A 134,863-nucleotide genomic window follows, 5' to 3' on the forward strand; every position below is an offset into this window, starting at 1 on the left:
TCCACCCACCTCAGCCTCCCAAAGTGCTAGGATTACCATACCCAGTCCTTGCCTTGTTTTTGATGATCTTGACAGTTTTGAGGAGCATTGAACAGGTACATTTGATTTCAGAAAGAACATATACAAGTTTCAGAGTCAAAACAGACTCTCCTTATCTTCTGTAAGAAATAAAGTCTGTGCAGGACTTATCGTAGAGGCCATTATGCAGTAGGAACTTTACAAAATGGTCCCTTAATTCTATTGTGTCTTATGTTATTTAGTTTATTGTGAATGCTTGTTTTTTAACTTTTTCTTCACAATAAATTCGTCTACTTCTTTAAACCATGAACTGCAAAGTTTCCCCTTATGCATTCTCTGAAGTGCTTGATTCAGTGCTGAGCTTGTGCTGTGTCCATTAAATATATGGTGATTAATTATTTCAGAAAAGCAAAGACCCCTTATCCCACTACTTGAATTCCTTAAACATTTAGAACTCAGAGATTAATTTCTTACAGGATAAGAAATTAATCTTTATATTGATTTCTTAATACAACATTATAATACTCACCAGGTGCTTATATTTAGTTTGAATGAGTTATCTGATTCTGCCTGTCCTAAGAAAAGATATGGTATATATTAATCTGTTCTCACACTGCCAATAAAGGCAACCTGAGACTGGGTAATTTACAAAGGAAAGAGCTTTAATTGACTCACAGTTCTACATGGCTGAGGTGGCCTCACAATCATGGAGAAAGGCAAAGAAGGAGCAAAGTCATGTTTTACATGGCAGCAGGCAAGACGAACATGTGCAGGGGAACTCCTCTTTATAAAACCATGAGATCTCATAAGACTTATTCACTGCCACAAGAACAGCACAGGAAAGACCCACCCCCATGATTCAATTACCTCCCACCTGGTCCCTCCCACAACCTGTGGGAATTATAGGAGCTACAACTTAAGATGAGATTTGGGTGGGGACACAGCTAAACCATATCATGGTATAAGTGGTAGACTCATTTGCTAGCTCTAATATTTCCTCCCCCAGTATCATGATTCTTGCCAGATGAACTTGAAAGTCTCCTATCTTGCTCTGTCACCCATGCTGGAGTGCAGTGGAACAATCACAGCTCACTGCAGCCTCCAACTCCTGGACTCAAGCAATCCTCCCACCTCAGCCTCCTGAGTAGATGGAACTAGGTTCCTGCCATCACACCCTGATAATTTTTTTAATTATTATTTTGTAGAGACAGGGCTTGCTATGTTTCCTAGGCTGGTCTGAAACTCCTAGGCTCTGCAATCCTGCCTCAGTCTCTCAAAGTGTTGGGATTACAGGCATAAGCACCACCCTCAGCCCGTTCATTCCTATATTAGTCATCAATTAAGACATAACAGAATACCAGAGATGGGATGCCTTAAACAACAGAAATTTATTTTCACAGTTCTTGAGGCTAGGAAGCCCAAGATTAAGGCATGAACAGATGTGACGTTTGGCAAGACCCACTTCTTCATTTGCAAATAGCCTTCTTGTTATATCTTCACATGGCAGTGAACATAGAGAAAGGAAGCCTTTGTGTCTCTTCTTATAAGGACACTAACCCCACTCATCAGTGTTCCACCCTAATAACCTAATTACCCCCCAAAGGCCCTGTCTCCTAACATGGAATATCACAGTAGGGGTTAGGATTTCAATGTATGAATTTTGGGAGAACACACAAAATGAAGAAACAACAATGTGACATTTCTAAACCTAGACCTAGAAAAGCCTTTATTGTCTCCACTTACCCTCCTGAACTCCACTATCTCCATGAAAAGAACATTCCCAGACTAGCCCACAGGCTGAAAGGATGAGAGATACGTGGAACAGAGCTACTCCAGATAATGTTCCCTAGCTATGCACTGTCCAGTACAGAATCCACAGAGAACCTGCAGATATATGAGCAAGCAACTTTGATTACCTAACCTGCAGCCAACCTATACTTGTGTAGGCTATAAAAATACACGATTTTGGCGAGGCGCAGTGGCTCACTCCTGTAATCCCAGCACTTTGGGAGACCAAGGCAGGTGGATCACGAGGTCAGGAATTTGAGACCAGCCTGGCCAAGATGGTGAAACCCCGTCTCTACTAAAAATACAAAAATTAGCTAGGCGTAGTGTTGCACGCCTGTAGTACCAGCTACTCAGGAGGCTGAGGCAGAAGAATGGCTCGAACCCAAGAGGCGGAGGTTGCAGTGAGCCAAGATGGCACCACTGCACTCCAGTCTGGGCAACAGAGTGAGATTCCACCAAAAAAAAAACAAAAACAAACAAAAAAAAAAACATGCATTTTAAAAGACATGGAATATGGGGTAGCTATTATGCAGCAACAGCTGATGGGATTCAATAGGTTATAAGTTTGGGCAGCCAAGTATTGAGATAAGCAGGTGAACTGAGCACCAATGGACTCGAAGGAGCACAGAGTAAATCCAGGAGAATCAGATACCAACATGGTCCTAAGTCTTCATGGCATGCTGTACTGAAACTCATTACATGGGTCCTGTGGTTGGATGGGGGAGTCTACTGCCACTGGAGAAAATCTAGGAGAATCTGTTTTCTTTTCTTCAACAGTCATATTTTGTGCCTAATAATAATAAAATTTAATATTTGTTGACAGATACAGTTGCACAGATACAAGGCCAGAAAGATACACCCAAGTCCATTTACAGAAAGATACACAATTACATTTACAATGTGGCAAAATAATTACTACAATAAAGGCAGTGAAATTTGCTATTGGATAAATCAGAAAAGATAACTCAATAAAACTTGCGGACAAAAGGAAAAGCTGGGCCAAGTATGTACAATCATTGGCCAAACAAAGGGGAAGGGGTAAAGAAAGAGAACATAAAATATAATAGGCACTGAATACTTAACATGTTAACAAACTATAACCTTGAAAATATATTCTTGTTCAGGTAATGTAGTCTCCACCAATCATAGCAGCCAAGTATTTAGCCATATCCAATATGCTATGTCTGCTTAGACATATCCAAATAAGGCAGACACCCAAGCCATAACCAATTATTTCTGTGTGTCACTTTCTTTTTCTTTCTTTATATACTGCCTGCCCACATTACTGGGTAGAGCTCTCTGAACCTTTACTGGTTTAGGGTGCTGCCTACTTCATGAATCATTTTTTTTCTCAAATAAATTATGCTAGATTTAATTTGTCAAACAGGCAACCTACAGAATGGGAGAAAATTTTTACAATCTACCCATCTGACAAAGGTCTGATATCCCGGAATTTACAAGGAACTTAAACATATTTACAAGAAAAAAACAACCCCATCAAAAAGTGGGCAAAGGACACAAACAGACACTTCTCAAAAGAAGACATTTATGTAGCCAAAAAACATATGAAAAAAATCTCAATATCACTGATTGTTAGAGAAATGCAAATCAAAACTATAATGAAATACCATCTCATGCCAATCAGAATGGTGATTATTAAAACGTCAAGAAACTACAGATGCTGGCGAGGCTGTGAAGAAATAGGAACATTTTTCGTGGAAATGTAAATTAATTCAACCATTGTGGAAGACAGTGTGGCAATTCCTCAAGGATCTAGAACCAGAAATACCATGTGATCCAGAAAGTCCATTACTGGGTATATACCCAAAGGAATATAAATCATGATAATTTTTTAAACACAATTTTAGCGAGCACACCTTAGTGTTCTCATTCTCTCTTTCTTCACGGCCACCCTGAGAACACCAAGGTCTTTGTCTAGTAGAAAGAGAAGCTCCTTTCTCAAGTTCATCATCACTTTCCTGTCTTCCTGAAGATGGGGCTTTCTTTCTGGTTTCTGGGAAAGTAGCCTTAAACAGCTGTGACACACCATGTTCAGAAATAGGCCAACCCATTGGCATAATGCCAGATTGCTGGTCACAGCATCCCCAAAGCAAGAAGAGATCTGTGCAGATGTTTTGCTGTAACATTGGCCTCCAAGCCTCCCATGTGAAGACCTTCCAGCCAGAGCCAACGTTCATTCTTAGCACTCACAAGCCAGTGACTACAGTTTCCAACCCCAAAAAGGGAGGGAGAGAAAGTGAGCTTGAGAGTCTATTGCTCTTAAAAGCCATGCCAAGGCATAAAAAAGGAAAATTTCAGGACGCAAAGCCCATGCAGCGACAATCTCGGAAAGCTGCACTGGGGTACGTGAGCTTTGCTGGCTAGCTGCTCAGTACAGCTGGACATAACAGGACACTGGTCTGGGAAGCCCCTTCTTGCTGCAGGCTGCCTGGTACACTAGTCAGAGGTGAAATCCAGTGAGACAAGAATATGATTCTACATTCTATTGGAGCAGCCTGAGATACTCTTCAAACTAAGGGACATGGAAATATTTTAACCTACAAAGAAAGGGGCTTTCCATGGATTTCCCAGTAATATGCATTTATCTGAAAAGGAAAGTAGGAAAAGCCCTGCTGGACCAACAGAAAGCAGGTCTGTCTTCCACACAGTACAGGCACTGTTCTGACTTCATTCTTATGGAGCAGACACCATGACGCATACTGTTTCAAATAGCTGACTATTTGCTTCTCATTTGAGATGCAAAATCTACGCAATAAAATGGGCACTTAATAACCGTCTTTTTGTAATGGAACAATTGAGTTCGTTGCAAGCCAAACATTTCTGTCTCTCACCCTGATCAAACATCCGTGATTGAAGGAGGAATCTTTTCACTGCTTCTCCAACATAGCAAGCTCTTTCCTGTCTTTCTGCCTTTGTAGAAGCCGGTCATTTTGTCTAAAAATACTGCTTTCTTTTTTTTAATTGCTCACATATCCTTCTGGATAACAATGATAGTACTGCTGCTAATGATGATTATAAGTAACATAGAATATGTGTGACTGTGTGCTCCGTGCCTGGCACTGCCCCTAGAGCTTTATTACAGATTATTCTGCTTATTCCTAAAAGCAACTTGATGACATAAGTGATTTTACTTACCCTAATTTACAGACAAGCAAACTCAGGCACAGAAGGATGTTTTGCCCAAGGCATATGGCAACTAAGTGCCAAAACACTGTACTATACACCAGCTAAAAAGGCTAAAGTGAAAAATACAGGCCACGCCAAGTGTGGTTACGGAAACTCTCAAGCACTGCTAGTGGGAATAATGTAAATCGGTACAAATCACATTTGAAAACCCTGTTATAGTATTTGTTAAGTTAAAAATAAAGCACAAAAATAATTTTATTCCAAGGTATGTAGACCTTCAGAAAGGAAAAAAAAAATGTATATATATATATATATATGTATATATTTTCTTGGATGCACACCTAAAGGATGTGCATCTCCACATTTTATGTAATACATATATATTTATATATTATCATATATTATATATGTTATATACATTATATAATATAAATATATATTAATGTTATGTATATGTGTGTGTGTATATATATATATATATTTTTTTTTTTTTTTTGAGACAGAGCCTTGCTAGAGTGTAGTGTCACAATCTTGGCTCACTACAGTCCACCTCCTGGGTTCAAGCGATTCTCTTGCCTCAGCCTTCTGAGTAGCTGGGATTACAGGCACCTGCCACTGCACCCAGCTAATTTTTATGTTTTCAGTAGAGACGGGGTTTCGCCATCTTGGCCAGGCTGGCCTCAAACTCCTGACCTATTGATTCACCTGCCTTGGCCTCCCAAAGTGCTGGGTTACAGTCATGAGCCCCCATGCCCGGCAGAAAATAGACATTTATCTACTAAAGAAGAACATAAGGATACCAGTAATTTCATTCCAGGATGTATAGACCAAGAGATTCATACCATAATGTTAAGGGCAGCATTATGTGTAATAGCCCCATATTGGAGCTATTCAAATGCCATCAACAGTAGAATGGATAAAACTGCATATATTTGCTAAATGGAATAATAGACTACAGCATGAAAGTGAACAAATTGTAATTAAGTCTAACAATATTAAAAAGCTCACAAAAATAAGGCTGAGAGACGCTGTGAACAAAAAACGTATGTATATCATGATTTCACTTATGTAAAGTTGAAAACCAGATAAAATTAATCTATGCTATTACAAATTAAGATAGTGATTACCCTTGGGGCATGGCAGCAACTGCAGTGGGAGCTCCTGGGATGCTGATAATTTTCTGTTCTTGATTTCGAGGCTGGTTATACAAGTATGTTTACTTTAAAAAACCAGGCTGGGTTCAGTGGCTCAAGCCTATAATCCCAGTGCTTTGCAAGGCTGAGGCAAGAGGACTGCTTGAGCCCAAGATTTCAAGTGCAGCCTGGACAGCATAGCAAGACCCCATCTCTAAAAAAATAAAATAAAAGTATTAATATTAACCGAGTGTGGTGACACCTGCCCATAGTCCCAGTTACTCTAGAGGCTGAGGTAAGAGGATCATTTAAGCCCAGGAGGTCAGGGCAGCAGTGAGTCATGATTGCACCAATACGCTCCCACCTTGGCAACAGAGCAAGATCCTGTCTCAAAAAACAAAAACTAGCAAACAAGCCAAAAACTCATCCGATGCTATGCTTAGAATTATTTTCACTTTTCTAAATGTATGTATGATATACAATATATTTTAATAAAAAGTTTAAAATTTAAAAAAAGATCCGAGCAAATTTAAAGCTCATGCTCTCAACCTCTGTGGGATATATTCATATTTTAAAAATTATTCAGAATGCAATATATCCTGGCATATATAGCTATTCATACATACATACTTTACTTCAAAAGGCATTTTTTAATATGGCCTCTGATAGTACTTAACAGCTTATGTAATGATCTGGTCCCCACTCAACTGGGAGATTCTTGAACAGGAAACCTCTGCACTATATTTCTTAGTATTCCAAACTCTTAGCATAGGGTATGAACCATAATAGTCTGTCTTTGGCTGTTTGGTAAACCAATGAATACATTTCTGTATTCTGAATAAGTGCTGGCTATAGGAAGGGCTGCACTGGGGATCAAATGTTTAAGATACGATGTTCCTATGCTACAGAAAACTGGCAGAATCAACTACTATGATCCACATGCACTTATCTGAACCACAGAAACAAAATTGATGTGCCAACAGAATGGAACTTTGGACTATTTATACGCCTGATTACCAGACTGCAAAGCTCTTCCTTTACCGCAGATATTCTTCTGGTTTTAAGTGGGAGAAGTGGAGATTCAGGATGTTAAGTAACTTGTATGGAGCCCATGAGAACATTGCAGAGGGGGAGAAAGAAACAGAGTCCAAGGATCCTTGAAATCTTAGTCTTCATTCTTTAAAATCAGTGTTAAGAAACGGGCCAAGAAGATATATTTAAGTGGTCCCTAAATACATGACCCAAAATGATATCCTTCAAAAAGAATCCTGTATTCCTTTGTTTCCATTTTGGCATCCAAGCTTTGGAGATTTCTGTTACAATTTAAGTACGTTAGTTAGGAGCCACTATATGAATCAGGTTATATCCATTAACAGTGTAGCGTTCAGTCTTTCCTGGCATTATAATATCAATTGTGCAACATGTGATTTGTTTCAGGACTTCTCCATAGATGCTCAGGGAACCCATAACACACAAGGATGTTTCTGCCAAAAACATTGTAAACATTTTTTGTTTACTAGAATAAACGCATCCCTGTGTAGTGGAAATAGTACTGACGATAGACTTAAGTCTGAGTTAAAATTCTGTCTCTGTCCTTTTAAATGTGTAACTTTGACAAGGACCGTAACTTTCTCATATATAAAATGGAGGTAATATTTACCTTGTAGTTATTATGGGGAATAAAGAAAATGTATACGAAGCACTTAGAACAATAGTACTCATTATTGTTACCAAAGAAAGGATATTGGTATCTATTATGGAATATTCACACTGGTTTCTAAACTTATAATTGCTATAAGAAAAGAAGATATGAGAACATTAGTGTTACTAAGTCTTTCCTTGAAATGCTATATCTGGGGCCTTAAGCAAACATAGAGGGCTCTCTTTGTCCATATAGGGTATAGGTCTGCTCACTTCTCTGCACCAGACCAAGCCCAAGATATACAGTGTTGGAATGAGCCTGACTGTGAAAGAATCATAGATGTCTCCCCTAGTTCTAAATAAAAGAATGTCAGGCAGTACAGAAACCACATTTTTAGCTGAGCTGTCTATAAATGAGAAGCCCTGATTTTAAAATAATGTATTTGGTATCTATAATTACCAATTATGAGGGAAATGTATCTGAATGAGTTACAGTCTAAAATTATAGATCTTAGACAATCGAATCATAAAAAAATCCTTAATAATAAAACTTTTCCTGTTACAAAATTTAAACAATTGGCCCAGAACACAGTTTAGATTTTATCTTTGTCTTAGCTAGAGGAAAAAAAGCTAAGCTGTGAGAAAGATTAAAATATGTAACTAAAACTTGGTCTCCAAAAAATCTGCTACAGTGCTGAAAGTACTATAGCAGATATTTTTTAGAGAATACTCCCCAATTTATAAATTTAGAATTAAAGTATGCTCACAAATCTGATAGTTTGAAATTTGTGAGGTTTTACTGACTTAAAAATGTCCAATTAGTAGAGAAAATATAGGTGAGACAAATATTTATTCCATCACACTCCAACTCCCATAATATTGCTTTATAGTTTTTGGAAACGCATTTTTTTTAACTTTTGACTTGAGATAATCATAGATACACATGGAGGCATATGAAATAATGCAGAGATTTTCTGTACACTTTACATAGTCTCCACCAATGACAATATCTTACAAAACTATAATAACGCAACCAAGAAATTGACATTGATGCAATTCTCTGCCTGATTCAGATTTTATCTGTTTGACTTGCACTCATTTGTGAGCATACGTGTATTTTAGCACATGCATAGATTAATGTGAACTTCACTATAGTCAAGATACTGAATATTTCCATCAGAGATACCCAGTGCTACTCTTATAACCAGTCACCCCTTTCCCCCTCCCTGACCCTCCCTCCTAGCAACTTCTAATTTGTTCTTCATGTCTATAATTGTGTAATTTCAAGAATATTATGTTAATGAGATGAGATCATATCAAACCTTTTGATATAGGCTTTTCAAACTCAACATAGTATCAATAGTTCATTCAGCATAAAATGCTAAGTAATATCCCACAGTATAGATGTATGACAGCTTGTTGAACCATTCACCCATTGAAGGACATTTGAGTTGTTTTAGTGTTTGGTTATCATGAGTAAAGCTGCATGAACATTCATCTAGAGGCCTTTGTGTAGAACTAAGATTTTCATTTCTCTGAGATAAATGTCCAACAGTATAATTATTCAGTCATATGGTAAGTATATGTTGAGTTTTGTATAAAGCTGCCACACACTTTTTCAGAGAAGCTGAGGGTTTATCATTTCACACTCCTGCCAGAAATGTTTGAGTGACTCAATTTATCTGTATCTTTATCAGCATTTCTTATTATTTTTTATTTGTATTATTCTGATGGATGTATAGCGATATCACACTGTAATTTTAATTTGGATTTCCCTAATGGCTAATGATATTGAACATCATTTTCCATGCTTATTTGCCTTCAGTATATCCTCTTTTGTGAAATATCTGTATTTTGTCCGTTTGTATTAATTTGGTGCAAAAGTAATTTGGCAAAAATCACAAATACTTTTGCACCAAACTAATACATATTCTAATTACATGGGTTTTTTTATGCTAAGTTTTGAGAGTTCTATATATATTCTGGACACAAACACTTCTGTTAGATAGCTGGTTTACAAATATTGTCACCCAGTCTGTACCTTGTCTTTGTAGCTCTTCACAGGGTCTTTTGCAAAACAAACATGATTAATGTAGATGAGGTCCAACGTATCATTTTTTTTCTTTTATGAATTACACTTTTTAAGTCTGATAACTCTTGTCCTAGACATAGACCCCAACTATTTTCTCTGATATTTTTTTCTAATAGTTTTATGATTTTACACTGAAATCTTTGATCCATTTTCAGTCTATTTTTGTATAAGATGTGAGGTTCAGGTTCAGGGTTTTGGTTTGGCTTTTATGTGTCTATTTGCTTATGGATGTATAATTGTTCTGACATCACATGTTGAATAAACTATCTCTTTTATTGAATTCCTTTTGTACCTTTGTCAAAAGTCAGTTGGGCATATTTGAGTAGGGTTTTCTATTCTGTTCCGTTTAACTGTGTTTCTAGCTCGCTGACAGTACCACGTGGTCTTGATTACTGTAGCTTTTAGATTGGGTAGATGTGACTCTTCTTGCTTTATTCTTTTCTCTTTCAAAATCATTTTAACTATTTTTGGCATTGTGTCTTTCTTTGTAAATTTTAGATAATCTTTCTACGTCTGCCAATAGCTTTGCTGCAATTTTTATAAAAATTGGCATTAAACCTACAGATCGATTGTGGGGGAATTAATATCTTTACCATAATGATTTTTTCAACTGATGAACCTGTTATGCCTTCTCATTTACTTAGTCTTATTTCTTTCATTAGCATGTTTTAATTTCAAGATACAGATATTATACATTTTTATTACACTTATACCTAAGTATTTCAATTTTTTAAAATGATTGTAAATGATATTGCATTTTTAATGTGTGTGTCTTGTCACTGCAACATAGAAATATGATTGATTTTGGGGTGTTGATGTTAAGCCGTTTTCCATTGCTATAAAGAAATACCTAAGGCTGGGTAATTAATAAAGAAAAGAGGTTTAATTGACTCAAGTCTTTAGGCTGCGCACACTTAGCACTGGCATCTGCTCAGCTTCTGGGGAGGGCTCAGGGAGCTTTTACCGATGGCAGAAAGTGAAGCAGGAGCTGGCATATGGCTATCATTTACTGATAGCAGAAGGTGAGGGCAGGAGCAAGAGAAATCACAGAGGGGAGGTTCCGTATACATTTTAATGACCAGAACTCACAAGAACTCACTTTCACTGAGACAGCACTGAGCCATGAGGGATCCACCTTCAAGATTCAAACACTTCCCACCAGGGCCCACCTCCACCATTGGAGATTACAATTCAATATGAGATTTGGGTTGGGACAAAAATTCAAACTGTATTATGCTGCCACTTTGCTGAACTCACTCATTAGTTCTAGGTGATTTTTTTTTTTTTTTGGGGGGATTTGCCATGTAGGTAATCAATCATGTTATCTGAAAAAAAAAAATCTGTCTTTCCAATCTTAATGCCTTTTTTTTTTTTTTGCCTTATTGTGGAATCACATTTCCCATTACTATGCTAAATAAGAGTGGTGAAGGTGGACATTCTTGTCTCTACAACAATGTAACGGTTTTTAAATGTCCAAAATTAAATCTGTTCTTGTGTTTGAAATGCATTTTATTATCTGTTTCTGTTCCTTTCCCTCCATAAGCTTGCAGACTTGTGGGGAGGATGTCTTCATGAAGAACAACACTAAGTAGTGTTAAATAAAGTGCGGTGTTGAATCAAGGTTGTACAGACTCTGCAGTGAACCAGAATTTGAGCTACATTTCAAAGCTACTAATATTTATGATGTGCTTAATATATGTGTCAAATATTGTTCTCAAAGTCTGAAATGAAAAGTAAAAAAAAAAAAAACAGTCTCATTACTATTTTCAAGCTTACAGCCCAGTGAGGGAGAGCATAAATAAACAAATATATAATAATTAATGTGTTTTAAGTGCCGCAATGAAAAGTACTAAAGCAGGTGATGAAAGAGAGAGTGATCAGGTAAGGGCCAGGTTTTAGACAGTGTGGTCCAGAAAGTCCTCTCTAAGTAGGTACCATTTTTGTGGGTGCCCTTCTTCTAAATCAAGGCAAGAACATTGCGGCAGAAGAAACGGCAAATGCAGAAGCCCTGAAGGGAAGGAACCTTAGTGCATTTGTGAAATAGCAAGAGGACTGGTGTGCCCAAAAGAGAGTAAGAAGCAGAGAAAGAAGTAAGAAATGAAGCTGTAGTTGTAAATACAGTCCAGGTGATGAAGAGTCTCTTAAACTAAAAGAATACTATGGCTTTTAAGAGTCATTTTTTTTTTTTTTTTTTCTTGTCCAGGGAAGTGACTTGATGTGATTTATATATCAAAAGGAGCATTCGGCCAGGCACAGTGGCTCAAGCCTGTAATCCCAGACTTTGGGAGGCCGAGGAGGGCGGATCATGAGGTCAAGAGATCGAGACCATCCTGGCCAACATGGTGAAACCCCGTCTCTACTAAAAAACAAAAAAAAAAAAAAAAAAAAAAATTTGCTGGGTGGTGACGTGTGCCTGCAGTCCCAGCTACTCAGGAGGCTGAGGTAGGAGAATTGCTTGAACCCGGGAGGCAGAGGTTGCAATAAGCCGAGATTGTGCCACTGCACTCTACCCTGGCGTCTGGCGACAGAGTGGGACTCCGTTTCAAAAAAAAAAAAAAAAAAAAAAGGAGCATTTGATGAGTGTTGCTGCAGACTATTGTTACAAAGACCACATGTTCACAGAGTGCTGGCTTTTGTTGTATTGTCATTAGTGCTATTTCATAAAATGAATTGATTTTCCTTATCGCCAGTAGAGTTGAGTTACTTTGCTATCTGACAGAAAAATAACTGTGCGACTACTGACATTCCATGCTATATGAATAAAATCTAAGAACGATAAAACACACCAATCATTATTTTAGTATTAATAGTTCTGTGGTATCATGCTAGAAATTGGGGCTAGGCACGGTGTTCACACCTGTGCTCCAAGCACTTTGGGAGGTTAAGGTAGGAAGATTGCTTGAGGCCAGAAGGTCAAGATCGGCCTGGACAACATAGGGAGATCTTGTCTGTACTTAAAAAAAAAAAGTCAAATGTGGTGGCATGCACTTGTAGTCCTAGCTACTCAGGAGGCTGAGGCAGTAGGATCCCTTCAGCCCAGGAGTTCAAGGCTACAGTAAGCCTGATTGTACCACTGCTGGCCAGCCTGGGTGACACAGCAAAACTCCAACTCAAAAAAAAAAAAAAAAAAAGAAGAAAGAAAAAGAAATTAAATAGTTTGAATTTGTTAAAGATTGTGAATATTAACTTATATACTTATTTTTGTCATTTTAATGATGTTAAAGACCCCATCCAAGTGTTCTTCTAAATATCTTTGATTCCTTGAAGACAATTTTGATCTTTTTTTTATTTTTGGTCTTAAAGAGCTAAAATTACTTCAAGGAGAAAAAAAAAAACACAAACAACAATAAAACCTCACTTCACCTCCTGCCACACCCCATTCTCGTATTTACTCTCCAGAGGCTTCCCTGAATACATCGCCTCTGCTTACACTCTTCTTCCCCATTTATTCAGTTAAGTTAGCTTTCTTTATCCTCAAAATGTTATTCAGGTATCACCACTTTTTCAGAGACAATTAACCCATTCCTCTTATAGACTTAAGTCAATATTTTCTGATCATCCTATCAATACAAAGAATGATAATAAAACTAGGTGACACTTGAGCATTTATTTTATACAAGAAAAACAAATAACATATTGTATTATTGTTCTCTTCGTCATATTAATATGAAAAGTGAGATTTAGAGGCATTAAGTAACTTATGTAAGGTCCTGGAACTATCAAACTAAAGAGTTTAAATTTCAACTTTGTCAGGCTTTGTGTTGCTTGGATTACAATCATTATTTATATCCACGGTTTCCAAAGTATGCATGCAGATATCCTAAGCTGTCTCAACAAACTTAAAGGGGTGCTACAGTAGATTGTTATTCCTTGACGGAAACATAGTCTTACTCTATGACTCTCAGACCCTGTAGAAACCTCTTGCTTGAGGTAGTTCAGAGGCTCAACATTAGGTTACATTACATTGCTTTCAATGACACCATAAACTGAGTGTTTCATGGTTGCTGAGTTAAAGGACAAATACTAAGCAAAATACCAGTGTGGAAGAGGAAATGAGGGTGGTCATCTCCAATCTGATTCCATGTTTTGACAAGCTGTGTTATGCCTGACAGGTGTGCATACTGCATTGATTAGTAAGTAATTGTAGCCACTTAAGAATGAAATAAAAATAGTATTTTTTCTTTCAATGTATGTGTTACTTTTTCTGTTCAAATGGCTACTAAGTTGTTAAGGCATAAATATGTATTACCTTGCCTGGACCTGGCCGGGTGTGGTAGCTTAAGCCTGTAATCCCAACACTCTAGGAGGCCAAGGTAGGAGGATCACTTGAACCCAGGAGGTCGAAGCTGCAGTGAGCCATGACTGTGCCACTGCACTTCAGCCTGGGTAGACAGAGTGAGACCCTGTCTCAAAAATAAATAAATAAATAAATAAATAAAGTGTCCTGGACCTAACTAGTTAATAAAGGCAACTTTCAAGTATTTGTTTTAGTCTATGCGTGTTATGAAAAACTTATTAAAACACTAACGACATCATGAATGGAGAAAGTTTGGAAATCTCTGGCTAGATATTTTTCTCATCTACTAAACTGAGATTTTCTTGAATGCAGGATGCAACCAGTTTGGTGGAAGTAGAAATCAGAAACAATCTTTTTCTTCTGGTCTGCCTCTGTTCTGTAAGAGTTAGAGGACTTTTGGCTACAAGAAACAAACAATCTGACACACACTGTCTTGAATACTAAGGAGGAGAAGGGGAGGCATACAATGGGTACTGACCTGTGTAGCATCTCCCCAGGGATAATCACATTGATACTTACCAAGGAAGTAACTGAAAAATCCTTACAGGACAGATGCAGAAATTTCATGAAAAAAAAAAAATCTAACCAACGCTATTAGGCATTTAATCTCTATTTATCAGAGAATAATATGTGAATTTATAATTGCATTGCAAAAGATTTGTAGAGAATTGCCAGCCTACCTAGCTGCAAGAAGGGTTAGACAAAAAAAGGTGTGTCAAAATTTCTGTCCTTCACGGAATATTTATGGATCGAAGTAGCCCTGTTTTTCCCTTCCAAATGAATACTAGAGTCACCAGGTTTACCCATTAAAACTTCAAGATGCTTGGTTCAATGTGAATTTCAGATTTCAAAAATAACTTTTTAGTATAAGTATGTCCCAAATATTGCATGGAGCAAACTACTACCACAAAGTTATTATTATTTTCTGTTTTTCTTTTTTTTCCCCCAGATCTGCTTGCTAGGGAACAAAGTTATTATTTATCTAAAATTCAAATTGAACTGGGTGTCTGGTATTTCACCTAGTAACTCCAGTGGAAACAGAAATTCACTTCAAAATATAATTATCAACAGAATTAAAATATCATCATTTTGCAACCCTTAATCAAATAAAGGATCTAGAATTGTGATTTTTGAAGTGTGGTTTCCTGCACAGAGTCATCACCACCATCTGGGAACTTGTTAAAATGCAAATCCTTAGGACTCATTTCATCCCTACTAAAGCAGAAATATTGGGGTTGGGGTCCCCAAAAGTGTGTTTTAGCACAGTGTTGTGGTGATTCTAATCAACGAGTTGAGAACCACTTACCTAGGCAATTTTGGTAGGCAGAGTAATCTTCCCCCAAACATGTCTATAGTCCCAAAAAGTAAGTTAGTATCAGAGGTTACCTGACAAAGAAGAATTAAGGTTGCAGATGGAATTTTGATTGCTAATTTGCTGACCCTAAGACAGGAAGAAAATCCTGTGTGATTCAGGTGGGACCAATGTAATCACAAGGGTCTTTAACAAGAGTGAGTCGGGAGAAAATGTAACTATGGGAAGAGGGAATAGAGAAAGGCAACATGACTGGCTTTGGAGATGGAGAAAGTGTCATGAGCCATGGACTGTGGGTAGCCTCTAGAAGCTGGTGAAGGAAATGGATTCTCCCCCAGAGTTTCTGAAAAGAAATGGACCCTGATGACACCTCGATTTTAGTCCAGTGAGACCCTTGTTGAGCATCCCACCTACAGAACTGTAAGATACACTTTGTTGTTAAAGCTGTCAAGTTTGTGGTCATTTGTTACAGTGGTGACAGAAAACCATTAGAGCAATGGTCATCTATGCCTGCTAAAACCATTAGCTAAAATGGCAATGCTCTAATACAATAATGTGAATGGGTTGGAAGTTTATGTCAAAACCCTACTGTGTTTATTCATGTGTATTGTTTAAAACTTATTTTATACACATACACAGTTTATGTCTTTTCAACTAACCATTTATTTATAGGTTTCTAATTACAGACTAATAATAGTAACCATCAGCTATATTTAGGAAATCAAGAGGCCCAGACTGCATATTAGCAGTCAACATACTATTGAGCAGAGTGAGAAAGCCACAGGTAAGGAGCACTGTTGAAGACTGTGCTCTAAACAGAGCTTCACCTGTTTGCTTGGAATGATGTCTCGCACAAGAAGTGTAATGTACCTATTTTCTCCCTTTTTATTCTGAGCAACAGGAATATCCTTGGTAAATCATTCTGGAAATAGGCCTAGGAATAACTTGAGAAATAAAGGAATACACAGACGTCCAAGAGGCCTCAGCACAGCCACAGAAATAAACTTTTACATCATGACTTTACCACAGACACAGAATGCATCAAATTTTAAGTTTCCCAAGAAAGAGTTCTCATTTTCTTCACATATTCTGTCTGTGCTTAATCCTGAATTAGCATGAAGGAGAAATATTTACATAAATGCAGCCAGTTACCTAAAATATGGAAAAATCAGGGATTTTCTGGTACTTTTTATTTCTATTGAAAATAACATCTGTGGCCATGTGAAACTTTTGCCGACACTTCTGGCTGGCAAAGAATCTTTAATTTTTGTTCATTGAAGTATCACTGTTCTCATAGTATAGACGGCAATATGCTGCTGTTAAAAATGCATGAGATATAGATCAGTACGTCTATATGAATGACATGGAACCTCTTCTCAAGAAATGTACCTTTGGAGACTTTCTTATTGGTGTGGTCATACAGGCTGGGCATGGCCCTATTCCAGGAAGCTCCATTTACCTAGGCATGTGACAATGGCACTGTCATTGTACCATGTGGCAGCTCTGCTCCCAGGCATATCCCAACAGCTCACTACCCCTGCACTGGGAGCTTACCTCCTCTTTCATAAATTTCTTATCAGGATAATTTTTAGAATCTTACCATCTGACATGAAGAATGATTCACATAAGGATCAAATAGTTCCCTTTAGCTCTGAGATTTTATAGGACTATAATTCTGTTCACTTTTGGAAGACTTTGGAATTTGATAGAAGAATAAAGCTAACCCCACTCATTCTTCAAGGCCCAACTCAAATATCATGTCCTCCCTGACACCACCTCCTCTATCACTGCCTTCTGTAAACTCCTCTAAAAATTATGGTCCCCAGGCTCAGGCAAGGGCAAACTAGGGCTGTCAGGAAAAGGGCTGTTGAGAATGAGAAAGATGCCCCAATAAGTTAAATAGAAAGATATGAAAACCAACAAGGAGTGTGGCCAGCGTTTCAAAGGGCATTCTCCTGGTAAGTACAGTGGTCTCAGCCTTGGGTAGAATGGCCATCACCATGCAGGAAGGTGTGTGGAAGAGGTTATTCTGCTACAGGTTCTAGCTATTATTCCAATGATAGCAGAATCATGGTTGGCGAGGGTAGGCTGAGAACAGCATTGAGCTCCACAGGGACAGGCACTGGTGAGAGAATGCAGATAAGCAGAGTGTGAGACATGGTTAATTGGGCTGGTCTCAGTGACAGTGGAAGTCCCATATGGAAACAAGAGTGTGTGTGTGTGTGTGTGTGTGTGTGTGTGTGTGTCACAGAGGAGAGAGAGAGAGAGGGAGAGAGAAAGAAACAGAGAGAGAAGGATATGGGGCCTGAGTCAAAAACCCAGTTGTGGTGGGGCCCAGTGGCTCATGCCTATAATCCCAGCACTTTGGGAGGCCAAGGCAGGCAAGATTACCTGAGGTCAGGAGTTTGAGACCAGCCTGGCCAACACAGTGAAACTCTGTCTCTACTAAAAATACAAAAATTAGCAGTGTGTGGTGACTTGTGCCTGCAATCCCAGCTACCGAGGAGGCTGAGACAGGAGAATCGTTTGAATCCAGGATGCGGAAGTTACAGTGAGCCAAGATCATGCCACTGGACTCCAGCCTGGGTGACAGAGTGAGACTCTATCTCAAAACAAAACCAAACAGAAAAACAACAGCAAAAAACCCAGTTGTATGAATTCAGGCAGACAATTCCTGGATGAGCTTTTAAGGACCAGGCAATCTAGACACTGGAATAAAACAATAAAACTCATTTGCATGTGTACTTGCTGATAGACTAGGGGTGCTAATGTCTCCCCTGCTCAGCTGTATCTACCCAGGGCTGAAAGTGTAGCAAGTAAAGAGTGAATAATGAAATAATGAATTATTTATATTGAATAATGAATTATTGAATCCTGACGATTACTCAATAAAATGAGGAAGGCAGGAGTGGATTGTCTAATCATTTTACTTTCTGATCATTCTGTGTGTCTAGCTAGAAAATAATGAAATACTAATAAATATATACACATAGAAAATATAGAATTACATGTGTTTTATATAATAAGCTCATTGCATGCAATACACATAAATATTACCCATAATATAGCTTATGTATATTTAGCACAATTCTATATATTGGGAAGTGCTCAATTACTATCTGTTGAATTGAACTTTGGCATACTGAGATTCAAATCATTGTTCTTTCATTTTCCAGCTTCCACTGGATTAATTTGCTAAAAGTAATGAGTCGTTTAAGCCCTTGTCTTTACATAATCCTAAGAGCTGGGTAAAGTAAACCAGTTGTTTTTTAGGGCTATTCTCTGTCCTATAGGGCAAGACAGCAGCCACTGTTTAGAGACTATGCCCAGGACATAGCTCATGGTAGGGCCTGATAACTAGGAGTCATTAAAACAACTGTTAGAGATGGGGTGGCGCGGGGTGGGGAGTTATTCGAAGCAATAGAATGAAATCATAGAATTCGTAACATCTCCAGGCCCAGTCACTGTTGCAACAGGTGACAAGTTCTCACTCTCTCCTTACGGCAATCATGAGATTCCCTAAAATTCCTTTCTAAAAATCTGAAAGTGTTTTCCCTCTTCTGATTCAGCTGTCTTCACACTCTTCCAAACCAGTTACTGATTACACACATAGCATTTCATACATGTATACACATGCACACACACAGTGTAACTTCTAATAGCCTAAAGAAGTATGACTCACAGGTTGAAGCTGGGGAGAAGGAGGCATTTTTTATTTCTCACCTTGAAAAGTAATGTCTCATTGTGTTGTTATAACAGTCTATCTCTTTTCATAACATATTTGAGATTCATGAGATTTAAAATATCACTAGAGTTTAAGCTTTTATTAAAAAATTGGGAAAACAATTCCCGTAAGATGTGAATCTCTAAATAATTGCTACAAGCTTTGTAACAAGGGGCTATTCACTCCTTGCTTATGTGCATTGGGAGGGTCTTCAAAAAACGGTTAAAACAGAAAAGGACGGCTTGCCGTACTCTAATTATTTAAGTGAAAAGAGTTGATCCAGATGACAGACCAACTACCAGACACAGCAGCCAGACGAAGACCCCTTTATGCAGAGCTGCTTTAGTCTCACAAGATAAAGAAAGGAAGGAAATCAGAGAGTTTATTTTAATGATCCTATCCTGTCTTCCATCACTATGTAAACAACCATCCCCCTTTCTGTTCAGATGACATGATTTTCCATAGCCTCATACAGCCACAAATATGAGCCACAGTAAATAGCTGTTGCTGGCAGAAGATAAGGAAGAAAGAAAGTGCCCAAATGAGGTTTATTTATTTTATCTGAGACTGCAACTGTCAGACTGCAAATACCATACACTGTATTCTGGACAGCCCATCAACTTCAAAGAAGAGGTACATGGAGAAGAGTCTGGAATCTTCTCACCACCATTAAGCAAAGCCCCGCCAAGTTAAGCTGAACTTCTCTAGTGTCTGTGAAATGAAACACACACACTGTAGGTTGCAATTTTGCTGACAGGTAGGTGTTGCTAAGAAGGCCATTGCTTTTTAAGGGGGTCAAGAACTGCCAAGGAAGAAAACTAAGTGCACAGTGGACAAAAGCTGAAGTTTGTGTTAACCTTTGGCCAACGGTATTCCTGGTCTTTTGGCATTACCCATTCCAGTATATTTTAAGAAAGAAGACTGTGTTTTCTGACTGTAAATATGAGTGCAGCAGGTTGAACCAGGATACACCAAATATTTTTCTAACTGAGGGAGACCAATGTAGAATTTAGATGCCAACAAGATGACTCAACAGCCATTTGTCTCATATTTACTCATTTAAGGCTGATGGGAGTGGAAAGAAACAGCTGCTGTGAGCTATTTCTATTGGGAGGCAATAAGATACAACATACCATAGGAGATTATTTTAAACCCAAGGTATATTATTGACGCAGGTCTTTTATAGAAACGTCATATTCTGTCAGCTTCTTTGTCAATAATGTAGACGCACAAAGAGGTTTAAACTGGATCTCCTTGGTGAAGTATTTGTTTGTTTGTTTGCTTGCTTGTTTTTTGTCAGCACACTTTACCACTCAACCATAAAGTATTTGTGTGATAAAAAGGAAGAGTTTGGCCGGGCACGGTGGCTCACACCTCTAATCTCAGCACTTTGGCAGGCCAAGGCAGGCAGATCACCTGAGGTCAGGAGCTTGAGACCAGACTGACCGACATAGTGAAACTCCATCTCTACTAAAAATACAAAAATTAGCCGGTCATGGTGGCATGCGCCTGTAAGTCCCAGCTACTCGGGAGGCTGAGGCAGGAGAGTCACTTGAACCTGGGAGGCAGAGGTTGCAGTGAGCCGAGATCATGCCACTGTACTCCAGCCTGGCAAAAAAAAAAAAAAAAAAAAAAAAGAAAAGCAGTATGGAGGTTTCTAAATAAATTAGAAATAGAACACCCATAAACACACACACACACATATGCTGAATAGAATATCATTCAGCCCTGAAAAATAATAAGAACTCACCATTTGCCACAATGTACATGAATCTGGAGGACATTATAAGCCAGACACAGAAAGGAAAATATTTTGCACGATCTTACTTATATGTAGAATATTTTTGAAAATTAAATATGCAGAGAGAACAAAATAGTGACAGGCTTAGAGAAAGGGAGTGGAGAGGAAATGGGGAGATATGGGAGTGGAGAGGAAATGGGGTCAGAGGATAAAAGTAGCAAATATTTAGGATAAACAAACCTAGAAATCTGATGTACAACGTGAGACTATAGGTAACAAAGTTGTAGTATATACGGAATTCATGCTAAATAAGTAAATTTTAGCTGCTCTTGTCACAAAAACAACAAAAAATGGATAACTGTGTTATTATGGCTACAATGATTTGCTTTCCTAAAGTAACTTTTTTTACTATCTATATGTGTTCCATAATATCATGTTGTATATCTTAACTATAAACAAGAAAACTTGCTTTTAAAATAAGAGGCTTGGGGTCTGGATTTATAGTCTGGTTTTCCCCTTGTATTCCTCATCATTATGATGGGTCGTTTTTAATAACTGTATTAGTCTGTTCTCACGCTGCTAATAAAACATACCCAAAACTCAGTCATTTACAAAGGAAAGAGGTTTAGTTGACTCACAGTTCCACATGCCTGGGGAAAATTCACAATCATGATGAAAGGTGAATGAGAAGCAAAGCCATGTCTTACATGGCAGCAGGCAAGAGAATGTGTGCAGGGAAACTCCCCTTTTATAAAACCATCAGTTCTCATAATATTCACTATCACAAGAACAGCATGGAAAAACTCACCTTCATGATTCAATTACCTCTCACCATGTCCCTCCCGTGACATGTGGGAATTATGGCAGCTACAATTCAAGATGAGATTTGAGTGGGGACACAGCCAAACTATATCACTATCCTAGAAACCGAATCTACTATACAGACAAAGAGTTATTTTAATTCAGGCATATGGATCTCAGTCAATACTGGGAAGCAAAAAATTGTTTACAATTGTAACATTTAATGAATCTGAAATTAGAATACAAGGTCAGGAAACTGATTTTTCTCCTAATTTTTAAGCATATGTTTTAGAGGAAAAATGCATTATTTTTTAAAACTTTTTATTATAAATGCAACATATATTTATAGAAAAATTAGATGATATCTGAAAAGTAGAAAAGTAAAACATACATATTTTTTCAGTTTTTTTATGGATAGTTTTTTTCTTATTTGTTTCACATAGCTGAACTTGTCTATTTATGTTTAACAATATTTATCGTTTTCTTCATTACAAAAGCAATAAATTGCCACTGGAGAAATTTGGAAAACACGAAAAACACTAAGGACCAATAAAAGTCAGCTACGGCTCCACACCCACATACAACCACTTAAAATTTTATTTTTGTAGAAAAGCAAACAAAAAAAAGCATGATTTAATAAACATTAAATCATGCAAATCAGAACTGATGAAGACTAACTGGGAAAAACTGTTTCAGATTTCTCTCTCTAGACACAGGTACCCTTACTTGAGAAATACTTTTTCTTTCTCCTTGCTTTTGTCCATCATTCTATATGAGTTCTCTCTGGGTTCTCCTAGCCATAGAGAAGGCATCACTTCTTACCTGTTTCCTGGAACAATCTCTCTTCAGACTGGTCATCACCCTTCTTTGAAATAGTAGCTTTAAATTTAACCTGATTGGAGGCTCTTACAAAGCAATCTCCTTAGCGGTGTTCCCATCTCACCTATGTAGGGTGTCTCTCTCCTCCGTAGAATCACAGCTATGATATGCAAAAGCAGTGCAATCTGGGCAAGTTTCTTACTTCAGCTTCCTCAATCCTAAAGTAGAAACAATAATAGCATGAATTCGTAGCAACGATTACACGAGTCAACATACTCAAGGCTCTTAGAATAGTGCTTGGCATACAGCAAACGCTGGATACATGTTACTGTCATATGGGGTTGTCCTTACCTTCCAAGTGAATTTCTTCTTTTAGCTATTTTATTAATAATTCTGTGATGATATTTTGAAATATTTTTGTGTACTGGAAGACCTTGATGTTGGCATTTGTCTCCAGACTTTTCTTTGGAATCAGAAGGAAAAATCCTGCCTTGGGACCCACAGGGGTCCCATACACCTGGGCCCCACCTTATTTTTCTAACCTTATCTCTTTATCACTGTGGGCCCCCAGTTCCATCGCTGCCTGCTCAGCATGACTTTGTTCTCCAGTAAATCAGAGTTTGCTCCAATCCCAAACTTTCTTTAAACTTCTGCCCTTGCAAATACCTCTAAACACTTTCTGGTGGTGTTGCTGATTGTGGCCGCTACTTTTTATACATAACTCTCTCTTTTTCTTCTACATTTGCCTTTTCTTGTCTCAACTGAACTATAACTTATTGAAGAATATGCTCCTTTCTTCCAAAGCACCTAACACAAGAGGACTGATTTTTGTACATTTTGTTTTTGTTAGTATTTTTTAGAGCCAAATTCACCTTTCATGGAATCTATGAAGATATATATACTGGTAATGTTTGGGATTTAGTGAGGAAGAATTTTCCAGAAAAATTATAATAAAGATAGAAGTGTAAAGAAAGATAATAAACATTAAAAAAATATAAATATCATAAGTTGTCTAACCTACAAAATAAAGCTACCATAGTTTCTTTTCATCCATATTTTACTTGCTGGTTTGATAAATCACTCCAAAGAGCTGCTGCATTCTCCAGGGTTGCTGAGGTCACTACTTTCTAGTTCTGCACTAAAAACTGTGTTCCACGTAGGACAAATACTCTTCAAAGTATCTATTCTTCCTAATAAAATTGATTCATACATCTAATTTAGGTTTATTGAAGACATTTTGGAAAATAGGAAATTATATAAAGAGCAAAGTAAGATGATAATCCTATTTGTTTTACTCTGCTTTTAAGATATGTCATAATGTGAATATTTTCAAAATTAATTATGACATATAGTTATATGTTATCATACTTTTATATAATTATGTCAATTTTAACGTTTTTATATTATATAGATTATACTCATATAGATGGTCATAGTTTTACCATTTCCCTGTTATTGAATATTTTGTTTATTGTTTTTTCTATTATAAAGAATCCTGTGAAAAATGAGACTTTACATGTGCCTGTTTCTGAAAATATCAACATTTCCTCAACACAGATTCTACAAAATGTAATTACTGGGATCAAGGTACAAGTATTTAAACTGAAACTCTTGATGAAAATTTCTTTTTCCAGATTGCCTTCAGAGAGCCTACTACCACCGCATGCCGGCCACACTTTCAGAACATAAGTATTTTTAAAATCTTTTCAAACTTTAGATGTGAAAAAGAGAACATTATTGTTTTTATTCAGATTATTTGACTGATGATAGTCACGGATATTTTCAAAAGCATGTGACCTTTTCTGTGAATTATTTCTTCAGGTATTTTACCCATGTTTCTACAGTAATGTAAGCATTTTAAAAAATATAGCAAAGATAGTAATTATTTGCCGTATTATTGAGTAAATATTTTCCATTTTGATTTCACAATTAATTTGATTCACGTTGTGTTGTAAAATACAAAGTATATATTTTAAATGCAATAAAATATACCCATCAAACATATGCATTCATGAGCTTTGACAAATGTGTAAATTCATGTAACCATCACCCTAATTAAAATATAGAACTTTTCCATCACTACGTATTTTTTCTTAGCACCCTTTGCAGTCAGTTTCCCTCTATTCCCAGCCTCCAAATCACCGATTTGCTTTCTGTCACTCAAGACCTTAAATAGAGCCCGGCGCCGTGGCTCAGGCCTGTAATCCCAGCACTCCGGGAGGCCGAGGCAGGCAGATCACGAGGTCAAGAAATTGAGACCATCCTGGTCAACATAGTGAAATCCCGTCTCTACCAAAACTACGAAAATTAGCCGGACGTGGTGGCATGCGTTTGTAATCCCAGCTAACTCGGGAGGCTGAAGCGGGAGAATCACTTAAACCCGGAAGGCAGAGGTTGCAGTGAGCTGAGATGGCACTACTGCACTCCAGCCTGGTGACAGAGCGAGGCTCCGTCTCAAAAAAAGAAAAAGAAAAAGACCAATAATACTAAACCCTAAATATACAGTCAACCCTTGAACAACTCAGAGGTTAGCAACACCCATCCCACAGTAAATAATCCATGTATAACTTTCAACTGCCCCCAAATTTAATTACTAACAGCCTACAGTTGGCTAGAAACCTTACCAATAACAGTTAAGACTCAACTAACACATATTTTGTATGTTATGTGTATTAAGTACTGTATTCTTACAATTAAGTAAGCTAGAGAAAAGAAAATATTATAAAAATCATAAAGAAGAGAAAAAATAAAGGAGAAAATTGATGCGTTTCCAGCATCAATAGTGGCACTTTGTGTGGGTCCCGTGGTGTTACTCAAGGTTTACAGTATTGCACTAAACACCATGAAGAATACTTGAATACCACAGGATGTCACTTTTACTGTGATATGCAATTTACTGGAGAGAGAGCTTGCTCACACAGAAATGATTAGCATCGCATGCTGTTTAAAGCAGATACAACACTTAAGCTCACCACAATAGCAACAGGAGGTGGCCACAAAATCGTTGCAGTATTATAGTACATCCTACAAGTTAATTTTAAGCATTTATGATTTACCGTTGCATCTTTATGTTTGTTTATATTTCTCTGAACTACAGATGGTGCCAGATACAATCTATAAGTGTTTGTATGCTAAGTTTGGAGAAATTTTAAGATTGATAATAGATTTGTTTATATTTTATAGTAGCAAACAATAAAATAGACTAACATTTACATATATTTAATGAATTCAGGACGTACCTAACATGTTTGTAGTTTTTCTTGATATTTCTAGGCTGTGTACTTTGTGAGTTTTGTTCAAATTGTCATACATCTACAAAAGAATTTTCCAATATATTTATTTTTTAAAAAATCTCTATATAAATGGACTCAGTTCAAATCCATGTTGTGAAAGGGTCAACTGTACTATTTTTTCCTATACATGCATACTTATAATAAAGCATAATTTATAAATTGGACACAGTAAGAGAGTATCAAAAATAATTAATAATAAATTTAAATAATTGTAATAATATACTATTTGAATATATTCAAAATTTATTTGAATATATTCAAATTATTTTGAATATATTCAAAAGTTATTTGAATGTGGTCTCTCACTGTCTCTCAAAATATCTTATTATACTGTACTCAGTATATTATTTTCAGACTGCTGTTGGCCTCAGGTAACTGAAACTGAGGAAAGTGAAACCATGGATCTGCAGAGACTACTGTAAAAAGAATACAGTATACTAAGTATTTTTAAAAGAAGGCATATGGTATCGTGGAAACTTTAAGTGTATTTGACTCAATCGAGATGTTCAGTAGGCCTTTCATGCATCTCTAGACAAGCTCCTCTCCCATTCCTCCCAGTAGGAATTTCAAATTTTTCTCCTCTTTCCTGAAGCATTTTAGTCTACTACCAACCTCCTCATTTTCCGTAGAGTTTCTCCACAGACTTCTTTTTTTTTTTCAGTCAGCATTCCAAACATATATAACCAATAACACAGTCAAAGTTCTTTTTTTTTGAGACTAAGTCTCTCTCTGTCACCCAGGCTGCAGTGCAGTGGCACTCACAGCAGCCTCTGCCTCCCCGGTTCAAACGATTCTCCTGTCTCAGCCTCCTGAGTAACTGGGGTTACAGGCGTGCAGACTATTTTTTGTATTTTTCATAGAGACACCCTGTTGGCCAGGCTGGTCTCGAACTCCTGTCCTCAAGTGATCCACCCGCCTCAGCTTCCCAGTGTTCTGGGATTACAGGCTTGAGCCACAGTGCCTGGCCTTTTTTTTTTTTTTTTTAATTTGTAGTCACTTCATTAACCTGACTGCACAAATATAAGCAGCATATAACCAGAAAGTTGCAACTAAACACAGATGACACATGAAAATTTCTGTTCGCAAGTCACATATGCAAGTACATGAATTAGAAGTTTAAGTGTAGAATTATGGCCAAACTATTTTTTAAAAAGCAGAAATGTAAAATTACCTCTTGAAAATATGAGCGATGGTGTAGCCCTCTCAAAAATCAAATCTTCCTACAGGATCTCCACTGACTTTTAACAATTTGTTTTTTTCTAAGAAGTCTTCCCTCAACCTAGCATTCCGTTGACTGATAACATTATCTTTATCTCGGAGATGTAAAATCTTGTTTAGGTTGTATATATGTGAGGATCTTTTAAAATTACTTTCTCTTAGAATATGATGATCTCTTTCAAACTGCTTATCAGCAAAGAAGTTTTTCTTCAATTGTATCATTGATTATTTCAACTCATCTAAGGTCATTTTACTATCGTCAGTGTTAATACCTGTAATTCTTAGGCTATTCTGTTTTCTCCATCCTCCGTAGTCATCAGGTTTACCCTCACTTTTATCTTTTTTTTTTTTTTTTTTTGCCAGTTTTTTCTTTCTTCCATGAGCTTTTCTCGTGTTTGTCCTGCTCATCATTGATTTATCCAGATCAGAAACTCCTCATATATCCGTGTAACAAAATTACACTTGTATTTTAAGTGACCTGGATGAGATTGGAGACTATCATTCTAAGTGAAGTAATTCAGGAATGGAAAAGCAAACATCGTAACTTCTCACTGATATGTGAGAGCTAAGCTATGAGAACACAAAGACATAAGAATGATACAATGGACTTTGGGGACTTGGAAGAGTGGGAGGGGGATGAGGGACAAAAGACTATAAATATGGTGCAGCGTATACTGCTCAGATGGTGGTTGCACCAAAATCATACAAATCACCACTAAGGAACTTACTCATGTAACCAAATACCACCTGTACCACAATAACTTATGGAAAAATAAAATGTTTTAAAAATTACACTTGTAGGCCGGGCGCGGTGGCTCACGCCTGTAATCCCAGCACTTTGGGAGGCCGAGGCGGGTGGATCACGAGGTCAAGAGATCGAGACCATCCTGGTCAACATGGTGAAACCCCATCTCTACTAAAAATACAAAAAATTAGCTGGGCATGGTGGCACGTGCCTGCAATCCCAGCTACTCAGGAGGTTGAGGCAGGAGAATTGCCTGAACCCAGGAGGCGGAGGTTGCGGTGAGCCGAGATCGCGCCATTGCACTCCAGCCTGGGTAGCAAGAGTGAAACTCCGTCTCAAAAAAAAAAAAAAAAAAATTACACTTGTATCCCATAAACTCATATGAACAAAATTTAAAAAAAATTAAAAACTTCTCCAATGTTTATTTTACTCTCTACTGTTTCTGCTATGCATTTTAATATAGATATCTTTGTTTTCTTTGTATATTTCACCTCCTTTCCTTTTCATCTAATTTTGGGTTTTTTTTCCCTATTGTGTTACTTCTTTCTCTCAGGTATCATTTCCCTAGAATCTTTGCTCCTATTTTATAAAAAGCCTATTATATTATTGTAAATTTTTTTGTCAAAATTTCATTTTGCCTGCTATCTAAAATATATTTCAAAAGTGGGTTCCTCCTATGAGTGTTTAGAATAATGTAACTTTTCCCTTCCTGCATATTTATTGATCCCATGGTTTCTGATATTGGGACTGTTGTCTTATTTTGTTTATACTAATTATGAAAGAAGCAAAGATCTATTCAGAAGTGGTGTTTGGCAACAAATCTCTGCAAATTGCTCTTGGCTTTTCTCACTGCCCATTTGGCTGTTAGTTCAATCCTGTGTTCAGATTAATTGCTGGGTCAAGGAGGGAGGATGGGAATGAGAGCATAATATGTTTTATATATTGGACCCCATTTCCAAGCATGCACTCATTTGCTTTAACTTTTCTGACTTGAAATGGAATTCTCTCTAATCCCTAGTGGCTAATTCTTTATCTCTCTAAACCTAAATTCCCCAGTGTTTTCACTTATCAGAAATCAGGGCTTGTCCTATCTCCACCTTGCTCTGTTCACTAATCAGTCCACTTCCAAAATTGTTTTATTATGGAGACATAACTCCCACAATGCAATGTTTACTGCTTTGTGAAAAAAGAAGATAAAGATGTTATATGTTCATAGTTTTCTGTCTGGTAGCAGCCTATCTATCCCAATGGGGTAGTAAGAAGTATTAAGAAAAATGTTCTTGGCACTCTTATAAAAAAAAATAGTTTACCATAATATTTGGGTTTACTCTTAGTGTCTCAGTTTTATTTCATTGATTTATAGCACTATCCTTATGCCAATACCATACTGTCTTGATGACTAACTTTTTAGTGAGTTTGAAATCAGGAAGTGTGAGTACTCTAATTTTACTGTTCTTTTTCAAGATTATTTTGGTTATTCAGAGTCCCTTTTATTTCCATGTGGATTTAGGATCCACTTGTCAATTTCTTCACAAAATACAGCTGGTGTTTTGGTAGAGTGAGTGTGTTGAATCTGTAGGTCACTTTGGGTAGTATTGCCATCTTAACAATATTAAGTCTTCCAATCCAAGAACATGGAATTTCTACTTATTTAGATCTTCTTTAATTTCTTTCAAAGATATTTTATAGATTTTAGTGTACAAATCTTGCAATTCTTTAGCTAAATTTGTTCCTTATATTCTTTATGATGCAGTTTGAAATAGAATATTTCAAGACTGTATATTGCTGGTGTCTAGAAATATAGTTGATGTTTGCATATTGATTTTAAATCCAGAAACCCTGAGGAACTTATTAGATCTCATAAATATGTGTGTGTGTGTGTGTGTGTGTGTGTGTGTCTGTGTGTGTGTATGACTTAGTATTTTCTGTATACAAGATTATGTCACCTAAATAAAGATCATTTTACTTCTTTTTTTTTCCTTCTAAAAAAAAAAAAAAAAAAAGAAAAAGAAAAATGTTCTAACTCCCACACATAGGACTAAGCATTAGAGGAGAAGCTGATGGATTTTCTTGTTCATAATAGTTTAATCAAGATTTGAATTGAGGTCTGTTTGATTACATTGTCCAAGTTAATATGGTAGATGCTGCTTTTTGAAGCCAATACATCGCCTTAAAAAGATAGAGTCAGAAAACTTTTTTGTCTCATTTATACTACCAGGCACACAAAAGAGGACACTTCCTTAGCCCTCAAAGATACAAACATCCACTCATAAAATAACACAGTCAGGTGGGTGCAGTGGTGCACACCTATAGTCCCAGCTACTCAGGTGGCTGGGGCAGGAGAATCAGGTGAGTGTAGGAGTTTGAGACCATTCCGGGAAACATAGGGAGACCCTGTCTCTTAACATAAAAAAATAGCAACACGACTTGTGTTCTAAATTCTATAGTAGCAATAAGGTAAAGGATAAAGCTTTCCAATACAAGTATTAGACAGCTGTTCCTGTAATACAATAAACTCCTGTTTATATAGAACACTAAAAGAAATGGAGTATTTGACGTAAACAAGAACTGCAGGACATTAGGTGTGGTCTGATTCAAGCCGAGACAGCAGGAGTATCACTCCCTTTGGTCTGGATACTGAAGTCCTGTTAATTCAGCCCCAGATGAAATTATTCTCTCTTGGCAGGCTCAACACACTAGTGACTCGTGTTGGGCTGGCAGTCAGCTGAAATCACTAATCCCTCTCACACGTGCAGCTGTTCAGCTACGTCTCCCCCATCCTGGCTTGTGCAGCTCTTCTTAGAGCCTGAATACTGTGCCTTCATAGTCCCCAGAATAACTTAATTTACTAGTAGGGAAGATCCATACATAAGTTTGAATTGTTATTAATTTGCCCTTTAAGGCTACAGGACTAAATACAAAAGAAAGAGATGCAAAGAATTAGGAATAATGTCACTTTTTTCCCCAAACTCTCACATCTAATAAATCAACAATTTTCTTCTGTCCTCCTCCTGAATGGAGAAGAGATCCCACAAATTCTCTGCATTTATGTTATCTCTGGAAAGGTCCCAGTGAGGAACTTGAGGGAATTCTTAAACAAAAGGCACAGAGGGGCCGGGCATGGTGGCTCGCGCCTATAATCCCAGCACTTTTGGAAGCCAAGGTAGGTGGCTCACCTGAGGCTAGAAGTTTGAGACCAGCCTGGCCAACACAGTGAAATCCCATCTCTACTAAAAACACAAAAATTAGCCGGGCATGGTGGCAGGTGCTTGTAATCCTAGCTACTCAGCAGGCTGAGGCAGGAGAATCTCTTGAACCCAGCAGGTGGAGGTTGGAGTGAGCTGAGATGGCACCCCTGTACTCCAGCCTGGGCAACAGAGCAAGACTCCATCTTAACAACAACAAAAAAAAGGTACAGAGGGACTACAGGTCCCTTAGGATGATCACCTATTTCACCTCAGACTTTACTCCAAATGTTGGTATGTTCCACTGGGAAAGGTGGCTTCCTCCTTCAAAATGACTGGTCCACACTAAAAAGAAACGAACATTTTCTGAACATTGCTGTATTTATTTAGGTTTAGGGATTTTATGTGCCTTATTTTATCATTGCAACAACTTTGTAAGTTATATATTATATATTTTTTCTTTTATTGTGACTGAACCAGATTTACAGAAAGAATAAGGATATTATCCCAGGTTACACAGAAAGTAAATAAGAGAACCAGGATTTAAGCCTCACATTGTCTGAATTTAAGGCCTAATCTATTCAATGTACCTCACAGATACTGCTTGTCAAAGTACAGAAAGCAACCAACCCTAGGAGAAAAGCTCTAGGGTTTAAAAATTAAGCAAAAAACTACCCTCGGGGGAAGATAAAAAGGTAGTATAGTTACTTTGGTCTTAGTTTCCAAAGCAATGCCAAACTCATAATAGGTACTCAATAAATTATTGCAAAGTAATAAATGGCCAGACAATGGTCAGATATTTTCAGTGTTGCTCATTAAACCTGTAACATTCAATTAATCAGCATGAATTTATTAAGCTCTTCTATGTGTGCAATACCTTGTGGGGTATCATTAGATATGCAATAAATTAAGACAATCTAATTTTGGCAAAACTTAATATACATAACCAACACTCTCCAATTTTATCAAGTACAAAAACGCTTGATACCAACTGTTGACGTTATATATTTGGAAATAGAATGCTCTAGGAGATTTTGCGTGGAGGTATCACGGAGCACATAATTCTCATATGATGTCATCCTTGAAGAATTCATAGAAGGTTAGTGCCTTCCAGGGGAGGAAAGAATCATAAGGAAGGAGACCATAAGTATAGAATGTTTTCAGGAAAGGAAGAAAAAGGGATATAGGAGTAGTAGGGCATTATTGTAATGGTTCTAGTAATGTTGGCTGCTGTCATAAATAAGTTCAAAATTTATAATCCATGGAAAATCTTACAGAGAAGCTCTTTAGAACTAGCTCCAGTCATGCAAAACAACATTTCCACTCTCCTTCCATTGACCAGAACTCAAATATGTGATCACACCTCACTGCAAAAGAAGGTGCCCATCTGTGTCCCCAGGAGACGAGGAAGTGTTTCTGGTGAGTACCTAATCAGTCTCCAACAGAAATGAACTGATTTGACAAAAAAACTGAAAGACACAGAGCTGAAGGTCAAGAGACCTGCTCTCTTTCTGATCTCTTTGCACTTGCATTTTCTTAATTGCAAAATGGAGCTAATGACCCTTGCTAGCACACTCATAGGGATGTTGTTAGGAGGCCCAAAAGAGATTATGAATATATAATTTCTTGGAAACTTTGAATGGTTTCTGATCATTTGTGTGATACGGAGTTGGTTTCTCCTACACTAGGAAACTGCTATACTTTAGCTATATAAAAAGAATGGAGAGTACAAAATAAGTTCAAGGATCAATTTGAGCAAGAAAGTTGAACTGGTAAAAACAAATAAAAATAAAAATAAGTTACTATCCTTTCAAAACTAATTATTGATACAAAAATGTCACCTATGATTTAGGCAAATTTTTTGTCTAATATTTAGTACCACATAGTACTAATATAATAGTACCACATTTTTCTTAGTACTCAGAAAATACATACCTAGGTCATACTTACGAAAGGGAATTCTGGCAGTGAGCATGTAGGACAAAAGGAAGACAGAGCAGAACAGGAAGAGGCACTGCGGCAGGCTGGAGCATGCTATTTACCTTACGCCAGTACATTTTGTACATTATGGTATTTAATTATGAAAAAAAATATGAGATGGCCGGGTGAGGTGGCTCAACCTGTAATACCAGCACTTTGGGAGCCAAGGTGGGTAAGTTAAGAGTTCAAGACCAACCTGGCCAACATGGTAAAACCCTGACTCTACTAAAAATACAAAAAATTAGCTGGGCGTGGTGGCACATGCCTGTAATTCCAGTTACTTGGGAGGCTGAGGCAGGAGAATCACTTGAACATAGTAGGCAGAGATTGCAGTGAGCTGAAGTCATGCCACTGCCCTCCAGCTGGTACAACAGAGCAAGATTCCATCTCAAAACAAAACAAAAATGAAAAAAATCATGAGGTATTTATTTCGTAAAGTAGAAAGTAAAAGTTCATAGAAAATATGTCAGTTGGATAATAGTTCATTGCCAGTGGTTAGCAGAAGGAGTTTGAACCTGAATCAAATTCCAAATTCATTCGTTTCCCCCTACTCCTCATTTCTGCCATTAATTAGTAAGGTAGGGGAACTTTGGAAGAATTAACCTTTCTTGATTGCAAGTTTCTTTAGTAGAATCAGATTCAGAATCCTAGAGCATACAGGGCCATTAGAAACCAGCTGTAGTCAAATGTCCTACTCTAACAGACGAGAAAACAAGGAACAGAAAGGGGAGGTGCCTTGCCCAGGATCAGAGAGTATTTTAATGGCAGAGCCAGACCTAGAAAAACCCAGATCTCCTGATTTATGGTCCATTACAAAAATTTTGACTGGGAAACTGTTTTTTTAAATAGTGGCTTTGCTATAAAGTCACACACTGGTCACAGATATACACATCTAAAAATTTCTCCAGATTCATGTCTCTGCTGTGGGTTTTTGAGACAGGATCATACTGCAAAGTAGAGCTGAGTTAGTGGGTAGTTTCTGACTTAAGGTTCAACAAGTGGGGTGGTATGAGCACTGAACTGGTTGAAATTACAAGCAGCCTCAGTTGTATAAATGAGTCAGAATTACTGTTTTTTTTAACTTTTATTTTAGGTTCAGGGTATATATGTAGGTTTGTTCTATAGGTAAACTTGTTTCATGGAAGTTTGTGTTTACCTATAGAAGAAACCAGCCTGGTATCCAATAGTTATTTTTTTCTGATCCTCTCCCTCTTCCCACCCCAAATTATGCCCCAGTGTGTGTCATTCCTGTGCATGTGTCCATATGTTCTCATCATTTAGCTCCCATTTAGAAGTGAGAACGTGGAGTATTCGGTTTCCTGTTTGTTCCTGCATTAGTTGCTAAGGATGATGGCCTTTAGCTCCTTCTGCGCTCCTGCAAAGGACAGGATTTGACTCTTCCTATGGCTGCATAGTATTATATGATGCACACATATCACATTTTCTTTATCCATTCTACCATTGATAAGCATTTAGGTTGATTGCATGTCTTTGCTATTGTGAATGATGCTGCAATGAACATACATGTGTCTTTATGGTATAATAATTTAGATTCCTTTGGGTATTTGCCCAGTGATGGGATTACTGGTCAAATGGTAGTTCTATTTTTATCTCTTTGAGGAAATGCCACACTGTTTTCCACAATGATGGAACTAATTTACACTCCCACCAACAGTGTATAAGCATTCTAGAATAAGCATTCCCTTTTCTTTGCAACCTCCATAGCATGTTATTTTTTGACTAGTTACAGTTCTTCTTTTTCTTCAACTTTTGAGTTCTGTGGTACGTACATGTGCAGGATGTGCAGGTTTGTTATATAGGTAAACCTGTGCCTTGGTGGTTTGCTGCATAGATCAACTCATCACCTAGGTATTAAGCCCAGCATCCATTAGCTATTCTTCCTGATGCTCTCCCTCCTTCCACTCCTCAAAAGGCCACAGTGTGTGTTGTTCCCCTCCACGTGTCGATGTTTTCTCATCATTCAGCTCTGGCTTAAAAGGGAAAATGTTTGGTGTTTGGTTTTCTGTTTCTGCATTAACTTGGTGAGGATAATGGCTTCTAGCTCTGTCCATGTCCCTGCAAAGGACATGAACGGCTGCATAGTATTCTATGGTATATAAGTACCACATTTTTTAAATCCAGTCTATTATTGATGGGCATTTGGATTGATTCCATGTCTTTGCTATTCTGAATAGTGTTGCAATGAACATATGCATACATGTATCCCTACGACAGAATGATTTATTTTATGTATTTTATTAAGACCAAGTCCCAGTCTGTCACCCAGGCTGGATCCAAACTATATCAGCAAACTTGCCAGCATCTGCTGTTTCTTGATTTTTTTTTTTTTTTTTTTTTTTGTGGAAATGGAGGATTGCTCTGTCACCAGGCTGGAGTGCAGTGGCAAGATCTCTGCTCACTGCAACCCCTGCCTCCTGGGTTCAAGTGATTCCCCTGCCCCAGCTTCCTGAGTAGCTGGGACTACAGAAGCACACCACTGTGCCCAGCTAATTTTTTGCATTTTAGTAGAGACGGGGTTTCACCATGTTGGCCAGGCTGGTCTCGATCTCCTGATTTCATGATCTGCCTGCTTTGGCTTCCCAAAGTGCTGAAATTACAGACGTGAATCACCTCACTCAGCCTGTTTCTTGATTTTTTAATCACCATGCTGACTGGCATGAGATGGTATCTTATTGTTGTTTTGATTTGCGTTTTTCTAATGCTTAGTGATGTTGAGCTTTTATTCATGTTTGTTGGCCACATGACATGAATGTCTTCTTTTAAAAAGGGTTTATGTCCTTTGCTCACTATTTAATGGGGTTGTTTGGTTTTTTCTTGTAAATGTGTTTAAGTTCCTTGCAGACTCTGGATATTAGACCTTTGTCAGATAAATGGATTGCAAGAATTTTCTCCCATTCTGTAGGTTGTCTGTTCACTCTGATGATAGTTTCTTTTGCTGTGCAGAAGCTCTTTAGGTTCTATTTGTCCTATTTTTGCTTTTGCTGTAATTGCTTTTGGCGATTTTATCATAAAATCTTTGCCCGTGCTTATGTCCTGAATGGTATTGCTTAGATTTTCTCCTAAGGTTTTTATAGTTTTGGGTTAAGACTTTAATCCATCTTGAGTTAATTTTTGTATAAGGTGTAAGGAAGGGATCCAGTTTCAATTTGCTGGTCAGGACTATTAAGGGAGTTACAGAATTGACTACCTGGTGTGTTAAAAGGGACACTGGGTTGGGAGCTAGGAGATGTGGCTCTCAGGCTTGAGTGCCCCTGACTACTTTTGTGGCCTTAGCCCTCATTTCACTTTTCTGTGCCACAGCCCTCTGTTACTGTTCACTTTGTAAAGTAATCCTAGATAGTAACTGATCTATGCACTATCTTCCAGGCTACTTTGCATTATGTAGAAAATTAATGTACTGAAGCAAACAGCCTATCTTTTATCACAACCACTACTTTCTAAAGTGTACACACACACACACACACACACACACACACACACACACACACACACAATATATATGAAAGAATATTTACCAATTTCAGACAGGTATAGGTATACTTATGATGCAAATGTGCATTTTAGGTGTGCTAATATTTTTTATTGTGAGAGACACACTAACAGACCTCTTATGTGCTAAAGTGGTTTTTCAAACAAACTAATAATAACAAAAATGATAAGAATGAATTAGAGTGTATTTCATGCTTTATCTTATTTCCTTCAAAATAATCCTATAAGTTGAGTAGCTGACATTTTAGAAAACCAAGGCTCAGAAAGGTTATGCGTCTTAATGACTATCACACAGAGTTGAGACTAGTTTTGATCTTAACTATGATCAAATATGCAAAACACTATGTGTAGGTCCCCTCAGCATTACCTAAGAGCTTGTTAGAAATGTAATTACTAGGCCTTGTGTGGTGGCTCATGCTTGGGAGGCTGAGACAGGTGGATCACCTGAGATCAGGAGTTCGAGACCAGCCTGACTAACATGATGAAACCCTGCCTCTACTAAAAATACAAAATTAGCTGGGAATGGTGGCTCATGCCTGTAATCCCAGCTATTTGGGAGGCTGAGGCAGAATTGCTTGAACTTGAAAGGCAGAGGTAGCAGTGAGCCAAGATCACACCATTGCACTCCAGCCTCAGCAACAAGAGAGAAACTGTCAAAAAAAAAAAAAAAGAAGAAAAGAAAGAAAGAAAGAAAGAAAGAAAGAAAGAAAGAAAAAGAAAGAAAGAGAAACAGAAAAAGAAAAAAAGAAAGATAAAAGAAAGAAAGAAAGGAAGGTAAATTTAAATTACTGGCTTCTCCAAGGCCTCCTTAATCAGAATCTCTGGTCTGAGACTTGCATTCTGTGCTTTAAGAAGTCTTTTAGGTAATTCTGATTTGAGAGATGCTATGTCATGGTGATTGTGGTATGAATATAATCATTTGTTAAATACTGTAAAGAAGGAAACTGAATAAATAGGCTGGTCTGAAAGGAGAACTTGAGGGAAAAACTAAATCAAAGAGATTTCTGTGATTGTGAGCCCATGGTACGATGAAGCATGCAATAAGGGTCCAGAAACTCATTTTTTAAATCAGTTTTAACTTTAAAAAAAAAGTATAGATTCATAAGAAGTTGCAAAGATAGCATAGACAAGTCTCATGTATCTCTCACTCAATTATTCCAATGGTTGCATCTCACATAACTACAGTAAAATGTGAAAACCAGGAAACTGACATTGGTACAATGTATATGTATAGTTCTATGTCATATTTATTGCATCTATGCAATTAAGATACCAAACTATTGTATCCTTACAAAGATCTCCTCAAGTTGCCCCTTGATAATGAAACCCACTCCCCTACAACACACACCTGGCAACCACTACCTTCTTCTCTAACCCCTGGCAATCACTACTCTGTTCTCCACCTCTATAATGTTGTCATTTAGAGAATGTTATACAAATGAAATCATACAGCACATGACCTTTTCAGAATGGCTTTTCTGTTCGCTCGGTGTAAGTCCCTTGAGATTCATCCAAGTTGTTGTGTTTATCAGTTTTTTTCTTTACTGCTTAGTAATATTCCATGGTATAGATATATCATCCTTTATTTAAGCATTTTCCCATTGAAAAAAACTTGGACTACTTCCAGTTTTTGGCTATTGCTAATAAGGCTGTTATGAACATTCATGCACAGGCTTTTGTGTGAATCTGATTTTCCATTTGGGGGAGATAAAAAACCAGAAGTATAAGTAGTGTGTTCTATGTTAAGTGTATGTTTAGTTTTTGTTAAGAAACTGACAAATGTTTTTTCAAAGAACTATGCCACTTTATATTCCCACCAGCCACAGACGAGAAATCAGTTTCTCTGCATCCTCACCAGCACTTGGTATTGTCATTGTTTTATTCTACCTCTTCTTATAGGTGTGTAGTAATATCTCATCATGTTCTTAATTTGCATTTTCTTAATGGCAAGTGAATTCCTATCCTTTGTAAGGACATGAATGACGCTGGAAACCATCATTCTCAGCAAACTAACACAAGAACAGAAATAAACACCACCTGTTATTGCTCATAAGTGGGAGTTGAACAATGAGAACACATGGACACAGGGAGGGAACATCACACACTGGGGCCTATCGGAGGTGGGAGACTAGGGCAGGGAGAGCATACCTAGTAGAAATAGGAGCAAGAAATACCTAGAAGAAATAGGGTTGATGGGTGCAGCAAAAGAACCACCGTGGCACATACACACCTATGTAACAAACCTGCACGTTCTGCACATGTATCCCAGAACTTAAAGTATGATAATAAAAAGAAAAGAATGGCTGAGAAAAAAAGATAAAACTTGTCATATGCTTGTTTGCCATCTGAATATCTTTTTGGTAAAATATATTATCTTCTATTCATGTCTTTTGCCCATTTTCTAAATGAATTGTTTTCGAGTACTGAGTGTTCTTTATCTAGTCTAAATACAAGCCCTTTGTTGGTTATGTAAAACACATAACCAAAAAAGTTTGTCATCATCTTAATAGGGTCTTTCCCACAGCAAAATGCTTTATTTTTATGAAATCCACTTTATCCACTTTTCTTTTTAAGGACAGTGATTTTTGTGTCATGTCTAATAACTCTTCGCCAAGCTCTAGATTCCAAAGATTTTCTCCCATATTATCTTATCAAAGTGGATCTCACTTTTGCCCAGGCTGGAAGGCAACAGCATCATCATAGCTCATTGCCACTTTGAGCTCCTGGGCTCAAGTAATCCTCCTGTTCAGTCTCTCAAGTAGCTAGGTCAAATTTTATAATTTTCTAATTTTTATTATAATCTTCAGGCACACGTCAACCCACTTGGCTGATTTTTAAAATTTGTTTTTTGTAGAGACAGGGTCTTTCTCTGTTGCCCAGACTGGCCTTGAACTCGTAACCTCAAATGATCCTCCTGCTCTGGCCTCCCAAAGCGCTGGAATTGTAGGCATGAAAGTTTTCTTCTTTAATGGCAACATTATTATTACAACCAATAAAATTTACTATAGCTGGGCACAGCAGCTCACACCTGTAATCCCAGCACTTTGGGAGGCTGAGGCAGGCAGATCACGAAGTGAGGAGTTTGAGACTAGCCTGGCCAACATGGTGAAACCCCGTCTCTACTAAAATTACAAAAATTAGCCAGGCATGATGGCAGGCACCTGTAACCCCAGCTACTCAGGAGGTTGATGCAGGAGTGGCTTGAAGCTGGGAGGCAGAGGTTGCAGTGAGCCAAGATCATGCCACTGTACTTCAGTCTGGGTGACAGAGCAAGACTTCATCTCAAATTAAAAAAAAAAAAATTACTATGATTGTATCAATATCACCTAATACTGTTCTAATTCATATTCACCTTTCCCTAGTTGTCTCAAATATATTTTTACAGTTCCTTTCTTTAAATTAGGGTCCAATCAGATGCTACTCATTGCATTTGATAGTTCAGTTTTTAAAGTATCTTTTAATCTAGTCAATTGTCCCATTGATCTGCCTTCTTTCACACCCTGATCATCAAAGTGTGGCATAAAGGCACAGTGATCAGATGAGATCAGGCACGTTCAAGGTGGTATGGCCATGGACAAGGCACAGTGATCAAGTAAATTATGAGTCAAAGCTTGGGACAGACATGATTGAGAAAGTTAAAATGAAGCTAGCAGTGAAAGTCAAAGGAATTGAACTCCATCTAACAGATATTGACTAATTGATCACTTACTTCACACATGGCACTGTTAGTACTAATAGTACAAAGTATAGAAAGTACAAAGTAACAGTACAGAAGCACTATTAGTCCCTTGGGAGAATCTAAATATTAGTAAAGAATTACCTCCTCTTGGCCAGGTATGGTGACTCACACCTGTAATCCCATCATTTTGGGAGGCCAAAGTGGGCAGCTCACCTGAGATCAGGAGTTTGAGACCAGGCTGGTCAACATGGTGAAACTCCCCTCTACTGAAAATATAAAAATTAGTCGGAAGCTGTGGCACATGGCTGTAATCCCAGCTACTTGGGAGGCTGAGGCAATGAGCCAAGGTCACACCACTGTACTCCAGCCTGGGCGGCAGAGTGAGAGAGACCGTGCCTCATAACAAAACAAGCAAATAATTACCTCCTCTCAAGGAGAAAAATTGTCTTGAAAGTTTACAAAATCATTGTAGAAAGGATCAGGAGAGATAGCTAGCGTGAAAGGGACAGGGATTTGATCTGTGCCTTGAAAAACAGCTTATTTGCATATTATCTATTTATTATTGTATCTTGACAAATTATTTAATTTCTCTGTTTATGAGATACAAAGTGATGCTATAGGTATTCAATGTGAAATGACTGAATCGTGTTAATTCATATGCTTATCACCCAAATACTTATCATCTATTCCTCCTGTCTAACTGAAACTTTATACTTTTTTTTACCATCATCTCCTCATACCCTTCACTCTGTCCGCTTGTAACCAGCATTCTGCTCACTGCTTCTATGTGTTCATTGTTTGAGATTCCACGTATAGTGAGAACATGAGGTATTTGTCTTTCTAGCCTTGCTTATTTCACTTAGCTAAATGCCTTCCAGATTTATGCCTGCTGTCGAAAAGGACAGGGTTTTCTTCTTTGTAAAGACTGAAGAGTATTCCATTGTATGTGTGTATATCTGTGTCTAGATATCATATTTTCTTTATGCATTCATTGGGTGATGGATACTCAGTTGATTACATAACTTGGCCATGACCTTCACTGAACTCTTATTTAGCACTGGGGATACAAGACAAATAGATGAGACACATTGATTAGGTTAATAAAGTATATAATCTCTGACTCTGAGATTTTTTTTCTGCCTTAAGTCAGGCTTTATTCTGAGACTGACCAATGTAACAGCTTCCTAGGGATGCAGTAATAACAAAGTATGAAAAAGTGGATAGTTTAAAAGAACAGAAATGTGTTTGTGAACAGTTCTGGAGGCTAGAAGTCTGAAGTCATGGTGTTGGCAAGACCCTGTATTCTCTGATAGATCTGGGGGAGAATATTCCCTTGTCTCTTCCTAGCTCTCGCGGTTGCTGGCAATCCTTGGCTTGTAGACTTATCTCTGCCTCTGTCATCACATGGCCATCTTCTCCCTGTGTCCCTCACCTCTTTCTATAAGGACTCCAGTTATACTGAAATCAGGGCCCACTCTGCTTGGGAATGACCTCATCTTAATTGGATCTGCAAGGACCTTATTTCCAAGTAAGGTGCACATTCTGAAGTACTGATCATTAGGACTTTAACACTTCCGTATATTTCTTGGGAGAAACACAATTCAACTCATAACAACCTGTGACTGTAGATTCATTTACCTCTATAAAATGTGTGCATTGGGTTTAGCTCACTCAGGACTATTGACGGCCTTGCCTCAAAATCAATTTTCTCAACCTGTGTTAAACTATACAATCTCTGATGCTATGATTCTGTGATAAGATTAATAGGGACAGTATTTAGTTCCTGAGTTTCTGTGACCATTGTGTTACTCCCTTAATATTTATTATTAATAAATTTAATATTATTAAACCTAAAAATATAGTTTTTATACCTGATATATAATGGGCCTATCTTATATTATAAAAACATAAGTTGAAATTTTGAAAAGCAATCTTTCAGATTTTCATTTAATTACAAATTTGTGCATCTGTTTACAGTAAGAGAGAACTTATTACTAGTTACAGGTTTCTTGGCAACCGAGCTATTTTTACCTAGAGGAGACTAAAGAGGAGGTGACGGGTATTTAAACGACAGAGTCCCAACTGTCTGGAATTATGAGTCCATGTCCTTGTTTAATGTCTTCCTGGACAGCTGCCTCCTGCTCTAACAGCCCTGGAGCTCTGCTTTAAACCAACCAGATGCTTTCTGAATGCCTGATATGCAACTCCTGTGGACGCTGTCAGGCAACCCATGCCTTGTATATACAACATGCTCAATAAATGTTTATCAGGCTGGGCAAGGTGCCTCACGCCTTTAATACCAGCACTTTGGGAAGCCAAGGCAGGTGGATCATTTAAGGTCAGGAGTTTGAGACCAGCCTGGCCGACCAGCCTATCCACTAAAAATACAAAAATTAGCTGAGCGAGGTGGCACTCACCTGTAATCCTAGCTACTCTAGAGGCTGAGGCAGGAGAATCACTTGAACCCGAAAGGCAGAAGTTGCAGTGAGCCAAAATGGCACCATTGCACTCTGGCCTGGGTGACAGAACGAGAATCTCTCTCAAAATAAATAAATAAATACATGTTGATCATATAAGAGAATGCTTTGGAGAGGCCGGGGTGAGTCTTTCCTTAAGGATTCTGTAAAAGGAAAATAAATCACTAAGCCAAGGGAAAAGTCAAGCTGGGAACTGCATCAGGCGGGCCTGCCTCCCATTTTATTCCTAAATAAGATAAGCTACAAAGAAGCTATATACCTCCCTCACAATTTGCCCACAAGAAAATTCCTTGTGGATAAAGGTCAGACAGAACTCAAAGTCCTTCCTCTGAGGCTCATCTGAGGCAAATGCGTATCTGATGGCTTCCTTTGCCCTATTGTTTATATAGAAATGCAGATTCACTGAGCCAGACTGACTTCTGTATTCAGTGGAAGGCTGATCAAGGACTCAAAAGAATGCAACCTTTGGTCTCTTATCTACTTCTGATCTGGAAGCTCCCACTTCCAGGTCCTGCCTTACAGGACTGAACCAATGTACATTTATACATATTGATTGATGTCTCCCGTCTCCCTGAAACTGTACCCCGACCACCTTGGGCACATGTCCTAAGGACCTCCTGAGGCTGTGTCACGGGCATGTTCTTAACTTCGGCAAAATAAACTTTCTAAATTGACTCAGATCTGTCTCGGATATTTTGGGTTCACAATTCTATCGATGTAGTTTATTTCAGTTATTTTCCATAAACAAGGACTGTGAACCCAAGTTATTTTCCACAAATTGTGAACCCAATCCACCTTTGGTGGCAGGGGCACTATGGGCCTGGGTTACACTTTGGCTCGGTTAAGTAATCCTTCGGTGGTGTTACCTCAGCAGTTATCTCAGCCTTTTTAATGCTCAGTGTCTTAGTTGGTAAAATTGTAAAATAATACCCATCCAGCAAGCGTGTTGTGGAAATCACATGGTACAGGTCCTGAGGTTTGAGTCACATGTGGTTGCCTATAAGTGACTCAAGAGGCTGAGGCAGGAGAATCACTTGAGCCCAAAACTTTAAAAATGATAAAGTTTAATGGAATAAAACTTTATTTTAGGGTAGAGATTTTTTTGTTGTTTATTTGGTTTTTTGTTTTTGAGGAGTCTCACTCTGTCTCCCAGGCTGGAGTGCAGTGGTGTGATCTCAGCTCACTGTAACCTCTACCTTGTGGGTTCAAGCGATTTGCTGCCTCAGCCTCCCGAGTAGCTGGGACTGTAGGTGCACACCCCGATGCCCAGCTAATTTTTGTATTTTTAGTAGAGATGGGGTTTTGCCATGTTGACCAGGCTGGTCTCAAACTCCTGACCTCAGGTGATCCACCACCTCAGCCTCCCAAAGTGCTGGGATTGTAGGCATGAGCCACTGTGCCTGGCCAGGGTGGAGATCTTCTTATTTTGACTCTTTAACTTTTTGGTTTCTCTTCTTTTCTTACTTTCACACAGTCACCCAGGAACTGTGGGGCCCTAAACAGGATTTTATTTTTAAAGATGTGGGAGTTTCATTCTATTATCATCAGCTCAAGGTGATTAGATACCCCACTATCCTGGATCTAGATGTCTGCCCTCAAGAAAGTGACATATACTCGAGAAGTCTAGATAAACATCATCATTATTATCATCATCACATTCCTATAATTATCAAAGTGGCATCACTCTTATCGGTAATAATTATAGCTAACCTTTATTAAATGATTATGACAATCCAGGCATTGTGCTAAAAACGTTTTATTTAGAGCTTATTTAAACATCATCATAACCCTTTGAGGTAGGCACTATTCTTTTCTAGCCAAGTGGAAGAAGCAATTTTTATAAGTAAAATCTCGATGCCACAAAAGAAATAGCACTCAAAGATAAATCCTCTCAGCAAGTCAATTTACTGCTATATAAGAGTGAGGCTCATGGATGGAGCAATGGTGGCCACATGCTTGGACAAGGTGGGGAAGGGGTACTTATGCCTGACAGGGGTCATCTCTACTGCTGTGTCATTCCCCTGTTGGCTAGGGTTACACCGTACAAGCTAGACTAATCCCAATGGACTATTTTAAAGAGAGCAAGAGTCCTAGGTCGAGTGCCAGGGTGGGTGTTTTGGCAGGAAGGACGGTTATAGGCGGGTCAGAGCAGGTAACCAGGGGCGACCTAGGTCAAAGGAGGTGACCAGAGCAGGTGACTGGAGCAGGTGACCGGGATGAGTCAGGACGGAGCCGAGGGTTGGGGGAACAGATGTGAACTACTGATTAGAACCTGTGGAGAAGGTTGTTTACTGGAATTACAAGAAAGATAAACTTTAAAATAGAGAATTAAAGAATAAGAGAGCTGAACATACTGACATACTGATTCTTTGAAGAGAAACTTGGGGTTCACTATAACACAATAAAATACTGGGGTTAGACCCTAGACATAGTGGTTATTCACTGGAGCTGAACTTGCTGGGTTTAAATCCTTGCTGCAATGTGCACTAGTTGTGTTATTTGGGGTATATTATTAATTCACTCTGTGTTCTATTATTCTCAAGATAGGGTGATGATAATCATGAGATTACGCATTCCATAGGAATATTATGAAGATTAAATGAATGGAAAGCATATAGGGCTTCGAACACATTTCACAGAGTAAGAACTCAACAAATATTCTCTCTTTTTTCTCCATCTTTTAGATAGCTAGTGGAGTTAACTGACTAGACTTAGGTCATACAATCTTTAAACAGTGAGACTGAGATTAAACCATAGGCAATTCAGTTCTGCAGCTTGCATTCAAAACCTCTATACTCTACATTTCAACAGAGTTTAATCACTAAACCCAACAACTATAGGAGACCTGGCACAATGTCATCTAAATCTAAGGGCTGGGGGTAGCACAACTGATAACGGGCTCACAGAACATCTCTATGGGATGGAGTGAAAGTGAAATACAACTCTGAAGATTTCCAAGAACCTCTTCAAATGGGGTGGAGATAAACTGATTTAAAACCCTTCAAATCCTGGGGATTGAAAAGGTCAACAGCAGGGATATGGGAATCTCTCGTTTGCCTTTTGAATCCTGGGCTCAGCTGGAGTTTTAAAGGACAGGAAAAAAAAATGCTGCTTTGCCTTCTCTTTCCTCTTGGATTTGGTAGACTGGACCTGAGGACAGCTTGTTCTGAGTGTGCATTGAGAGTAGAAGTTAGACACCTAGGGTGGTTTAAGTTGCCAAACTGAATGTGGAATCTGTCTCTCTTTCAGAGACAGCCAGTGGATGGGCTGCCCTGCCTGGGTAATTAGCCAGGTTGTTGAAATAAAAAGTTACATCAAGCAGCAATTCATATAATTCCCAACCCAGGTACTAACCTCCCAGGTATCTCTCAACTGCATACAGCAATAGCTGTAGCTGAATTTTGATACTGAAGTTTGATGATAAATAAACACAATGACTCCACATTTTATAAGAACACATTCACACTTTTTTCCTCTTTGTTATTTTTTATTACGTGCATAGGCTTAAGCCAAGCTTTTCTGGGCTTCAAGAGTGTTTCTTGTTTTGCTTTTCTTTTTCATTTCTTTCCTTTTCTTCCCCACCCCGGCTCCCCTCAAAAACCTGGCACTCTGAGCATTGCATGACAAAGTTGATTCAGAAGCAATCTCCAAGCCTTGTACTTGGGGGGCTTCACCAGGCCTAAATGAAAACAATCATGGCAAGCCCTGGGGAAAGCCTAAAGTTTGGAAACAAGCTTTGTAATGAGGGCAGGCTGCCAGGGAGCCTCCTCTTTGTTCTAAGGAGCTTCGGGTACTCAATTAGGTGTCCCAGAATGCCGTTTTCCTTGCTAAACCTCCAGAAAGCTGTAGGTGTTACACATGGCTCCTTGATTCTTCTTCTTCTTCCTCTTCCTCTTCCTCTTCTTCCTCTTCTTTTCTTCTTCTTCTTCCCTCCTCCTCCTCCCTCTTCTTCTTCTTCTATCTAGAGCTTTATTTTTATTCCAAAAATGAAGACAGTTGGATACCTTTAAGAAACCTCCTTTACCTAAGCAGTGAGGTCTAAACAAATGGAACTCTTGTCTGCAGGAGCGAAGACAGACGGCGTTACTCCCTTCCTCAGATCATGTCTCACTCACTTCCACTGGCTCTTTTTCCACAACTCCTAGGCAGGGACCAGCCCGCTTGGCTGTCTATTCAGAGACCTGGCTTAGCACTGATGTTTGTGTACTGCTTCTAGTCTTCTGACACGCAACTCATTTTCAGGATGCTCAGATCCTGTCTCAAGCCCACAAAATAGCTTGGCATTAATGAGAATTGGTTTAAGAAGACTCTCATGTGTATAAATAAATAAAAAATTTATAGGTTACATTCATTTAACATTTTATGCCCAAAGCTCTCCATATAATTGATAAAGACCAATGATTACTAAATATCCTTTACACTCCCCTTTTCTTGTCTGCTTCAGTTTTTGTATTTTTCCTCAAATGTGGGTATTAGACTCAACTCAATATTTTCAATGTTTTCCTTTTTATCTTTTTTTTTTTTTTTTTTTGAGATGGAGTTTCCCTCTTGTTGCCAGGCTGGAATGCAATGGCATGATCTCAACTCACTGCAACCACCACCTCCTGCATTCAAGTGATTCTCCTGCCTCACCCTCCCACTGGAGGGTAGCTGGAATTACAGGCTCCAACCACCACCCCCAGTTAATTTTTGTATTTTTAGTGGAGATGGGGTTTCACCACGTTGGCCAGGCTGGTCTTGAACTCCTGACCTCAGGTGATCCAGCCGCCTCTGCCTCCCAAAATTCTGGGATTACGGGTGTGAGCCACTGTGCTCAGCTTCAGTGTTTCTTTGAACTCTGAAATGATGTTTTTATGATTGATATTTCAGTGCCTCTGTCCTACAAAGGAGCTTCCTTAATCTCATGTGAAAAGTATAATAATATAAGAAAACACAGCAAGCAAGTCAAAGTTCTTACAATTCTTCTTGATTCCTGACTAATGATTTTTTTTTTTTTTTAGACAGTCCTGCTCTGTTGCTCAGACTGAAGTGCAATGGTGCTGTTTCAGCTCACTGCCACATCTGCCTCCCTGATTCAAGTGATTCTCCTGCCTCAGCCTCCCAAGTAGGTGGGATTACAAGCACCTGCCACCACACCTGGCTAATATTTGTATTTTTAGTAGAGACAGTGTTTCACCATGTTGACCAGGCTGGTCTCAAACTCCTGATCTCATGATCAGCCTGCCTTGGCCTCCCAAAGTGCTGGGATTACAGGCATGAGCCACGGTGCCCAGCGTAATGATCAATTTTATAGGACTTTTTAAATTCTAGAATATCAGGACAATTACTCAGAAAAATATGAACATAAGACAGCAACAATGTTACTGTGCAAGATGAAGAAAGAAGAATATTTGGAATTTTTAAATGAAATGCCGCTCGTTAATAGTGGTAAGCAATCTGTGACTTGAAGAACAAGGATCTCCTCCTTTTTCTTAACCCCTTCCCAATTCTCTCCTCTCAATGGGCACCTTCTTTCCCCTTTTCTCCCCATCTCCTCCTAGCCTGTCCTTTCTTTTCCCATCCTCCAGTGACAGTTTTAAACAGTACTAATATCTAAGTATTGGCGTGCTTAGCACTCTGCCTGATAAGATACTTTACTGGCTACTGATTTATTGCCTGTCAGCCCTAAATTCACCCATATTTTACTGCTCTGTGAAAAAGGATGTGGGACCAATCTGCCTGTCTCCACTGATTATAGCTCCATCCTTCCAGTTGCTTGTAACAAAACCTTAGGGTCATCTTCGACTCCTTTCTTTCTCTCACAATCCTCACCCAATAAGTCAGAAAATACTGTGAATTCTACCTTCAAAGTTTATTCAAAATCTAGTTTCCCACACTTTGATACAAATGTCTCACTCTGAGCATCATCATTTGTCAAGGAGATTGCAGCAACAGGCTCCTAAGTTGTGCCTCTGCTCCCATACTTGCCATTCTGCAGTCTCTTTTCTACACAGCAGCAAGCGTTGTTGCCAGGGTTAGGGAATCAGTGTACTATGGAGGTGAGTATGGAAATAAGGAAGCAACACAATGGATTCTTGTGCTGGGACTGTTCTTTGACTGGGATGGTAGACACACAAGCTTATATGTGTGATAAAATTTTATAGAACTAAATATACACAGATATGCAGAAACATGTAAACAAGAAAAAGTAAAACTGGGGAGGTCTGAATAAGATTGGTAGATTGCAGATGGGCGAGGTGGCTCACACCTGTAATCCCAGCACTTTTGGAAGCCAAGGTGGGTGAATCACCTAGGGTCAGGAGTTCAAGATCAGCCTGGCCAACATGGCAAAAACCAGTCTCTACTAAAAATACAAATATTAGCCAGGTGCAGTGGGGTACACCTGTAGTCCCAGCTACTCAGGTGGCTGAGGCAAGAGAATTGCTTAAACCTGGGAAGCAGAGGCTTCAGTGAGCCGAGATCATGCCACTGCAGTCCATCCAGCCTGTGTGACAGTGAGAGACTCCATCTCAAAAAAGAAAAATTGATAGACTACATCAATGTCCATTTCCTGTTATACGATGCTGTACTACAATTTCGCAAGTTTTTACTATTGGAGGAAGGGCAAAAACAGAGTAAAGGGAATGGGATCTCTCTGAATTATTTTTTCCAGCAGCATGTAAATCTACAATTATCTTAAAATTAAGTCTAATTTTAAAAATGTTGAGTCTCTAAAAAAATATTTTGTGGATGATAGGTGATGATGATTCTATTCATTCTTTTATGGACTCTAAAATTACTTTTTTTTTTTTTTTTAGAAAAAGCACTTGTCTTATCTGAGGAAAGAAATCTCTCGACCTTTCTGAAGTAAGACAGATGAGAACTAATTCATCTATCTTGCTCCACAAGGGATTTTTCTGCTTTATAATGAGGGAACATGCCCATGTTTGGTTTGTTGTACTTCTGAGTTATGCTTGTTCAAACTTGTCTAGTTTGGGCTGGACACGGTGGCTCACGCCACTAATTCCAGCACTTTGGGAGGCCAAGGCAGGTGGATCACCTAAGGTCAGGAGTTCGAGATCAGACTGGCCAGCATGGCGAAAGCCTGTGTCTACTAAAAATACAAAAGTTAGATGGGCCTGGTGGCACACACCTATAGTCCCAGCTACTTGGGAGGCTGAGGCAGGAGAATTGCTTGAACTTGGGAGGCAGAGGTTACAGTGAGCTGAGATAGCTCCAGCCTGGGCAATAGAGTGAGACTCTGTCTCAAAAACAAAACAAAACAACAACAACAACAAAAAAAAACACTTGCCTAGTTTGATAGAAAGGATTCTTAGTCTAGGCCATGGCATCAATTTGCTTTGTGTTATTGTTTAGGTCAAGGGTTTTCATGATCCTTAGTTTATTCCTCTGAAATTCAAGACAATGTGGAGAAAAAGAATGAAAATGGCATGACAATCTCTCTGTTCCCTCCTACATCTGAAAGGTTATAACTCTGGACTTCCCAGTCTGGCACAAGAATTCTACAGGGACACAAATAACCCTGCACACCATGGCTTTGAAGAAAACAGCAGGAGGTGCAATGCTTTACATTTGAGACACAGGACAAATTTTTACAGAGCAGGGTTCAGAACATCCCATCACCCAACATTTTCATGAAAATATACCTAAGAGTTTCGGTGAAGTAACTCCAGGGGACCCTGAGATTTATTCCTAAAGTTTGGCTACAAAATGTCATACTTTATTGGAGGTTAAGGAGTTCTAGGCTTGCTACCTTTTGGAATAATTAAAACTTAGGATCATAATATAACTGCTTGAGAAAAGAAAAGTGGGAAAAATTATGACTAAGAAACAATTTAAAAAAAAATGAAATGGACCTTATGTTTACAAACTTTTCAATGCTGGGTAAAGTCGTAAGCATACAGAGACAGCCTAGAAAATCTTATAAGGAGAAAATCTGCTGATGAACAGATGAAAATTCTGTCTGAGAATAGAAAGAGAGAACATTAAGAGAACAGCTGGGTGCAGAGGCTCATGCCTGTAATCTCAGAACTTTGGGAAGCCGAGGCGGACAGATCACACGGTCAGGAGATAAGACCATCCTGGCTAACACAGTGAAACCTGATCTCTACTAAAAATACAAAAAATTAGCCGAGCATGGTGGCATGCGCCTGTAGTTCCAACTACTCAGGAGGCTGAGGCAGGAGAATCACTTGAACCCAGGAGGCAAAGGCTGCAGTGAGCCGAGATCACGCCACTACACTCCAGCCTGGGCAACAGAGACTCCATCTCCAAAAAAAAAAAAAGGGCTCTTTTAGGTGAGAACTTGACTGTATTACTTATTGGAGTAATTTTTACCAAAATATAGATATGATACAAACTATATATGTGAATGTATAAGATGAAATATATGAGAATCACCTGGGCCATCATTAAGATGCCTGAAGCCCATGTGAGATCTTGACTAAAAAACTCCAAACACTGGAGAATTTACACTTTTGATGAGCACAGTATATTAGATGCAAAATCTATTTCCCTCCTTTAGGACAGATATACTCACTCCCTTAGCTGCTAAGAGTTTGACTGTTTTGTTGTTGTTGTTTGTTTTGTTTTATTTTATTTTGTTTTGAGATGAAGTCTGGCTGTTTTCCCCCAGGTTGGAGTGCAATGGCACAGTCTTGGCTCACTGCAACATCCGCTTCCCAGGTTCAAGCAATTCTCCTGCCTCAGCCTCCCAAGTAGCTGGGATTACAGGCATGTGCCACCACACCAGGCTAATTTTTGTATTTTTAGTAGAGATGGTGTTTTACTATGTTGGTCAGGCTGGTTTCGAACTCCTGACCTCAGGTGATCTGCCTGCCTCTCCCTTCCAAAGTGCTGGGATTACAGGCGTGAGCCACCATGCCCGGCTGTTTTTGAAGGACAGTTGAATGACTCCCCAGAAATTTCCCTGGGCTGAAGAGAACTGTGTTGTTTAAGGCTGAGTTTTTTTCCCCTGAACAGCCTTCAGCTAATTACTGGTTGTTACGACAGGCGGGGTACAAAGACATAGCACCCTTGTCTAAATTTAAGACAACCCTAGAGGACCATTTTGTCTCTAGGGCCCTCGAGGGATAGGCTGACTCCTCAGTTGCAACTCTATCATAACTCAACTTTTTCCTCTGCTTATTATTGCTTCCCTCATGATCTTAAAGGCGTTTTTCCTAAAAGCAGTTCACAGTAAACCATCTGCAAAAGAGTCTCCATCTCGAAGTCTGTTTCCTGGGATACTGAATGCAAGGCACACTATAAATATGTAGTTCTATTGCAAGTGCTCATGCCTAGACTTCAGGGAAAAAAAGCAATGACAACAAAAGGCCTTAGTCCTGGACTACATTATAAAAGGCTTTTTTTTTTTTATACTTTATGTTCCGGGGTACATGTGCAGAACATGCAGGTTTGTCACATAGGTAAACATGTGCCATGGTGGTTTGCTGCCCATCAACCTGTCATCTATATTAGGTATTTCTCCTAATGCTATTCCTCCCCTAGTACCCCACCCTCCTACAGGCCCTGGTGTGTGGTGTTCCCTTCCCTGTGTCCACGTGTTCTCATTGTTCAACTCCCACTTATGGGTGAGAACATGTGGTGTTTGGTTTCCTGTTCTTATGTTAGTTTGCTGAGAATGATGGTTTCCAGATTCATCCATGTCACTGCATGCACTTATCCTATAAAAGGCATTTTTAATCTACCTGGATTGCCACCTACACTCTTGGGTTATGGGAGCAGCAGCAGAACAAGTGGAAAAGACCACAAAGAGCATGGTTACTGCACCTGTGACAGTGGAATGATTGGCTACAGGAAGCATCGGCAAGAGCAAAGCGACTGAAAACCATGCTGAGATGGCAGCCTTAATTGAGCAAGAGCACAGCATCAGAGGTAGTCCAAGGGGCTGCCCTGCATAGCATCCACCTGACATCAGTGGAAGGGATTTGAGCAAAATCTGCAGGGCTACAGAGCTGTAAGGAGTAGAGTTAACAGAAGACAGAGGGAGTTGGCTTTCTAGATGTCACACTCACTGCTTTACCAAGAGACTCCTGTTATTTTTATTGACTGTGGGTTTACCTGTAGGGTCTGTGATAATATGTGTGATGGACATATATGCAATTGTTTGCTCATCCTACCTCATCTTCTGTAATAGATTCTGCTCGTTCATGGAGAAGATGGTAGTTCTACATCACAGACTACATCTACTCAGATGGGGACGGTTATTGAGCTGAGGTGGGCCAATCACACTTTCTTCTTGAATGTCTTTAAAATAAACTTCCCTCTGTTGTACTGAACCCCTATTAACCTCCATAGGAAAGGCACTAGGTTTAACACACCAAAGAAGTGGTGCAGAGCCAGCAAACAAGATATGGGTTTTAATTAGGGACCTACAAAGAGAAAAGAGTCCAGTGGCAACAGCTGGACAGGAGAACCACCTTATGCACAGAAATTATCTAGTGGTAACAGGCTCAACCACATATCTGCCTCCTTACAGTTCAGTGGTGGCAAGCTGGACAATATAATGGCATGGCCCAGTGGTGGCAGTCTGGGCAGGGAAACTGCAATCATTTGCAAACAGCATGCAGTTTATATCATATTTTCACTTGACACCCTCCCCTTAACGACCTTCACCTGGCAACCTTCGCTCATCCCAGAACTCAGGGCCCAATCCCCTGTATGGCCCACGTTCCACAAGAAGGGACAGCAGCTCAGATGTTCCTCACGGGCAAGGAACAAATGGAATCCCCCAGTTGGCCATGCCTGAGTTCCCTAGCTCAGAACATACATTCCAATGCGTCTGCCATGCAGGGTCATTTTCAGGGTATGCTCAAGCTAGTGCTGTCAGTGCACTTACCCAATACTCTCTTTATATAAACTACTTGTGCTTTGTTTCCTCTAACTTGAAACTGAAGGAATTCTGATAACATGTTGGGATTGAGATACAGAAGGAACCTAATATTCATGGATCACTACTGTGTGCCAGACATTCAAAAGGAATTAAATTTGCCAGCTAATTATAGTCTAAAGAAATACTGAGACATCTGACACTGAAAATAATCATATTTGGAAAACACAGCAAATGAGCAATACTAAATAATCCCAGCTCAGATCAACTCAGCAGGAGAGTAAGCTTTCCGGATTTGTCATCCTCGCTCATTAGGATGCATTTCAAAGCTCCAGCAAAGCTCCTCACTGAGGTTCTTTCACGATCTAAGTGAATGATTGTAAACACCTGCTCTTAAGATTATTCAAACCCCAAACATTCTTTTAGTTCTTTGTAAAGTGAAACTTCAAATCTCAGTCTAATTGCCATTCAGATCTTTGAACAGATCTACAGCACATTAAATGAGAACACTTTTGGCCCTACACTGCAGCTCCTGCAGTTGTTTTCTTATGGAAATGAAATTGCTGATGTAACAAGTCTTATAAAATGTTAGCCTTGCCATTTAAATGTCTGCTGTCTAAGATGTACAGATTCCTTAACCAACAAGGCAGAATATTGTGAATTCAGGTACTACATAGAAAAACGCAGCCAAGAAATGCCTATGATCAAGACTTGACTAAATTGTATTTAAAATATTAACAACAGTAACACATCTTTATTTTTTTGCTCTTTTGTAAAATAAAGGGTTCGGGCCATTAGCCAACATTTACTGAGCACTGTTTAAGTGTTTTACAAATCTCATGTAATTATTGTGGTAGACTGTTGAACATGTCAATTAACTATTGTACCCTAAACGATGCATAGCCTGCGTATAGTCCTTGCACAGACATTCTGAACTTGGTCAGGTTAATTTATTTGGCTAGCTGTACATGAGTGAGCCTGAGACACGCGGAGGCCCTATAGTTGCTTATGCACTAGGGCTTTTTCTCTTAAAATTTTCTGTCCGCCTCTGAGAGTTCCCCAAAGCTACAGCTACCCTGTAAAGAGGTTTGGCTGCTGTAGTGTTACATATATATAACACTACAGTAAATATAACTATATATATGTTTTTTTCCACAGTTCCTGGCTCATAACTCCCCTAGTCCTTGTTACAGTCTTTTGTTATAATGTTGGGTGTCTTAGGCCTCAAAAAACAGAATTACTCTGACCTTCTGTTTTCCTTTTATCTGCCCCAAGACAGGACTCTAATCTTCTCCCACTTTTCTGGGTATGGATCTTAGGACACTCCCTAGATAGAGTCCCCCGCCATATACTGGGGGAAGGAATGCTGACATCATGAAATTTCCTTAAAAATCCAAGAAGACTGGATTCAGAGAGCATCTGGATGGCTGAGCACATGGAGGTTTCTGGAGGGTGGTATCCAGGGAGGTCATGGAAGCTCTGTGCTCCTTCCTTCAGACCTTACCCTGCATGTCTCTTCATCTGTAGCTTTTACAATATCCTTAGTAACAAACCAATAAACACAATTGTTTCCCTGAGTTCTGTGGGCTGCTCCATTGAATTAACAGAACCCAAAGGGGGACATAATAACCCCAACTCAAAGCTGGTAGGTCAGAAGTTTGAGAGACCTGGCCTTTTGACTGGTATCTGGGGAAGGGAGGGTAGTCTTGGAGACTGAGTCTTATACGTGTCGGATCTGACACTATCCCCAGGTAGATAAGTGTTGGAATGAATTAGAGAACATCCAGCTGGTGTCCACTGCTTGGTGTGTGTGGGAAAACCCCCACACATTTGGTCACAGAAGTCTTCTGTGTTGATTGTCGTGGTGTGAGAGCAGAGGAAAAACACAGTTTGGATAGTTTTTTCTGACTCAGCTACTCTGCTGGAAAGAGCACATAGAGGGGGAGAGAGAAAAATGATGCAGCTGATGCCTGGCTAAGAAGTCACTGTGGTCAAGAGTTGGCTTGATTTGTTGTGAGAAATAATAAATTGTTTTTGTTTTAAGTCACTACATTTTGGCACGATTTATTACACACAATCGACAATTAAAATAACCTTCATAACCCTTGAAACTAATACTTTTATGATACCTTTTGACAAATGCAGAGAGTGAAGCAGGGGGCTTACTTAACTTGCCAGTGACATCACAGGTGATAGGTGAAACAGCCAAATTTCACACATAGGCATTCTGCTCCAATCAGTGTGCTATATCATATATCTAAGATAAAGATACTTCTATTCATATGATTTTAAAAATTGGACATTTGTGAATACTTACTATTAGCCAACACTGTCATACATTTTCTAAAACACACTTAATCTTCACACTAACCCTTTGAGGGAGTTTTATAGATGTTCATTGTTTTGAGACTTCCATTTTTTGAAAGCTTTTTTTTTTTTTTTTTTTTTTGTAAGAGAACCCCTATCATCTTTTGGAGAATTACTTCCTTTTTACTGTATACACAATTGACAGTAATGGCTATTAGAGAGCCCTGCCCTCCCTTAGTCAAAGATTGGGCATGTGACCTAAGCTGAACCAATCAGAATCTCCCTAGCGAGAAATGGACTCATAATTGCAGAGCAGCACAAAGACAAAAACATAGCTGAAGCTCATTCACTGTAGGAGGCAGACATGGGAAAGAAGCGTCCCGAATCAGAACAAGAATTCTCTTTTAATCATCCAGAGCTACAATGTCTCTGCCCTCTTCCATTTCTGCCTGATTCCCTGACACTTGCTCTTCAATACTTCCCTTCTCTGCCTTAGTTGGTCAGGCTTGCTCTGTTGCATTCAAGAAAGAAATTTCTTAAAGATGAGGAAAATTAGTCTCATTGAGTCTACATAACTAACTTGCCCAGGGTCACATGTCTTATAAATGGCAGAGCTGGGATCAGAATTCACAACCTAGCTCAAAGCCTATGTGTTTAACCACTCTAATCTTAGATGCATCAGTGTTTTAGGTTATCCAAGCCATGTATTGTTAGATATCTAGAACTCTATGTTACTTGATAATTGAAAAGTAACATAAATGAATTTCATTATTTTAATACCCTGTAAGAATGTGTTTTTTGAGATACAGTTTAATTTAATGCTAGTCGCATTTATTGAAGAAAGCCTATTTTTTTGAGACAGAGTCTTGCTCTGTCACCCAAGCTGGAGTGCAGTGGTGCGATCTTGGCTTACTGCCACCTCTGCCTGCCAGGTTCAAGTGATTCTCCTGCCTCAGCCTCCCAAGTAGCTGGGATTACAGGTACCCACCACTGCATCTGGCTACTTTTTGTATTTTTAGTAGAGACGGAGTTTCACCATGTTTGCCAGGCTGGATTTGAACTCCTGACCTCATGTGATCCACCCACCTCGGCCTCCCAAAGTGCTGGGATTACAGGTATTAGCCACTGCACCCAGTCTGAAGAAAGCATTTGTAAAGATGGTTATGGGAGATTGGAAACGAAACAGTGTCAGGCTTGAAAAGAATATATATTTTTTTGAATTCTACCTTTATGTGTTAATGGACTTTGGCAAAATCTAATACTTCCAAATGTCAATTCCCTCATCTTAAAATAAGGTTCTTAATGCTTAACTTATAGGCTTGTTTGGGACGAAATGAAATCATATATTTAAAATTGCTTGTCATTTGGTAGTCACCCAACCTACCTGATATTTACTTGTTATTGACTTAGGGAACATTTCTCTATTTTTTGCTAATCATCATAAATGACAAGATCACTTATTCATTCACTTGATCAACAAATATAGTCTTCACTCCGTGAAAAAGCATTTCATATTGATAAAGTATGTTTACAAAGATGAGTAAGACATAGACTTCCTCACTGAGCCGATCACAGTCTATTAAAGAGGGAACATGAGAACGTTTTGAATAATTAAATATAATGTATTAAATGCATTACTGGAAAACACAAGTGATATTTGGAGATAAAGAACAGTTACTGACTGTTACTTACCACCAGAAAAGCTTCTCAGAAAAGGTTGATGATTCACCTGGGCTTTGCAGGATAATGAAATAATGTGAGTGAAGCTTAAATAAATGAATTATCAAAAATCACGAGTAGGAAGTGCTTGGATTAGAGTGATCAGCTACTAGCTAATGTTTACGCCAAATCTAAGCCTCCCTTCAACCTATCATTCACACCTGTTAGCTTAGTTTAAACAGGAAAAAAGAAAACTAATTTGTTTTATCAGCAGGTTTAGAGTGAAAAAAAAAGTTATGTTCTTATTCACAATCATAGAAGGGAAGAGGGAATCAGACTATAGTTGTGAGGACCTGTATTTATCTGACTTCAGAAGCTCGGCTGGATTAGATCAATTCTGGAGAAATATTTTAACCTTTACACATACATTCTCACCCAGTCACAGTCTGTAGACTACCCATTATCTGCTCTAGAAAGGAAATGACTCAAGCATGGGAAGGAAAGATGGAAAATACCTATGGCATCATTGAATTTGTCCCTGGCCAGATAGTATCATTTTTGTGGAGACACTTTCTTAATTAGACCTTGTTTAGACTGGACTTCTATCCATATAGTTAGATACGAGCTTTATATGCCCAGAAGTCGTGTTCCGAACAGTTTGGAAGTTGGCCATCTAATGGGGTCATAGCAACATAAGCAGCCTCCGTCATGGTCCTGGAAGGTCAATGGAAGTTCTCAGCTGTCTTTGTACTTGCTAATCTCTAACTATGTTCCTTCTGCCAAAATTCTACTTAGAAAAGGTTATTGCTGGCCACAAATCACCATCTGGTGCCTAGATTCCTGGCAATGTGATGTTGGACTTCTCCTGGGTAAGGCTTAAAAATAAGCAACTAGTAACTGTGGCCATCAGTACACAGATAATTAGTATGTTTCTTTTCCTTACAGTGTCTTTTCCCAACCAGATACTTAGACTTGAAAAATATTATTCGATATCAAAGAGAGTTACAAAATTTAAAATCCTGAGTGTGAGCTTAGGTAAACATTCATGTAGTATTGATTAAAACAACTTTTCAAAAGAAGAGATAAACCTCCAGTTTCACTGTCTATACATAACTAAGCCATACATTTATAAGTATTTATTATACTTGGGTCTAACTTGTAGGGTAAATTGTTAATTTGTGGAAAAGGATATCAGGGGAAAGGGAAAAAAAGGTTTTTTTTTTTTCACTTTAAAACAACAAATAAGTCATTCTTTAAACCCTTGATGTCCTCTGTGGCATGTCTTCTGATTCAATTTGGGGTAAGCAGAAACGGACTTATCAAAGTGAGATATTTGGCACCATTTTATACCTGCATATATTCAGCCACATTCATTTAGTATTTTCTGTGTGTCAAACACTGTTCTGAGCTCTGAGATGTCCCTATTCTCTGAATTTTATACTCTGGGTGCTCAGAGAGACAACAATCAAGTAAAAAAATATATAAATAAATATGCTAATTTCCAACAGCAAATGATTTGAGGAAAATAGTATGACGATACGGTAGAAAGTGAGTAGGGGACAGAATGTCACTTTCGATGACATGGCCAGGAAATAACTCTCTGAAGAGGCGAGCTCAGTGACAAGAAGAAACCAACCATGCTGTGTTCTTGGAGAGGAGCACTTTAGGCAAATAAATAGCAACGGTTAATGGCCCCTGAAGCGGGAGCAAGCTTGTCTTGGCTGAGGAACAGAAAGGATGCCAGTGTGTAATGTAATAAGGAAGAAGGAGAGAGGTTCAACAGGAAGTCATGGAAACATGCAGAAGGCAGATCATGTTGCACCTTGTGGAATATGGTATTCTAAGATAAAATGTTTGAAGGCTTCTAAGCAGGTGAGACGGATGCTCTCACCCTGGCTGTTAGAAAGGTACCGGAGTGGGAGAAAGGGTGGATGTCTGACAATACAACAAGATACTGGTGGTTTGGCCCTGGGTGGTGACAGTGATGAAGAGAAGAGCCCACCAGGACTCAGGCCCTTATCTGACCTTTGCAAAGTAAAAATCTTCCTGTGTCCTAGTGCTCAGAACTAATCATCATAATGCAAATATGCAGAGTTTTTTAAAAATTCTCAATGGCCTTTTCCTTCTATTATTGTTACTAATATTATTATTTAGTCTCAATAGACTTCCTATGAGGTTTGTAGCAGGGGACCTCTTATACTTTTCAAATGGAGAAATTGAGATATTCACCAAAAGTCAACCAAAACCCAATGAAGCCAGGACTCAAATTCAACTAATGCCAACATGATACTTTTCCTGCTGTCCCACCTACCATATTTTAGACATTCCAAAGCATTTATTTTATCAGATGTAAATTTTTCTGTATTAAGTGTTATTCTGGATGTCAGATACTAGACAATTACATGAGTACCAGTTCAGTGTCTGAAGAGGGTGGCCACCTATTCTGAGAAAAAAAATAATTAAGTCTGTATAGAAACCTAAAAATGGGAGACTTGAAATGCAGGGCTTTTTTTTTTTTTTTTTTTTTTTGAGATGGAGTCACCCATACTAGAGTGTAGTGGTGCAGTCTCAGCTCACTGCCACCTCCACCTCCTGAGTTCAAGCGATTCTCTTGCCTCAGCCTCCCGTGTAGCTGGGATTACAGGCATGTGCCACCACACTCAGCTAATTTTTGTATTTCTAGTAGAGATGGGGTTTCACCATATTAGCCAGGCTGGTCTAGAACTCCTGACCTTGTGATCAGCCCGCCTCGGCCTCTCAAAGTGCTGGGATGACAGGCGTGAGCTACCACACCCAGCCAAAATGCAATTTTGAGAGGTAAAATTCCTTAGTATTTGAGTTATATATCCAAGTCCTCAGTGCAGTGTTTTGCTGAGTAAAGAAAGTATAGGAAGAAAGAAATATTAATGAAGTTAGTTGTTTGTGAGAGAAGGAAAAAGTAAAATTTTATTAAATTCTTATGATGTGGTATTTTTCCTATGTATTTTTCATAGGATATTTTGATTACACAAAAACTCTGAAAGGTGAGTGTCATTTCCTTTATTATTCAGATGAAGAAAATGAGGCTCCAAGTAACGGTGTATATAGTTTATACAGCGGAATAGCAGAGCAGTAGTTTGAATACAAGTCAATCCGGAACCAAATCCCAAGTACACAGTGAGGCGGAGCTCCAAGCTTGTCAGGCCTTCTGCACTTCCAAAATGGGTACTATGGCAGCAATTTGTTTCGGAGCAAGAACTTTAGAATCTCCGTTTTTTAAATATGTTATGATATTTTCTAATGGAGCTGAAAATTTCAGGTACTGTGCTGTACTACTCAGAGTGGCCTTATATTTAAAATCTAACTATCAAAGACCTGTAATCCTGAAAGCTTATAATTTACAACTCCTTTTGAAGGGAATGGATTTAAGCATAGCCTCAATACTTCAGGTTCAGGATTAGAGAAGCAGCCCAGAAATTGCAAATTAGAGGTTTTCTGCATTATAAAGCAGACCTCAAACACTTATCTGGATGAAAGAGAGCCAGATGTTAGCTCCAGGGCTTGTAGCTGGTTGTGAAGCTAGAACCCTGAAGAAAAATCAGATGGATTGCTGTTTACTCACTTGAGATAAGGAGCTTGAACTTTCTCCACTCTCTCTCTCTCTCCCTTCCTTCCTTCCTTCCCTCCTTCCTTTCTTCCTTCCTTCCCTCCTTTCTCTCTCTCTCTCTCCCTCTCTCTCTCTCTCTCTCTCTCTCTCTGTCTTTATACCTTGCTCCATTCCTGAAAGATTTGAAGCAGCTGAATTGGACCAAATGACCTTTAGGTTTTCTATCTACAGTGATTCCACTAACAGCATCATAAAACAGCCATTCATTTTCAATTCCCAAAGATCCTTCTTCCAGGATTTTTATTTTTGTAATACTTGCATCTTTTTTAAAATTAGAGACACATTACATGTTGCCTGGAGAGACGAATTGTTTACTTATATAACATACCAGTGCCTGTGTTCATTCTGAGAGTAAGACGTATGTACTGTGATTTTATCCTGACCTGTTTTTTGTTTGTTTGTTTTTAACTGATAGTGTTTGATTTTGTTACTCAACAATCAACACAATCCTAGGTAGAGAATAAAAAGCAAAATTTCCCTTGGTTTGTAAAGCAACAGTGCTTCTTTTCTGTCAGTCCTCTCCTATATTGCCAGAGTTGTTTCAAAGACTAGCTAACCCACTAATTGTACATTTTCCCACCATGTAAGGACTAAACTCCTTGTTGCCCTGAAAAGCAGAATTAAAACAAATCATTTAGGTTTGCCTAAGCTATAGTGTGGAGAGCTTTCTGACCACAGGTGGGTAATTTGAACTCTTCAGAGAGGAGCTTGTTTCTGTAGCTGGGAGGCTAAGCCAAATAAGCCCAAAGGTTCTTTCTCTTACTTAACCCTGTGATCCCCGTACCTGGAGCTGATTACTCAAATAAGAAGGAGGTTAAGCTCTGAGTAGTGTTTCTGGACGGTGAGTGAAAACAAATTCAACTTGTGATGTCAGAAAATATATGCCAGCGTCACCTAACTATGTTCTGCAGAATAATAATGTTAATCTAGATGTTAACCCGTGGAAAGAGTACCACAGTCATGTAAGTGTGGGGATTTCTGTATGTGCTGAGCCTTTCTTGTAGATTCATAAAGCTCATCAGCACATTAAAACTTTCTGAGAATTTCTACAGCCCGCAAAGAAATATGGTGTTCCTTTTCTTTCTTTCTTTTCCCTTCCTCCCTCCCTTCCTCTCTCTCCCCCTGTCTCCCTCTCTCTCCCTCTCTCTCTCTTTCTTTCTTGAGACAGGGTCTTGCTCTGTCGCCAGCGCCAGGCTGGAGGTGCAGTGGTGCGATCTCCGCTCACTGCAATCTCTGCCTCCGCCTCCCAATTATCTGGGATTACAGGCGTGCCACCACACCCAGCTACTTTTTGTAAACATGCCTGAGATTAGAACTCTTAATGAATGATCTTTCAATACCTTGGAGCACTGATGTTGCAAGCATTCACTGAAGAAACAGTTTTTCCTTTTCTAAGCACAAAGCCTAGTCTATAGTAGACACCTAATCAACATTTGTTGAAGATCAAATGAGTGCACGAATAAATGAAATCATGTAAAGTAAGGATATATATTTATATGCATAGACTTGTACTGTAAAATTTTTTCCCTATAGAAACAAATTTAACATGATCCAATCCATGATTATTGAGCTCCTGCTTTTGGAGAGATCTAATGCTACGTGTAGGGGAGCCCAGAATCTAGAAGAAGATGATGATCACACCATGTCACATGTGGAAGAGAGATCGCTAGGGGTAAAGAAAACATGTTATGCAATACAGGTGGGGCAGGGGGAGTCAGGGAGGGTTTCTGGTGAAGATAATACCGAATTGAGTCATAAATGGCAAGGCAGAGTTAGCTATGTAAAGAGGTGACTACATGAATGTATATGATATGCATGTATAAGAAAAGCTTCAGATGTACAGCATTGTAATACAGCTTAATAGCATATAAAATACACATTAGTATTTTATGATGTGAAGGTAAAACACTGTATCAGAAATGCCTTTGTTCAAGGAGAAAGTAGGTACTCCAGGGAACCATATAATATGAGAACATGTGTCAACAGAAAAACTTGTTTACATCAAAGAAAAACATGAACCATTAAACAATACAGGAAATGTAACACTTAGCATTTAAATTAGTAAGTTAAAAAAAAAAGACAATTTTTATGGGTGATCTGTGCATCCTCCTTATAAGAATTCTTGTGAACTCTACTACTTCACCTTGCTCACAACTGAAGAACAGTCCCCTGCCCATAGACTTTTCTTCCCCAACACTGATGTATTTCTGTCTCCAGCTTCTCTTTATATAAGTTATAAGTCTACCCAGGGATGAAGAAGTTCCTTATAGCTAAAAAGCCAAGATTTTGACTTAAAAGAAAAAATAACTCTGACTCGGTGGGTGTTTCCCAACCTGTATTGGGAATTTTATTCCCTCACACTTTTATTCTGTTCACAAATTTATATTGAGTTCCTAACCTGTGACACAGTATGTGCTCAGATCAGCGCATGCAATGCTGACAACGATTTCACACACTTCCTTTTATCATCCAGCTTATCTTTTACTGAAAGAGACAGATACTAACTAAGGAGTCATAGAAACAAAACTAAAAAACAAGCACTAAGAAATTTCTTAAGAGAATATAATAGAGAAACCTGGTGATGGTAGTCATGGAAGACTTCCTGAAGGAAGTGATGATTGAGCTGAGGCTGAAGGGTAGAATAGGAGTTAACTATACAAAGGTGGCAGTGGGAGGGAAGTGGGGTCAGGAAGAGCTTCTGCAAAAGACCACAGTAAAGTAAGAGCAGGGCTTACTTTGAGTTCCTTTAAGTAACTTTTTGAAGGAAAGTATAATTTCTTATTTCTGATATCCCAGCAAAGTCTGGCAAATCATCACTACTCAAAAACTGTTTGTTGAATGAATGCCTTAGCTTGAGAGACAGTGCCAAGATACTATTTTTTTTTTTTTTTTTTTTGACAAAAGCATCAGTTCTCTGCCCAAATCAAAAAGAATGTGTAGCTTTCGCCTCCCAAAGTGCTGGGATTACAGTCTTTCAATACCTTGGAACACTGATGTGCTTATCTTGCAGCAAAATGCCTAGAATACTACCCCAAAGCTTATCCTGCAGCAAAATACCTAGAATACTACCAACTTTCCTGAAAGAAGACTTATTACTTGAGTCCATGCATCCTTACTGGTTCCTTCATGGGTTCATTTATTTATTCACCAATTTTTTCTTTTTCTTTTTTCTTTCTTTCTTTCTTTTTTTTTTTTTTTTTGAGACTAAGTCACTCTGTCACCTAGGCTGGAGTGCAGTGGCACAATCTCAGATCACTGCAATCTCCACCTCCTGGGTTCAAGCCATTTTCCTGCCTCAGCCTCCCAAGTAGTTGGGATTACAGGCCCCTGCCACCGTGCCCAGCTATTTTTTATTTTTATTATTTTGTATTTTTTAGTAGAGACAGGGTTTCACCAGATTGGCCAGGCTGGTCTTGAACTCTTGACTGCAAGTGATCTGCCTGCCTCAGCCTCCCAAAGTGCTGGGATTGCAGGTGTGAACCACCACCTCGCCCGTTTTCCAAATTTTATTGAACATCTGACTGTGCAAGTTACCATGGAGGATTCCATGAAGCAACAGTTTTTTCCTTTTCCAAGCACAAAGCCTAGCATATAGTAGACATCTAATCGATATTTGTTGAAAATCAAATGAGTGCATGAATGAATGAAATCATGTAAAGTAAGGATATATATTTATATGCGTAGACTTGTACTGTAAATATTTTTTTCCTATAGAAACAAATTTAACATGATCCAACCCAGGACTGCTGAGCTCCTGCTTTTTGACAAAATGACAAAGACGTAGACTTAGCCTCAAAAATCTTTTAGTCTACCAGGTTGTTACCATGTGCACTAATATTCATAAAACAAGGCAGAAGAAAGTCTGGACTGCATGACAGAGATAAAAATGGAACACTAAGAGTGAAGGAAATTGAATCATTTTAAATTGAGGTATTGGGTAAAGGATCCGCTAGTAAAATGAAGAATATGGAAGAATTTTGACAAGTAGATAGAGGAATGGGGGGAAGGTGAAAAGCCATTTAAAATTGAGGACGAATATTAACAAAGATCAAGGAGAAGGGCAAAGTGTGTTCAAGAGGGAGCAGAAACATTTAGTTTAGTAGGACATAAAAAATAGTAGGTGTAAAGGACTGCAAAAGAGAAAATAGATAATCATCAGCCTTGAATAATTTCTTGTATATTAAATGCTTTTATCTTGTTGACAATAAGGTGAAGTTAAATATTCAGAATTGGACCTTAGAATGATAATTTTAATAGAAATGCAAAGAATCCACTGGATAAAACAGAAATGGGGAGTAGAAAGGTAGTCAGGAGTTATTTTTTTCTTTTTCTTTTCTTTTTTTCTTAATCTGGAGTCTCACCCTGTCACCCAGGCTGGAGTGCAGTGGCGCAATCTTGGTTCACTGCAACTACCACTTCCCAGGCTCAAGCGATTCCCCTGCCTCAGCCTCCTGAGTAGCTGGGACTATAGGTGCATGCCCCCACGCCTGGCTAATTTTTGTACTTTTAGTAGAGACAGGGTTTTACCATGTTGGCAAGGCTGGTCTCGAACTCCTGACCTCAGGTGATCTGCCCACCTTGACTTCCCAAAGTGCTGGGATTACAGATGAGAGTTACCATGCCTGGTCATCAGGAGGTATTTTCAACAGTTCAGCTAAGGGATTTAAAAAGTCTTAACAAAGATGAGAAATGAATTTGAATGACATGGCAAAGCTAAGATCAAATGACTATAATAACCAGCTGGTTATGGGCTTCTTATACCAAAACAAAAGCTGAAGAGAGTGCTTGGGCAATTGGCATGAGGTGATGACCCAAGAATGTAAAGCAAGAGGCAGACTGGGAAGACATATGATGAATGTGGTCAGGTGCCCGGGAGAGCAATATCAGTTTGTTATAAGCATGCTCAGGCCAAATCGCAATTATAAACACAATTGTTTCTGTGAGATCTTCAAAACCAAATCATCATAAAGTGCCTCACTTTGTTTGTTTGTTTGTTTTGTTTTTTGTTTTGAGATGGAGTTTCAGTCTTATTGTCCAGGCTGCAGTACAGTGGCTCGGCTCACTGCAACCTCTGCCTCCTGGGTTCAAGCGATTCTCTTGCCTCAGCCTCCCTAGCAGCTGGGATTACAGGGCACGCCACCATGCACAACTAGTTTTTTTGTATTTTTAGTAGAGGTGGCATTTCACTACATTGACCAGGCTACTGTCGAACTCCTGACCTCCAGCAATCCACCTGCCTCGGCCTCCCAAAGTGCTGGGATTACAGTCATGAGCTCTCGCGTTATGACAATGTTAGAAGCTGGTCCAAAAATTCCATAGGCGTGTGATCTATCAAAAGTCATGTAAATAACTAGTATTTCTCCCAGCTGTGTTATGGTCTCCTATCATCCATCCTCAAATTTACTTTCTATAGTCATGTCCCACTCTTGGTTAACTACAACCTCCACTTTAAATTTGTTAATTATGTTTAAATGATCACATAATAAAATTACATCACAATCAGTGTATTCATGTTATTTCTTTTATCTGAAAAGTCCTTAATTTCCATCCAAGTTTATACATCTTTAAAGAATCAACCTAAATACCAGCCTATCTTAAAACCTGCCGTTATGAGGCTAATTGTACATGTTCACCTTCTTCTTTTTACGTCCCATGCCACTCTATACCTCTATTTTGCATCAAATCCTTGTGTAATTACCATATCCCTCTTATGCAATTATAAGCTCTTTGAGTACAGAGACAGTGTGTACTATACCACTTCATTTCTTGCCCATAACAGGAACTTTTTTTTTTTTTTTTTTTGAGACAGAGTCTTACTTTGTTGCCTAGACTGGAGTGCAATGGCATGCTATCCGCTCGCTGCAACCGCTGCCTCCTGGGTTCAAGTAATTTCTTTGCCTCAGCTTCCCGAGTAGCTGGGACTATAAGCGTGAGCCATCATCCCCAGCTAATTTTTGCATATTTAATAAAGATAGGGTTTTACCATATTGGCCAGGCTGGTCTTGAACTCCAGGCCTCAGGTGATTCACTCACTTTGGCCTCCCAAAGTGCTGGGATTACAGGCGTGAGCCATGGTGCCCACTCCATAACAGGTACTTAATAAACTTAATTAAAATCAGGTATCTGCCAACACCCATAAATTATATTAAAGTAGAAAAGTTCAATGGGAGAATACAATATTTGAATGAATAGCTATCTTGGAAATGATACACAGTTTGAAGGGAACAATATAAGATACTAGATTAGGGCAATGCTTCTCAAACTTTAATGTGAGTAAAAGTCACTTGGGTGAAAATCTTATTAGACAGATGCCCCAGATAATTTGATTCAGTAGGTCTGGGGTAGGGCGGTGAATTTGCATGTCTAATAAATTCCCACATGCTGCTGATGCTACTGGACAGTGGACAATATATTGAGTAGCATTAGTTGAAGGAGCAAGCTTGACGTCATAATGCCGGGACTTAAATTTCACCACTACAATGTACTGACTTTATAATCTTAAGTCACCAAATTTCTTTAAACCTTACTCAACTTCCTTGCTTCTAAAATGGCAATAATAATGGAACATCTCGGGACTGTCATGATAAATAAGCCATAAAGCATGCTTCTCGTAGCACCTAACACGTAGCATGTGTTCAAAACTTAGGTGTCAGTGGGAATAGTTAATGGTACAACTAAGTCAACAGATTCCTAAAGAGCAGTGGTCATTAAACTATGGCCTGCAGGATATATCTGGCTCGCTGCTTGTTTTCGTAATGCTGGTGAATTAAGAATAGTTGTTTTTTGTTTGTTTGTTTTTGAGACAGTGTCTCTCTTGTTGCCCAGGCTGCAGTACAGTGGAACAAACACAGCTCAGTGTAGCCTCCTCTACCTCTGGGGCTAAAGCAATACTCCCACTTCAGCCTTCTGAGTAGCTGAGACCACAGGTGACACCACCACACCAGGCTAATTAAAAAAAAAGTCTGTAGAGGTGGGGTCTTGCCATGTTGCCCAGGCTAGTCTCAAAATCCTGGCCTCAAGCAATCCTCCCACAGTGCTGGAATTACAGGTGTAAGCCACCATACCCAGTCCTAAAATGTGTACTTTAAGGCTCTTTACATTAAAAGATTGTCACCAAGTGGTGACTTTATCCGTAAATTATTAAGATTAGAACCATAAATATTTCTGTTATCTCCATTATCTGACAATAATGTGCAGTGGGTATATAGTTTATAACGTAGCAGTCGAAAAGTAACAAAGGATTCTTAGAAAACAGATAATACAAAAAGAACTTGGAAATGAGATGAATTTGAGGGATAAGAGGTAAAATGTGATAATTAATATCAAAGCTCCTCTAATCAGAAAATGCTGTCAGATGTCCCAACCCACTTTTTAAAAACTCGATATTTATTGTCTTTTTTCTGATTATAAAAGCACATTTATAGTATTTGGAAAATACAAAAACATATACAGAATATAAATCAATTCCCAGTACTAGAGGTAATCATGTTTAAACATCTTCACTTTTATAAAATTGGGAGTTACTGTACAAAATGGTTATTTTTTAATGTGACATTTCGCCAAAATTCACATATATTATCTGAGAACATTGTGTTCAATAGCTAATGACGTCCCAATTTTTAGAAATGTTTTCATGATTTATTTAATTATTACCCTCATCAATTGATCTTAAGGCTTTGTTATTATTTCTAAATAATGCTAAAATAAACAAGCTTGCTTATAATATTTCTGCACATCTTTGATTTTTTTTCCTGCTACAAGTCACTACAATAAAAATATTTTCTAAATTTGTGTTGCTTTCAAGGGAAGCAGAAGAAAAAGACTGTAGACAAGGGTAATGATAATTAAACAGTCTCTCTCCTCTCTCTCACTCTGGTTTTGCAGATTTCCAAACCACATCAATTTTGGGGATTTCTACCTAATAATAAGTAATATTAAATGACATGTTCTCTTTTACCAGCCATCATATTTTTTACAAATCCCCCTTCCTAAATCCATACCATTATAATCAGGAAAACAAAGGTCCCCCTTCCCTTAGAAAAAAAGGCAATAATCTTATCAAAAATATTTTATTTACAAAAAATTAATTATACTATACATCCTATACTGGAAATACATTGAATAATTGCTAAAATAAATACAGGCAATTAATTCAACTTTTTATAAGAATGAGAGAATTTGACATTTGAATGTTATCAAAGCTTAACTTAGAACATAAATAGTTAAAAAGGCAAACTCAAGTTTTAGTTTCATTTATTGGCATGGTGTATTTGTTTCCCACAAGCTCCCAAATCAGTGAGAGTCTTGAGTTTCAGAATGTGTACCTTTTTGTACTCTGAAGATAGAATGTGCAGCTTTTTCTTAGGCAGGATAGATGTAACATAGATGACTGCATAAAAAAGAGGCAGAAAGGCAGGAAACCCATCGTTTAACAATTCTCCATGTGTCTCTGCCTCACCATAATACTGTTTATTCAATTATTCATATATTCCAATGATTGTGTTTTCAACACATGTCTACACAGCACCAGCTACAAGGCAAGGTCAATCGTGTAAAAATTAAAACTGGATAATGGAGATCCTGTAGTAACTACATTAGCCAAGTTGAGAGTATTTGGTTCAACAATTTTTATATGTGCCAATTATTGATATACTTATTAAACCTTGATATCACTTCTACTGTGTAGACATTTTTATAGAGGCCCAGAACAGGAAATAGGAAGCAATGATCTGTATAATTGAGAAAAACAAAAGTCCTCATTTGAAAGTAAAAGAGGATAGATGTTTGGTGCTGACATCTGCCAATTTTGAATTTATATGTTTTATATTTATAATTTATCCAACTCACCCATGTAAACATCATACAAACATGTAAAGTGAACTGGCAAGTTGAAAAAATAAAAAAAGACAGGCAAAGCGTGTTCAATGTATAAGTAGGATCCAGTAAATTCAGGCCACAGAACAAAACCTTTGATAAACTGCATTGTACGTGTCCAAATTATACAGATAATTTCTCCACTTTCCACTTTACTTGGTCTGGGAAAACACTGTCAGAATCTCCAAAAAATATTCCTCTTTGATATTCATGTTTTGTCCAGTGATGGATGCCTACTGTTTTCTTTCAAAGACTATCATTCCCTTTTTAAAAAAATCTTATGAAAAAATTGCACTACCTTTGGCCTTGATTTTCAATGATTTTTTTTTTTGTACACACAAAAGTATGTATTTTTATTTCTAAAGTATGACAGGTATATTGGCCTTTTCTAAAAGAAATAAAAACAAAAGTTAAAATATTGAAAGTTTAAATACTTTTTTTCACAGAAATAAACTATTCAATTTTAAAAGGTAGAGAGAGAGAAACATTTTATTCTTTCTATCATGAACATCAGTCAACCAAACTTCACATTTTGGGCAGGATTTTTTAAGTATAATTTTTTAAGAACTTATTTTATTTAAAAAAGGAAGAACAGGTTTATTTTCGCAGAGAAGTAAAATATAGAATATGCAAAATTTGTCTTTAAGATTGGCATACAGAATTTAAAAACACAGTACAATTATATCAAAATAGAGCACAGCCAACGGCCTTTAAAACTTCCTTTGGCATTTTATTTGGTAAAGTTAAAAAGAAAATCCTTCCTAAAAAAAATTATCTATCAAAACAGTCCATAAGTTAGGTTGTATAGGTTGAAAGAACGTTTCCTTGAGTTTCCAAAATCCTTTTCTTCCATGATAACCCACATAAAGCATGGCTAGTGAGGTATATAGGGCAAAACACTTTCAGGCGGATGCACAGTAAGGAAAAAGTGCATAAACAAAGAATTCATCCCATTTTCATAGAAATAACAGGTTAAATCTGAGTTTCTTCCTGTTGATGTATTGTTTTACTTTGGCAGAATGAAAATAAACCCACATAAATGTCTTTGTTCAAGTCCCAGCAGCAGTGATATGTCTCCTTTGGTGGCACTATCTGATGCCACAATACTGTACAGCCCCTAAAGGAACTAAGGTGTTGTGTGTGACTGCAAACGTCAAACCATGGAAGATCATACATCAAGCACCATGTCATACTGTTGTCCCTTCTTCCGCCTGCCACACTTATTGATAAGAACTACATACAGCGTCAAAAGCATGACCCAATAGCATGCATAGAGCAACGTTCCAACAATTAGAACTGTCTGTTTGGATTCTGAAAATGGCCTTTTAGATTCCTTATAAATGGTGAAAATCACACCACCCAGGAGGATTGTAAACCAAACTGATACTGGAATGAGTCCTATGAAATTAACAACAATGGTTTTCCTTCCTGATGTGCCCCACCCAGCTTTGTTTATTGTTGCAATTGCAAACATCTTGGCGGGAAGTAAACTCGACATGTATAACACTGAGTAAAGAGACATGAAGACCATGACGATATTTCCTCTAAGGCAGCTGGCAAAAGATGATTTTATGAGACCTACTAGCTGGACAGTTAACAAGAAGAGGAGGATGTTCCAAATTTTACCCCGGTAGAAGAGCTGGATTACTGTGGCGATGAGAAAGAAAGGAAAGAATCCAGTGATAATTGCTTCGTAGGTCATCCACAAGTGATGTTTGTGAAACCACATTGCATTGTACAGCCATTCTCGGAAGTAGGACTTGCTCCAACGGGTCTGCTGGTTTAACCATCTGAGATATTCTATAGGTGTTTCAGTAAGGCACTTAGATCGAGCTGTGTATTTTGTTGCATAGCCCAGGCTCAGCACCCGGTTCGTTAGATGCCTGTCATCACCAAAGCTACATTGGTTGCCCATAAATTCTTGATTATACCAATCTTCCACAAACTCATGCAACAAGGAGTTTCTGTACATTCCCAGAGGTCCACTAATGCACTGGACACACCCAAAATAAGACTGACAGGCCCTTTCTATATTAAAGGCCATCCAGTATCTCACACTGCTGAGGAATGAAATCCAGGAATCATACTTGTTTAAAATCTGCAAGAAGAAAAACATAAGAAAAAGGTAAGCTTTAGCTAAAAATTCCAGCAAAACTTGCTCTATCCTAAGGTTACTACCTGAAGTAAGATTTGTTATTTGATCCTCCTATTGGCTTCCTTCCTCTTTTTGGCATGGTTATTTTATATTTTCTCTGATTCTCTGATGCTGTTACTAATTTGTTTAGTTGTATGCATGTGTTGTGATTCTTTGATGGTGAATATTTTTTTCTACTTCATCATTCTCTATCCTCTTTTTGCTTTTCTAATTCTGTTTGTTGTGTTATCATACTGAGATGATATTTATTTATTTAGAGATGGAGTCTCACTCTGTCACCCAGGCTGGAGTGCAGTGGCACCATCTTAGCTCACTACAACCTCTGCCTTTCGGGTTCAAGCAGTTTTTTTCCTGCCTCAGCCTCCCGAGTAGCTGGGACTACAGGTGTGCGCCACCACGCTCGACTAATTTTTGTATTTTTAGTAGAGACAGGGTTTTGTCATGTTGAGCAGGCTCGTCTTGCTCCTGACCTCAGGTCATCTGCCCACATCAGCCTCCCAAAGTGCTAGAATTGCAGGCGTGAGCCACTGCACCTAGCCATATTGAGGTTTTTTCAAGGCTTTAGTTCTCAATCCCTAAACTCTTTTCCCAGGCACTCTTTCATAACATCTAAGATTTGAATGTTTTAGGTCCCATCTCTCCTGTGCGCTGGTTGATTTCAAATTGATCCTATCCTTGGCTGTTAATTTTCCTCTCCGTTATCCAAGCTTTTGCAATGCCAGTGATAGGAGAGTTTCCCATGGCTTTCCTGCAAAATTTGAATCATGAAATAATGCTTTATATACAGGCTATAGAAAATTATCAACTTTTCTTGGCAATATTTCTAAATTCTCTTATCTGTCTCAATTTTGTTCAGTTTTCATCTGGATTTCGCAAGATTTCTTTAAAAGAAAAAAATCACCAGGCTATTTCTTTGTCCCTTCTAATGTAATTTATTTGCCTTTACTATCAACCAACATATATAAAATGGGTTATACAGCAGGATAATATCCAAATTTTGTAGTCTATTTTCCATGTCCTATCTTACCTTTTACTAAAATCTAACCTCATATTTGCAAGGGAATCTTATTTTAATCTTCACATATTCATTTTTCCATCCCACAAACATCAAATTACCTCCATTAATATTTGTTTCATTAACTGTTTCTTCATCAATAACACATGATGGACAATATTGGAAAACCACTTATCCATTCTTTGCCTTTCTCACTAGTATAAATTTGAGTCACTATCTTTTTTTGCTTCCTTTGTTTTTGACTCAGATTTTTTTTAATCAACCACATACTGATCATCCTTTAAGTATATAGGTACAAGATATATGTCAATTTCTTACCATACTTCTATTTCTTTTCTTTTTTTTTTTTTTGAGACCAAGTGTTACTCTGTAGCCCAGGCTGAAGTGCAGTGGCACGATCTCAGCTCATTGCAACCTCTGCCTCCCAGGTTTAATAAATTCTCCTGTCTCAGCCTCCCAAGTGGCTGGGATTACAAGCACACCCCACCACGCCCAGCTAACTTTTGTATTTTTGGTAGAGATGGAGTTTCACCATATTGGTCAGGCTGGTCTCAAACTCCTAACCTCAGGTGATCCACTCGCCTCAGCCTCCCAAAGTGCTAGGATTACAGGCATGAGCACTGCACCTGGATCATACTTCTATTTCTTAATCCTTGTAACTAAATAATTTTTAGCAGAACATGAAATATTAAGTTATGGCCCAAAGATATATGGTGGCAATCATTACGTATTTATTTTAAGTTGCATATAACTTATTAGCTGCTGCAGAAATGGGTTATACCCCAGGACTATGCAAGACAATTCTAAATTATTTCAGTTTCCATAGGAAAAGAGGCAGTGAAGCAGATCCAAGGCACATTTTAATGTGTCTCAAACACCAGGAATAGTACCTGGCACAGAGTTGGTGTGTAATAAATATATGTTCAATGATTCAATGAGTAACAGTGCTCTTAAAAGTGTTTTGTGCAAAAAAAGAAAAAGAAAAAATGAAGCCATGTACCTGGACATCTCCCCCAACACCTCCAACCATGGGATCTTCTTCTAAAACTTTTACCATTTCCACAGATGAGGCTGGGTCAAGCATAGTATCTGAATCACAAACCTGAAAAGAAGAATGTGAAAACTAGGTCAAAGGAAGAACTATAAATACATTCCCTCTAGTCAAAATTGGGCATACATACTGTGTCCTCATCTTACTGCCACAAGGCCTCAGTAAGCAAGTATCATGGCGATAACAGAGGGCTTGTTATATCATGGCCAATACAAAAAGCCTGTTTTTCAGCAAACTCAATATTTAAGTTAATGACATTGCTGGGTAGAACAGCTGAAGTGATGTGTCAAGTATGACTTGTAGGGTGATCAACTTGTCCCAGTTTGCCATAGATGCTCCCAATTTTGTCAATGAAATTCTCACATCCCAGGTAACCCCCCGGTCCTGGCAAACTGTAATGGCTGTTCCCCCTAGAGGTGTGTTTAAGAAAAAAAAAAAAAAAATTCCAGTTAACTTCAATAAGGCTTTTAGGCTTTTTTGTCTTTCAGGTCTGAATGATAAGAAAATTTTATGACATTATTGAAAGGGAGATATAGTTAATAAGGATTTTACCTTTCATTTTAATATAGTAAATAAATAACAGGAGAGCAGTTCTCCTACATATGATTGTATAGTTCTAAAGCAATAGTATAGTTCTAAAGATTGTATAGTTCTAAAGTCCATGTGATCTGGGCTGAGCAAATGACATTGTATCAGGAAGGGGATTTGGAGGACCTTCAACACCTTTTTATTCTAAACTATTAAGTGTTCCTCTAGCCCTCTGAATTTAAAAGTAGAGGGGCCCATTGTTGTTTTTAAACTATTCTAGAAATGCCCATTGTTGTTGTTAAACACAATCTTTCTATAAGGCAAAAAAAAAGCAAGTCTGAAACCAGACCAATCACTTCAAAAAAATTGTTGGAATTAGTTTATAACTGTGTATTCCTAATAGACACTTCTATTGGAGGCTCAAGAGCAAAGGGCTACCTACTTGCTTCTCTTTCCAGCCTGATTTCCAAATCAATTGAAAAATTAAACAGAAGAATAATAAAGCAAATACAAAACCAAACTATTACTTTTATACTTACAAAGCTGATATGGAGAATGGAGCTTTATATGTGGAAAAGTGGGCTTCCTAATTCCATTTCTCAGAATTACTCAGTTGTGGAGACTTTACTCAGTTCCAGAGACTTCACCCTCAGTCCCAAAGAGACTCTAAGTGGGACTAGCTTCCTGAAGATAGTTTATGTCCCTTCAAAAGGTACAGCTGATACTTGTTCCTGGGGTTTGCCCACTGCCAGAAGCCAGGGAAAAAGAACTGGGCTTCCCCTTATTCCTTCCATACTCAATAATAAGACGAAGACATTCCTTTTCTCTTGGGAAAGGAGTGAGATAGCTGGAAAAGGCTGGATGGCTTATACCTGATGATGCAGCTTTCTCCATATGATGAGAGAAAATCAGAAGTAGAAAAAAAGGAGGGAAAAAAAATTCCCATCTCCTTATCCCTGCAACATTTACTAACTGGACATATTATTTTCTGCTGAATGCAGCAAAGTCCTAACAAATATAAATTGATCAGAATTGTCATGTGATTAATCAGCTTGACATCCCCATTCAGACAATGAATGGCATGACTGGCAGAGATTGAGTATTGATTATCTCATTATTCTGCCATCAAGTCTGACTGTACTGGTTGGACTGAATCAAGATTTAGCATTTTTTTTAATTATCAAAAGAAATTATTTAACAGTTCAGCAAACCACTCTATAAAAATAGTATTTCAGCCTGAGTGACAAAGTGAGACCCTGTCTCACAGAAAATAAATAGTATTTGATATACTGGTTTTGAATTTTTTAAAAAATTAACTAATTAGTAGAAGCATAAAGTCTCAGAATTAAAAGGGACTTTAGCTACCTGTACCATGAGTCCCTCACATTAGTAACTAAGGAATCCAAACATTTTTAAAAGCATCTAGCCTAGGTGCTGTGGCTAACATCCGTAATCTCAGCACTTTGGGAAGCCAAGGCAGGAGGCTTCTTTGAGCCCAGGAGTTTGAGACTAGCCTGGGCAACACAGTGAGACTCCCACTTCAAAAAATAAAATAAAATAAAAAATAAAAGTATCTTCCTCGATTTTGCTAATAGCTTTTTTTTTTTTTCCTGAAAAGGTTTCATGTTAATAAAGAATGCTGGTGAAAATAGCAATTTAAATGAATTATTGGAAATTATACCATGTAGAGTATACAGGGCATCAGAAAGTGAACCTATCACCCTTCTAGATTTAATTATAGCAAATTTTGGGTTAACTTCTGAATTTATAAAACTTTATTCTACTTATTTAGAAGCACTCATTTTCTAAATGAAACCACATTGTTTGTCTTTTTGTTATTCCATTTAGTTCAGCATAGTCTCACTTATTTTAAGAAAAAAAAAAAAAAGGCAGAAGCTAGGCATTCGTTTTTCATTGTAAAAAAAAACAGGATTTTACTGACACTTGGGTTTGTATCCAAGTATCCCAAGCCTCCGGAACCTAGATGACTTCCCCTGCAAGCCATGTTTTGTCTCTCCCATGCCCTGTCAATCACTGGTTTGTATGTGGCTATGAACTGGGCGGGCAGAAGGTCTGTCATGAGGCTAGAAAAAGATGAAGGTGGAAGTCTAACTCATCTTTAGCATCCAGCATCCTGAGTTTATGACCACACCCACCTCTGTTGACTTAAGCTGGAAAAGGTAAAACCAGAAAGCTAAAATAAGGCTAAAAACAACAGGAAGTGGGCAATCCAGAGTTAATGTTCAAATAACTCCGCCTGCTTGTGAGCAGGAGCCAGCCAGGGGAACTGCCTCTTTGAAATGACCACACTGGAACCAAATTTATGAGGTTCTGCATATTTAAATTTGTCCCTGCCCCTCCCAATTTCCAATAGCAAAATGCCAGAAGTTCTCTGAGAGAGATTGTTCACATGGTGAATTTAGCTGTATCAGAAAGGAAAGCTCAGAAATCTCTTGGGAAAGGGTTTGTTATCGTGGGATTTAAGAGCTTTAAAATTTTTCAACTTCTGGATGTTGTTTGGTGACAGAATGCCAGCTAGAAAGCCATGGTCTTTGACAGTCTGTGAAAGCATGTATATTCATGGACACAAGGGAATTTACTCAGCAGGTTGTAAAGAGCATAACTTTATCCCTTCTTAAAATCCATCCAGCAAGAACAGGCTTTCTAGCCATCTCCTCATTAATTGATAACAAGTATGTAATTTCATGAATGTCAGCTATTTAGCTCTGGAATAGAATCTGTGAGAGACATCCACCAGTTCAAGGAGAACTGACACTCATAGAAGGAAAAGCTACAGGACAGGATTTGCACACAGGAAACAGAACAAACTGATACATCTTTTTGGCCACACTAAATGTATCACTGTAATTTGTTGAAACCACATGATCACTAGTTATAAGACTTCTCACTAGGAGATATGGAAATGAAGAAAGTCACCAATTTTTGAGTAAATGAAACATGTCAAGACAAGAAGACATTATTTAGAAGAACCAGCCACCTCAGTTGTAACCACAAAATCATCAACTAAATTGTACAAGACCATCACTCTTTCTGCCTCGCTACTCCAGCCAACAGTTAATTCCCTCCATTTCCTCCCTGTCTAAAATAAGAATTGATGAGCCAAGGCTTACTGGTCAAGTCTAGCCTGCCACCTGTTTTGATATGGCTCATGGGCTAAGAATGGTTTTACGTTATTCAATAGTTGAAAAACAATCAAAAGAAGAATATTTTGTGACACATGGAAATCACATAAAATTAAAATTTTAGTGTTCATAAATAAGGTTTTGTTGGAATCCAGTCGTGCTTGCTCATTTACTTACTATTTATGGCTGCTTTTCACACTGCAACAGCAAAATTGAGTAGTTACGGCAGAGATCATATAGCCTGCAAAGCCTAATATTTACTATTTAGCCTTTTATAAGCAAAGTTTGCCAACCCTGGGTTTAAAATAACTGGTTACAAGGGGAAGGTTCTGCTTTCTTAAAAATAACTGTAAAGTTGAGATTAAATATGCTTGAAGCCCAATTTTAATTTGGTAGATTTTGTAAAAGCTGTCTCTATCTCCCTGTGTTATGAAGAGCCTAAAGGGTAGGATATTAATAAATTAGATTTTCTTCAGCCAAGATTTTGCCTATTATATGAGCAAGTACCCATGAAATCAAGAAGCCTTAAAGTCTGAAGTTCTGTACCTTACTACTTCTCTGACCTTGAACAAGCCATTTGCCACAAATCATGGCACACTTGTGAGACATTACAAATAAAAGCACCTTGTGAATTACAAACGACTATAAAGAAGTATTCCATTAGTATAAGGTTATAGTCTTTAATATGTTATACTCTGTAAGTAAACCCGCACCTAAAGGATTATGCCGATTATTATCACAAATAGATGGCTCAGTAGCAACAATCACTAATAGGAACATAGGAATTGATTACATATAGAGAATCTCTTATCAATGAACAAACTCAAATTTATCTGGAAGCATCTGTAGCATTCCTCTAATTTATCTCACTGATCTTAATTTATCTCACAACAATCTAAATAAAAATCTTTTGTAGAAATACTGTTATCTATTCCACCAGGTGCCTTCTAAATTCTAAGACCCAAGTCTAAAATGCCAGATCTCCATGTTTTATTTTTAATGTCTTTTGTTTTCAGACTGATGGAGGATCTCCTCACTTCCTCCCATACCACTTCGAAGGGCATTGACAGCTAACAGCAAGAGAGAAATATTAATTACTCTGGCTGCCTTCAATGAGGAAACAGGTTGAAAATAAATCAAAACTCTTTCTTTTGCTACTGGCTTCACCTTTTTCCTGCTTGTAAGGCTTAACCCTTCATCTTAACCTTCACCTTTCATCTTAACCTTGACCCAATGAGACTATCTGTAGAATGTGTGGAATTTGTTACTGGTTCCTGCCACAACTTAACCCGAAAGTAAATAGAAATTCTGCATTACCCCTACCAGCCCAATTTCTCTAGCAAAAAGGGGTAATGTCAAGAACAAAAAATCCCACAATTACTTACTTAGTAAATACAAGATGGTACCATTCCCCCTGAACTCCTACCAGTACAACCCCAGAGTAAACACACTACTGAAACAAAAACAAAAAAGCACTATATAAGGCCTGGGAATCAAATCGATCTGGGTCCCAATCCACCATTAACCAGTATGTAAACTTGGACCTCACTGTAGACTCCTTACCTACTAAGCTTCCATTCTGTAGGCGAAAAATATGGATAATCATATCTACCTCATAAGTTTGTTGTAATGGTTAGTTAATAAGATAATGTATATAAAGTTCTTAATAATGGCTAGCTTACAGTAAATGCTCAACAAATGGAACTCATATATACTAAAAAGTGGGCCACATACATGTGAGATATGGGGGAAACAAAACAGTAGGACAGAAGATGACTTTATAAAAATGGAATATTGCACACAATTTAAAATTTCTCCTACAGCCAAAAAAAAAAAAAAAACAAAAAACCAAAGCTCTAGTGCATGTTCATTAATTATGCTACAACAAACTTCTAAGACTTTATCAAGATTGTATAACTTTATTTTTTTAATCTTGATTTTCTATTTATATGAATTCTAGATGAATGGAATTTACATGTAAACATATAGTTAAGTTAAACAGCCTTGAATTAAGCAGCAAATACAAAATCATAAAATCTAAACATTTTAGAGCTACAAAACCTTTTTGAAATTAATGTTTAAAACCATTTCAGAAAAAAAAATTCCTCAAAGAAAACATGGTCTTTCTTTTGTGAAAGGAATGAGGGATGGGAGGATGTTCTTCTCTTGTAGTGATTTGGTTTATGGTACAGGATTTCAAATCCAGCCAACAGAAAGCTTTTACATTACAGACACCCAAGCAGTTTGGTACTTCTTTGTAATTCTTCTTAAAAGGAATTAGGAATGTACAAGCCTTCCTTAGTAGAATGAATTATGTTCAATAAGAGATAGGAATAAAGCAATTACATAATCAAAACATCAAAATATATTTTGTTTTATGATAACATTATGTAAAAAAAAGATAAAAAATTTAACATAATCCCAAAGTGTTCTAAAAACAAGGGAAAAATAGAAAAATATACACTGGAAAGTGTTCATCAATCAGTTGGGTATTTGTTTAAAATAATTTTAATTTTGCTCATTGTGTGTTTTTAATACTTTTAAAACATGCTGCAATAAGCATGTGCTACTTCTGTAAATAAAAAAGCCAACATAAACAGTATTTCAAAGAGGTACACAAGACTTTTGCCCAACATTAAACCATATTCAGAACAGGTCAGAATCTATCCTTTTTTTGAAAACAAAGTTTCTCTAGAAAAATTCTGATTCTGAATTTTAAAAATCTTTCTCATTCTCCTTTTTTTAAAAAAAAAAATACAAAATGCAAAATTTCATTCCCTTCAACTTTTTTTTTCTTTTTTCTTGAGACAGGGTCTTGCTCTGTTACAGGTTGATGTGATCACGGCTCAGTGCAGCCTTGACCTCCTGGGCTCTAGCAATCCTTCCACCTCAGCCTCCCAAATAGCTGGGACAAGAGATGTGCACCACTAAGTCCAGCTAATTTATTATTTTTTTTAGAGAGATGAGGTCTCCCTATGTTGCCCAGGCTGGTCTTGAACTCCTAGGCTCAAGCAATCCTCCCACCTTAGCCTCTTGAAGCACTGGAATTACAGGCATGAGCCACCACACTGGCCCTCTTTAACTTCTTTTCTCATTTTATTTTTTCCCTTCTGTTTTCTATATTCTTTACCTCTGAAAGCACCCACCAGCATCATCAGATAAATTTGCTACCACACTGGCTTTCTCCTTGACTAGTGACCTCCTCACTGTTCAATGTCGGCATTAATTATTTGAACAGCTACAAGGCCAAGACAGCAGTCAGCAGAGAAGTCTAGAGATGAAAGCTGAGACAGACAGAGTTAGAGCTGGTAACTAATAAAGCTTTGTTCCCAAGGAGACAAGAGGAAGCAGGCCCAGTGGTCTCAGGAGCATAGATCAAAAGGAGAACCCTGGATAAGAAGTAAGGTTGGATACTCTTGAAACAGTGTAAGAAGAGAGTAAAGATGATCTTGACAGCATTAAGAATCAGTGCTTCTGACTTTTTCTTTAATAGGAGGCAAGGTCATCTGTTAATAGTTAAGAAGAGACGAGTTTGGAAAGGGTTTTGGGAGAGCGAAGGTATGAAATAATAGGTTATAAGTGCAGTAAGCAAGGCATCTATTCAAGACCAAGTAAAAAGAGTGCTGAAGAGTGCCAAGGATTCAGCTGCAATTGGAAACCCATCCTTTTAGCCACCTCTCTCCACAGTTAAGCAGAATTCTCCAACAAGTTTGTGAGCAGATGGTCAATTTCTTTCCATCCCCCATTTTCTCTTGTGTATTACCACCTGAAATTTGCTTCCTTCTTTCCCTAACCAGCCTGCACTCCAAGTTCCATCACTTGTAATGCTTAGCAGCCAACATCCTCAAATCCTTCTTCCCTTCTTCTCTTTCTGTGGTTTCTGCTTTGCAATTCTCAAACCCTGGGTCAATCAGAATAGAAGATGGGAGTGTTTAATGTTTATACTGAACCTTAGAAAATTGCCATTTTTATAGGTCAGCCATGGTTAAATATCGGGAAATTTACTGAGGGATGGAAGGATGGAATTACCAGTTTCAGAATGCTGAGAGATTTGTATCTCTGTGTGAGTGCTTGGACCTGGCTGACACTCCCTGGAGGCATCAGGACTTAGTTAAGGGCAGCTGGTCGGGTCAGTATATCTGGAGGTCTCCCCTATTTCAGCCTGGAGAAAGAAAAGTTCTCAAGCCTGATTAGGTCTCTAGCAGGAGGCCTACTCTAATATTTCATATTTTGTATTATTTTTTTCCTGGACAGGCATAGCATAAAGTTGTCAAGGATACAAACAAAATTCAAAACAAAAATGATGGAAGAAATGGGTTTCAGAGGAGCAAGTTTAAAGAAAAGGAAGAAAAATATCCACACAATGAGGCCTTGATTAGAAATGCCAAATGTAGCAATTGTTTTAACTAAAAATAAAGACAAACTATCAAAACAGATGTTTTCTCATTTAAAGCCCAGAACTTCATTTTTGATCTCTTCTGTAAGTTCTCAGTCATCCTTTCCCTTTAAAAATAGCCTATTATCCTCTCATCTAGGCCCATAGTTGTACTGTGTCAATACTGAACGTCTGAAGATGACTGAAACTACCTTAACTTGAAAGTTTTACCTTGGAGAAATTAGGAGAAGCTTGACAGAGAAATGCTCCCAATGTCTAGAAGGGAGATTAACATGCAGATTAATATAATGAAGAAATGCCTCTTAACTCTTCAGACATCAACTGAAATTAATCATTTGGTGACAATTGACAGGTACTATAATTTGAGTAAGGACTAAATGATAACATAATAAATAATATTAATAGAAAAAGCTTTGCTTATATCAATGATAACATCATAAATAACTTTTGCTAAACACTTGGAATACATTAATTTATTCTATCCAGAAAACTGAGACTCAGAGAGGTGGGTGGTCTTGCTCATGGTCAACCAGCTAGTAATCGCTATGATTAGAACCTTGGTCAACCTACTCTATAGCTGATGCCCGTTCCTATCTCACTACCTGACAACTACTGGGCATGACTCTGTGACAGTAAAGCACCCTAAAGAATAAGATGGGTCTTCTAAAAACTGGAATTTCACTGGAAATTCTAGAGGAGAGGAAGAACGTCCCAGTGCCTTTCTTAAGCCAGAGACATTTTTCCCCTCTAAAAACCATCATGGCCAAAATCTAATTATTATAAAGTATCTGCAGAAAATTAAAAATAGAAACTCACAAGGACCCTGCTAATGTTCTAAAGAAGGAAGCTTCAATGAGAACCAGGAGAGGAGAACCCCTATAGTGAGCTATCAGGAAATTAATGGGAGACACAGCCTGTCTAATTTTCATGCAGGCAAACACCATCACAAACGCTTTCAAAGGTCAAGTTGCAGTGAGTGAGGTAATGCTGTTTGGAGAGTGAAATAAACATTGCTTTTGCTCTAAGATTTTTTTTCCCATTTTTTGTTTTCCTTTTCCTTCTCTCAATTTTAATTTTTTTCCCCTCTTTTAAATCAGAATTGTTCTCATCACCTTCATTTTGCCCAGTCTCTGTGAAAAACGTTTTATAGCCTCCTTTCAGCCTGCAGATTTTCTCAAGACCCTTCTGCTCAGGCAGACACTATTTTCTTACAAAGCTGGAGAGTTTTAGAGAGTGGAAAATGACGTTGGATTTGATTTGGCAGAACCAAGGGGGCAGAGAAGGTAAGAGAGGGGGAGGGAAGGGAAGGAAGAGTCTCCTGTCAAAATAATCCTGATTTTTAACCAATAACATGGTACAAATTAAGCATTTTCATAGATAGTCTTAACAGTTTTACAAGATTTTTTTTTTCTCTTTTTGAAAATGTGCTTTCAACAGTCATGCTATTTTCAGATGAACTGAAAGAAGTACTGTGTTCAGAAGGTACAAGGATGGGCTATAGCATATGACTGGACAGATACAAAAGCTGCTTTATTTAAATGTATGTTTGCCCTGGCAGGAATGTGGAGACCTACCTGTACATAATCCACACTTCGTCCCAGTGCTCTGAAGGCTGTGTACATGACTTCTCTTTTTCCACCCCATTTTTGCATGATGCAAATACTTTTGTTGGACAAGACCAATTGCGTTACGTGTTGTGAGCTTTCTTTATGTGACTCATCCGTCTCACCGGGACCCTTTTCATGGAAGTTGTTCTTCCAGATATAAGTGGCGGATTTGTCTCTGCCCATGACTTCACTGAAGATGTCCATCATGTAGAGGTCATCTTCTGAGTTCCCATCTATGACCATGACAACTTTAATCCCAGGGTAGGTTAGCCTTTTCACAGATTGCAAACATTTCCTTAAGTAGTCTGGATCTTCTTGATAGGCAGCGATGCAAAGGGCAACTGTTTTGTTCAACTTTATGGGGGTTTCTAGGGATTTTTTCATTTTTCGGTGCTCCAAAAAGGCAAACAGGCTTTGGATGATGAGGTGTGATGCCAAAAAGGCACCGTACAGTCCAAAAGAGAAATAGTAATTATCCGTTTGGATAAACTGGTAGCCAACAATATAAGCAGCTGTGATTCCAAGGAGGAGAGAGACTCCAAAGAGTGTGGTTCCAATGATCCTCAGGATACATAGAAACCTCTCACAATGCATCTGTAATATAATCAAATGATATTCTTTGTTAACCGTGATTGTCCCACACTTGTTATATACCTAGTATCCTGGAGAGAGCATTGGACTAGAAGCATTCAGGGGTTTTGACACTCAGTCTCTCACCTAGCTCATTGGGTGACTTTCTGCAGTTTGCTCATCTCCAAAATAGGGATAAGGATGCCCTTCCAGCATATCTCAGAGGCTTATTTCAAGAGTCAAACCAGATAATGGTACAGGATACCATAATGTATTAAACCATAATGTATTAAACCATAATGTATCAATCAAATGCTGCATATTTTGCTTTAATGTGTTAGATCACTTAACTAAGGCTGTAGTTTATATATGTGGTCATAGCCAGGCATGGAACCTAAAGTTTCTAACACCCAAAGTAGTCATTCTTCCATATAGTCCCCTCACCCCTTGATATTGGCCAATGAAAAAATCCACTGGAAATTTTGCTAAATTTCTCACGTGTAATTTAATCTCACCTCCAATGCGTATTACTCAACTTACATCCTTTCCATGCAGCCAGCTGAAATTGGAGATCAGAGTACAGGATTCTAGTACTAGCTCATTAACTAACTGTGTGAACTTGGGTGAATCACCATACCTCTCTGGGCCTCAGTGGTTGTTTATTTTTTAAAATATCTGTTAAATGAGGGATTTTAGAATTGATTATTTGTGAACTCTCCACTGATACTAAAAATCTTCCATCCCTAAGTACCCTGCATAGATATCTATCAAAGCCCCCATAATTCTGAATTATACTCCTTTGTTCCAATGTCTGTCTCTTCCATCCACCATCACCAATACTAGCTGATTAGATCCTAAGCATCATGAACCTTACTGGAACCCAGTAAACACAATAAATGTTTGTAGAAATAGTGAATAAATTAAAGGACAAATAACATCATGATTTATTTCAGCAAGTGAGTTTCCAGCCTATTAGAAGCTGTAGCACATAGGCCGGGTGCAGTGGCTCACGCCTGTAATCCCAGCACTTTGGGAGGCCAAGGCGGAAAGATCATGAGGTCAGGATTTCGAGACCATCCTGGCCAACATGGGGAAACTCTGTCTCTATTAAAAATACAAAAATTAGTTGGGTGTGGTGGCACGCTTGTAATCTCAGCTACTTCGGAGGGTGAAGCAGGAGAATCTTTTGAACCCAGGAGGCGGAGGTTGTGGTGAGCCGAAATCTCGCCACTGCATTCCAGCCTGGGCGACAGGGCGAGACTCCATCTCAAAAAAAAAAAAAAAAAAAAAAAAAAAACCTAAAGCACATTAGGCCTGAAACACATTTCCACTCAGTAACAGTCCATTTTGCTATCATCCCTAAATTTTGTCTATCTCCTGAAAAAAGTTTTAAACAACTCAAGGACAAAAGATCCATTTTTCTGTATTCCCCAAAGCATTTCCAATGCTTAGCATTAATGGGTGCTTTGCAAACCATTAATTTTATTTTATTTTTCCTCCTGGAGTTTTATCTTCCTCTTTAGTCATTCGCATTCATTTTTGGGCTTTTGTCATATTTATAGATATTTAGTGCTTAACCTTTTTCTTTAATTCAACTGATTTTTTTTTTTTTTTTTCCGAGATGGAGTCTCGCTCTGCAGGCCAGGCTGGAGTGCATTAGTGCAATCTCGGCTCACTGCAACCTTCACCTCCTGGGTTCAAACAATTCTCCTGCCTCAGCCTCCAGAGTACCTGGGATTACAGACGCCCACCACCATGCCCAGCTAACTTTTGCATTTTTAGTAGACATGGGGTTTCATCATGTTGGCCAGGCTGGTCTCAAACTCCTGACCTTAGGTGATCTGCCTGCCTTGGCCTCCCAAAGTGCTGGGATTACAGGCGTGAGCCACCGCGCCCGGCTTAATTCAACTGATTTTTAAAAGCGAAATAAATTTATTTTAAATAGAAACTTAGACTAAGCAATTACCTTTGCAAAACCTTTTGCTTGATGTGCTATTTATAATTTCCTAATCCACATGCAAACTTAACATTGAGTATTCACACAGTATCCACTAAGCTCTTAACAGCTGCATGGCCACCATGTTGCTCAACTCCAAGAGGCACCATTCACACAGTCACCTGCTATTCTCTACAATAGTACATTGAGATGATCCTAAGGGCATCTGCACTGTACTTTTGGGAAACCTTAGTGTGGCTTCTTACCAATTGAGTTCCGTTTCCTTCCTGAGCATAGACTTGGTGTGGCCAAGACATTCCAGGCTTTGGAAATCTGAGATGTGCCACTTCCACTAGGGTCTTTTTAGAAAGAGAATATACCTCCTCTCATTTCTCTGGTCCCTCCACAGGCTTGATACACTTATCAACAATGTTTTAGGGAACTGAAGAGCCCCAAGATAGATGGAACTTGGTCCTTGGATTGCCATATGAAAGGAAGCTACCCACCAAACAGAAATACCTGCCATGGACTCTTCTGTTAGCACAAAATAATTTCTGGATTTTTGTTTGTTTGTCTTTTATGCATTTGGGGCTTAATGTACTCAACTAGTATAACTTAAATAATGCAAAGCACCCTGGAGATCAGGATTCTAGTTTGCAGATGTCATTTTTTTTTTATCGTTGTTGAATGGAAATAATAGAACTTGTCAAAGACCTCACAGGGCCATAGTGAGGAGCAAAATGGAACAGTGTTTATGAAAGTGTTTTTAAAAACCAGAATGCATTGCAGCTTAAAGGATCAGTTAACTAGGGAGCTAAAAAGCAAACATAACAAAAAGCATATTGGTGTTCCACTTCTAGCAGCTATATGGGATGCCACAGCGTGCAATGTAGGAGTCTCATAAGTGTAACCATAACACAAGTGGAAAGTTTAGACTGTTGGGGAATGGTGAAATGCTGAGTTTTCAGTGAAAGGTAGGCAAGTACAGCATCTCTTATTAATTAACACAGCTGAGGGGATGCTGAAAACTCCCACATGGTACATTAACCAATGCCTAAATGTACTGGGAGCACCAGACTTGAAACTTGTCATTTCCAAGACGTGAGTCATTCTCACAAGAGTGAAAAATCTCAAAGGGACTAAAACACTTTGCCAGGATGAAGCTTAAGTGTGTGTTTAGCTTGTGTTTAAAATCACCATAGCCAGCAAAAGAACTGCCTGCCATTCTTTTTCATTATTCACATTTTCCCTGCTTTTATCAGCACACGTGGACATAGAGAGTGTTGACATAGCATCTGCTGGCCACAGCTGAAGTGGGAACGCCCTCTTACATCATAAGACTCTACAGAATGTCCTTTTGAAGCCTGGGAAAAGTTACTAGCAAACTGCAGCAACGTGGCTAGAGTGAACCTTTATATTTCTACCAGATATCTCCGTGTTGTCTAGTATGGCACATACAGCATCTCGGTACAGGCCAAAGGGTAAAAGGCACATTTTAGAGCCAGCTTTGCTTAGGAAAAACATTGACCTCAGGGAATGAAACACAAGACATGTTTTTTTATAATTTCCCCTGGGCAATTGCATAGAGATGGGTACCATATGTGTTAGACTGTCTGAGACAATCCCCAATTCAAATACTCTGTTTCATAAGCATACTCTCCTTGTCAGACATATGACTTTATAGTTAAATTGGAAAATAGAATTAGTTCAATCCTAAATTATAAGTACTTAACTACTAGATAGAAAGATGGGTTAGAAATCTATACTCTCTAAATATTTAAAATAAAAAACTCAGACATTTTTCCCCACTATGAGACTTTTGCCTATTAATTACTAACTTGTATTCTCCAGGGAATTAGGCCAAACCAAGTGTTAAAGAATGGCTTGCTATACTATAATGTATATCATAATATATATCTCCACTAAGTAGGTGGAGATATATAATCTGTTTTCACTAATGCGTCCCGAGGACATAAAACACTGCCTGGGTTATAGATGGTGTTCAGTAAACATTTGTTGATGCATGAGGGCAACTTTATTCATCATCATCATCATCATTATAATGGCAGCTAACATTTATTCATTATTTATTAGGTTTCAGGCAGTGGGGCAAATTTTTTTTTTAAGCATAATCTTATTTACTCTTCATGACTTTGGGTGGTAAGCACATTATTAATCTCATGTTATAAATAATTATGCATATAATAAGGAAACCAAGATTCTGGGCATTTAATTGTCATAGTCAAAAAACTAAAAGTTGGATCCATACAGTGGCATAATGCCAGATGATTATTCTCAATAAATTTGCTGAATATATTTGAATCCTCATGAAAATATATATTTGAATTCTCATTCTTTTGTTTCTGCCTAATAAAATGTCATTGTATAAGGCGAGATTAGAAGCAAAGTTTGAAAATTGTTTCCCTCTTTTTTTTTTTTTTTTTTTTTGAGATGGAGTCTTGTTCTGTCACCGAGGTTCCTACGCTAGATGTAGTGGTATAATTTCAGCTCACTGCAATCTGCCCTTCCTGGGTTCAATCAGTTCCCCTGCCTCAGTCTCCCAAGTAGCTGGGACTACAGGCATGCACCACCACGCCTGCGTAATTTTTGGTATTTTTAGTAGAGAGAGGTTTCACCATGTTGGCCAGGCCAGTCTTGAACTGACCTCAGGTGATCCGCCTGCCTCAGCCTCCCAAAGTGTTGGGATTACTGGCGTGAGCCACTGCACCAGGCCTGAAAACTCTTTCTCTACTGTTATAGAAAATGGAGAATTGGCACTCACTCAAGGCCAGGTGATACTGAGATTTCTGGGCTCATATATTTTCTATGTGGGTATAACCTCAAAAGACATGAAAAGTGGTTGTTTCAAAGGAAGAGCCTGGTTCCATCTATGCAACAGCAATTCTGCTCCTAATGTCAACAGCCAAAATCCTGTGTTACCATAAAAACGGCACTAGTATTCCCACTGCTTCCACCTGTGGAGCTGAAATACAGCCTTGCTGTTGCCCCAATGTTACTCTTTGAGTCATTGGACCTCAAAGCCTTTTCTCTCCCTTGACCTTTTTATATTAAGCTGAGAGCAAAATGTTGGATGAAAGGAGAATAACATCTATTCTCGCTGCTCCAGTGCAACAGTGAGAATTGAGTTCAATGGAGTTATCCTGGTTTTCATAAAGTGGTCCTTCCATTTGGGATCTGGGAGAAGCTGAAATGAATTCAAATTTATTGAGTCAGCATGTGGGAAAGACCTACAATTAGATCTGATGATGCCTCTTCTGGGAGGTCTTAGCTTGCCTGTCCTTCTAAAGCAACTCCTCCACCCGACCCAACCCTGCCTTCCCCTCACCCCTGCCAGGCTCTCTCCCTTTAACATGCTTGATTTTCCAAGTGGCATGTATATATATATATATATACATACATCCTCTATGGCAGTGGGGCCTTGTGTGGTTCAATGACTTGGTTGGTCCCTGCATGAAAACCAGGCCTTGTTAAATAGCAGGTACTCAATAAATACATTTTTCAATAAAGAAATAAGCCCATCTGGACTCAGGCAGTCAATGCAGACTCATAGACACATGTCCTACCCCAGTCTTTCTGCAGAGGCAGTGAATATGTGCTGGAGACAACCAAGCCCTTAAGGGTACCCCTCAAGCAGTTATTATTATTATTATTATTATTATTATTATTATTATTTTGAGACCAAGTTTCACTCTTGTTGCCTAGGCTGGAGTGTAATGGTGTGATCTCTGCTCACTGCAACCTCTGCCACCCAGGTTCAAGCAGTTCCCTGCCTCAGCCTCCTGAGTAGCTGGGATTACAGGCATGTGCCACCATGCCCAGCTAATTTTGTATTTTTAGTAAAGAAGGGGTTTATCTATGTTGGTCATGCTGGTCTTAAACTCCTGACTTCAGGTGATTCACCCGCCTTGGCCTCCCAAAGTGCTGGAATTATAGGCATGAGCCACCACGCCTGGCCCCAGTCATTTTTGTTTTTAAAAGAAGCCATCTCCATAATTTTTCATCCAGATGTCTCAAGGCAGTGGTTGTGGGGAGTCCCAGACCAGGTCTAGAAGACCTTTGGAAAGCAAAGATAGAAAAGGCAGATGGTGCCCAAGGGCATTTACAGGGATTGTGAGTTGCAATCTGAGCTATTTTATGAGCTCAGGGGTCAAGCTAGGGCATCAACTTTTATCAACTTGAACTCCTTCGTACCTTTACAGTGTTTATTGTCCATTAATCCATATAATGCTTGTTTTTTTGGCTGTAATGACTTGTGAGCCTGTGTTCATGAATGTCTTGTCTTTGCAACTGAATAAATTAGTTGGTATTAATCAGATTAGCAAATATTTTGAAATCAGCTATACTAGTGTTCAAATCCCAGCTCTGCATCTACTATCAATTTCAGAGAATTTGACTGCTAGAACCTGACTGAGTTAGGACAGAATCCTTGCTCTTCCTTTTAGTGGCTGGATGACCTTGAGCAAGTTATATACTACTTGTCATCTTCAGTTTCTCCATCTATAAAATGGAGCTAAACATATTGACTCATAAAACAGATGATCAGATTTAAAAAAGAAATGTAAGTACATATTTTAAAAAGAAATTATCAACAATCAGATCTCAGTGATGTTAGTTTCCTGCCAGTAACTACCTAATTAGCCTGACTCTCCTTCCATTTAACCCATTACTTGTGGGTAAACAAAGAATAACTATGGCATGATGAAAAGAATAGGCGGACTGGGAATCAGAAGAAATGGATTCAAGTCCACACTCTGCCTCATTTTAGCAACCTGGCTCAGACAAACCACTTGAGGGTTATATGAATAAGTCATGTATCCTGGACAATTCAGGTAATATCTTTGAACTTAAGTTGTAACGTACACTTGCCTCTCTTCATCATTATATTTGAAAATCTACTGAAGACTAGGTTCAGTGTCTTTTTAACTTTTAGCCAAGTATTTAAACACACAAAGGCACAAAAGATGATGAGACACTTAAAGAATGCTTTTCTAATGAAGGCATTGTCCAAGATCACATTCAATAAATAGTAGAACTGGTTCTAAAACATAGGCTGTCTTTATGCATAAACTCATGTTGTGTGGCAGAAGGGGCAATAGGCCTTATATGCATAATAATTAGAATTGGAAACATTAATCTAGTCTGGTGACACTAGCAAGGATCATAGAAATCTGTTTCTAAGATGACATACTCAGGTGGTAACTATCTGCTGGTTAAGAGTGGATTAGGAAGGTATGGTGAGCAAAGTTTAAAAAGTAGTGGTTCCCAAATTTTGCTATATATCCAAATTGCCCATGAATCCATAAAATTATCTGTTATCTGTGGCTCCCACATTTTGAGTTCATTGATATGGGCTGTGCCCAGGTCATCACAGGTTTTTAAATCTCCTCCAGCAATTCAACTATATAACAAAGTTTGGCAACCACTAGGTTAAAGTAAAATAAGACTTTCATGACCTCATTCACATTGATACCCATCCCTGATGTGTATTCCCTCTGCTACTGTCCTTAAGTAGAAATCTGAGATAGGAGTACCCAAATGAAATCTTCCCCCAAAGTTTTCACATTACAGCACATTACCCCCTGGAACACAAAGCATGAACCCTCCTGACTCCCCCTCCCAACCTCCCTTCTCCCCTTGTGACCTTCTCTTCCTCACTGGCTTTGAAGTCTGCCTTTTTCCTCTCTAGTCCCACTGCAGGTATCCTAGCAAAGACCCTTGAGGCAAGCTTGCAGGGTTAGGATACAAGCCTTTTACAGGACTTGTCACCCCAGAGGTGTCTGGGTTCAGAACTGTAGGTTTCAGATTTCTTTTCCTTTGCACCATCCGTATGAATCAATTATTTCTAGGATGTATATTCTTCCAACTGCTCTACTGGTTCCTGAACTTCATCGTCCTAAAGTTAGTTCACAGTGTAGGGGAAAATAATTGCCAAAAGACTTGACATAGAATCTTAGTTTTACATGACCCTACATTGGCTCCCGGGAATTATCTCTACAGGTCAAAACCCTATCTACACAGTCAAATGTAGCACAAATGCCAAGTCTCCTTAGGAAATCTCTACTAATCTCTCTCAATCAGATGCGACTTCTTAATTTGAACCCCCATAAAACTTGACTAGTGCAGCTGCAGCATAAATTAGCATTAATTCAGTTCAAGGGTATTATATTCAAGAATTCTTGGATTAAATTCCAGCCACACCCCTTACTAATTCACTTTGAGTGAATTGCTTAACTTTTCCGAGGCAAAGTTCTTTTATTAACAAAAGTTTCTTTGCAGATTAGGATTAGATATACTTATGTAAACCATCTAGTCGAGTGCCTGAAACATACTAGACATGTGACGAACAATAGCTGCTGATTCTTATGGGGCCTAATCATATTTTGCCTTACAGTCTGATTATTTTAAAATTTCATTAAATATGTTTTGAACACATATTTAATTATCTTCAGATGTATTCAGTTAAGAGACATTCATTGATAAATTTATTTAAATAAGAAAATATTTAACAGTGGCCTTGTTATATTTAATTGTCTGTCATCAGTAACATTCTCCTAGATTGTGGGAAAGGAAAAGGAATATATATATGAACTCCACAAGACTACCATTCAAAATATACTTTTTATTTTTTTTCTTTTTGAGAAGGAGACTTGCTCTGTTGCCCTGGCTGGAGTACAGTGGCGCAATCTCAGCTCACTACAATACAACCTCTACCTCCTCAGGTCAAGCGATTCTCCTGCCTCAGCCTCCTGAATAGCTGGGATAATTACTAACACACCCAGCTAATTTTTGTATTTTTAGTAGAGACAGGGTTTCACCATGTTGGCCAGCCTGGTCTCAAACTCCTGACCTCAGGTGGTCTTCCCTCCTTGGGCAGATCAAAGTGCTGGGATTACAGGCGTAAGAAAAATACACTTAAATAATATAAGGCTATATGCAGTAGGATAATACTCTACACCGATTGCTGCTAGAGGGGAAAGGATAAAACACCAAGTTGGGATGATGGAAATGAGTTTTCTCTACAGGTAGCTGTCCCCCAGCTCAGTTGACATACCGGCTGCCACCAACTCTGTCACTGCAGCCTCTTAAAGGAACACAGCCTAGGTTGGCATGGATAAAAAGAAGAACCCAGATCACATTTTGAGACACAGGGGTTATGCTCTGTCCTCCCATTACTTTAACTCGGGGATCACATTTCATACAAGAGCCAGGAAGCTAACAATGTAACAAACTGCTTGTTCTTACACTTTTAAAGTAACTGTGTAATATAACTTTGAAAAAGGGTATGTCTACCTTGATCCATAGACAAAGGACTCTTCCCACAGTGCCAACAACAGGAAATAAATGAACCAGTGACAGGTGTTTAAAAATTCAAGGAAAAAAAAAATTAAAACGTCTTACCTGGTAAGGAAATCATGTGTGGGAAAGTATTTATAAAAATCAATACTATGGGGCTATATTCTATAGACCTAACAAAAATGACTGGTTCCAAACTAACTTACTTTCTAGTAACAGTGTCTTACTCACTTGTTGCACAATTCCTATTTTCCGGAAGGTAGCTGACTAAATCCTTGCTTTGTGGAGAGTGACATTAGAATTTAATGCTAGTCACTGATTTGTTAAGTCCTTGAATTTTTATAAACTGCATAACTTTCTTTGATAAATTTTTTGACTCCAGCTACAGTACAAGCAACTCAGGTAATACCCATTTGTCAGTATGTCTACAATATATTTTTCTATTTATCCGACTTAGGTGATAGCTAAGAAAAAAAGAAATAGGAGGGATGATACTCTAGTTACAATATTTTATTCTACAAATGTCCACTTAGAAATCAGAATTATCTGTCTCAGAACTCCAAACACATACAAGACATAATATATAAACACAATGGGTACTTTGAAGTGTTAAATTGTCATTGAAAATGTAAAAGAATCGCCAAACTCTCAGGGAAACTTTTGGTGGAGTGTGATGGGTGCTCAAAAACCAGTACCTCAGCTGTACTGTGATCTTATTAAGCTCTAGAAAAATGTGGTGAAAACTAATTTAATGCATGAATCAACTTGCACACATTGGAAGGAAATAAAAATTTAGAATTTAAAAGTTCTTTTCAGTTCAATAGTCGTATAAGCATAAAACTTAAAATTGTATCTACAACGAATTCGATGGACTTAGATCTATAGAAATACACATTTTAATTTTAAACCTAGTATCGTGAATGTAAATATGTGTTGACCGTTAAAAACTTTATTCTTAAAATAATGTTTTTTTAAAAAATAATAACCTGATTTAGTCCAAAGGTGCTTATCATATGCCTTAACCGCAGTGAGAAATCTGAGCCAAAGCCTTGGAATGTACAATGAGTTGTCTCCCTCTTAGCAGTGGCCTCACTCCTTCAGCAAAGCCCAACTACCAACTTGCTTCGCTTTATTCTAACATTGAGCTGACGGACTATATATATCAGGCCGCCACTTGGGGGAAGCCCTTTGTGGCCAATCAGGGCTTCCGTATCTATTGCGTCACACCTCCCCCCTGGGTGTGACGTCAAAGGCAATCCCAGCGCAGACACGTGGGTTGGAGCAGCCTAGCGTTTCTGGGCAATTGCTCCCGAGATCCAACAGGCAGCAACGGTCCCAAGGGTGAGGAAGTGGATAGGGGAGGGGCTGACGGGGCTTCTACACGTTTAGCTCGTTTACCCCAGAGGCGCGCGGTGTCCCTGAGTCCAAGCACTCGGCGCGGACGTTTGGGGGCTGGAGAGAGAGGTGCTGGGGGAAACTGGCACCCAAGGCTGTGTAATAGGACCCGGGTCTTGCAAGCGCTCGTCCCCAGGCACCGCCCCTGTGCTCCCAGCGCCTCTTTGCAGCCTCAATTATCCTTTCAGCGCCGTTCTCCCGCGGCTGCGTTTCCATAGCCAGAGGAAAAGGGCTTTCTCGCCTCGCGGCTCTCACCCTCACACAGACCCTTCTTTCAGACCCGCCCTCCTGTTCACAGGGACCCATTTCCGAGCCCTGGCTCACGCTGGGCGGGAACAGGCGTGACGAATTCCGCCCAAGGTGTTGATTATCCATCCAAACCCAACCTCTGGCTTCCCTCCCACCTCCTCCCCAGATCCCGCGGGCCCCTCGCCTCCTTCCCGGGCTGGGCGCTCGAGACGGCGCCCCCAGATCTGCCACCGGGCAGTGTCCCCAGCTGCAGCTGAGGAGAGAAGCGCCGGCGTGCGCGGTGCCACGTCGGAATTGGCTCTGGGGACGTTGCAGCTGCTGAAGCGCTGCACGCGGTCCCTTAGCACGCCCTGCCCCCGGGCGGCCGGCGGACCGGCCCTGCGCGGAGAGGAGGGATGCGCGCCCTCCTTCCGTTCCCAGATGCGAGTGTCACCGCCTGCATCAGGGACCCCGGCCCGAGTAAGACTTCCGGAGCCGAGCCGAGCCCAGGCTTACAAGCCTGACACTTTAATGGGGTGCGGGAAGTGTAAAGGAGAGGAGGCCCGGGAAAGGGGGGAGTGGCCGAGAGGGGCCGGTAGCTGCGAGGAGGTAGAGAAGGACCCTCCTTCTCCAGGGTCCCAGCTAGCCGGAGCTGGAAGCCCAAATTGCTTAACTCTTTGCATTCCCAGCAAGTTTCTCACAAGTAAAACGCGCTGGGCTATTGCAGCTTTTCTCCCCACAGAGTGTGTGGGTGGTGGGGGGGGGGGCGCGGGGAGGGAAGAAGGGAAGGGGTGGGGGCGGCTGTGCAGAATGCATTTTCCTTGCACATTGGAAATTCTGTTTCCTAACTCAGGAGCCCCTCTGCTGCTCCGGAAGATGCAAAATGGAAAAGTCCATCTGGGGACGTGCCTCCTTCCCCAGGCAGAGAGGTTACCTGTGTCTCCAGAAAAGCAGCGGATTTCTGGCGAGAGCCACAGAGATGGGAAAAGAGGGCTCTGTTGCTAAGCCTGACAATGACCTGAAATATTCCCTGATCTTCAGTCTTGGAAATTTTTAAAACTCCAAATTTTCCAAAAATTTCAAAACACTTATATGGATAATTTCTTCCTTCCCCCTGGCCTATTTGAGGACCTTCATCGTTCACCAAACCGCGCCAGTGTAACGTACCTTGTTCAGCTCTTGGTCATAAAGTCGTCCTCAGCCTATCTGTGTGGTCCCGGAGGGTCGGTGGCGGGCAGTTTCCAAAATTGAGGTAATAAGAGATTAGATGAATTTGAGACGACCGGCCAAAAAAAATAAGAAATTTAAAAGCAACATTTAAACAGGATAGGGAAGTCTTAAATGTTTGATTCTCCCCCACTTTAAAAAGTAATTTCACTAATATTCTCTTTATTTTTTTCGTTGCACTTCGGTCTTCTAATTCTTAAAAAAATTATGCTTTAAAAATAAATTAACTTTCTTTCTTTCTTCTTCTTTTTTTTTCGCCTCAGTCCTTCTCCTCCCGATAACAGAAAATCTCTTTTTCGTCTAAAAAAAAAAAAAAAAAAAAAAAGCCTGCGGGAGACTCAGCAGAACCCAGGAAGCGCAGAATCGGGAGAAAAGTCTTTGGCTGGGGCTGTTTCAAGTCCCTGGTTCAATGGGCTGCTCGAAGCCAGGACTGGGTAATTCTTTCCAGACGTCTTGACTTCTTTCTCGCCGTTGTTGCCTTTCTGCCTCCTGCAACTTAAGGGGGTCTTAACAAGTGAGCTGGTGGGTGTTTTAATAGGGCGGCGGAGGGAGTGGGGGGGTGAGGGAAGTGGAGAGGGAGGTGTGGACTGGGGAACCCTGAGGGGAGGGAACTGGGAGCGCGGGCAGGCGGGCGGGCGGGAGGCGGGGAGGGGGAGAGGGAGAGGGAGAGAGAAATTGGCCATTCAAAGCCTTCTCTGAGCTAGAGGCCGGCTCTAAACTCCAATGAATTCAATTAACTTGATTGCTAACGTGTGTAGAGAAATGCAAGCCACATAGGGGGTCACCACCTGATTCCTGGCTCTCTTCTGGCGGCGAAGGTGGGAGCCCTTGCCTTGTGGACTTCCCTGAACCCCCGCGTTACACGTTCCCTCTGAGCGATAAACTCCCTGTTGTGCTTAAGTAATTTGCTTTAAAGCCAAATGGTGCCCTTCGGCTAAGTAACCGCCTCGAGGAATAGTTGGGAGGGGTGTGTGCACGTGTGTGTGTGTGTGTAAGTGTGCGCGTGTGTGTGTACCTGGAGCCTTCGACAGCCGGCTGGGACTCTAAAAAGACCGCGCCGCTCCACCACTTGTTAACCCTTTCTTCCCGCCAACTCAAAAGTTTCTGAGCTGACGTCAAGTGTCAAAGCCTTTCTCCTAAAGAGGTTTCTGCCATGGGTGGGCGGAAAAAATAGAAAAATGATTATATATGTATTTTTGCTCAACCTGGTCCCCTAACATAAAAATACTTAAACAGCGCGCATTGAAAATAATACAAATTGTTTCCTGGAGGGCTGATATTTAGCCATCTCTAAGGAAATGACATAAGTGGCTTTTGCTTCTTGCAAACTTTCTTCTGCAAAGTTAACGGGTAAAAATATGTCTTGCTTGGAGATGGCCTTTTCTGGTCGTTTTTTTACAATTGTCCCAAGACTGGGTAGAGTTCGTTTTTTGGCTAGTTCCTCACCCCCTCATCATCCGCCCCCTTTCTTTCTCTTGGTCCTTGTCAGCAAGCCTTCTGATGACTTAAAAATGAACAGTAGGTGGCACTGTTTAGAAAAAAATGACTGAATTTACAAATTAACCAACTTGGTCTTTGGAGATTGTGCTTGAAATTGTTATAGGGTAAAACAGATTTTCTTTCTTTCTTCCTTTCCTTTTTCCTTTCCTTTTCCCTTTCCTTTCCTTTCCTTTCCTTTCCTTTCCTTTCCTTTCCTTTCCTTTCCTTTCCTCCCCTTCCAAGGATCCTCTGAGGGGTGGGCTTCTTTGGCACTCGACAGGACCTTGAAGACTGGGTATATTTGGGCTATAGTGAACAAGTCGACACAGAAAAGTCGAATAAACTGGAAACGATGCTTTCAACACATCGCACAAGGTGTAGTGTTGGGGGATGTGATTAGAGGTCAAACATTTTACTGCAATACCACGGAGTCAGCCATCCTAGTCCCCAGGGGCCGACCTGCAAAATACTGTGTGTTTCCGCAACCCCTCCCCACCTCCACACACAGCGGTTACCCCTCTGGGAAGCATTACCTTGGCCTGATGACTTCATGCTGCTCAGGGGAAACTCACTGATTTCCCCCAGCAAACCTTCTCGCTTCAGCCTTTGTTTGAACTCTGCCTTAGGTGGGTCAACTCTTCAAAAGACTGGCTTAAATTTCAGAGCACCATTTCATCCCACTTAATCAGACTCGATTTTCCTGATTCGGTAGTTTTTCGGTAGTTTTCAAATGCTAAATTATAATTTTAAATATGTTACCTAACTTCTGCACTCTGACATATAACATGGATTAGACTGATTTAGAGGTAGAGTGGAAATTGTGGGGTGCCAAGTGTCTAGCTGTGAGGCCCCAGGGGGACACTTAACCTTCCAGCTCTAAACTTTCATGGATATGATACGTAATACAGGAATACCTATTATTGCTTACTAGCATTTAACTGTGCCTGTGCTAATAGTTCAAGCAAGAAGCACATTTAGTAAAACTAGTTTACTTTATTATAGAAAAACTAATGTTGTTTCTCACCTCGTACTTGTAATTCATGACCCATAAAACAAAAGTAAAATGTTCTCTGACTACAAATGGATATACAGCTACACATTTCTGTCATCCTCCCATTTCCATGCCAAAGAAAGAGGTAAGAGGCCAATACAATGTGAAGCCAGAGGTGAAAGTTACTTGAAAACCAACTTTCAAGTTTGAGAGACTTTAAATTCAAATCCCATCTTTGATGTTTGCTGTTTGTGAGCTCCTGGAAGCATATTTCACCTCTCTGGATCTTCATTTCCTGGTTGATAAATGGAGGAAATAGCTGCAAAATGGTTTAGATGATATAATGTGTTAAATTAAGAGATTAGCTTAGTGCCAGCAACATTGTGGGTATTTGGAAAAACATTAGTACTGAACTCTTTTCCTGCCTTTCTATTCCTCGAATTATTCTTGGTGAGCCTTAACTGTGGTTTCATTCTAGGCTCTCCTATTTGACCTACTTCAGCTTTCTACTGTCCCCCCCCTTTTTTTTTAGATGGGGTCTCGCTCTTTGGCCCAGGCTGGAATGCAGTGGCATGATCTCAGCTCACTTCAGCCTCCGACTCCCAGGTTCAAGCAATTCTGTCTCAACCTCCGAAGTAGCTGGGACTACAGGTGTGCACAACCACACCTGCCTAATTTTTGAATTTTTAATAGAGATGGGGTTTCACTATATTTGCCAGGCTGGTCTTGAACTCCTGACCTCATGATCTGCCCGCCTCGGCCTCCCAAAGTGCTGGTGGGATTACAGGCATGAGCCACCACACCCGGCCAACTCCTCATTCCTTTATTATTATTTTTTATAGACATGGGGTCTCACTATGTTGCCCAGACTGGTCTTGAACTCCTAGGCTCAAGCAATTCTTCTTCTGCCTTCCAAAGTGCTGCAATGATGAGAGCCACTTTGCCTGGCCCCTTCAGTCTTTTAGACTGACTTAGTCAGTGCTCCTGAATATATCCCAGACATTCACATTTAATGCAACTTCTTTTCTGAATCTCAGGCCATAATTACAATCACTGGTCATGGAGTAATAATTCACAAGCACCAGATTAAGAGACATAAGATCCAGTTTCACAAATAAGCTGTGGCACCAATCAATTGAATAACATTAGATAAACCTCAGCTTTCTATCTTACGTGAGCTGTCTGGATCAGAAGATGACATCCTTTCACCCATCCCTTTCAGGTTTTGGCATCCTGAAATATACCTTATAGAACCCATACCTGTTATGTTTTCACCTGTACAAGACAACAGAGAAAACGTGATAGTTTTTACTTGTGTAGATGTGAGTTAGCTGTATATTGTTGCTGACCTCCATCCCACAGCACGAAATGTATGTTTGTATGTCTGAGAGACAAAGTATCCAGAACAAGGATTTAGTACCTTCATAGTCCTCTGTATATTTGCTTCTAGAAACTTTGGTAAATAAACTCTTTACAATCTTAACTATTGAGAAACTAAAAAAAAAGTTTATATATGTTTTATCTATCAATATTAACCACATTAGACATTAAAGCTGACTTGAAAAGTTTTAAAATACTAATCATTTAAAGTAATAAGTGCAGTTACATACCAACTTAGTAACATTTTGTGAAAATAGCTATTTTTCAAAACCAAAAGTGAAAAAAGTAGCACTGTTTTCCACGTTCACAAATCTCTCTGCTGTGTAGCTGATAGAAAACAGCTGGATTCTCCTATTTGCTTTGCATTCAATTGTTCTTTTGAGTGAGGTATAAAAAAAAACCTGGTATCACACGCAAATGTAATTGGGAAATGAAAGAGTATTTGTAGGTTTTTAAAGATATTCCTCGTTTATACTACATCAAAACTTGGTTAAGTTGTAATGTTGTGAATTGACCCAGGGCTTGGACCTCTGAAGATTTGCTGAAAATCACTGACATGAAGTAGATTAATAGGACACAGGGAATATACATTTATTTAATGTGTATACCCAGGGCCCTTTAGAATGAAGACCAAAAGATACAGAAGAAACTGTTTTTATGCTTAAGTTTAACAAAGAATGGGCAGCCATGTAGATACAGGATAGAACAGAAAGGGCATCATCTATTGCTGGCAGATTGGAGTTAGCTTGGTGTACAGCAGACATCTATACTGTGTCCTTTCTATTTCTTCACACAGAATATTAAAAAGCCAAACACTCAAGGATTAAAATTTAATAAAACTATTGGCGGGGTGCAGTGGCTCACGCCTGTAATCCCAGCACTTTGGGAAGCTGAGGCAGGTGGATCATGAGGTCAGGAGTTTGAGACCAGGCTGACCAACATGGTGAAACCCCGTCTCTACTAAAAATACAAAAATTAGCCAGGCATGGTATCATGTGCCTGTAATTCCAGCTCTTCAGGAGGCTGAGGCAGGAGGATCGCTTGAACCCAGGAGGCGGAGGTTGCAGTGAACTGAGATCGTGCCATTGCACTCTAGCCTGGGCAACAGAGCAAAACTGTGTCTCAAAAAAAAAAGTAAAAAGCTTAGGAAACTTGTATTTTCATCTACAACCTCCTTGAAGCAGAAGTTCCCAAGCTTCGGAGTACTTACAAGTTTATAAAGAAGACAAAGGGAGAAAAAAGTTAAGCCAACTTTTTTTTTTTTTTTTCCTAATGATTTACAGTAATTTTCTTTCGATGCATCAATTTGAAAGACAGAATCTCAAACTAAGGAAATCATAGTCATTTGGGAGAAAGCTAAGAAACTGGGAATGAAAGATTTTTCAAGAATCCACTACATTTCTTTTTTTCCCAGGCATTGACACCTGATTTTATGTTTTCAGGAGAATAAGACAATCCAAATTCTATTTCAGTTTTCAAATTAAGAAGCCTATGTTCAAACACAGGTGGCTGAAATCCTTAGCAGCATGGAGGGCCCCTAAACCAATTTAGTAAAGTGATTCTTCCTACCTTTATCCAAGAGAAGTGTTAGCTCCAAAACCCTATTAGTAGAATTGTCATTCCAATTGCAATTCCAGGGCTGGTACTGTCGCTATCAGTCCTAATAATGCAATTATTCCACTTCCACGGCTGATACTGTCTCTAGCAGTCCTAATAATGCCATTAAGTACGACTCCAGGTATTAGTCACATCCTGCCTACCGTGAAAGCCATAGCAGGGTAACTTGAAGATGCAAGCAAGCAATTGAGAAGCTTACCAAATATATTATATTTTGGTGAATTATAGGTGTGTTCTCTCTCATAGCATTTTCTTTCCAGTATTTTAAAGTTTCCAGGTTCAATCCAGCTCAGTGCGGGATTGAGAACTTAGTGTGCGATGGTTCCAACTATGCATTATGTATAGGCAGAGAACCAGGACCTATTCTGATTTTGTTCCTAACTCATCTGTTGCAAACAGCACCTGTTGTTTGTCCACGCCAAATTCATCAGGCTTCTAATTAAGCAATTGTTTGTTTTGAAAAGCCAGGTGGCTTCAAGACTCAGAGGTGAAAAGGAATGTAAAGCTATACTTCTCAAGTGGTCTGAGAGTGGTCTCCATTGCAATCAGTTGGCTGCTGTTAAAAACATAAATCCTGTGTCCAAACCCCAGACCTATCTCATCAGAATTTATAGTAGTGGGTTCTGGGAATACGCCTACTTTGCAAAAACTTCCCCAGGTCATTCTTATATAAACTGGGAAGCTTGGGAACTTCTGCTTCAGGGGTCGTATAGATGGAAACACAAGTTTCCTAAGCTTTTTATTCATACGTCTTTAAAATTATATTTGTGTCCTTAAGTCTAATTGGATAACAAAAGAGTAACAGTGCTTACTCTAGTAAAAATAGAGTAGTATTTTTTTGCAGAGTAGTATTGTAATTTCTAAATATTTTTTCTCTTCAATGACAGTATGTCTGTCTTGAACACCCTGAGGTTTATGTAATCAATAGCTTATCTGCTGGGACATTAATCCAGTGATTTCCATCACAGGTGAGACAATAGCAAGTATAAAATTGAGGACTCTAGACTTGAGCTACGGATTTGGGGCACCCTCACACTTGTATCTGCATGGTCTGGGGAAAACTGCTCAATCTCTCTAAACCTCAGTTTCTCTGTATTTATACTCTCTGTATATAAAATAGATATGGTAGTAAGATCTTAGAAGTTCATTGTGGGGAGTAAATAAAATTATCCTTTGAAAGCTCTGATAAGCAAGAAATAAATGTTTGCATAATTATGGGTGTTGTTGAAAACACTGTTAGGTTGAAAGATGACGGGTGTACTCATCCCTAAGAACTTGCTTCGTAGCAACAATGGAGATTTTCAATTTCCCCTGTTCTAGTAGGCTTTCTGCTACTGTATACTTCTAGATTATGCTCAGAATTCAAAAATGTAAAAAGCTGGTCAAGACTTCTTGAATGCTTAAAAGCTGCAAATGTGATTTTTAATTCCTAAATAAAATCCCTTTAAAGTACTAATTATCAGCTGCAGTATGCAGTTTAGAAGGAATTTACTGTAGGGGTATTCACCACGTCTACTTAAATATTGGGAAATTCCATATTCAAAAAGGCCTAAAAGCCAAGTTTATATACTTCTTTGAAATAGTTGAGTGTTTTCTTTCTTGCCTATTGTGTTTACCCAGGGAAACTAACAGTTCTCATCTGGTTTTCAGCACACCCTTGCTTCATCTCGTGCTTCCAGCTCAATGATCTCAGGTGTGTAGAGGTCAAGTGACCCATCCAGGTCACACAGATTGAGTCAGAGATTCAGGCCAAATTGAATTTTTGTGTCAGCATTTTTGACAAGTTTCTAGGAATGTCTGAGAATAAATAGGTAACTAAAACTGAGTCTTTACACCTTTGCTTTTAGAGCAAAGAGAAAGGATACTTTTGTTATTATTGATGTTTTAATTCCATTTAAAGTTCTAAATAAAATACAAAATATTTCTAAGTATAATAATTCAGATATGACTTATTAACTCTCCTCCAAATAACTGAATTTATCCTGCTATCACATTAGAACTATAGCAGAAGACTTCACCTCTTGGAAATTCTGGCCAATTTGATCTACTTTCAGCCATCTCCTTATTTTGGGCTATCATGTTCATTGTTGCTGCATATTCTTTCACCAGAAGTTTATTAAGCATCTGCTATAGGCCAGGTAAAGTCTTACCATTAACATTTGCAGGACTCAGCACAAGAGTATTAATTGTGGCTCATATGCCATATATCTAAATGCCTAATAGTTATAAAACAAGTTGCAAAGTATTTGCTAAAATTAAAATGCTCCAGCATACTATGCCAGAACAGCAGTGCAAGAAGAACGCACTACCAGCCACCAGCACCCAGGTACCAGTCTCCTGCCTCTGGCCCTCAGCCCATCCCTCTTTTTTCTCCACTCATGGCCACATCCCATAACGTGATGGACTTTGCACACATGCCTTGAATATCCCAGCTTGCACAGTGAAGCGCATCCACACCTATAGCAATCAGGCCCCCTTGTAGTATTCTTTGTGGACCACTGTCCTCCAAACTCCTTAGTCTGATCTGACCTTAAAATTTCCAATCCAATTGCAAATATTTTTCTTTATCGTAAATGATATTAAACAAGTTAGTGCACATTTTCATTACAATGTCTCTCAGTCCCAAACTACTCTTTCTGCCTATACTACTCGTTTCCATCTCTGTCCACTTCAGTATTCTTACTCATCGGTCCCTCTCTTAGCTTTGATGGTATTCCATGCCTAACTTTCACATCATAGTCATTGTCTTTTATAGTTATGTGTGCATACATATGTATATATCATTTGGCAGTTGCATATGTGTATATATACAATCATATATATGTCACATTTGCAATTGAGTTGATGTGTGTATATATGTAAAGTTTGCAACATGTGCATGTATATGCGTGTACATATATATACATATACATGTACACACACATACATACACACATATATATATATATACACGTACACATTCACATATATTAAGAAGTATGTATAGATGCCAGGTACAGTGTTTCACGCCTATAACCCCAGCACTTTGGAAGGCTGAGGTGAGCGGATTGCCTGAAGTCAGGAGTTCGAGACCAACCTGGCTAATATGGCAAAACCCTGTGTCTACTAAAAATACAAAAATTAGCCCAGTGTGGTGGCACACACTTATAATCCCAGCTACTTGGGAGACTGAGGCAGGAGAATTGCTTGAACCTGGGAGGCAGAGATTGAAGTGAGCTGAGATCACGCCACTGAACTCCAGCCTGGGTGATGATTGAGACTCCATCTCAAACACACACACACACACACACACACACACACACGCAATATACATATATATATATATATACATATATATATACATATACATATATATATACACATATATATATATATATATATACACATATATATATATATATATATTTTAGAGACGGGGTCTCACTCTGTTGCCCATGCTGGAATACAGCGGTGTAATCATAGCTCATTGTAATTCCAAACTCCCAAAGAGAGGGCCCTGAAGGGATGGGACTTGCAGGGAGAGAGGAATGGGGTATTTGGTGTAACTTTACTTCATTTCTTCTATGATGCCAACCTTTACTAAGGGTTCCTAGCTAGAGATTAGCTTCTTGTCTGCTACTTCCCTCATTCAATTAACAATCAAATCATTTTAATTTTACCTTTAAATATTTTTGAAGTCCTATTTCCCCCCTCTAGCTCATGTATCATTCCTTTGTTTAGGTCCTCAATATTTATAAACAGGCCTGGTCATAAATTAATTTCATATGAGCCATCAATATGAGGTATGTGAAGTGCACAAATCTAAAGTGTCATTTTCATTTCCACAAATATAACTGTAATGATAAATAGAATATATGAAACCAGAAGGTAAAAGTAAATCCAATTCTAATGGCAATTACAACGAATATAAATGTGTCAAGCTTACTTGGAAACAAAAGAGACAGAATTTCATCACACAACACACTCATTAGTCTATTTTTTTTTTCTTTTTTGCTGAACAGATTTTTTTAAAAGCCAAACAAAATATAGTGAATTTAAAAAAACTAATTGAAATTTGGAAATACTGGGTAATATGCACCAAACGAAATCCAGGAAAATAATTTAACGTCGGTGTTACCTTATTCTACCTCTGCTACTACATTGTAGGGTCCTATATTTGTTACTCACTTTGCCAATTATCAACACATTTTTTTGTCTCATAGTCATATACATTTGCAAACTAGTAGTAGTAGAATGAAATAGCAACTAGGATTATAAGAATATATAAGAAAATCTAAAATAATAGCTAGTTATTTTTTAACACTCTTATAGCTTTTTAGACATTTCCTCTTTTCTGATGTACATATATAAGCACAATAAATTTCCCTCTCAGCACTGTTTTGGCTATGTCCCACCTATCTTGGTATGCTGAGATTTTTTGCTTTCATTCAGTACAGTATGTTTTTAAGTGTACTTTAATACTTTCTCTTTGACCCATGGATTATTTAAAGTGCAATTGCTTAGTTTCCATATGTCTGGTGACTTTCTGCCCCTTCTGTTATCAATTTCTAGTTTGATTTCATTGTGGTCAGAAAACACATTCTTTATAATTTCAATTCCTTTAAATTCTTTGAGATATGTCTCTCTAGGTGTATGCATTTTTTTTTTTTTTTTAAATGGAGTCTTGCTATGTCATCCAGGCTGGAGTGCAGTGGCGCGATCTTGGCTCACTGTAGCCTCCATCTTCCAGGTTCAAGCAATTCTCCTGTCTCAGCCTCCCGAGTAGCTGGGATTACAGGCATGTGTCACCATGACCAACTATTTTTTGTAGTTTTAGTAGAGGCAGAGTTTAGCCATGTTGGACAGACCAGCCTTGAACTCCTGACCTCAGGTGATCCACCTGCCTAAGCCTCCCAAAGTGCTGGGATTACAGGTATAAGCCACCACCCCCAGCTCTAGGTGTATGTTCTGTGGGTGCTTGAATATATTCTGCTCCTGCAGGATGGAATGTTCTATAAATGTTGATTAGAGCCGTTGGTTAATGATGTTTTTGAGTTCTATTTGCTATTTTTTTCTCTAGTTGTTTTCTCAATTGTTGAGAGAGACATGTAAGTTCTAGCTATAATTGTGAATTTTTCTATTTCTCCTTTCAATTCTGTCAGTTTTGCATTCACGGATTTTACAATTCTGTTGTTTGATGCATACATATTTAGAATTATTTTCTTGGTACATTGACCCTTTTATTATTATATAATCTACTTCCTCATGTATGGTAATTTTCATTGCTCTAAAATCTAGTTTAGGTAATATTAATATAGTCACTTCTGTTTTCTTTCAATGTTTGCATGAAATATCTTTTTCCATCCTTTTATTTTCAACATGCCTATATTTTTATATTTGAAATGAGTATTTAATAGACTACATATACTTATGTCATGTTTTTTATTTCAATGTGCTTATCTATGTCTTTTAATCAATGTATTTAGACCATTTACATTTAATATTATTATATTAGGGCTTTAGCCTGCCATTTAAATTTTTGTTTTCTACTTGTTCTCTCTGATTTCCATTTCTATATTTTATTTTCCTTCCTTCTGATGGGATGATTAAACATTTTTTAAAATTTCATCTTATTTCATCTGCAATTATTTTCAGTCTCTCCTGTATATACATATATACCTCTTGTATAATGTATATATTTCATTATACATACCTAACTTGCCACAAAGACTACTGGTATTAAGAGCTGATCATCTTGAGTAAAATGTAAAAACCTTACCTCCCTTTAACTGCCTTTAGCCTCCACCTTTTATAATTGTCTTAAAAATTTCTTCTTCATATATTTACAATCATATCATGTAAGTTTTAACTTTTATTTCCACCATCAAACATAATTTAGAAAACCCAAGCAGAAGAAGAAAATTCATTGCACTTGCTCACATCTTTACTCTTTCTCTTGTTTTTTCTTCCTTCCAGATTTTCTAAGATTTCTTCTTTTATTATTATTTTTCTATTTATAGAACATATTTTGCCCATTCTTTTCAGGTAGGTCTGCTTGGTGATAAATTTTCTAAAATATTTTGTTCTGAATAGACTAAGAGTGCTAATATCTTGTCTAATTTCCTTTTTTTTTTTTTTTTTTTCTGTTGAGACAGGGTTTTACTCTTTTGCATAGGCTGTTGCCCAGGAGGGCACAATGGCACAATCATAGTTCAGTGCAGCTTTAAACTCCTGGGCTTAAAGAATCCTCCTCCCTTGGCCTCCTTAGTACCTGAGACTACAGACATGCATCACCATACCTGTCTAAAAAAAAAAACAAGACAAAACAAATTTATAGAGATGGGGTCTCACTGCATTGGCCAGGCTGGTTTCAAACTCTTGGACTCAAGTGATCCTCCCATCTTGGGTTCTCAAAGTGCCAGGATTATAGGCATGAGCCACTGTGCCTGGCCAAAATTCTGATTTTAATTTTTTTGGATAAATACCCAAAAGTAAGATTGCTGAAATACATTATAGTTTTAATTTTTTGGCAAAAGCTCCATATTACTTTTCATAGTCACTGCAACATTTTTCTTTCCCAACCACAGTGTACAAGGATTCCAATTTGTCCACATCTTTGCAATACTCTTTTTTTTACTTTTTTGATAAGAGCCATCCTGACAGGTATGAGATACTATTATATAGTTTTGATTTGCATTTCCCTGGTGATTGGTGATGTTGAACATTTTTTTTTCATATCCTTGTTAGCCTGTGTGTCTTTGGAAAAATGTCTATTCAAGTCCTTAGCTAACATTTTAATTGGCATTTTAGGTTTTTACTAGAGTTGTAGAAGTTCTCTCTATATTTTGGAGATTAGCCCCTTATCAGATATTTGGTTTCTAAATATTTTCTCCTATTCCACAAGTTGCCTTTTTACTGTGTTAGTTTCCTTTGCTATGAAGAAGCTTTTTAGTTTGATGTAATTCTATATGTTTATTTTTATTTTTGCCTGTGCTTTTGGTGCTATATCCATAATGTCATAGTCAAAAACAACCTTTTGCTATTAATTTTCTTCTAATTTTATAGTTTTGGGTCTTACATTTAAAATTTTAATGCATTTTGAGTATAGTTTTTGTATAGTGTAAGAGTCCAATTTCACTGTTTTATCTGTGCATATCCAGTTTTCCCAGTACCATTGGTGGAAGAAACTATATTTTTGACCCCCTTGTTGAAAATCAGTTGACTACATTTGTGTGGATTTGTTTCTGAGCTCCCTATTCTGTTCCATAGGTCTAGATGTCTGTCTTTATGTCAGTTATATTATATAAGTTGGTAATATATTTTGAAATCAAGAAGTGTGATGCCTCCGGCTTTGTCCTTCTCTCTCAAGATTGATTTGGGTATGTGCTGTCTTTTGTGGTTCCATATGAATTTTAGGATCCTTTTTTTCTCTTTTTGTAAATATGCCGTTGGGATTTTGATTGGATTACATTGAATCTGTAGAACATTTTGGGTAATGTAGGCATTTTAATTATATTAAGTCTTCCAATTCAGGAATATAAGATGCGTCTCATTTGTTTGTGTCATTTTAAATTCATTTCATCAGTGTTTTGCAGTTTTCAGTGTACAGGTTTTTCACTTCTTTAGTTAAGTTTATTCTTTGATTTTTTATTCTTTTTTCTGAGATAGCATCTCGCTCTGTTGCCTGGGCTGGAAATGCAGTGTGCCATGATCACCACTCACTGTGGCCTTGACCTCCCGGGCTCAAGCAACCCTCCTGCCTCAGCCTCCTGAATAGCTGGAACCCGCAGGGACACACCACAATTCCCAGGTAATATTTAAACATTTTTAAAAAGTAGAGATGAGATCTTGCTATGTTGTCCAGACTAGTCTCAAACCCCTGGACTCAAGTAGTCCTCCTGCCTCAGCCTCCCAAAGTTTTGCGATTACAAGCATGAGACACTGTACCTGGCTATTTTATTTTTTGGTACTATTCTAAATAGGATTATTTCCCTAATTTCCTTTTCACATAATGCATTGTTAGTATATAGGACAACTGATTTTTTGCTGTTGATTATATATCCTGAAACTTTATTTATTTATTAGTTTTTTAATGGAGTATATGTATATATATGTATAATCTGCAAACAGGAACAATTTTTTACTTCATCCTTTCTGTTTCTTTTTTTTTTTGGTGGGGGGGTTGTTGTTGTTGTTGTTTTTTTGAGACAGAGTTTCACTCTTGTTGCCCAGGCTGGAGGTGCAATGGCGTGATCTCGGCTCACTCCAACTTCTGCCTCCCAGGTTGAAGCGATTCTCCTGCCTCACCCTCTTGAGTAGCTGGGATTACAGGCATGCACCACCATGCCCATCTAATTTTGTATTTTTAGTAGAGACGGGGTTTCTCCATGCTAGTCAGGCTGGTCTCGAACTGCTGACCTCAGGTGATCCACCCTCCTCAACCTCCCAAAGTGCTGGGATTACAGGTGTGAGTCACTGTGGCCAGCTGTTTTTTGTTTGTTTGTTTTAACTTATTTTAGATTCAGGGGTATATGTGCAGGCTTGTTATATAGGTAAACTCGTGTCACAGGGGTTTGTTGTACAGATTATTTTGTCACCCATATACTAAGCCTGATATCCCATAGTTGTATTATTTTTTTCTGATTTCCTCCCTCCACCCATCCTCTGCCCTCAGGTGGGCCCAGTGTCTGTTGTTCCCCTCTTTGTGTCCATAAATTCTCATCATTTAACTCCCATTTGATTCTTTGTTGCCTAATTGATCTGGCCTAGGACTTGTAGTGCTATATCAAACAGGAGTGGTAAGAGCAGTCATCCTTGGCTTGTTCCTGATCTTTTGATGTTAGAAGAAAAGCTTTCAGTTTGTCACCTGTGAACATGGTGGTAGCTTGGGCTTTTCATAAATGTCCTTTATTAAGCTTGAAGTAATTTCCTTTTGGTCCGACTTTGTTGAGACTTTTTATGGTGAAAGGGTATTGAATTAGTGAAACATTTGTTTTGAATCTATTGAGGTGATGTGATTTATCTCATGTGATTTATTTCCTGTATTCTGTTAATGTGGTATATCACATTAATTGATTTTTTATGTTGGGCCGTCCTTAAATCCCAGGGATAAATCCAACTTTCTCATGGTATATAATCTTTTAAATTTATTTTTTGATTTGGTTTGCTATGTTTTGTTTTTATTTTTGTTTCTTTTTTTTTTGAGACAAGAGTCTCACTCTGTCACCCAGGCTGGAGTGCGGTCACATGATCTTGGTTCACCGAAGCCTCTGCGTCTCAGGTTCCAGTGATTCTCCTGCCTCAGCCTCCTGAGTAGCTGGGATTACAGATGCATGCTAGAACGCCTGGCTAATTTTTGTATTTTTAGTAGAGATGGGGTTTTGCCATGTTGGCCAGGCTGGCCTTGAACTCCTGACCTCAGGTGATCCGCCTGCCTCAACCTCCCAAAGTGTTGGGATTACAGGCATAAGCCACCGTGCCTGGCTGGTTTGCTATATTTTGTTGGAGATTTTAGCATCTATTTTCATCAGGAATATTTGTCTGTAGTTTTTTTTTTCTTGTGATTTCTTTGTTTGGTATCAGAGTAATGCCTTATAAAATGGGTTTAAAGGTGTTCCCCTCTCCTCAGTTTATTAGAAGAGTTTGAGAAGAATTGGCATTAATTTATCTTTAAATGTTTGGAATAATTTACCACTGGAGCTGTCCAGCTCTAGGCTTTTCTTTGTTGGAAGGTTTTTGATTACTGATTCAGTCTACATATGAGTTATATATTTCACTTCAGACTTTCTATTTCTTCATGGTTTATCTTGGTAGCTTGTATATTTTTAGAAATTTATCAGCTTTTTTAGGTTATCCAGTTTATTGGCAAATCCTTGTTCATAGTACTATCATGTGCCATATAATGATGTTTCAGTCAATGATGGATCTCATATATGATGGTGGTTCTATGAGATTATCATACCATATTTTTATTGTACCTTTTTAATATTTATATATGTTTAGATAAACAAATACTTACCATTGTGTTAAAATTGCCTTCAGTATTTAGTATGATAACATGCTGTATAGATTTGTAGCCTAGCAACGATAGACTTTACCATGTGGCCTAGAAGTATGGAGGCAATACCATCTAGGTTTGTGTAAGGACACTCTGTCATGTTTGCACAAGAATGAAATTGCCTAACAATGCATTTCTCAGAATGTATCTCTATTGTTAATTGACACATGACTATAATCTGTTATGATTCTTTTATTTCTGTTAGCATCATTGTAATGTTTGTTCTTTCATTTTTTATTTTAATCATTTGAATATTCTCTTTTAAGTTAGTCAAGTGTTTGAGTTTCGTTTATCTTTTCTAAAAATCCAATTCAGTTTTATTGATTTTTAAATTGATTTTCTATTTCTTATTTTGTTTATTTATGCTCTAAATATTTTTATTACCTTCCTTCTACTGCGTTTGGGATTAGTTTGTTCTTTTTTTTCTTGTTTAGTTTTTTAAATTATAAAGTTAGGTGTTTATTTGGGATCTTTCTTCTTTTGTAATGTAGATATTTATTACTATGAACTGCCGTAGGAGTATGCCTTTTGCTGTATCCCATAAGTTTCGATATGTTGTATTTTCTTTTCATGGGTCCCAATATATTTTCTAATTTTCTTTTTAATTTCTTATTTGACCCAATGACTACTCAAGACTGTGTTGCTTAATTTATACATATTTGTAAATCTTCCAGTTTTCTTTCTGCTATTAATTTTCAGCTTCATTCCATTGTATTCGTAAAAGATATTTGGCATAACTTTAGTCTTTTTAAATTTATAAAAACTTGTTTTATGACCTAACATGTAGTATATCCTGGAGAAAGATCCGTGGGCGATGAGAAGAATGTGTATTCTGCTGCTGTTGGGTGTGATGTTCTGTATATGTCATTTAGGTCCGTTTAATCTATAGTGCTATTTAAGACCTCTGTTTCCTTATTAATTTTATGTCTGGATATTCTGTACCTTGTTGAGAGTGTGGATTGAAATCTAGTATTAATGCATGTATTTTCTATTTCTTTGCTGAGACTGTTTTTCTAATTTCCTTGCAAGTGTTTGCAATTGCTCATTTTAGTGCTGTTTTAAAATAACTGAAGCATTTTTATAATAACTGTTTTAGAAATTATTGTGACACAGTTCAATATATCTGTCATATTGGTGTTGGTATTGGTATCTGCAGATATTTTATTAAATTTAGTTTGAGATCTTCCTGGTACGTGGTATGAGTGTTGCTCATTTGAAACTTGGACGTTTGGGTGTTGTGTTATGAGACTGGATTTTATTTAAACCCTGCTCTGGGCATTTTTGCTGACATTACACTAGGAAAGAAACAGGTTGTATTGCCTCAGTTCTGCCAGGTTAGGGTGAAGTCCAGGTTCTCTGCTTGTCTACTCTTGACATCTCTTGGGGGATATCCTTGCTATTGTTTGGCACAGGTGGGAATTCTGCTTTCCAGTAAGCCTCCATTGTTAGGTCCCTGGCCAGGAGGGGTAACAGGTGTGTTACTGCTTTTGGTGTGTCTTTCACTGACACCACGGGTGGGACAAGGGTATAACCTCCTTACCACTGGGCAGTAGTAAGAGTCACTTACCTCCACTGGGCCTCGCTGGCATCACTCCAGCACAGACTAGGAAGAGTGCCTCAGCACTGCCAGCTGTGGGTGGAGCCTCAGTTTCCCTAAATCATCACCACTGATACCTCAGGGGAGGCAGGCCTCATTATCACCAGGCAGGCAGTATTGGCTCTCTGCTCAGTCTTTGACAGCACCCAAGCAAAAGGCTGTGGGTGTTGGGGCACAACCTAATGAGGGTGGATATGTAGGCTCTCCAGTCTCCCTTTGCTGGCCTGGGTAGATAATAACACAGTGTTTTATGCAGTGCGTTGTTGAAGTAAAGCAGGTTTCGTTTAAGTTTTCTGTCTTACTAGGTTGCTCCTTTTCTGCTCCTCTGTCTAAAGAAAGAAGGCTTTGATGGGGTCTTTTGGTTGTTGTTGTAACTGGTATTTTGTCTGGGATGACCAGCTTCTTCAACTCCGTACCTGAGATTTTTGAGGCAAAAAGGGAATTCCAGGAAACCCACCACTGTGTCATTTGTTAGATCCCAAAGTCCCTAGCCAGTCTGCTCTTTTTTTCTCCATCTTTCAAGGTCTTCTATACAATTTCCATGGTTTTTAGTTGTACTTAGTGGGAGGAATAGGGAAAAGTATGTCTACTTTATCTTCTCAGAATCAGAAGATTTCTGTACTTTTTAGAGTTATTGTAATTACTTATGTTAGTAAATTATACATAAATTAACAAAATATAATGTGGGGAGGACTATAAAATCAACCTTAGTTTGAAATCATTGGCATCAAATTAGGTATGAATGAAAAACTTAAAAATACTGAGGGTTTCTACACTGGGATTGTTTTTCAAGTGTTACTAGATTTCCAGTAAACTCTAAGGAAGTCAAAACTGGAAATTATAGAAGTTGTATTACTGATATGATTTATAAAAGATAGCACAAATAAGTGAACTTATGCCTCCATCCCTCTTTCCTGAATGCCATAGCTCTATATCAAAATGCTGACAAATTAACGCATATATACATAAAGTTAAAATTAAAATATGGAGCTGGGCACGGTGGCTTAGTCCTGTAATCCCAGCACTTTGGGAAGCCTAGGCAGGTAGATATCTTGAGGCCAGGATTTCGAGGCCAGCTTGGCCAACATGGTGAAACCCCATCTCTACTAAAAGTACAAAAATTAGCCGGGTGTGGTGGCACATGCCTGTATCCCCAGCTACTCGGGAGGCTGAGGCATGAGAATCACTTGAACCTGAGAGGCAGTGGTTGCAGTGAGCTAAGATCGTCCCATTGCACTCCAGCCTGGGTCTGGGCAACAGAGTGAGACTGTCTCAAAAAAAAAAATTAAAATATGGTATTTATCACTATTTTTATAATATTTGAATATAACTTTTAAAAACCTTGACTGGGAAAGAGAAGAGATATAACCATCTTTTATATGCTGCTTGAATCTGACTTCCTCCTATTAAACATCTTTCATTTAGCTGAACTGGCAAAGTTAAGTTGTCCACTAGAATGTTTTCATTTTCTACAACAGGACCCAGATCATTATGGACCGAGCTTTAAATGGTTTTGACAGGTAGCTGAGAAAAATCCACCTGAAGAACAATTTTAGCTTAATAAATATAAATATGTTTTTAGGTTACTTTAAAACATGAATTTTTTTGAGACCTGGTCCTTATTTTGTACACATGCACACACAGAGACACACAGACACACACACACACAAACATGCTTTATAAAACAAAACTGTATCTTTGCACCTGCAACTTCTGGGTGGCAGTAACTTGACATTCAAACCCATGTGATGGAGATGTTAATTTTCTACTCTCTTTGGACACTAGAACAGATGCTGTCTTAAACTTCAAAGGGATTTGACTACTTTTTGAGTTTCATTAATGAACAACAACTTTTCACAGACTTTTTTTTTTTTTTTTAAGAAAAAAACAACTAACAAAACATACAAAGGAAAAAGATCAATGCGGAATTCCTCAGTATTTTCTTTCCAAAGTCATTTTAGGGATAGAAAGGAAGTCAAATTCAAAACATTTTATTTTTCCCAGGAAACTGGACTGTAGTATATTTATTGCCTTTTAAATCTGATAGTTCATCTTGTGGCCTCTTACCATGGCAAGGGACCCAACTGTATCATGATAAGATAGACTTTGGAAGATAATTTGTTAAAGTGCTTTATAAAAAGAGAAAAACGGAATTGATGATAAACACTTTTGTTTCCTTTTGTGTGTTTTTTCTTTACTAGCTTATCTGTTTCTGACTGTTTTGTTTAGCTCACATATTAATAACACAATTCTTACTGTTTAAAGAGAATAAAGAAAAAAATTAAAATTTAATAGTTTTGAGTCTTCTGATAGAACAGGTAGGTTCTGAAGAGAAGAAAGTAAATCAGATAATGTTCTGACTCCCTGAATTAAAAATATTTCCAACTCTGTTAGAAAATTTTACATATCTGTAACATTGACTTATTATAGAACATTTTTTAAATCAAGATGTTTTATTTGTTAATATTGTACTCGCCATTGCAAATATCTTCACGAGAGGCAGGTAAAGGTTTGGGTTCTAAGTCAGCTAGACATAGATTGAAATAGCCCAGCTCCACTGTTTGATAGTCACATCATTTTATTATTTTTTCTTTTATTTTGAAGACAGGGTTTCACTCTGTCACCCAGGCTGGAGTGCTGTGGTACAATCTTGGCTTACTGCAACCTCTGCCTCCTGGGCTCAAGCGATCCTCTCACGTCAGCCTCCTGAGTAGCTGGGACTATGGGCACACACCACTTGCATCCGGCTAATTTTTGTCTTTTTGTAGATACAGGTTTTGTCATGTTGCCCAGGCTGATTTCGAACACCTAAGCTCAAGCAATCCCCCACCTTAACCTCGCAAAGTGCTGGGATTATAGGCATGAGCCACCATACTCAGCCACTGCTGTGTCTAAAAGCCACTGCTTTTAAACAAGTAACTTAAAATTTTCAGCTGTGTTTAAAAGCCACTGCTTTTAAAGAAGTAACTTAAAATTTTCAGCCTTTGGTTTCTGCTTTTATAAAATGATCAAATAATAATGATCTATAATGCCTTAATTAAAACTATTGGAACCCAGATGTGTTTTGGAATTTAGAAGAAAAACAATTTTTATGTATAAATTTTTATTGAGAAAATTGTTCAATATAATTTAGATGTTTATTAAACTCCTGTTTATGCATTTTTTATGCACAGTGAATAATGCAAAAATGAATACAAACTGTCTTTGCTGTCTAGGGTAAGCCCCTATTCTGTTTAATAGTTGCAGATAACTGGAATGAGTTATTACATTTCGTTATAGAGACATAGAAATCTGTGGAAGCTCAGAGGGAGAAAATGAATTCTGATGGAATGAGATAACTCAGGGAAAATTAGAAAAGAGATGGTATTTGGACTTATACCATCTTACGCCATTTTGTTTCTTCCATTTCATTAATTTTTCATGTTCCTTTTACTATTCTTTTTAGTATATTTGTCTTTTCTTCTCTCTTTTGTGAAAACTGTAACAAAAAAAACAGAAACCAGTAGTCCCATATATATCATTGCAAATTCAAACCCTGTATGGATGGCACTAAAGTCTTTGTATCAGCTAAGCTCTACTTCAGGCTAAAAACACTAAACATCACAGTCAGGGTGATATTAAACCTGAAAGGTTACAAGTGTCCCTGATTAAACTTATTATTCTTAATAATTATATATGTTTTCTAATTTAATGGTCTTATGAAGATAGCATTATTAAGGTACATTTTACATACCATAAGATGTATTTGTTTTAAGTTGACTTTTAGTAAAATTACAGAGGCATACATCTACCACTACAACCCAGTTAAACATTTTCCTCATCCTAAAGAGAGAGAGTGTAGAAGTTTTGAATGATACAAAGTCAATGAGGTATAAAAACTGTATATTATCTGTATCAGTCCATTCTTACATTGCTAACAATACCTGAGACTGGGTAATTTATAAAGAAGAGAGGTTTAATTGGCTTATGATTCAGCAGGCTACACAGGAAGCATAATGCTGGCATCTGCTCAGCTTCTGAGGAGACCTCAGGAAACTTACAATCATAGTGGAAGGTAAAATGGGTTTAGCCACTTCACATGGCTGGAGCAGAAGCAACAGAGAGAGGTGGGGAGGTGCTACACATTTTTCAAAAAACCAGATCTCAGGAGAGCTCACTCATTATCATGAGAACAGCACCAAAAGGATGATGCTAAGCCATTCATGGGAAACTGCCTCAATGATCCAATCACCTCCCACCGGGCCCCACCTTCAACATTGGGAATTACAACTGAACGTGAAAATTGGGTGGGGATACAGATTCAAATCATATCATTATCTAACAATGAAATAATGCATATTAACATTCTTAGGGGATGTGGGACAGCACTCCATTATAAAGGATATTGCTCTCATCTGTAATCCCAGAAGTTGGGGAGGTAGGAGGGTGGCTTGAGAGCAGGAGTTCAAGACTAGCCTGGGCAACATGACAAGACCCTCTCTCTAAGAAAATTTTAAAAATATATTAGGAGGGCATGGTGGCATGCATCTATAGTCTCAGCTATTCGGGAAGCTGAGGCAGGAGGATCACTTGAGGTCAGGAGTTCGAGCCAGCAGTGTGTTAAGATTGTGCCACTGCACTCCAGCCTAGGCAACAGAGAAAGGCTTTTATCTCTAAAGAAAGACAACCAAGGATATTATTAATAATATTTCTGTAGTGAATCAGGTAAAGATTCACACTAAACGGAATAAAGCATATCATGTCTGCAAATAGTTTTATGTCAATCAAGGCAGATTTTGCCTCTAGAAGAGTTCAAGTCATCCAGTGAATTTTGAAATACTTTTGGAGCTACTTTGAATTTGAAATTGCATGTAAGGTTTCCTAAACCTGTAATATTCATATTAAAATCATTGTGAGAGTTAAATCATTTGGCACTTAGCACAGTACTGCATACATAGCAGGCTCAATATTCCTGTATATATGTATATGTTGATAATTAATTAAACTGCCATACTGGAGAGCATGTGGTATAGTTTCAAAAGCACTGTCTGTTTGGTCAGGAGACTAAGTTCCAGGACCCACTGCCTTGTAAACTGGTGTGTGATATCAGGGTAAGATGAAAGCTAACATTTAATAATGAATGAATCCGCACTTTCCATGTGTTAATTAGTTTAATTTTTGTATCGCGATGATATTCTATAGATATACATTATTATTCCTATTTTATAGATAATGAAACAGAGGCACAGAAAGTTTAAACAACTTGCCTAAAATCATAGAGCAAGTGGTGGAGGAGAAACTCCAACCTAGTCATTCTGATTCAAGAGCCCGCCTCTAAAATGCCAGGCTCTATTTGCTAAGTCTCATTAATATTGCTGAAATTCCCTGAGCCCTGGTCTTCTCACTCTTGAAATAAAGAGGGAACAAAACTGCAGATTTTAATTTACTTAATGCTACAAACTCATAGTGTTCTGGACCTGAAAGGGATCATAGGGCATATGTAGCCCAAATTAACATTTTGGATGAATGAAACTAAGGTCTAATATTAAGCAGCCTCTTCATGGTAACACAATTAATGAATAACCTAAATCCTAGGTCTTCCAGTTTCTCAAAAGACAATCTTTGTTGAATCTCCAAAACATCATCTAATAAGGATATACATATTAACATGGTCAGATGCAGTAGCCCCACTTTCATGTTTATAAAAAATGAAGTCAGCCAGGTGTGGTGGCTTACCCCTGTAATCCCAGCACTTTGGGAGGCCGAGGCGGGCGGATCACAAGGTCAAGAGATCAAGACCATGCTGACCAACATGGTGAAACCCCGTCTCTACTAAAAATATGAAAATTAGCTGGGCGTTTGGCAGGCACCTGTAGTCCCAGCTACTTGGGAGGCTGAGGCAGAAGAATCGCTTGAACTCGGGAGGCAGAGGTTGCAGTGAGCCGAGACTGTGCCACTGTGCTCCAGCCTGGCAACAGAGCAAGACTCCGTCTCAAAAAAAAAAAAAAAAAAAAAAATGAAGTCAGCTGTGGTGGCTTACATCTGTAATCCCAGCACCGTGGGAGGTCAAGGCTGGCAGATCACTTGAGATCAGACGTTCAAGACAAGCCTGGCCAACATGGTGAAACCCCAACTCTACTAAAAATACAAAAATTAGCCATTCATGGTGGCACACACCTGTAATACCAGCTACTCAGGAGGCTGAGATGTGAGAATTGCTTGAACGTGGGAGGTGGAGGTTGCAGTGAATCAAGATTACACCACTGCACTCCAGCATGGGTGACAGAGTGAGACTCTGTCTCAAAAAATGAATAAATAAATAAATAATGAGCACATTAATCTCTATACTAATAGAGGCATATCGTAGATGGAAGTAGGTGTAGTATAGATATAGCTGATATATAGTAGAGGTCTAGAGTGCAGGAGGTATGGAATAGTGTATAGTAGATAGAGGTAGAGAGTTGGTTCAGAGTAGATAATATGGAAATATTAATAAAGCTCAGTGGAAACAGAGACAGGGTCATTAATCCTGCCGAAAGTGTGTTGGACAAATAGAAAGAAAACACAGAGAGGAAGTAACTTTTGAACTCTTGAAGAAGTGGCTTTGACGACAAGCAGACTGATTGAGACAGAGAAAACTGCTTGTTCCACTTGCAGATCCAGGAGAGCCAACTCAAAGCTACTGTCCACCCTCGTGGTATAACCTTTAGGCCACCTGAGTGCCAAACTGGAAGTTTATGTGATTAATGTAAGACTGCAAACTCCATTTGGGAATTAGAATTGCTAGCCTTATAAGTGTCAAAATTAATAGAATGTTTTGGTTAACTGCAGTTTCAGAAACATAATGAGTTTTATTTGCTTTGAGGGCCCACCTTCTTGGCCATCGGTAGTTAGAAGACATTTTTAATTCTTTTAGCTCTTTTTCTTTCTTCTAAATAAAGGAGGAGAAAGGACACCACCCATTTCTTATCTTTACGCATCATGGCCTAGTACAATGCCTAGAACAGAGTGGTAAGTTAACATATTTTTAGCAATAAAAAGAAATATTTATGGAGTATTTGTAGGAATCAGACCCTGTACTAAACCTTTTATGTGCATTTTCTATTTTAATTTTCATGTCCACTTTATGAGAGAGGTACCAATAGTAGCCCAGGTAATTGGGAAGCCTAGAGACTGAGAGTATGTCCAGTTGTATAACCCTGAGAAACTTGCTTAAATTTTAGACCTCAGAGGAGTCACGGACTCATGCAGTGTACTAGTTGATATGGTTTGGCTGTGTCCCCACCCAAATCTCACCTTGAATTGTAATAATCCCCACATGTCAAGGGTGGGACCAGGTGGAGATCATTGAATCATGGCACTGGTTTCCCCCATATTGTTCTCCTGGTAGTGCATAAGTCTCATAAGATCTGATGCTTTTATAAATGGGAGCTCCCCTGTACAAACTCTCTTGCCTGCCACTGCCTATGACATGACTTTGCTCCTCATTCCCCTTCCACTATGATTGTGAGGCCTCCCCAGCCATGTGGACTTGTGAGTCAATTAAACCTCTTCCTTTATAAATTACCCAGTCTTAGGTATGTCTTTATTAGCAGTGTAAGAACAAACTAATACACTGGTCTTCAAAACGTGGTATTTTCAAAATGTAGTAAGTTCATTTACATTTATTCACACAATGTTAATATGGCTGATAATTTTCTCATTGTAACATGTATTTTATATCAATGAGATATAATTTCAAAGTACTACTTTGTATGGAATGGGTAAGAGTGTTTGCTTGCTTTCAAGACATTAAAAATCAGAAAGAGGTCCATATGCTTTTCACAAAAATTTAAAATATAATACCAATGTGCATGGAGTTTCGTTTGGAGACAGAATCTTGCTTTGCCATCTGGGCTGTAGTGTATGATCTCAGCTCACTGCAACCTCTGCCTCCTGAGTTCAAGGGATCCATGCTTCAGTCTCCTGAGTAGCTGGGATTATAGCTGCATGCCACCACACCCTTCTAACTTTTTTATTTTTCATAGAGACATGTTTTCACTATGTTGGCCAGGCTGGTCTTGAACTCCTGGCCTCAGGCAATCTGCCCGCTTTAGCCTCCAAAAGTGCTGGGATTATAGGTGTGAGCCAGTTTGCTCAGCCCACTTGGAGATATTTTAACTGTGCAAATACTTTTTAGAAATGTAATCGGTGGGGAGCAGGGGAGGTGGCTCACCCCTGTAATCCCAGCACTTTGGGAAGCCAAGGTGGGCAGATCACTTGAGGCCAAGAGTTCAAGATCAGCCTGGCCTACATGATGAAACCCCATCTCTACGACAATACAAAAATTAGCAGGGTGTGGTGGTGGGCACCTGTAATCACAGCTACTCGGGAGGCTGCAGCAGGAGCATTGCTTGAATCCAGGAGGTGGAGGTTGTAGTGAGCCGAGATAGCACCACTCTACTCCAGCCTGCCTGACAGAGCGAGACTGTCTCAAAAAAAAAAAAAAAAAAAGAAAAAAGATTTTTTAAATCATTAAACATTTTCTTTTAAGTATTACTTTTACAAAAGATTCATTATATTAAAAGGTTTTTTAAAAAAAATTATTTAAATCTTTTAAGTGCATGTAGCTAAGTACATGTGAACAATGCAGACTTAGTTCCATTCTGCTTGCTTTCAAATCCAAACTTAAGGAAAAGGCTAAACTCTCCCAGAAGATGCTTTTAGAATTAAAGGCATCCATAAAATTAGGGGAGTTCATATATATTGCAGCCAGCTTGCTGATTACACCAAAACTTGTGTTCAGTTCATCTGCTCACTCTTAAAAAAGAATACAGACGTTACAAAACTGAGAATAAGGTGAGGTGGAGTCTTGGTGCTGATTTGCATGTCTCTACAATACTGCTTTTAAATCCCTTTATAATCACTCTAATGTCAGCCCCACCCCATTCTATCCTATTTATTGTTTTAATTACAAATTTCTAGAAATGAAACTGACAATGCACTTCCAGTAAGATGTAATTAGAGTAGATTGTCAAATTAACAAGGCAGTGAGACACAGCAGAAGCAAATGATTTCACAAACTGCTGTCAATTCCAACTAAATCAATCCAGTGTATCCAATGAAATGGAACAGAGGCCCGCTGTGTTCTCTACTTTGGGAGATAAACAATGAAGATGACTTGGCTGGCACGAAGTCTCTAATCTAATAGAGATAAGCCACAGAAGCCAGCCAAGTAATTATATGCAGTGCTGCCAGGGAGGTGTGAACAGGTTGTCATGGAGTAGTGGAAGTTGGGGAGACATGTGATTGTGTTTGGAAGGGAAGAAAGGGGACTGTGGGAGGCAGGTGGCTAGAGAATCCAGGAAGACATGATGGTGACCTCTGCATTCAGTTTGCATTTTGAAAGGAGGATAGGATTTCTAAAAGTTGAAAAGGAAGTGGGATTCAAAATGAAATAAAATATCTGTAAAACGGCATTGTTATCATAACAGGAAAGTGTGGGTTTGGCTGGGGTGACCTTTTGTCAAGGGTGGGAGGAGGGAGCTATTCATCTAATCCTTTTTATAAAAGCCTTGAGCTAGCTGTTCATTTAATCCTTGATCTGTACGGTAAATAATATCAAATTGCCTGTGTATTTTCTGCCAATTATGTGTGATACTTTAATAGTTATTTAGCTATAAATGACCATAAATATGTAAAATGTTTACATCTGCAGCCTGCTAAGCATTTTACATTTTATCTTATTAAAAACAAAATTTTGGCTGGGCATGGTGGCTCATGCCTGTAATCCCAGCACTTTGGGAGGCCAAAGTGGGAAGATCACTTGAGCCCAATAGTTTGAGACCAGCCCGGGCAACACGAGTCCCATCTCTACAAAATTCTAAAAATTAACCAGGCATGGTGGCATGTGCCTGTAGTCCCAACTGTAGTCCCAGGTACTTTGGAGGCTGAGGTTGGAGGATTACTTGAGCCTGGAAGCTAGGAGCTGCAGTAAGTAGTGATCATGCCACTACACTCCAGCCTGGGTGACAGAGCAAGACCCCATCTCTCTCTTTCTCTCTCTCTTTCTCTCTCTCTCTCTCTCTCTCTCTCTCACACACACACACACACACACACACACACACACACAAATGTTTAAAAAAAAAACCCACAAAATTTCAACAAATTGAGTTTAAATGAAATTGGCCTTTGTTAGCTGTTTATGCACTGGACAGCATTTCATCTAAAGATTTAGATAAGGAACTCCTGTGGACTTGGCATAACAGTTGGTTTTTACCAGATAGCTTGAGCAGGAATAAGGAAATGCATAATACAAAAAGCAGATTGGCTGACATCAGGTTAAATTTCTGGTTATTGCCCTTATTAGGGTTAAAGCAGGCGGGATTTCCTCATTCATGCTGGCTAAAACTGGTCTGTTTAGGAATTTGGTTATGTTCTGTCTCCTGATTTCTCAGAAGATCAGATAAACAATTCAGTTTTGGTGTGGTGATGTTGAATCTTAGCATAAGTGGCTCCATTTTGATTTTGCCCATTCTGTTGGGGCCTAGTACAGGAGCTCAGCCCAAAACAATGACCTCCCATAAATTTCAGTTCACAGTCCTCAGCACAACAGGGAGGAAAGTTATCATTGTTATCTCTATTTTCCAGATAAGGAAGATAAAAAAGGTTAAGTATCTTCTTGTCTGAGGTCCAAAGGTAGTAAGAAGATTTCAGATTCTAAAGCCACATGCCTAACTCTTAATATGTACTCAATTCCTATTATGTTTCTGGCTCTTTGGTTAACAGTGGAATTATGTAAGTGGCTGAGACTGACAGTCTGTCCTCTCTGGGACCTTTTGTTTTTTTGCCTACCTAATGATTTAGCAGTTTAGTTCAGATAGCGTAATAACGGGAAATAAAGCCAGTAACAAAAAGCCAGTAATAAAAGGAATCTTACTGCTTGCTAATTACAACTGATTAAGTAGTTAAAAAGGAGAGGAGGAAGAAAAACTGCCCGGAAAGAGAGCAGAGAAAAAAGAGGTAAAGATATCTGTGTGTCTATGGTAGGATGAGCTAACCAGACTGGTGGGAATGTAGTGTTTACAATGAGACATCCTGGAGAATAAAGAATAATCATATGTATTAAACACCTGTCATATGTATTAAATACCTGATACACAGAAAGCTACATGTTTTAACATTTATTAGTTTTTGTAATTCTCATGACAAACTTATGAACTAGGTATATAATGGTCCTATTTTATAAATAAGGAAAACATGAAGTGAGTATATTAAAACATGATTCCATTTTATGCATAAGAAAAATGTAAGATTTGATTGGTAATTTGTGACTATGTATAAAACAGTAAAATCTGTCATGATCATGCGTCTCCCCTCCCTTTAACTAGTAACCTCAGTTCTGACTATCTGCTGCAGATTAGAAATAAGTATTTGAAATGGCAACCCTAGAAACATTTAGAACACAATAAATGTATGTGGGATGCAAGTGTATCCAAGAACACAATGTAATTCAGGACAAGAAAGTTAGAGAGGCGCTTCCTTGGAGGATTCAAGAGTTGAAGTGAAGGAATATGAGGTCCCAGGTAGATAAGCTAGAATTTCTTCAAAAATGGAAAAAACAGGCTGAGTGCGGTACTCACGCCTGTAATCCCAGCACTTTGGGAGGCCGAGGTGGGTAGATCACGAGGTCAAGAGATGGAGACCATCCTGGCCAACATGGTGAAACTCCATCTCTACTACAAAAAAAAAAAAAATATATATATATATATATATATATACACACATATACACACACACACACACACACACACACACACACACACACACACACACACTAGCTGGACTTGGTGGTACATGCCAGTAGTCCCAGCTACTCGGGAGGCTGAAGCAGGAGAATCGCTTGAACCTGGGAGGCAGAGGTTGCAGTGAGCTGAGATTGCACCAATGCACTCGAGCCTGGGCAACTGTTTTTTCCTTTTTTTTTTTTCCCCTGTCTCAAGAAAAAAAAAAAAGGAAAAAACAGTTTCTCTGTAAAACTTGGCAATCTGTAGAGAAAGGATTCAGCAAGTTACTCTCTCAACTTCAATTTGGCAATTTGTCTTTCTGGTACTTAACTACTACAGCAATAATAATTACTATTTGTTGCACACAAACAGGGCAAAACACTATGTTGACTTCTCTGCATGTCTCACCTGGAATCCTTTCAATTCAGATGAGAATTATCTTCTGTTTTGTAGATGAAAAAGCTATGGCTCAGAGACTTTATGTGGCTTGCCCAATTTGCTAAAGGTTAATAGAGCCAAGATTAAACTCACAATTTTTTTTCCATTGGACCATCTTATATTCACCTGATTCTTATTTCATCTTACCATGAGAAACCAATGGACCACACTGAGTTGATATGATTCCAGTCAAAAGCAAATAAATTAAGTTTCAGTTGACATGCAGCCTTGTTTGTGCTAACAGTTGAAATAAATAGCTGGGTTTTCTGAGATACTGAAATTGGTGTTGGATCTCTATCCTTCACCATTAGTGATTTGTATTGGGACTAGATTTTAAGCATGTCTCTGTGTCTTGATTTCATCATCTGTAACACAAGAATGTTGGATTAGAAATCTAAAGTCCATCACACCTCTGTGATGCTTTGACTCTTAGCCTCTGTCTTCCATTTCCTACAGGACTAAACACATCAGCAGCCTAGGTGTTATGGATTTTAGGTTCTGGGCTGGTGATTTTTGGAGACCTACCTAAAGATTCTTAAGGGCGGCTTGTCTCTTTTCTCCCTCAAGATGTTTGTGCTTAAAGTGTTTCTCATGCTGAAGAGATGAATGCACAACTCCTGGTTATCTTTAGGTCACCCGACTTTGTGAGTTTATCAGTTTGTCCTGTTTGATAGTTCCACGGTCCGAAACAGTAAGTTAGGCCTTGTGGCTTTGTAGCTTCCTCACAAATCATCACATTTGAAAACCGGAAATATAATAGAAAAAAATTATCTCTTATTCCCAAGAGATAAGAAAAAGCTCTACGAAGCTCCTTTGTTGAAAAGCACTTAAGAACATATTTTATGGATCCTCGGAAATCCACATTCCAGCCTGACTTTCCACATCTACTAAGCAGAATCTGAAGGAGTTCAGTCTGCTTTCTCTCTTCCACACTCAACTGATAATGCAGAAATGTCGGAGTTGAAGCAGCTGGTGGCATGCCTCTATCAAGCTGTCTCGGAATTGGAAAGTGGGAAGAGGTGTTTCAGAGAGTCAGGATATAATCTAAGGTTCAGTCTGAACCAGGCCTCTAGCCAGATACAGGCTTGGTCAGTGTCTCAACATGGCAGCCAAGTTTCCATCAGCTTTGCTATAATTAACATCTGTATACAGAATCATTTCTTAGTAATAGAAAATGAAACAAAACAGGAAGTTAATTAGCTGTTAGAGCTTGGATTTTATTTCTGGGTAAATCAGTAGTCATCTCACAAAGGTATTCTTTTTGGGTATAATCTCAAACCAGCTAAAAGAAACAGGATGAAATAAGAGAAGGTCTGTTAGCAGCTGCTCTTAAATTTCCCCCTGTTGTCAGGACTTGTCTTAGTTTGGGTTTTGAACTCTTTTAAGTAGTGGTTGCCATTTTCAACTTTAGATAACCCCATAAATCTGGAAATAGTTAATGTGATTCATCCGGGAATCAGTTATTATAATGACCTGTGTCCAAATGTTGGTTTTAGAGTCATACCTATTCCGAGAGCTGTGTTCTGTGAAAGGGTGGCAAGTCATGGTTTCTGCAAACCTGAGTCACTATTTCTGCCTACATAAAGCCTATGATTTAACCTGACTTTGAAGTTGACTTTTCTTTAAGGCTCCTGGCTAAGTTAGGACTGCTGGGGTGGAGATTAGGGTTATAGCGGGGGAGGAAGGACTTTTGCTCTTTAAGATGAGTAAAAAGTGTATTAGCCATTACTAAGAAGACATTTTAACCATTACAAGGTTACAAATGTTTCGAAAAATTATTTTTGTAAGCTCTCTTTGTGATATGAAGCCTGAGGCATTTTTTCCTGAAGATAAATGACAGTAAGAGCTTTAGCAAAGCTGATACCTCACCTTCTCCTCTTCCTCTTCAAAAACGTCATCACCTTCATCTCAGTTCATCAGAATTAAATTGAGGCTCTGTTATGTAAAAAGCTCTCCTCTGAGAGGTTACAGATATGAAAAGGACAGAGTACCTGCTCTCTTAGGGCTCACAGTCTTGTGGGGAAGACAGACGTGTATACATGTAATTCTCAGTCAGGGTGAACTAGGATGAGTGCAGAAATCATTTCCTCTTGGAATCCTTCTCTGGCTTCCCAAATGTGGGGTTTTGACCCCTTATCTGAATATCCATAACATTATACTTGTGGCCAAGAATGCTTATTGCCAATGGGTATCCATTCTTCCCTTCTTTTTAGACTCAGAACTTCAATTTTGTTTGGAGTAACTGTGGAACTAGATGTGTCCATGTGACTAATTTTTGGCCAATAAAATGTGAGTGTAAGTACTATATGGAAACTACCATAGGGAACTGACTCAGCGGACAGGACTTCTCCTTTTGTGTTCCTCGTTGAGATGGCTTATCCTGTGAGATGTGTTGGCTAGGTATCCAGGAGCTATCATAGCTTGGACTGTGAGATGACCTTGAGCATGGAAGCCGTGTACTGAGGATGTCAGAGCAGAAAAGCATGAATGTTGTCATTCAACACAGACTGTTAGAAATCTAAAGTCCATCATAGCTCTGTGATGCTTTGACTCTTAGCTTCTGTATTCCATTTCCTATAAGACTAAACACCTCAACAGCCTAAGCGTTGTGGATTCCTGAGAACTTAGTGGAGATGCCATATCAGACCAGAGCTACTCTACTGGCAATAATTTTTTACATCAGAGAGAAATGTATTTATGTATTTTATAAGCTATGTTGGGTTTTCTTTTAAATGTAGCTGTGAACTCCAAATATCTGAGATAGGTCTCAATCAATTTAGGATGTTTATTTTGCCAAGGTTAAGGATGTACGCATGACAGAACTTCTGGTGGTCCTGATGACATGTGACCAACGTGGTTGGGGCACAGCGTGGTTTTATACATTTTAGGGAGACATGAGACATCAATCAACATGGGTAAAATATACATTGGTTCTGTTTGGAAAGACAAGAAAACTCGAAGCAGGGGTCGGGGAGGCTTCCAGGTCATAGGTAAATGAGTGACAAATAGCTGCATTCTTTTGAGTTTCTGACTAGCTTTTCTAAAGGAAGCAATCAGATATGCATTTATCTCAGTGAGCAAAGGGATAACTGAGTTCTGTCTGTCCTTTGTCTGCAAGAAATTTCTTTGTGGACAAATTGCGAGAAAGGTATGTGACTATCCTTTTTGGGCACAGAATGGGAGGCAGGTTTGCCCTAAGCAGGTCCCAGTTTGCCTGTTCCCTTTGATTTAGTGATTTTGAGATCCTGAGATTTATTTTCCATTCACATAGCCAAACCTTATCATAACTGATACGTCTGTCATAAAACTTAACATACTGTATTTGCTTATTTAGTTTTCTGATTCTCCACATATAGGGATTTTATTTTTATTTCTATTTTATTTTTTGAGATAAAGTCTCATTCTTTTACTGAGGCTGGAGTTCAGTGGCATGACCTTGGCTCACTGCAACCTCCATCTCCCGGGTTTAAGCAATTCTCATGCCTCAGCATCCCCAGTAGCTGGTACAGTTGTGCACCGCCATGCCCGGCTGACTTTTTGTATTGTTAGTAGAGACGGGGTTTTACCATGTTGCCCAGGCTGGTCTCAAACCCCTGAGCTCAGACAATCTACCCACCTGGGCCTCCCAAAGTGATAAGATTACAGGCATGAGCTGGGACTTCCATCTCATTAAAAGAATAGATCTTATTTTTAAAGTCTTCTTGGTAAATATTTATAGGTTTAATTAGCATGTACAGGAGTTCATTCTGAAAGTACAGTGGGTGAACAGGGCCAGGAAAGATAATCTTTAAAATTGGGAAAACCGTGTTATGTCCAAAATGTTATCTGAATAGAGACTTAAAGACTAGACTGGATTGTAAGAATTCACAGCAGAAGGCTAAGGACCCCTAAAAGGAAAAAATGGCACCAACAGTGGCTCAGAGGCATGGTCAAGTAATCAGTTGAAGTTTGAGGAATAAAGAATGATAAGAACTTGCTTTAAGAGAGTATGCCAATTATTTATTAATTTGCACTCAGCTTGATTTCTTTTGTTCTGCACTCTGCAATGTATTTTAGGGAAGTTTGGATTCTGTAAGCTGTATTTTCAACGTGCTCTTTCTGGGGAGCACCAGAAAAAGATTGAAAGTCAGGAGGAGGAAATTTATTCTGGTTTCTGGCCATAACACTTATAGTAGTGGTGGTGGCGAAGCAAACAGTGGTGAAAGAGTTGGTGCAAGCAACAGAGGCGAAGGTGCCCCTGCAGAGGCAGTGCCACCATGGTGGTGAATCCAGTGGCAGCAGCAGCCAGAGAGAGAAGAATCCTGGGTCCCCACTCTGGAAGCTTGGAATAAATAAGAGCAGGCTCTGCAGCCCAGAGCTCTTTGCCTCTGGGTTATGCACTTGTTCTGTAGCCAGGATAGTAGCACTTTCACTAAAACTCTAACTCATGAGTGCCCTAACCTTTTTTGCTTTTCTTTCTTTTTTCACCATAGGGTCTTAACTCTGTCACCCAGGCTGCAGTGCAGTGGTACAAACATGGCTCTCTGCAGCCTCCATCTCCTGGGCTAAGGCAAACCTCCTACCTCGGTCTCTGGAGTAGCTGGGACTACAGGTATGTGCCACCACGCCTGGCAAATTCTTATTTATATTTATTTATTTATTGAAATAGAGTTTCCCTATGTTGCCCAGTCTGGTCTCAAATTCCTAGGCTCAGGCCATCCTTCTGCCTTGGCCTCCCAAAGTGCTGGAATTACGGGAGTGAGCCACTGTTTCTGGCCATTTCCTCACTTTTAAAAATGGAGTTTATGATGATTCAGACCCTTAATGTAGTAAACTTTATCATTCTTTTATCCTTCAATTAAAGGCTTCTGATAATTTTTTGTGAAACAATTTTCTATACCAAGATGGTAAAGGTAGTCTTCCATATTTCCTTCTAAAAGTTTTATAGGATTGCTTTTTATATTTGGTAATAAATTATGAACATTGACTAAACTGGTTTTAGTTAAATTGAAAATTGATATTTTGATTGGATGAGATAGGGATTCAATGTCATTTTCAGGCATATGGATTTAAACCTGCTCCAGCATACTTACTAAAAAGACTTTTCTTTCCAATGGTTCTATAATTTCATCTCTGTCATATATGTAGTATTCATACATGTATGGATTTGCTTTTGAATTATCTATTATAATCGATATTCTTTATTTATTTGTAATTTTCTGTGCTAATACCACACAATCTTAAATGTCATAGTTTTATAATAAGTCTTGTGTATTAGGGCTCTCAAGAGAAATAGAAGCAACTCTGTGTGTGTGTGTGTGTGTAAATTATGTATGTATGTATGTATGTATCTATATATCTAGTGATTTTAAAACATTGTGAGGGCTGGCAAATTTAAAATATGCAGGGCAGGATAGAGATTCAAGATCATGGGAAGAGCTGATGTTGCAGTCTCAAGTAGGAAGGCAGTGTGAAGGTGGAATTTCTTCTTCCTTTGGAGTCGTTGGTCCTCTTTACTTTGGGTCTTCAACTGACTAGATGAGGTTTACAAACTTTATGGAGAGTAATCTGCTTTATTTAAAGTGTACAAATGTAAATGGTTTTTTTTTTTTTTTTTTTTTTTTTTTTTGGTGGTTGTTTTTTTTCAATTGTATTTTGGGCTCTGGTATACATGTGCACATCCTGCATCTTGCAGGCTTGTTGCATAGGTACATACAAATGTAAATGTTAATCGTATCTAAGATATCTACAACAATATCGAGACTAGTGTTTCTTTTACCAATCATCTGGGCACCATAGCCAAGTGAAGTTGATAAAAATTAACCATCCCAATCAATATGTGGTAGAAAATTCTCCTCATACTGTTCTTTTTTGAGAATCTTGGTTACCCTTAAATGTTCATATTTTCATAAATAATTATAAAATCAACTTGCTGATCCCAGAAAATACCTTAAAGATATTTTGAAAGAGATTGTCCTAGAAATATAGTTCAATTCAGGTTTATTGAAAATCAGATGTGGGATATGAGAGGCCAAGGGGAGTCAAATACGACTTTAAGGTATTTATCCTGAGCAAGTGAAAGGTTGGTTCGGGACAGGTTTAGGAAAGAAGACCTGGAGTTTGGTTCTGAACATACTGAGTTTCAGTGGGACATATACATTTGGAAGGTGTTAGCAAAAAATGGCAGTGAAAGTCATGAAACTGGATGGGATCTTCCAGAAATAGATGCAGAAAGAACAGAAGTAGTGATAGGATTAAGCCTACAGCCTTCAATATTCAAAGAATATCTGCAAGACAAGGAGGCCCTAAAAACAGAAAACCAAGAACAGTTACTGAGTTAGGAAAACCAAGAAAGTGTTATTTCCTAAAAAGTTGTGTTAGAAAACTATTTCAAAGAAGGGAGAGTGACCACTCCAAAGGCTGCTGATAAATCAAATAGGCTAAATACATCATCGTTGATTTGGTTTAGCGCTATGCAGGTCATTGGCTATTTTGGTCACATGGTGGGGGCTGTATCATCTGACTTGAATGAATTTTAGAAAAAGTGGATTGGAGGGAATTATACACTACATTTTCTATAAATTTTGTACTATAAAATTACAACAAAGTGGTGCTTCAGAAGATTGCAGTATCCTGGAAAAACTGTTTTTGTTATGTGATTAGATGAGAAAAATTACTTTATATTTCTGGACAGAGACAATACTGATAATTCATGAGAGAGGGAAGAATTGATAAGGCATGTCTCTAGGTAGCCTTCTAGCTTTTAATATTTGCCCTATGTATTTTACTCTCATAAAGGAATTTTTATTGCAGTAGCTTTCTATGTTATTTATTATCTGCATTTTCACTGTAAACTCTTTGTAGGTGGGAATGAGGATTGAACTTTATGCTTGGTGTTCAGTGATAGGAGTTTGTAGTTGATTGATTGTTTGATTAGCATTATGAAGTGTTAGTGATTATGGGATGCCTGATGAATTAATGGCTCCCAAGGGCTTTGTAAAGCTGAAGCTACGATCAGGGCTAACTTATTCTTTTTTTTTTTTTTTTTTTTGGGAGACGGAGTTTCGCTCCTGTTACCCAGGTTGGAGTGCAATGGCGCGATCTTGGCTCACTGCAACCTCCGCCTCCTGGGTTCAAGCAATTCTCCTGCCTCAGCCTCCTGAGTAGCTGGGACTACAGGCATGCGCCACCATGCCCAGATAATTTTTTGTATTTTTAGTAGAGACGGGGTTTCACCATGTTGACCAGGATGGCCTCGATCTCTTGACCTCGTGATCCACCTGACTCGGCCTCCCAAAGTGCTGGGATTACAGGCTTGAGCCACCGCGCCCGGCTAACTTATTCTTAAACACTAACGGATGGTGGGTTTTTTTTATTTCTTTTTTATTTTTTGTTTGTTTGTTTGTTTGTTTTTGAGACAGGGTTTCACTCTGTCATCCAGACTGGAGTACAATGGTGTGATCTCAGCTCACTGCAACTTCCACCTCCCAGGCTCAAGGAATTCTTCTGCCTCAGTCTCCTGAGTAGCTGGGACTACAGGCACGCACCATTACTGCCCGGATAATTTTCGTATTTTTAGTAGAGATGAGGTTTCACCATGTTGGCCAGGCTCATCTTGAATTCCTGACCTCAAATGATCCACCCGCCTTGGCCTCCCAAAGTGCTAGGATTACAGGCATGGGCCACCAAGCCCGGGCTGAAGGGATAGCTCTTTAATGATGGGATTTTAGAAACCTGTAGCAAGGGATTAGGAGAATGGGACTGGAATTCATCCCAGTCTTTAACCACACATTCTGACTAAAATAATATGTTTCCTGTCATTAATGCATATAATTACTAAGCTCTTCTTGTGAAGCATTGAATGATAAAACAGTGTTGCTATTCATGAGCATAAATAATAAATAAGCAAACATGCAGTACACCAGAGCTTCCATGATAGCTTTGCCATCCCTACTTGCATAAGAAAGCAACATCCACACCTCTATTCCCTGGAATGATCCACTTCCTAAACAAAGTCCCCCTGATATGCTTTCTTGAAGAAGAGAGCTTTGTCACTGATTTACAATTACAGATGTTGGCCCTGGGTAGTCAGAAATTCCTTCAGTTTACCCATGACTAACAAGAGAGGTCATGATAATAGCAAGGCTCTCTTCTACTCCCTTCTAAAATAAATTTTCTTCTTACAGAGTCTCCATTATTTGAGAACTGACACATTCAATCTAAAAATAATCTGAGTAAAATTATCTTCTAGTGACTTTCCTTTGAGACCCACTTTTTTTTCTTATCCATATCCTACCTGTAAGTTAACAACCATCTCTAAACAGTCTGCTTTGCAAGTTCTTAGGAAAGAAAGTGAAAATATTCCTAAGGCAGGAGGGAAAGTTACAAACTAAAAGGAAGATCTAGGATTTTGTGAAAATGTACACATTTCATTTCTGCTCTAATCATGAAATAACTTGTCTTGTGGCAATATTCTGTGTAGGATAATGAACCGTGTACCATGGAGTGCTTCACACATTGTTTCTTCAAAGGTTTATTTAATAAGTATTTCTTGATTACCTACCTTTATGAGTTTATGGATGAGTAATAAATATTTGCCTTCCTTTTCCCACTGCAACTGCCTCAATGGAAGTGCTGATAACTGCTCCTATGAATGACGATTATAACCATTCAACTAAACTTCCTTCTTTTAATCCAGTGGCATTCACACAGATTTGCTGGCACAACCTACAAAAGAATTTTGGAAAAACCTTTTTATCCCCTCATAAATTTCTAAACTGACATCTAGACATTTTCATTTTAAGTTTGCATAATTGCAAAACATGTAATATCTCAACTTATAAAATGGACATTAAAGATTATTATATCACTTTAAAGACTACCTTGTGGAGGCCGGGCACACTGGCTCATGCCTGTGATCCTGGCACTTTGGGAAGCTGAGGTGGGCAGATTGCCTGAGCTCAGGAGTTTGAGACCAGTCTGAATAACATGGCGAAACTCCATCTCTATTAAAAATACAAAAAATTAGCCAGGCATGGTGGTGCATGCCTGTAATCCCAGCTATTCAGGAGGCTGAGGCATGAGAATTGCTTGAACCCA

General features: G+C 38.5%; 1 protein-coding gene and 1 long non-coding RNA gene across 2 annotated transcripts; one reads left to right on the top strand and one right to left on the bottom strand.

Moving 5' to 3' along the window:
* Window positions 1–69,117: 69,117 nt before the first annotated feature.
* Window positions 69,118–97,011, bottom strand: HAS2 (hyaluronan synthase 2). The gene is made up of 4 exons (XM_032252768.1): window positions 96,444–97,011; window positions 83,801–84,427; window positions 74,109–74,210; window positions 69,118–72,036 (listed from the first exon to the last, which is right to left on the bottom strand). Exons 2-4 carry the CDS (start codon window positions 84,425–84,427, stop codon window positions 71,107–71,109), a joined length of 1,659 nt encoding a protein of 552 aa, XP_032108659.1. The 5' UTR covers window positions 96,444–97,011; the 3' UTR covers window positions 69,118–71,106.
* On the top strand, window positions 94,868–96,803 carry LOC116533156. The gene is made up of 2 exons (XR_004261117.1): window positions 94,868–94,994; window positions 96,130–96,803. It is a non-coding gene; the product is annotated as an uncharacterized LOC116533156 (long non-coding RNA).
* Window positions 97,012–134,863: the final 37,852 nt, after the last annotated feature.

Source organism: Sapajus apella, unplaced genomic scaffold (assembly GCF_009761245.1).
Source record: "Sapajus apella isolate SASKATOON/1434 unplaced genomic scaffold, GSC_monkey_1.0 scaffold3, whole genome shotgun sequence".
Taxonomy (NCBI): Eukaryota; Metazoa; Chordata; class Mammalia; order Primates; family Cebidae; genus Sapajus; species Sapajus apella.

Excerpts from the sequence above, each read along its gene's own strand:
- HAS2 (XM_032252768.1), bottom strand. The coding sequence starts at position 84,427 with ATGCATTGTGAGAGGTTTCTATGTATCCTGAGGATCATTGGAACCACA. Across the intron at positions 74,211-83,800 it reads GAAGTGTGGATTATGTACAG|GTTTGTGATTCAGATACTAT; the intron begins GTAGGTCTCCAC and ends TCTTCTTTTCAG. Across the intron at positions 72,037-74,108 it reads GTGTTGGGGGAGATGTCCAG|ATTTTAAACAAGTATGATTC; the intron begins GTACATGGCTTC and ends TTCTTCTTGCAG.